The 112,604-nt window shown below is 40.8% G+C and overlaps 13 protein-coding genes and 1 long non-coding RNA gene across 23 annotated transcripts; 7 read left to right on the plus strand and 7 right to left on the minus strand.

The window, feature by feature from the left end:
- The first annotated feature begins 3,904 nt into the window (after window positions 1-3,904).
- tac3b (tachykinin precursor 3b) lies at window positions 3,905-5,745 on the plus strand. Its single transcript, XM_062400355.1, has 6 exons — window positions 3,905-4,018; window positions 4,105-4,210; window positions 4,297-4,326; window positions 4,487-4,531; window positions 5,435-5,507; window positions 5,597-5,745. The coding sequence occupies exons 1-5, from the start codon at window positions 3,905-3,907 to the stop codon at window positions 5,482-5,484; spliced, it is 345 nt and encodes a 114-aa protein (XP_062256339.1). The 3' UTR covers window positions 5,485-5,507; window positions 5,597-5,745.
- Window positions 5,746-5,763: 18 nt separating this feature from the next.
- c1galt1lb (core 1 synthase, glycoprotein-N-acetylgalactosamine 3-beta-galactosyltransferase 1, like b) lies at window positions 5,764-11,167 on the minus strand. Its single transcript, XM_062400344.1, has 4 exons — window positions 11,026-11,167; window positions 10,642-10,905; window positions 8,938-9,602; window positions 5,764-8,656 (listed from the first exon to the last, which is right to left on the minus strand). Exons 2-4 carry the CDS (start codon window positions 10,859-10,861, stop codon window positions 8,345-8,347), a joined length of 1,197 nt encoding a protein of 398 aa, XP_062256328.1. The 5' UTR covers window positions 10,862-10,905; window positions 11,026-11,167; the 3' UTR covers window positions 5,764-8,344.
- Window positions 11,168-11,371: 204 nt separating this feature from the next.
- LOC133965810 (uncharacterized) lies at window positions 11,372-16,356 on the plus strand. Its single transcript, XR_009923896.1, has 2 exons — window positions 11,372-11,509; window positions 15,955-16,356. It is a non-coding gene; the product is annotated as an uncharacterized LOC133965810 (long non-coding RNA).
- On the minus strand, window positions 12,284-21,960 carry os9 (OS9 endoplasmic reticulum lectin). Of its 2 annotated transcripts, none has more exons than XM_062400320.1 (15): window positions 21,763-21,960; window positions 21,190-21,372; window positions 19,827-19,890; window positions 19,664-19,740; window positions 19,312-19,410; window positions 18,912-19,113; window positions 17,838-17,993; window positions 17,581-17,696; window positions 17,189-17,249; window positions 16,669-16,748; window positions 16,353-16,556; window positions 16,062-16,263; window positions 15,520-15,687; window positions 14,887-14,996; window positions 12,284-13,937 (listed from the first exon to the last, which is right to left on the minus strand). In XM_062400320.1, exons 1-15 carry the CDS (start codon window positions 21,910-21,912, stop codon window positions 13,800-13,802), a joined length of 2,010 nt encoding a protein of 669 aa, XP_062256304.1. In that variant the 5' UTR covers window positions 21,913-21,960; the 3' UTR covers window positions 12,284-13,799. The 2 variants fall into 2 exon arrangements, with proteins under 2 accessions (XP_062256304.1, XP_062256303.1); XM_062400319.1 differs by having other exon boundaries at window positions 16,669-16,751.
- Window positions 21,961-22,468: 508 nt separating this feature from the next.
- b4galnt1b (beta-1,4-N-acetyl-galactosaminyl transferase 1b) lies at window positions 22,469-31,808 on the plus strand. The gene is made up of 12 exons (XM_062400333.1): window positions 22,469-22,785; window positions 24,721-24,816; window positions 25,414-25,618; window positions 25,718-25,894; window positions 26,343-26,449; window positions 26,929-26,966; window positions 27,047-27,227; window positions 28,867-28,959; window positions 29,066-29,253; window positions 29,330-29,470; window positions 29,579-29,816; window positions 31,114-31,808. Exons 3-12 carry the CDS (start codon window positions 25,422-25,424, stop codon window positions 31,329-31,331), a joined length of 1,578 nt encoding a protein of 525 aa, XP_062256317.1. The 5' UTR covers window positions 22,469-22,785; window positions 24,721-24,816; window positions 25,414-25,421; the 3' UTR covers window positions 31,332-31,808.
- Window positions 31,809-33,886: 2,078 nt separating this feature from the next.
- Window positions 33,887-52,851, minus strand: arhgef25b (Rho guanine nucleotide exchange factor (GEF) 25b). 3 transcript variants are annotated; one of them, XM_062400322.1, is made up of 16 exons: window positions 52,505-52,851; window positions 43,507-43,829; window positions 43,309-43,413; window positions 40,696-40,823; window positions 39,917-39,983; window positions 39,672-39,775; window positions 39,384-39,453; window positions 38,680-38,769; window positions 38,493-38,585; window positions 37,946-37,996; window positions 37,747-37,824; window positions 37,460-37,651; window positions 37,195-37,375; window positions 36,910-37,112; window positions 36,672-36,809; window positions 33,887-34,745 (listed from the first exon to the last, which is right to left on the minus strand). In XM_062400322.1, the coding sequence occupies exons 1-16, from the start codon at window positions 52,596-52,598 to the stop codon at window positions 34,641-34,643; spliced, it is 2,022 nt and encodes a 673-aa protein (XP_062256306.1). In that variant the 5' UTR covers window positions 52,599-52,851; the 3' UTR covers window positions 33,887-34,640. The 3 variants fall into 3 exon arrangements, with proteins under 3 accessions (XP_062256306.1, XP_062256307.1, XP_062256305.1); XM_062400323.1 differs by having other exon boundaries at window positions 36,729-36,809; window positions 36,907-37,112; XM_062400321.1 differs by having other exon boundaries at window positions 36,907-37,112; window positions 52,505-52,850.
- A 4,411-nt stretch (window positions 52,852-57,262) lies between these two features.
- ankrd33ab (ankyrin repeat domain 33Ab) lies at window positions 57,263-62,171 on the plus strand. The gene is made up of 5 exons (XM_062400374.1): window positions 57,263-57,462; window positions 58,288-58,596; window positions 58,703-58,832; window positions 59,427-59,567; window positions 60,593-62,171. The coding sequence occupies exons 2-5, from the start codon at window positions 58,336-58,338 to the stop codon at window positions 61,486-61,488; spliced, it is 1,428 nt and encodes a 475-aa protein (XP_062256358.1). The 5' UTR covers window positions 57,263-57,462; window positions 58,288-58,335; the 3' UTR covers window positions 61,489-62,171.
- A 1,166-nt stretch (window positions 62,172-63,337) lies between these two features.
- Window positions 63,338-72,360, plus strand: LOC133965825 (activin receptor type-1B-like). Its single transcript, XM_062400385.1, has 9 exons — window positions 63,338-63,485; window positions 65,682-65,927; window positions 66,250-66,516; window positions 66,603-66,833; window positions 66,928-67,095; window positions 68,264-68,420; window positions 68,538-68,662; window positions 68,771-68,901; window positions 69,310-72,360. The coding sequence occupies exons 1-9, from the start codon at window positions 63,419-63,421 to the stop codon at window positions 69,433-69,435; spliced, it is 1,518 nt and encodes a 505-aa protein (XP_062256369.1). The 5' UTR covers window positions 63,338-63,418; the 3' UTR covers window positions 69,436-72,360.
- Window positions 72,361-72,802: 442 nt separating this feature from the next.
- Window positions 72,803-79,141, minus strand: LOC133965831 (5'-AMP-activated protein kinase subunit gamma-1-like). Its single transcript, XM_062400400.1, has 13 exons — window positions 79,028-79,141; window positions 78,290-78,341; window positions 78,099-78,199; window positions 77,435-77,516; window positions 77,282-77,340; window positions 77,031-77,076; window positions 76,884-76,938; window positions 76,043-76,169; window positions 75,718-75,883; window positions 75,578-75,615; window positions 75,211-75,357; window positions 74,641-74,740; window positions 72,803-74,508 (listed from the first exon to the last, which is right to left on the minus strand). The coding sequence occupies exons 1-13, from the start codon at window positions 79,034-79,036 to the stop codon at window positions 74,498-74,500; spliced, it is 993 nt and encodes a 330-aa protein (XP_062256384.1). The 5' UTR covers window positions 79,037-79,141; the 3' UTR covers window positions 72,803-74,497.
- Window positions 79,142-84,947: 5,806 nt separating this feature from the next.
- Window positions 84,948-89,341, minus strand: rhebl1 (Ras homolog, mTORC1 binding like 1). Its single transcript, XM_062400419.1, has 8 exons — window positions 88,925-89,341; window positions 88,131-88,202; window positions 87,949-88,016; window positions 87,674-87,756; window positions 87,304-87,360; window positions 87,166-87,213; window positions 86,685-86,766; window positions 84,948-86,584 (listed from the first exon to the last, which is right to left on the minus strand). The coding sequence occupies exons 1-8, from the start codon at window positions 88,974-88,976 to the stop codon at window positions 86,492-86,494; spliced, it is 555 nt and encodes a 184-aa protein (XP_062256403.1). The 5' UTR covers window positions 88,977-89,341; the 3' UTR covers window positions 84,948-86,491.
- Window positions 89,342-91,150: 1,809 nt separating this feature from the next.
- LOC133965853 (zinc finger protein Eos-like) lies at window positions 91,151-96,354 on the plus strand. 5 transcript variants are annotated; one of them, XM_062400432.1, is made up of 8 exons: window positions 91,155-91,269; window positions 92,358-92,415; window positions 92,505-92,612; window positions 92,864-93,118; window positions 93,343-93,510; window positions 93,604-93,753; window positions 94,069-94,200; window positions 94,552-96,354. In XM_062400432.1, the coding sequence occupies exons 2-8, from the start codon at window positions 92,376-92,378 to the stop codon at window positions 95,421-95,423; spliced, it is 1,725 nt and encodes a 574-aa protein (XP_062256416.1). In that variant the 5' UTR covers window positions 91,155-91,269; window positions 92,358-92,375; the 3' UTR covers window positions 95,424-96,354. The 5 variants fall into 5 exon arrangements, with proteins under 5 accessions (XP_062256447.1, XP_062256416.1, XP_062256431.1 ...); XM_062400447.1 differs by having other exon boundaries at window positions 92,508-92,612; XM_062400463.1 differs by lacking the exon at window positions 94,069-94,200 and having other exon boundaries at window positions 91,151-91,269.
- Window positions 96,355-99,724: 3,370 nt separating this feature from the next.
- LOC133965907 (small ribosomal subunit protein eS26) lies at window positions 99,725-101,715 on the minus strand. Of its 2 annotated transcripts, none has more exons than XM_062400502.1 (4): window positions 101,560-101,715; window positions 100,295-100,472; window positions 100,049-100,179; window positions 99,725-99,815 (listed from the first exon to the last, which is right to left on the minus strand). In XM_062400502.1, exons 1-4 carry the CDS (start codon window positions 101,560-101,562, stop codon window positions 99,780-99,782), a joined length of 348 nt encoding a protein of 115 aa, XP_062256486.1. In that variant the 5' UTR covers window positions 101,563-101,715; the 3' UTR covers window positions 99,725-99,779. The 2 variants fall into 2 exon arrangements, with proteins under 2 accessions (XP_062256486.1, XP_062256494.1); XM_062400510.1 differs by lacking the exon at window positions 101,560-101,715 and adding an exon at window positions 101,430-101,449.
- Window positions 101,716-102,829: 1,114 nt separating this feature from the next.
- Window positions 102,830-105,977, minus strand: fkbp11 (FKBP prolyl isomerase 11). Its single transcript, XM_062400474.1, has 6 exons — window positions 105,498-105,977; window positions 105,300-105,362; window positions 104,129-104,216; window positions 103,951-103,984; window positions 103,744-103,814; window positions 102,830-103,080 (listed from the first exon to the last, which is right to left on the minus strand). Exons 1-6 carry the CDS (start codon window positions 105,618-105,620, stop codon window positions 102,872-102,874), a joined length of 588 nt encoding a protein of 195 aa, XP_062256458.1. The 5' UTR covers window positions 105,621-105,977; the 3' UTR covers window positions 102,830-102,871.
- Window positions 105,978-105,984: 7 nt separating this feature from the next.
- On the plus strand, window positions 105,985-112,070 carry LOC133965892 (ADP-ribosylation factor 3-like). Of its 2 annotated transcripts, none has more exons than XM_062400492.1 (5): window positions 105,985-106,228; window positions 108,673-108,916; window positions 108,998-109,108; window positions 109,207-109,331; window positions 109,858-112,070. In XM_062400492.1, exons 2-5 carry the CDS (start codon window positions 108,769-108,771, stop codon window positions 110,017-110,019), a joined length of 546 nt encoding a protein of 181 aa, XP_062256476.1. In that variant the 5' UTR covers window positions 105,985-106,228; window positions 108,673-108,768; the 3' UTR covers window positions 110,020-112,070. The 2 variants fall into 2 exon arrangements, with proteins under 2 accessions (XP_062256476.1, XP_062256469.1); XM_062400485.1 differs by lacking the exon at window positions 105,985-106,228 and adding an exon at window positions 106,728-106,905.
- The last annotated feature ends 534 nt before the right edge of the window (window positions 112,071-112,604 follow it).

Here is a 112,604-nt window from a genome sequence, read left to right on the forward strand (position 1 = left end):
ACAGTTAAGAGCCAGATAATAAAGCACAAGCCTGCCTTCAAACCTGCTTCCTGTTCTCATCTGTTTCATCCAGATTTGATACAAGGAAGCAGCCTATTGGGCTTTCGCTAAGTTAATCATCTGTAAAATCACACAACACTGGCCGGTGTGTGATTCATAAAATATGAAGATTAATTATAACACTGTTTACATCTTTTACATATATCTCAGTTGGGAACTGAGTAGAACTGACACCAGTTCTTTTATGGGAATAAGCCCCCAGAGTCCAATCAAAAATCCTCAGAATGTGCCGATAGAAGCTGACTACTCGTTTCACAGCCGCGGTTTGATTAACCATCAGAGTATTAGTGCGTCACCAACATAACTCACGACCACACTGATCATCCCAGTGCAATTATCGTGTCTGACTCCACGCTGAACATAAATAAATAAAGAACTAGCCCATCCCCATTCGGGTCTGTGTTCAAATTTTTACTTATTATTGTAATGAAACATTCTCAATGTTTTGGGAAATTATACTGAAACATTTTATTTGGATGGCACTTTTACTATGCTCAAAGACTCTGAACAGGATTACAAAAAAATGTAAAGGCAAATAAAAACAAATATCTACAAATATAAGATACATTTCATACGTTCTTAAAAGGGGTTTTGAGTAGTGTTTTGAAGGAGGATGGCTCAATGCAGAGAAGCAAAACATAATGTTACATGTTAAAAAATATAGCTAGCATGTAAATTTGTAAATGGGTTTATTTGAGTTATTTGTCAGAGCCGCACTGAAAGGGCCCCCCCCCCTGTTTCCAGTCTTAATTATAAGCCAGGACACAAACCAGATTGAGTTTCTCTTATGCAAAGCCATGCAAAGTAAATATCATCTCTGATGAAAGAATGCTCTCTCCAAACAGACCTTTTCCATCTGCTTCTAAAGTCCAATTCAGTTCAGGTGAACATGTCATTTCGAACTAAACTCAAAGGTTCAAGCCAGTTTTTCAGTCGGAAATGAAAAGTCTCCCATTTGATTAAATGCAGTTTGTGACATAAAACTCAGAATGTACATGATAAATAAATGTTGAGTCTTGGCACATGAGGCAGATCTATTCCACATATGAACTCTCACTTGGAAATGGATATGAATGCTATCTGTATTTCTAATGCGTGCTCCGAAGTAACAAATACTATGAGTTGAGGCAAATCAAATAAATGTTTTTGAATGTTTTAAGTTTATTCAGTCTGATGTTTAAGAAAATTGGTAAACTTGCAATAAATAGTTAAGATAAGGGATACAAATATCAGTGTGTATAATTTAAATACTTAAGTTCAATTGCTGCCTTAAAAATGTATGTGACAAGTTAGGTTAGATAACATGTAAAGCTAATTGGTATGATCACAGATAGTTGTCTCAACTTGGAAATGTGAGTTGAAATGGTGTGGAATTGCATGATTGTTAATAGAAAGTAAGCTTTCTTAAATGGATAATGTAACTTTTAACTCATCAATTTATGTCATATTAACTTGAACCAAGGTCTTTAAGATGAACCACCTTGATAGTTGTACAGCACAAGTCTTTATGTGTGGAAGAAAAAGATGGGTCACAAGGGTTCCATCATTTGTGGAGGAGAGACGGGTTGTTGACTCAGTGTGGGAGTGATTTGTCTCTCTGCTCTGACACACCAGCCAGTCAGAGAACCAACGGGACTGCGATATCCGCTGGCAGGACTTTTTGCAGTCCCCAAGGTCAAGTTATCCCATAGAATCACATTACACACCCAATTTCTCCTGGGGCATACATGCACCCACCCTGCTGAGAATATAAGATTATGTGTGTCTCCCAAGGCAGCTCAGATGTAGACGCACACCATGATTTGATCATGTACAGTGTTTCCTACAGCGTAATTGTCTGGGTCTGGGCAGTAATCAAGCCTACACAAGTAGAATGTAATTTACACAAACACACAAGGATCGCTGAGCAATGAAGTGGCACCAGAGTAAAGATTGTGTCGACAAACCCAACCAGTCAACACAACTTATTTTTTAAGGAAGATAAGATACTGATTACATGTTTGTGGTTATTCTGGAGGCTGCAGTTTGTGCTGTTGTTGAAACACTTGTTTTCATCATTTTGAGCTGCCCACTTATATCAATGTCATCTCTCTACTGACTACAGCCGACATATGGTCTCTTAATCTGTTCACTTCTTTTCATCCTGAACATGTTGGAGCATATTGCAAAGTTGTTGAAATCAACTTTCAAGATAATGAAGGTAGAGAGACACTTCAGTTCCTTATTTTGGATCCTAATAAGCAACGGTGTGTGTCCATGTGTGTACTTTGTGAGGACCATTTTGCACCTACAACCTGAAAAGTGAGGACATATTGGCCGGTCCTCACTTTCTGACCCACTTTAAATGAGCTGTTGCTGTTTGAAGACTTTAATAATTAGGTTCAGGTTAGGGTTTGGGTTAGGGCATCTGGTTTTGATGGTTAAGCGAATCAGTGTCCTCACTGAGTACAAACGTGTGTGTCTGTGTTTGTGTGTGTGTATGTGTGTGAGTGCTCAGGCTTTGGGTGGTGGGTGGTGCTCTAATTGGATTACAAATGAGCTGAAGAACTATAATAATTGAGACGAGAGGCGGCTGAGCAGAGACTTGCATTCTGAGGACAAAGCAGCTTTATCACAGAGTCAACCGGTTGGATCGATCCAGATTCCTAATGGCCATTAACAGGTAAGAGTTATTTTAACCTTATAATGTGGAATTACTTTTAATTTCTTTATGACAAGTAGTAATTACATATTTAGTTCCTGAATGAATAACAATTGGCGGGGGGCTTCTCTACAAAGCCATCTATATACACAAACACATATATATATATGTAAAAAACACATGTTTATACACACATAGACTATATATCTATTTCTATCTATATCTATATTACATATTGCTTCAGATTACAGTGTCTCTGGTGATGTCAGAAACTAAATAACTTTTAGTTAAGCAGTTGTTGATTTCCACAGAAAACGTCCGTGGATGATGGCTTCATTTAAACTCAAGTTTCTTGTTTATACATGTTAAATTTAATGAATTACAGATCAAAGAATCAGAGAAACTGATGGACAACACTTGATAGAGAATACATGCATTATTAATAATTAATATATCTAATATACATCTGTATAATTCCTAATGTATCATTTCTTACTCTTGGTCACTATTGAGAAATGATCTGGTAATGTGAGTTTATGTTATCGGTTATGCCTTAATCAATCAATGATTGTCAATTCACATTTACTTCATAAATTTATTTATATTCCACCAAATCTGAAAACCATTTGCATTTGGATACAGCTGTCAGTTTAACAGGTCACCGTGCTAAAACGAATTCAGTCCAATTCAAGAGTCAAATAAAAAGCCCTTTCTTCAGTTAGGTTGTTCAGTCATTGCAGAAACTGTGCTATAGCTTTATAAATATATATATGTTTGTTTGAATGGTGTCATTTGTGGTGCTGTTACACCACAAATGCATTACATTATACCGATGCTTCTGTTTTTAAACTGAAAACTGAATTGATATACATGGGGCAGACAAACTATTTCTTAAAGGATTTCTTTGTGTTCAACTGTGTAATCCAGATGCTACTTCACATGTTGGTTAGAAGAAGGATAAGAGGCACTCCCTTAGCTCTGACATTCAAAGTTATCAAACCTGTCACCAGAGAGCGTGAGCACGGCTGCAGACCTGTTACAGTGTTATGCGATTCCGATTGCAGCTTAAAAATCTAATTACACAGGCGATCCAATCCACTGTGTTCTGCCATCATTCCCATCTATAGAAACAAACTCTCAGACTGGTTTTTATCAGCACCTCTTTTGCTTCAACATTTTTCCACTACTTCCTATTTCAGAGTGATGGAGAGAACTCCAATCTGCTGCACTTTTGCTTCACTGGTCGCTTTGCTAGTCCTCCTCTTCCTTCCTGTGAGGTCTTGGTGTAAAGAAGAGAACTATAGATCCCTGTCAGAGGTACTGTATGACCAACAAGCCTACAGTAACGCAGACAACACCCCCATCTCCAGACCTGACCTCACAGCTGGCCCCTTGTCTTTCAGGCTAACACAGAGTGCTGTCAGGATGTGGACATAAGGAGGTTTGATGACATCGATTACGACAGCTTTGTGAGTCTGATGGGAAGGAGAAGTACTGCTCAAACAACCAGTGAGTTATTTGTAAACTCAAAAACATCCACAACACTTTCACCATGACTGGATTTATCTTCCTCTAACATGCAACTCTTTTCACAGGAAACAGAAATGCCCCAATGTCAAGAAAAAGTAAGAACCTCAGGTTTAATTCAGTGTTTAACCAGTACCCGATTGATCGATCACTCACTGCACACTCTCAAAAACACATCCGGGGTGGATGGATGGACAGAATAGATAAGGATGGATAGATGGAAGGTATAAAAATGAAAGTTGTGGTCTTCTCACGCAGGACAAATTGATGACATCCTGGCTGATCTGCTGTGGCGGAGGGCAAGTGAGTGACTTCAGCAACACTGACAGCAGGCCATACAAACATTTTACACTATTTCACTGTGTTGTGTTGGATTTTAAATGAATACATATTAGATATAAGAAAAAAGCATAAGTAACAGAAATAATAAAAACTCCATACAAACCTTATAACCTGCTTGAGGCCTGTGACGGCCCCTTTAAGTTGCCGTCACATATTTATGAGCCAAAAACATTTTATAATCTCTTGGCATTTAAAGATAGAGAGAAAAAATGTGTAAATGATAAGTGTAGCACTTCCTGTCTCTTAAAGGCTGTTATTACCAGGATATGTACTCAGTGGGGCTCCCGGACTCTGGGTTTTACTAAGTCACCATGTGGACACACGCTGGCTATTCATTTACTTTTACTAAGACCAGGTTTTTATTGACTTTCTTAAAAGTGGCCGTCCACAATGCGGTCGCTTGGCGTAGCCTTTAATCTACAGAACGTGGAGGTAGCTGCGGAAGAAGTGTATTTAGATCTTCACCCATTTCATACAAGGCCTTTTGTACTGTAATTTATTGCCTATGGGCCAACATAAACTACATTACAGGTAAAGCTTTGACAAACTAATATCAGCTGATACATAAATCTGTCAAATTCAAGTGCTGCAACTCAGAGTGTGTAAAGATGCAGGCCGACTGGTAAAAGCCCCCAATTGTCTCTGCTGGATGTTCTTTAGTGTCCAAATCCCAAATTGGTGTTAATGTGGATCTGCGGTAAAGTATGCTTACTTAGTTAACAGACTAACGGCAGGAGCAGCGCCCCCGTAGGATGACAGGCTTTTGTAGATGACGTCTGCTGTACTATTTGTTAAAGGCAGAAGTTGACTGTGTAGTGCGAGTGGATGTAAGTTTGAACACATTATTTGCCTTGTAAACGACAGGACAGGAATGTGTGTGTACAAAGAAGTCTTTACAGAGGGGCAGAGGCTGATTCTTCAATCCTGAGAGGGAGAGGTGAGAAAACTAAACGCTGCATCCTTCCTGAAATTAAAGATAAATAGTTGCTGCTACATCTTTTGACCACTTTTGTTCTTTCTACTCAGGTTGCATCTCCCCAGAATGAAGATGTCGCAGCTCCACCATTTCAACTTCAGTCTCTCACACCGCGGACAACAGCTACTGTATAATAAGAGTATTATGTTATATAACCAGAGGCAACAAAAAATCATGTTAACCACCTACACTAAAAAATGTAAAACAAGACAGGATGTACAATAAAATATGCATTTATTTATAGTGATTTAAGAACCATTCACAGAAACGAACCCTGCCCACGTGTGCTCAACCACTAACACAAAGTAAGGTCAAGAAGCAAACACTGTGTCTGTTCAGACGTCAATATAAACATACATTTAGGCAGTTATCAACGGGTTGCTAGGGCAAGTGTTGGTGATGCAAAAAAACTGTCAAAATCAGTCCAAAACTTTTTATTACACTTGGAAACAAGGGTGAACATAATTTTTGGAACCCGACCGATATATTGGGTGGATGGAAATATTGCGCATATGAGCCTTTTGTGGACATATCTGTATTGCCATTTAAAAATGTGTTTACGATGTATTTTATGTACAAAAATATTTTCAAACTCATTTGTAGTTATTTAAAATAAAGTTTATGGTTAACCTGAAAATAATTTGTTATAAGTGATTAATGAAATTTAGGAATATTTATACTATAAATATAGGACACCAAAAACCCATACCAAATGGTTAATAATTTAAAAACAAGGTGTTGATTTGTTTAAACTTTTCCTACTTGCTCTGTGGTCATGTACTGATGGAAACCAATTAGGAACACAGAAAAAGGCTTTTGGAAATGAGATTAGGCTTTAGTTGCCTCATACATGTGTGAACTCAAAAGGAAATTAAAAGGTTTAAGTGGTTAAAAAGGAAACATACCAAACAGCCCCCAAAACACTCAAATTCATTTTTACATAAAACTTAATCCTGCCTGATTCCTGAGGCCATTTTTTAGTTTCATTTTATTTTCTTCTGTATTTGGTAATTAATGAATCTCCCGCCAAAACATACTCTTTGTTTGGCAACAATGTAGTAAAAAAACTGGGAAGAATTATTTTTTAATAAATACAATGTACTGAGTAGAAAAAGAAAAGGCTCTGTCCCAACCCACCCAGCATTTAGAAAATACACATTACTGAAAGTACATTTGTAGAAAAGAAATCAATCCTGCTTATTCACCTCATGAACAACAAGTCATCCACTGGCAAAGGCAATGCTCTATACATTGGAAGGATTCAATAAGCTCCATCTGAAAGTTGTCACTCTCATTGTGGTCATGTCACAGTGCAAAGTCATGTGTTCAACTGTTGACTCAAACAATCTCAATATACTGTACAAGGCACACGCTAAAGAGTCCACCAGGAGAAGATAAAGGGAAGTGTGAAGTGTTGATCCAGAGACAGTTTCGGCAAAAACAAATAGAAAGCCATGTGCCATGGATGGGTAAGAAGGAAAGGAAGCTGTTGACTGATAGCGAAAGCTGCAGTCTCCCACTCGACTTTTCAACATGCAACATCATCCAACAAAAATATAATTAGTCTGATTATTGCCGGTGGGGTACACTGTGGCCAATTTAATCAATATAGAGATAACATGCAGGTTTTTTTTTCACTCAAGACTAAATGATTGGTTGAAGAGAAGTAACAACTCCAGGAAGATTTTCTTTGGTTGACTACCGCCCACTGACGTCCTGTTCTCCAGCTGAAGGTGCTCGTTAGATCCCAGATCAAATAAAAGGTTGTGATGACTGAACATATAAAACACCAGTTATACACAATAGGGAAGCACCAACATTAACTTGAACAAGAAGTGTTCACAGATAACAGCGACAGCGTGTCTGTGCTTCCTCAGTCTGGTCTCATCCCAGAGGAAAATCTTTGGCTCGAATGTTCAAATCCAGTCATCAGGACTTATCATTTAAAGCATTGTGGTCACATTAATGCATCTCTATGTTAGCCATTAAGAGAAAGAGAGGACTCCAAAAACCTTGCTAATGAAATTTAGCTCATGTTCTTGTATTGGTGTTTTTTTATTCCTGGATTATTCTGAGGATAAGTGTGATATTTCAACAGTGCTGCAGAATCCTAGCTGACTGTGGTCCGACCATTCAGCTAAATAAATCTGATAAGACAAATTTTCATTATCTATGGGGAAAAAAATACTTTTGAGTAAAGCCTGAATCAAATTTGGCGTCAGAAAGCTGGTTCTAAGAACAAATCCAATATCATCTATGATACCAATTGATGAGTGCACAGATATTAATCTAACATTATATTTTTGTTGTCTTGTTCAATAATCAGAAAATGTATTGAGTAGCAGCAAACCTCACCTCTTCACTTGATTAAGTTCAAGACACATCATTTATTGCCATTAGCAGGCACATAATTCACTATGAAAGAAATGAAGTCAAACAACTTCAACACTAAAGAGTGTTTGATCGGGTTTTGGTGGACGACAAAACGTAGCTGTGAGAAATAATTATGGTTTGATTTTAAATGATCAAAGCCTACAGAAAAGTGCTCTCAACTTTAAAATTGTAAAAACCATCTTACAAATCTGGAAAAATAAGAGCCACTTTGAGCCTAAAATGCAGTCGCAAGTTGAAGTTAGTAGCAGTCCTTCAGCTCCAGACACTTCCGATCAAAGTGGACCGTTCTACTTTTGTAGAAATATGTCCCAAAATTATCAGAATCAATGAATAAGCAAAGATTTAAAAACAAACAATTCTGTGTCTTCCTAATGACACTGATCCCTTCAAACAACCATAGAGTCCTACTGTTGTTTCACCTCTGGTGCAATGGGAGAATCTTTACCAGCTGCAGGATGATGATCTGCGTCCTGTTTCATGTCCATCTTGGGCAGATCACCGCTTTCTCCTTTGCCTTTCACCTGAGGAGCCGGCTCCTTTTGTTCTTCTGCAGCCAAACCTGAATGCTCGATTCTGTAGCGCTTTGGGCTGGGGGGCTGGTAACGGTGTGTATAGCCGAAGGCACGCAGGTGATAGGTGTAGTACTCCAATAAATACATTTGTGATCCATCAACATAGTGGAAAGACACAGACAAGTCTGAGCAGCAGAATGGACCCTGAAAAAAAACAAAAACAGTTTGTGGTTATGCGACATGTCCCATTTTCCATGTACAAAAATCTAATTTCATGAGTGTTGATGTAATCAGTCTGCCTGTAGAAATAAGTTTCTCCAGGGTACGCCTAAAGAAAGATTATTCACTACAAGCAACGATGGATCCACCTGTACATGCCAGTCCTGTCGAACCAGTTTCACAACTAATTAAGTGACAAAGGGGATTGTCATCCTTACACAACAGCCTATTCAAATACTGACAAAGGCTTAAGTTCCTTCACTTGCCTCTATGATTGGGTAGAAGTTGTAGCTCCAATACCAGAAACTCTTATGGAATTTCGCGGTGAGGTGCTGCTCCGGAACAAAGGGGTGAAATGTCTCCCTCTGCTCAGTGTCTCTGGAGTCTCCTGCCAGCACCCCGACTTTTTCCAAGCACTGTCCCATTGCCAGGTCCTCTACAGAGGAAGTGTGAGTGCACTGTTTGCTTTTAAAACCTTCTACGAATCTCCGTAGAGCCTCTCTGCTCAAGACATAACCTGCTCCGCCACTCATGTAGCCCTGCTTGGCATAGGGCTTGAACCGTCGGCCAAAGTAAATTGGCTCGTCCGGCGTGTGGTTCGCAAGAACCCAACGCAAGTTGTCTACAATAACGTAGGTGTCATCATCTGCCTTGAGGAACCAATCTGCCTCGTGGCTGTGATGCTCATAGACGTAATGGAAGGCCCGGATTGTTTTCCAATACAGCTGATCCCGACCTTCCTCTGTACCCAATCCCACAGTGGGGAAGTCGGGGTCATCCACGGAACTCATGAAGACCACCACATTGCAGTGACGACTCCACGTGGTCTTCACATGTCGAGTCTTTTTCTCCAAGTTCTTCGGTGCAGTCATCACCCAGCAAAGAATGCGCACCTTTTTGTACAGCTCATCAGCAATATGGCCATCCTCACCTGGTAAATGGAGAAAAACATAAACATCACCTTAACAACGCTAGTGCATCCAAACACTGGAGTGCAGTGGTCATAACATTTAATGGAAATCCCATCGCAAGTGCACATGAGGGTTGGGCGGTTTCTCTTCCGCCAGAATGTCCTTATAACTATGTTAAGTCTTATTATTCTTGTTTTATCAGACCAACAGTTCAAAAACAGATCTAGTCATGATATAAAAGGAGAAGCAGTGATTCACAGCAGGTACATCAGCATACTTACTTTCAGCCTCCGATTGCATCTGTCACAAGCTTGGGGAAGAGATGTTTATGATATATGGTTAATCAGAGAACTTGTTTGGGTTGCCTCAGACTGAGGTTAATACACTTGGCATGCCTCCTTAGAAAGAGTACTCTCACCACACTTGCTGGGAGTATTACTTGGCTGGGTATTTTTATACTTTCCAAGATATCTCTGCAAATCATAGACTGACGATCTAAAGCTTATATTGTTCACAAAATCTCGCTGGGAGCAAAAAACAATTCCCTAGAATAAGGCAAAGTCCAGCAGGGGACAGTGAAGGAGCAGCATCTCCTTTTAAAGAGCAAAGTCATTGTTTGTAGCTTGTCATTGTTATTGACTTTCCTTCTTTTGTCAGCTTCGAGGAAGTGAGGGAATAAAAAAAGTACAGTGACGAGTTAGAGGTGAACAGGAAGGAAAGTTGTTGACTTAATGCTGAATAAAAGTAAGTACCTGGTCTCTGTTGTCTTATTATACTACTGAATTTTTCTCTGGATTCAGGATTCCAGCCAGGACGGGCAATAGAATAACATCAATTTCATTGCAATTTTATTTGAATCAATAGCAATATAACTAAAAGTTTAAATATATAGCAACATAATGCTTATACAGGTGGTGAGACTTGTTTTCCGGCCTGGCAAAACCACAACCTCCACTCGGAATCAAAAATGTGTCTCATATTTATTCTTTCATTTCTGTTTTTGGCCATCAAGCCTTTCAGGAACATCTTTTGGAATCAGGACGTAATTATAAGCAGTACCTTTCTGATGAGGGTGCTTCAGGTTGAACAGAGCAGACCCCTGCTTCTTCCAGATCTTGCGCTCTTCAGCCAGCCCAAGCTGATAGTCCCTGACCGAGTTGGCGGCCTGCGGCGCGGACAGCCCCGTCTCGAACGACACCTGCCGTAGGAACACGTACAGAGTGAAGGTCCCGACCACAAACCCCGCGATGAAGAAGAATCTGGATCCGACGACCGGCATGCTGGATCAGGTGTCTCTCTGTCAGCTGATCAACTCGGCAGGTGCTGGGTTCGAGAGAGAAGGAGAAAGAAAAAGGAAACTCTCAGACGTTACGCGGCATTGCGAAGGTGAGCCAGCCGAGTATCTGTCACTCCCCTGTGTTTATAAGGTGTGGTTTTGCTCACCAATGGCAGCGCATACACCATAGCAGGTCCACTACCCGCTACTCCATTATGCAGAGAAACGTCCACTTTCACAGGGAAACGCGGAGTCCGTTCCTTCTGGACGCAGCGGTTTCTTTCTCCATCTAAACGGAAACTTAGCTCAGCTAGCCTGTTGCTAACAGTCACCGTGGTAAACAGCGGGCGAGCTTTAGCCCCGACAGCCCCTAAACAGCAACCAGGAGGGAAGAAACTAAATCATGACGTCGGGCATTAGTGGCCCCTTGGCACAGTGTTGGGCAGCGGGCGTTAGCTAACATGGGAGTCCATTATCTCACCGACGCAGCTAACGTTAACTTCAGTGCGGGGAGCTTTCCTGTCGTGACAGCGGAGCTAGCGGAAGCGTCACAAAGTTTCCCGACCTGCTGGAATGGACGCACATGAAGTTGACCGCGACAAGTCATCTAGTTTGAGGAGAACAACGTGAAACCTGACACGACAACAGGAGGTAACTCCGCCGCTACACACACCTCACACAACTTCTCCTGCCTGAGCGCAGGACCGGAGGCACCGCTGCTTCCGCTCACTCGTTTCAAAGTAAAAGCGCAGAACGGACACGTGTACACGGTGCACACCCGCAGAGCCGCTGCCACGGTATAGGCCGATTTGTACGTTTTCATTATTTTGCCCAGACACCCGGCAGACGACCTGTGCGGGTGCGATGACAACTTGTGGTGTCACTCACACAGGTGTAAACCATCCCCCTATGAAAAACCGCATTTGAATTCACCAGATCCACATATTGTTATTTGCATCTGCACACACACCCAGTGCAAAATGTCGACTTGTCTAACACTATTTTTTGTAAGTGCTATATAAATAACGTGTATTATCATTATAGTTGTTATTACTCTTTGTGTCCCTGTACAGTGTTTAAATATACAGAGCTACAGCGGAGGGATAATAACCAGTCCCCTTTAAAGGGATAGTTATTATTTGTGGAGCCAGAATAACTGAAATCGTTATACCAACTCTTAAAGTGGCAGGTAAAGCAAACACAATAACCTTAAACCCTTACCATAACCCCACTTAACATCACAATTGTAGCTGTCACTCTTTCAACCGGTTTAGCTATAAACACATCCACACCCAGTTGCTATCTCTGTGAGTAAATAACACAACGGACTTTGCCTTTACAGGCCTGAGAGAAGGGTTCAGTTCTCACAGGTGACAAAACAAATAATATCAACGTTAACACATAAAGACATATAGCTGGAGGATGTACAGAGGACCCCAGTGGTATTCTTTATTTAATAAAAAACAAAGATTGCCCAAAGTATTTAGAAGGCAGTTCAAATGGACTTTAATCAGATAATGAAGAAAATCATGGTATTTTAAAAATATAGTAAAACAGCCCTATTCGAGAACATGTCAATAAATCTTCTTTTCAGCCTCTAGATATCATTGTTAAGAAAATAAGATGTTTGCTGGATAACTCGCTAGTCTCCACCAGATCATAGTTGCCACTAAACTTTGGAACAATGTTAAGTTTTGTCTGATGAATTCAAGTGAATAAATATGTTGTTCTGCTTACTCATGCAACATCTTGACACTAATGAAGACATTAGGAACAAATGCCTCAGTCATGTGCCTGAAACTGTTTGTATATGACTCAGTCCTACATTGAAATTAATTTAGGAGATTGCGACCTAACAAACTTTTACATATTTACTTTGGACACTCAAGTGCCTCTTCATTTTTGATGATATACAACAAATCATTTCAAAGCCACATTCACGCAATAACTACGTACAGGTTTCGTTTCAATGTAGCCATAATTATTCTCAAACTGTACAAATTCAGCCCTTTGAAGCCAACCTCTGATGGATCCTTAGAAAAGCTCTGCATGGATTCATTATTTCTGTAGACTGAATGTGATTGACAGTCTAGCTTTCTTCAATTTTCTTTGCAAATTAAATATAAGTGAATAAAATAAAGGCAAGTATTTGTCAAAAGAATAACAAGGTACTCTCAAAAAAGATTAATCTTCCTGACACCCTTTTTAAGAGTTTTTCATTTGAATCCCTTTAATCACACACAACACCCCGAGGGAAAACCAAACATTAATCAAACAATGCTTAAATTTGGTGTTTCTAAAAAATATAAAGTGCGACAGCATATTTACAAACACGTATTTAATCTACAGTTCCGTTTGTTGATAACATTACCACCAAACACAGTGTGTCAGAAAGTTTCAAAGACAAGCAGGAACTGAAAAATGAACCCTTTAGTGTTTGTCCCTTTTTTCACGAATAATCCACCCGTGAAATGACTCATCCAGTTTGATGAGGCATACACCACCAACCTCCATCAGCTGTATCAGGTCAGACAGAAACTAGAACTTCAAATATTCAGTAGAACTCACTGACATATCTCTAAAAAGGTACATGTTGTATTTCACAAGGCTTTTTTCGAGCCATCTATCAAAACTGAATCCCATCGAAAAGGGGAAAATGCAGAACTGCATTTGGCTGCACAGGGACAACTGACACGTTGCTGTTTCATTGTGCAACATATAAATGGTTCCTACTAAAGACTCATATTGTCTCTTTCAAAACACAGAGAGATTTTCTGAATGTGCAAACAGGTGAGTTGATTATCTGCTAAATTTCATAGCATTGATTTGATCATGTCAGCTCTGTTTTAAAATTTGCTGCTGCACTTCAGAGTCCTTTCTTCCCCCTGGTCTTAACAGGAGTTCACATTCACAGAAGGTCCACATAATGTCCTGAACGAGCTCAGATGTCCACATCGTCTGAGTCAGAGGTGCTTGATGATTGGGACTCCTCCTGGGACTCTCCCCAAACAAACCTATAGTTGTTTTCTAACTCCTGCTGCCTCTTTTGCTCCTTGTAAACCTCTTCTGTGCCGCCAGTCTGGGGAATAAAGAGATTGGATACCAGATATCAACCACAACCTTGACTGATCTACTTTAGGACTGCCACTTACAAATATTATCCATTATTCAATTTTACATTAAAAAGCATGAATTTAAATAGTTGATTTGCTTCCAATAGCTATTAATGCTATTCTAAAACACTTATTCAATAGAAACTCTGAGATAGCAGGCAAATGAATTTATGATATCAAGAAGCGAACATAAATCACGGTCAATGCTGATGTTGCGGTAAAAGTAAATCAATGTATGGAAAACATTATAAACTAAATTCTCAGTATTAAAATAAGTTCTGTAATTTCTAAATTTGTAAAGTCAGTTGTGTCTGACAACATTGAGCTTATCAAAGACTAACATTTGTGTCAGTGGAAGCCACCAACTCGTGAGGGTCCTACACAAAAACTGTGAATGCCAATAGAGACTTGAGTGTAACCTTACCCCCTTATTTTTAACTTTCATCTTTCAGAATACTGGAAATGTTTTCTGACTTCACCTACTCATCATATAGATTTGCATTTAAACAAATACACAATAACTCATGTTGAGTCTCATATGGGCAAAATCTGTTCCCTACATCAAGAATTGTGTTACCCATGTCTGTTGGTTGGTCCAGGATTTCACAAAAAGTTCAGAATCAATTTGCACCAAATTTGGTGGAGGGTTTGGAAATAGTTCAGGGAAGAACCCATTAACTTCCAGTGCGGATCCCAATAAACGGGCAGATGGAGGATTTTTGAAAATTAGACATACAGTATTTACAGAGCTGAGATAGGTAGGTAGGCACTGTATGCACTGTAATAAAGCCTGAAGTTATTCAAGTTTACTGAGCAAATACTACAGCCCACAGCCAACAGTATCATGTTGCATAATGCAAGCCCACAAAGATCCTCCTGTAGCCAAGAAAACGCCTTTATCGAAACTCAAATTACCAAGAGGTTTATGAGGAGCTCCCTGAAGGACTTTGTATCTTCTTCCGTCAACCACTGATCACCTGCCTCCTCTGCATTCTTTCGTGTCAAGATCTTCACTTCAATTTTACCTAAAGACAGACATGAAAAACAGGTGGAAAAGAAGCTTGTGAATTAAATATTTCCAAATATTGCTCTAAATAAGTGTGTGCCAAATGTTAAAACAAAAAAATTACAATGAATAATGATAAAGACATAACATATGATGAAAAAAAAGAATACACATGGAGGAGACAGTTTTCATTTCTGTTTGACTTTGATATAAGCGTCGGCTTTCTGTTACGATGACCTTTAATCTTGCAATTCCCTCAAAGAAAAAATAACTAATGTAAGGGCTTCCTGTTCAAATGTCCTGCTACTAATTTTGGTCTTCAGTAAATGCATGTGTTTATTTTCTTGCAGCATGAAAAATATATGAAACCCTTTATGTTACTAGCATGATATTTTTATCTGTTGAATGGCTGAACCTTGGAAAACATGAGAGTTGTGTGTTTTTTGACAAAGATGAGAATATAATTACAGAGCAGTGAGTTCAAGATAGCTGATGAAAATGAGAAAAGGCCGCTGAGTGTTTCGGGCACTCCCCATTCATACCTTCGGCCTTCAGTCCTGCTTTCTCTAGCTGCTCTTTAACCACGTCCTTTATGTGCTGCCACTGGGGGTCTCCTTCGCCCATCTCCTGAACTTTGACCTCCCCATCAGGGCTGCTGCCCGTCTTATACTTAGTAATTTTGATCTTAACATGGTCGTCAGCCGCTTGGTCTGGGGGGGTGACGAGACAAAAGAGGGACAAACAACACAGTTCACCCAAAAACCCAACAAGCAGGACCACAGGAGGGACGAGGTAAAAGCCAAGACTGTGGAATCGGAAACACTTTCTTGTAAGCATTACATTTGTTGTTGTGAGTGATTTCACTTATTTCTTTTCTGATGAAATTACAGAAAATCACACACAGACACAACAAAGGCAGCAGCGGAAAGGCCACTAACTAACCACAGCAATTTTTGTTTGCATTTGCATCAAACTAGGACCATGAGTGAGGATGCCTCGACAAACATCTACTGTACTTATCGATCAGATATGAAGAGGATGGAGGTGGACAAAGAAACCACAAAGGGAAAGACAGCAGGGTTACCTGGCTGTTTTGGAGCCAGGCTAGGGCTGCCCCTGGTCGGATCACTGGTACTTTGAACTCCTGCTATTTGTTGCTCTTGGTCCTGGATGTCTTTCTCCTCCAAATGGTCAAGGAGCTTGTCTAATGTCGTCTCTAGTGTTTGCGTTGCTTGTGTGCGATCAAACTCTCCTTTCAGACCCTCAGTCTCCAATTCCTGCTGGGCCTACAAGACAGGGAAAAGCAAAGAATTGCATTATGTTTAAGATCTGCTTAATATTGTGTCCAAATTAAATGTTTTATGTGGTCAGAAACCTCATTTATGATGTTGTCAAACTCCTTCTGCATTTCCTCCTTTATTTCTTCAATCTTATCGGACGGCACAGAGAGGTCAGCTATCTTATCCTCGAAATCCTGCAGCAGGCGTTCGTCTTCATCTTTCTCTTCCTGGCCGAGCTTCTCCGTCACCCTGTCTAAAGCTGGTTTTTCTCCTCGACTTCTGGCTTGGTTTTGATCTTTCTAAAAAAGCAAAAAACGCATTGAACTGCAATATTCAACACTGCATAGAAAAATAAATGTACTCCAAGAGATGTTAAAAAAAAGTAACATGGGTATCTTGTCAAGTACTTACCTTCCTGTTACTCTCTTTGAGGTGCTGGACAAACTTCATCAGGTCTGCCGGGTCAGTGATGATTTTAAAGTTGAACTTTTCTACTAAAGGAGATTTATTTCAAAGACAGTCCAACACCAAGCAACAGCACACGTAAGTTATTGCATAACTAATCTCCATAAACTATTTGAAGTGCAGACGTAAGATGCTGTAATCTATTCTAAGCAGCAACCAAAAGATATTCAAATCAATTGTGGCAAAACCTCATCCTGTATTTGTATGTGGGTGTGTGTACTCGTACAGATATCTTTGTGGGGACCATTTTGAGTCTACAACCTACAGCGTGAAGACATTTTGGGAAAGTGGGTTAGGCTTAGGTTAGGGTTTAAGTAAAGGTTAGGGTTAGGCATTTAGTTTTGATTGTTAGGGTTTGGGTAAGGGGCTAGGGAATGCATTATGCCAATGAGTGTAATCACTAAGAATATGTTCAAACGTGTGTGTGTGCACGTTAGAGAAAGCAAAAGTGGTTAAATTGCATTACCTTCATCAACGTCATCAATAACTTCATTGTCTGTAAGTGAGTTATAGTCATCATCTGCAGTCTGTGGAAAAAAGGATAAGCAGGTTCATATTTTCACCTGAGAATTTTTGACCAGCACCCTCTAGTGGTTATGTAGGTTCTGACCAGAGAGGTTCCTTGGTTCAACCATTCACTTAAGACAACAAAAAAAAGAATATACTTGCAAATGTATGTGTGCTTAGTTCTAAGATTAGTCTTAGAGGGTATAGATAAAAAATAACCATAACATTCAGCACATTCAGTTGTAAGATTACAACACTGAAATTTAAAACACTTTATATAATTATCATATATCAGATATTATGGACTTTAGATTATAATTAATGGACATTTTGTTGTTATTGTTTCCGTACCTGACTCTCCTGTTGAGAAGCAGTTGTTTCTGAACCTTCTGATTTTGTCACTCCCTCCCAGAATTCAGAGTCCTCTGCCTCCTCTGACCCGACGTCCTCAGATACATCAGCAGAGTCTATTTCAAAATAAAGGCTTTGTTAAATCTGTACACCTGACAAGATAGAGATTAGGAACAACTCAGTGAATATATTCATTTGGTGCACTGACAAATTGCTACAATTGTAGTAATTTTCCCAATAACTGTCAACATAATCACCTTTTCCATCTGAGGGCTCTGAATCATCACTGGATACAGTTAATGAATCTTCAGCGGTTACTTCCACGGCCCCATCTGCCCCTTCATTAGCAGCCAACATCTCATCAAGACTCCTCAGCTCCTCTGAGATCTGCTCTACTTTGCGCTTTGTGTCCGCTAGAAACAGGATGGAGGGAGGAAGAGGGAAAGTAAGAATGAAAGAGAGAAGAAAACCCACACGTATACTTGTTATGGTTTAAAATCACACAGTGAAATATATCACTGTATTTCAGATCATACATGTGTATTTTATACACCACATATAGAGATGTTCTGATCTCATTTTTGTCTTCCTGACAAGAATTCAGATACCTTGACTTCAGGTTTCTGCCAATACCAAGTACCAATCTGATACCACTGTATTAAAAAAAAAAAAAAAAAAAAAAAAATTATACAGCATATTTTAACAGCTGATGATGCTATCACTGTAGGAATGTCTTGGTTCAGGTAAAACCCTTTTCAAATTCTTCATTAGATTGCTAGTGCTCCTCGAAACTGAAGTATTGCATAAACTACAAGTCACCATTTTACTTGACTCACTATTTGACATGTCAGCATGAAATATTGCGAAATTGCTGACATTTTAGCCAATTCTGGCTGACAATACACTTCTTCTTCACTGCTCTAAAAACAGTACTTTCCAGTGGCAGTGCAGGGCAACTGGTAATTTGGAGAGGTAAAGAAGACACAATATCCGGGAAAAGAAAACTGCTGTCTTGTCTGGGTGAAACTAATATACTTTTAAGGGGTGGTACATAAATTTGTGTAATCTCCAAGGCCCGAGAAGTATTGGAGGCATTTCCAATGCTGATATCAGAACATCTCACACTAAGCACAATGAAAATCTGAAATGTTAATCATGCTGGACCGCTTTATTCCCCCTAGTTGTTGTCACAATTGTTTACATATTTAAATACTTTTTTCCACATCCTGTTCAACTCCAGCGACCCACCTCAACAGGAAATAACATCAAAGTGATAAGTTCTAACAGTTTCCAAATGCTGTGTCAAATTATTATTTATTGTTTTAACTCACAGACTTGGGCCTTGACGTAATCCATGTACTGTTGTGCACTTAGTGCTGGCTGGCACACGATACCCTGAGGCTTGGCAGTGGATGGTGGCCGCAGGAAAGGATGCTGGCAGGTGCGACTGGTGTGAATTGTCAGCACATAGCGGCATGACTGAGGCTCATCCACTCGGGCAACGTAGTCCCCCGAGCCTTCTTCACATACAAACTGGAAGTAATGAAGTAAAGTTATCCAAGTCTGTCTAGAATACATCATTTGGTTCAAAATGCAAACTAACTTCACTTTGACTTTATATCTGTTCATAGTACTGAAACAGAAATAAAAAAATGAAACAATACATTGAAAACAGACAAAACTACACAGTCAGCATGCATTATAAATGTCTTGTTAATTTAAACAACTCACCCGGACTTCAGTCTCTCTGGGAGTTCCATTCAGGTCACACTTGGAGCCGTTTACATAGGTCTGACTGTGGTAGCGCTTTAGCCTGTGCTGTTTGGAGGCCTGGGGGAAAAAGACATGTTAGTGACCTGAGTAACTTCAGAAGTCACAAATAAGCTCGTCCTGACCAGGTTCATACATTATTTTGAAAAGACTATAATGTTATAAGGGTTATACTGAATTAGATCATCAATTAGACACTGCCACATACAACTGAGGTTCAACTCATATTCTACAATCATGCGATTTCATTTTTAATGTATGCCAGGAAGCTGAAGTTAAAGAAAATGCAACCACATAACTGAGGCAACTTTACCTTTGCTGTTTCATTGTTCCAATCAAATTCAGACTCATAATAACCGAGAAACAGTACATCCCCTTTGATTTCTGTGTCTGAGGAGAGAAGAACAACATCTGTCAGAGACAGCTCCTGTGTCAAAATAATACACTCAAACACAAAGTTAGAAACACAGTGGTACCTTCCAGGTGGTACTGTCTGATGTGCTGACCATGACAGAACTCGTATGTCCACCAGTCCTTCGTCTGCAGGAAACACAGAAAGCGAACATTTCTATATAATGAAATTCACTTTTACATGTCACATAACATTGTCAAAAATAAACAGATATTTATTTGTGCTGATGTCTGTGTGAGTGTTACAGCAGAAACTAGTGCAGACTGGGTTATGTGCCTGTTATGATGACACTAAAGTTTCCCTCAGGAAATTATTCAGCAGAGTTGATCTTAAGGCATCTTGTCTCATGACCAGTTCAGTTAAAAGATTAAAAACAACCACAGTAGGCTCCCAGTGCTGTAAACAGTGTAGAAACCACTGGATGTTGCGTTTTTCTCTTTGCTTTTGCTGAGTTAAAGTCGACACTCAAACCAAAATATAGTCTTTTGGTATTCTCGTTGTTCTTGTTTTTTTAAATGGTATGAGGTTATCAGACATAAGTATGTCATTAGGAAGTGGGTTAAGTAACAAACCACAGCCAAGTAACCTCCCCCAATTACTCGCATAACTTCAGTTTACATCAGCTGCACTTTGTTGTTTAGCTGAAAAGGAGTCATTTACAGTCTTTCTTTGGAAAAGATCATGATCTGTGTGTGGGACATTCTAAGTAATCATTTCTGCTTTCACATCTGTTCTGTGACCAGCACAGTGAAGTTACTAAATGTCTTGAGTTACAGGAATGTCTCTACACTCAGATGGCCACACAAGACGCTGCTCAAACTTTGTCTCTTGTATTCAGATATATATTTAGATTGTTTCTACTGTTTATGCTTTTGTATGTTGTCTCTGTCCTGCCCTTGTACACAACCTGGATCGATGTGCACACTATCTACCGTTGGAAAGCTGTAGTGAACTAATGCACACAAACTATCTTTCAAACCACAGTGATCTTTAAATCACAATAAATATAAAACGTGGCTTAAGGGATTAGATCCCAGTACTTTCATACTATGCTTTTGGTGCAGTCACTTGAATACATGTTGGTGAAAGAGAACCTGTGGCAGCCTTCAGTTGTCATAAAAACTCAAAAGGTGTAGTTTGTGCTACTATAAAAAAAAATATTGCAGCCTCTGTAGAGAGGACTTGCTCCCAATGTAAATATGAAGTATTTTGATATAAAGGGCCTATTCGAGGGTAAAGAAAACAACAATTCGTACAATTTAAATGAAACATACTGGTGAAAACATCATTAGGATCATTTTATATAAAATGTCTGCCAATAGATCCCCTTCACATAAATCTTACACACTGAACCCTAGAGTGTGATAAGTCTAAAGAGCTACGGCAGTGGACCCGTGGACCTCTCAGATAAGCAGACGAGGACCAACCTTCACTATACAGGGGGCACTGTGCATTGGAGTGAGCAGGTCTGGGATGTCTGGTCCGGTGTACCCCTGTGAGTCCGCCTCGGAAGCAGGATCCTGATGAAACCTGACGGCTTGGGCTGGGAGTCGACACTCGTACAGCTGCTTGTACTTACTGGACACCATCATAACCTCCGCTGTGTTGGTCTGAAGGAAAACACAGCCATGAAAGACGGAAAATCTTGAAGTGACAATGCCACACGTTAGCAGAAAGATACTCAAGTAATTGCCAGTGTATTAACTCACTGGGTTTGCTATTATGGTTTGGGTTCGTTATTGTTTATGTGATGAAACAGGAGGTAGGTGGGAATGAGTCAAACTTAGTTGTGTTGTGGCAGCTGTCAACGCTCCTGTGTCGGTGACTTCAGCTGTAACCCCAGCATTAAATGAGCAACATGCAGTTTCAGTTCTTTATTATGAGCCTCAGCTGGGAAGCAGGTTACTCTTCAGGAGGAAGCTATTTAACGCTGGCTGACGTTAGCCTACTTTCTAGCTAGCAGGCTAGCCGTTAAAAAAACCCTCCCCCCGCTTGCTCACCTGCCCCAGGATGACGGGGTCGGTCAGGATTTGGATCCCATACTTCATCTCGTTCAGTTCCTCCAGGTTCAAGAAGGCGGGGACACACAGGGGACATACCAACAGGAAAACGTACAGTGTCTTGAGCCAGCGCACTGAGGAGGCGGCCATGATGAGCGACTCTGTCCTCTCACTCCCCCCACTGCGAGTCTGACAGCAACAACACACAGGACGCCTGACATGGTGGCAGCTGATTGGTCCACGCGACAAGCGCCTCCCTGCCATTGGTTAACTCTTTAGTCAGTAATGTTGCTGTTCAGGGGGGTGTGATGGTTTTTAACACCGGCACACAGAAGATGGGCGGTGCCCTCGTCTACAACAGGGAATATTAAAGCTTTCCAGCTTTGTGTAGCCACAAAACAAACTCACCCGTAGTGAACAGTTACCGAGCTTGCATTGGCCTGATGGATGAGGGGGGTCAGTGGTTAATATGACCAAATAATAACGCGTGGTCATTTTCTAGTTTGTTAACAACATCCCTCTGTTTTTAAATATATAAAACAGCCACACTGCACACGTTTAATTTATTTATCAATAGAACAGAATGGGACACTGTGAACATAAGTGTTTTTCGTTAAGAAATAGAAGGAGGACGTTCCTTATTCCCACGCGTGAGACACATGTGCACGACCTCTTCCCACAACACACAACAAAATAGACACGCACACGAATGGTGCTGCAGGTCATTTGCAGTTCAGGAGAACTGCGTATTGTTGTCAGTCGCACGGAGGAGCCCGGTGATTGACCGCTGTGTGTTGGGTGGAGGTGTGGCGATGCTGCCGCTGCTGCAAGGGGAGCGTCCGTCCACAGCCCGCAGTGCCGCTGCGATTTGCGGCCGCCTGACGCGCCTCCTCACCGCCGCATTCTCCCGCATCTGATCCAAATCTCACATCTCATATCACATTCACCAGAAACACCGACCTCCTCGCAGGCAGCAGCACGGGAGGTGGAAACAGCTTTTACAGATCGCGTCTTTGTGCTGAGGTGAGCCCCCCCCCCCCCCCATGTGATTTTTTTTGGGCTGCAATAATAGGCCAGATCCGTCTCCTCCGGCTCTGGGGCTGAACGTCTGACGACTGCCAGACCATATGTGGAGAGGAGAGAAAGGCGTGGGGCTTTTTCTTTGGAGCCATGATGAGAGTCGGTAAAATGGTTTAATGGAGCGGATCTTTCATTCAAAGGAGATGCGCGTCTTCACGTATGGGATCAAGAGTTGTGTGAATGCTATTTTGTCCCTGCAGTCTTCTTCGCCACAAGGTAGGATGATGATGACAGGCCTAGGTCCAATGAAGCTTATTAGCTACATATGCAGCCGGCCATTGAAGCTCGCTGGCCCGGATATCTGGACACTTGAATACATTGCTCTGACATTTTCTTATGTTTAAGGATATTAAACAATAAGGGAGGGGAGCAGCATATGGCCATTTAATAGTCCAATATGAATTCATCCTATTTAGGGAACAACATCTGTTCTCTTCCGGTGATATGACTAATGGCTTACTGATATTCAGCTGGGGAAGATACACTTCTTCCTTGCTTTTTAAAACATGCCTCCCGATATTTGTCATATGTCTGACAGATTGCATGGTTTGGAATGATGCTGATGAGACTCCATTACATGAAGGTGCAGGTGAAACAGCTACGCTTAACAAGAAACAGTGTGTTTATTTCTAAATTACCATGCCTTGCAAATATTACGGAATCTCCATCTAAAATCAATTCTTAAATCTCACTCTGTGTTAAGTACACAATCATCTGGTTTGACAGAGACGCAAAGTCTTGTTACTGCCACCACTCCTGTTTTTTATTGCACAATTATGTTGTTGAGATATTAAGAAACACTGCACCCCATTTGTTATTGATCTTTCAGGGGTTTACCTTAGTTTATTATAGATTTTCCTCAAGAAAACCTTCATAATATTGATTTAGCTGAAATAGATACAATTGGTTTTAGAATTATCCAGACAATGTGTTGCAATGGATCTACAAAATCAGATTTTTTTTTCAAATAGCAAACAGTGTCCCACATGGATCAGTCCTCAGACCTGCTCTGTTTATTCTATGTTTTTACACAATGCTGTTCCTGCTGTATCTGGGTGCAATATGTATCCTATTTTACACATGCGTTGGATTATTTATAAGGGTCTTAGTGGAAAGCTGCCTGCATATATTACGTCCATGTTGGTACACTGGACGATACACTCAGACTAATGACGACTGGCTCAGTGTCCATTTCCCTCGGGTTCATATTTAGCTCATAAAAGTTCGGCTTTTTGGCTTCTTATCAGCATCCACAATCAAAGTGCTAGGTAATTAATTTGTTGGTAACTCTTGGTTACATCTTGGTCTGTTTGTAATTGTAGACATTTTAGTCGAATGTGATTAATAGTTTATTCAAGGATACTGACTGATCTGCTAAAACCCCTGTTTTGGATGAACCTTCCAGTAATTACCTATGAAGAGATTAATGTCCTATCACCCTTATTTGTGCTTCCATCAGTGTTAGAGATGGCTTAAAATAATGAATTTGGTAATATAGTATGTAAATTATAATTGTACACTGAGTGTTGCCTACATCACTGATAGAACATAACAAGGTGCTTTTAAAAGGAGCACTTGAAGAAATATTATCCTGTCTAAAACAGAGAGTCTTAAACCACAGAGTTGATTGGCTGCTCATTCCATCTTTCCCATGTATTGATTATTTCCTGCTTGCCACAATAACACCAGTGGTCAACCCTCTCAACCCAACAGGATATCATATCTCCTGGGGGCTGTACGACTGCAAAGAGCTGACGAGGCACCATATGGAAGCTTGTGTGTGTTTTGTGTGATGATTTAAAATGCCTTTATGAGTTAATCCCTTTATTACCTCTGTATTTTAATCTACTAATTTAGCTGATTTCCTCTTGTGTTCAGATGGGGAAGGTCTTCACCATATTCTGTGACTATCTACATGGTCTCTGGAGATGCCCACAGAGGATGCACTTTCACTGATTGGATAGAGGCAGTTGGGTAAATATTCCTTTAAATACTTCTTATAGTTACACAGGCAGTTGTGGAAATGTTTTTCTGTAGTAAAACTATTCTAGAAAAATAAATTGATATATTACGCCATTGCAGTTCGTAGCATAGGCAATTCCAGATGAAAGCAAAAGGAAATCTTCATACGTGTGTGTATATTGTATAGGAACATGCAAGTTTAGGCAATTAGGCAAATCACGGGTAAGTAAATAAGCGTATATAATAATAAGTCTTGATAGCATCCATTTTCCTTTTTTTTGTTTTAATTCTGAAAACCCAACAGATATCCAGATGTCATATTGTTCTTTTTTCTAGATGTCATATTGCTCTTTTTTCTAAGAAGAATATATACGTGTTTGAACACAAGGTAATTTTTACTTTGTCTGGTTTCAGCCTTTTTAGCATTCAGCTCGCTTACCACAAAACCAGCATAACATATTTTCTGTCAGAATGGGGTGTTGTAGGGCAGCCAGACTCAGACCAAGAGTGTCAAATTAAACCAAGAACATTTGTTGAGCTGTGTTGAGAATAAACTTTTTATCATTTCACTCACAACAGCCACCACCTTATCGTCCTTGTCTCTGCCAGTTTTTAGAATGAGGTCCCTGAAGAAGACGGTGCTGCTTGCCATCCTGGCGTCCATAGTTCTGGTACTGGCCCTCCTTCATTCTTGGCCCACCCGGGCCTACACCACTGTGGATGTGTGGCAGCGACCAGGCCTGGAGGACAGGCTCCCAGAACCAGACCACCGATTAGGCAACATCCCATTTCATATTAGGGATAGTGTGGCAAGGTAATTGTTCAAACAGGACCAGTTAGTTTGTTTTATAGATTGAGCCTGAGCTAAAACCTGATGTCCCTGACATAATTGTGTCCCTGTTGATCCATCCAGTTTGTTGGCCCGTAATGGGTGCATATGTGAGGGTGAGAGTGGAGGAGTGAACCTGCCCTTCGCCCAACTCCTATTCCCGCGGGTATCGGCTCACCCGCTGGACACTGCCTTTGAGGCCTCTGAGCTGGAGGAAATAAAGAGGAGACGGTCCAAAGAATACAAGAGTTTCCAGAAGAGGTGAGCAGCACTGTAAAACAACACAGCCAGAGAAGGAGAATGGTGATGAACACAGAGCAAAATCCACTATGTAAAAAACATTTAAACAATTGTCTGTATGGCTCTGATAGAACCCCCCCAACTATAATTCAGGATAAATTTCCAAGCCTTAGGAGAACCTGAACACAACTACAATGCTTTTAATAAGATCAAAAAGAAAAAATGCTTTATTGCTCATCTTCTTTCCTCCCTACATTAAACTACTAGATTTTTCTCAGTCAAGAACAAAATCACAAGGTGACAAGGTCTTCTATTTTTAGCTGCGACAGAACTCATAGCAAGTCATTTTATATTTTCAAAGAGCAAAACCCACTCACTGCAGTTTGTGTCCTTTTATTCTGTTGTGTTTTTGGCTGTATGTTGCTGTTGCAGCTTCATGCTCAGTGTGCATGTGAACATGTCTCCTCAGGTCAGAGAGTCCTGTAGATGTTCTCATTGTAGCAGAGGCCAACAATCCCTTACAGTATCCAACACAGGGGGTGGAGGTCCGGCCCCTGAAAACAATCATCATCCCAGGTAGGACTTCAGAGACGGTGAAGGAGGGCATAGGACGTCTATGATACTTTAGATCATTGTCATACAATTACAAAGGTTAATAACAGACTTAATAAAGGTTAAGGCAACACAGTTAAAAAGCCTAGAGAGCATTTCAAAATGAGTTTTTAAAAAAACAAATCAAGAAGATTATCAAAATCACAGAGATAACTAATTTAATACAAAATAACAGTGACCTGACTAGTGTGTGATTGTTTAACTTCAGCTGCTCACCATCAATGAGCCAAGACTATCACAAATTAGTGTCAATACACAGTTATGTGATGCATTCATTTATGAGTCTCTAAAACAGCTGATACCCAGGCAAACTCATCACTGAGAAAGTTACTATACACTTCTCAGCAATGAGCTGGAGTTTTTTTGGATGGCTAATGTGAATGCTGTCAGAAGCAACGGAAGTGGGTCAACTAAGTCTGTGAATTGTTTTCATATGCTTCCAGGCTTGGCCTTACACGATATTCCCAGAGACCGTCACTTGGTGAGTATTTCAATATGTCCACCTGTTTCAGATCTCCCCTGGCTTTTCGTTTAATCTGCTTTCCCTCCACGTCGCTGCAGATAAACATCACTGCCACACTGGGAACGCTGAACATGGCAGCAGAGGTAGACGGGGTGAAAGTCAAAGGTGACGGCGAGATGCACATGACTCTGTCGAGCAGCCTCCTGCCGAACCTGAACCGACAGCTGCAGTTTATCACCTACACAAACACTCTGTTTCACCCCAGCACGGCCGACACAGGTGAGGCCTCAACCACAGCTCATGTTGTCTGTATCATCCACAGACCGTTTATAAAGATGGGCGATGCGTCTCCACATGATCCCACTATCAAATGAAGCGATAAGAACATTGTCATCCTGTGCATGTTGAGCCAGAGTCTGTAGCGATCGGGGATGGAGTCGCAGGAAAATGAGCACTTGAACATTTAATAAGATATACCTAAAATGACATTAACATTTATTTAACATTTAGGCTACTTGGACTTTTTCGTTTAGTCCATGTCCCATCCAATAACATGGATGAGACAAGATTCATGACCTATACTGCAGCAAGCCACCAGGTGGCAGTGAAGAAGCTTTGGCTTCACTTTTCAGGAGTAATCCATCTTCTTTTTAGAGTCCATGGTATCATCTCTCTTATTTTTTAATTTCAGGATGGGCTTTTTAGGTTAATTAAGAACTGTATCTATTTTCAGTGCTTTCTCATGTAAGCACATGCTGGGTGCTGTGTAACATGTCTTTGAGTAAATCTTTAGTTACAGCCAGCAGCTGTTAGCTTAGCTTAGCATGAAGACTGGAAACAGGAGGAAAAATATGGCCTGACTTGAAAATCGAATCATTGGCAGGTCACATCAACAAATCATGAGTCATTGGTTTTATCCCTACAATTATGAAGCGTAAAGAGTTGTGGTTTTATGGAGAGTTGTGTTTTGAATATCTTGTCTCTTAGTACTTGCTACTTGTGTGTGCTACAGATGAGAACGTCATCAACAAGTACTGTGATGTCTAGCAACGTAGTTTAAGAGAGAAACTGTAATAAGTGAACTCAAGTTTTAGAAGAAACAGTCTGGAAAATTGGAAACTTTCTGGAGTTTTTACATATGAAGACCGCAGCAATAGATTGTCCAGGTCAGACATGTTCACTACAACGTGAAAGGTCCAGAACATCAGAAAATTAGGACATGAAAAATGAATTCCACTGCGGAAAGTACAGCGTTTTTAGTTTCGGTTCAAGCACATTGACTTTTTACTAAAATACAGCAATCACTGGGACGTAGCTTCAAAACAGGAAAGAGTGTAAAGAGGAGAAATTTGTGTTCTTCCTCTCCGGCAACATTTCAGAAACCACATTGCACGCCCACTCGCTCGCTGGGAATTTTCCAGACATTTTTCCTTTAATTTGTAACAGCAGTTGTGATGAACATCAAACCTGGCGAGACTTCTGAAATGTATGTGAACTATGTGAGTGAACTGAGTGAAAAGTAAATTCCCAGGAAATAAAACCCAGACACAGGCTGAAGGCCTCTTCGAGGTCTTGGTGGGGCCAACGAGCACAGTCTCAGATTTGTGATCATTTCCATGCAGCTTCGAAAATGATAATCCAGGACTAGATGTTGTGTTTTTGTGTAGAACTGGGAAGTTTGTATGACTTCAAGAAAAATCTAGAGTTAATAGGTATAAAGCCTGATTACAGGCAACATTCGAATCAGACCAAACCTGCCTGTATATAATATCTATTGTGGCTACTAGGCTGCATGAATAAGAGATTCAACACTTGCGGTTATCTAACTGCAAACCCCATATTAACAACTGTGGAGCAGATCAGTTATATCCAGTTACACCGGTCGATTATATGAGGTTGTTCTTGTTGTGCATTTTAGTGCAGTTTGAGACAGAGGGTCATCAAGCTGTCTTCAGTATCAAGATCCGTCACGGTGTCACGCCTAAACTGTACAACACTGGATCCAGAAGAGGTAAAACACAACACCTGCACTTGTCATCGCTATTTTTGATATACTAGTTGTTTGGTTAAAAGTTAAACTTCCTTCTATCTGTTCTATCTATTCTCCATCCCCCCAGACTACAATGTCAGCGCCCTCGTTACCATAGCTACGAAGACATTCCTGCGTTACGATAAGCTTCAAGATCTTATCGACAGCATCAGAAGATATTATCCCACTGTCACCATAGTAATTGCTGATGACAGCGAAAATCCCCAAACCATCTCCGGGCCTTACATCGAGCATTACATCATGCCGTTTGGAAAGGTGAGGACTGCTTGTCATGCCACAGTCATTTCTTTCGACGCTCTCTGAAACTCATGTTCGATGTCACATGTCGCAGGGATGGTTCGCGGGACGGAACCTGGCCGTTTCCCAGGTGACCACAAAGTACGTGCTGTGGGTGGACGACGACTTCATCTTCACAGCCAACACCAAGCTGGAGAAGCTGGTGGATGTTTTAGAGAAGACCACGCTGGATCTGGTGAGGGACAGACAAATAAGCTCAATGACTGCAACGGTTGTGCTTATGCAGGGATGTCCGTGACATCATTGTGTATGTGTGTGTGTGTGTGTGTGTGTGTGTGTTAAGGTGGGGGGTGCAGTGCGGGAGGCCACAGGGTATACTGCCACCTACAGACAGACCATCTCCATCGAGCCAGGGATGGAGGATGGTGACTGTTTACACCTGAGGAGAGGATTTCATCAAGTCATCCAAGGCTTCCCCAACTGTGTCATCACTGACGGCGTCATCAACTTCTTTCTTGCTCGCACCGACAAAGTCCAGCAGGTCGGATTTGACCCGCGGCTCACCAGAGTAGCTCACCTTGGTGAGTACAGTGAAACAGCTGCATTTACCTCCATGATAAACTCACCGTAAAGATGGGGCAAGTGATTTATGGTTTATTTATTAGCATTTCTTAAATGAAAACGGATCAATTACCAAATAGTGACGAAAGCCATCGTTGCATCCCAATTCCACACTAATCCACACTAACACATTTCCTGCAATATCAAAGTTACTAAACGATTCTATAGAGCATTCGCTTGACCTGTCCATCATATTAGAAGGTAAAGCCCTCAAAGAAAGAAGAGTAAGTCTGAAAAAAAGCTAATTTAATGTTCTCATAGCACATGAAAAGAGAAACAAAGACAAAAAGAGATAAATAGCATTCCATCTAAAGGATTGGTCGACATTCCACTAAACTATCTGAAAGGATCTGTTATAAATGACTAGACCCAAAACGAAGATCTCTGACACGGTGTAAAATGGTGAACCAACAAAATGTAATGTCACAAAAGCTGGAGGCAAACAGGCAAAACAGGCAAAAAAAAACTTCCAGGGTGTGGCAGAAGAATTCCTTCAGGGTAATGAAAGTTAAATTAATTTAATTAGCCAACACTACTAATGATTTATGCTTTTAAGATTCTTACCATATTTTAGCTACTGAGATCGTATCATACAAAGTTGATTAAACTGTGATATTTTCTCGTCCGCACCTACCATCACACGTTTCTACGGTTATAATTAAACATTAGCATTACTTTAATGGAAATCTAATTTACAAATTTCCCCTTTTCACCCCATAATTTTTAGGCTCGTTACAATTCTTATTTCTTCCTTTCTATATTATAAGTCTGATAGTGAGTGAAATATCAAACCCACACTTGTTTAGCTTCATGGCCACTGAGAGCCAGTGGCCATGAACACAATATCTGACAAAGCTCTTGGGGCAATTTCTTTAATTTTGGGTCAAAACATTCAGTTGGACTCAAAGATGGACTTGGGGTCAAAGGTCAATGTCACTGGGACATGACACATTTGTTGCCTTGTGGACACAATATCTTAGAAACACTTCAACAAAATCCTTTCAAATTTGGTACAAACTTTAAGCTGACCACACAGATGAACTGATCCAATTAGGTGGTGAAAAGTCAATGGTGAAGGTCATGCTGGCCTCTCAAAGCTGCACTGGTTGGTAGAGGCATACAATGACAGGGTAGTAATTCTAGATTTAATTTGTATATGTTATTTTATTAAACTGTTGTACGATGAATCATTTTTTTTTCATAACTGATTAACTGACTGAGTTTTAATGAGTGTTTTATTGCATTTTACTTTTCCAGAGTTTTTCATCGACGGCCTGGGATCCCTCCATGTGGGCTCTTGTGACGACGTCATTGTAAATCATGCAACCAAAATCAAACTGCCCTGGGTCAGCCAGTCGGAGAGCGACAAGACTTACGCCAAGTTCCGTTACCCACCGGCTTCCTCTGACGCCACACACACGAAAAATGGCCTCCTGTTCTTCAAGAACCGATTTCAGTGTTTGACTCATAATTAGCCCCCCCCCCCCTTTTTATCCAATGGTTCCTCTGCTCCTCCTGAGTTGCCAAAGACCTCCACTGTGTCGCGTCAGATACGATTTCAGACAAACACTTTTGTTTTGCCTTTCCCTTGAAAGCCTTTGTAATATTCATTCTGTCCGTGCACGCCTCTCAGCTTTGAGCTAGCAAACCCTCTGACAATGTAAATATCCCGAAGCCTGGTATAGAAGTCCAGACGCTCTTCTAGAGTGAAGAAAGTAGTATCAGGCATATCTTCCTGTTTCCACACATCAACCACAGCATCATCTGGATTCAAGGTTATGAAGGGATTCTGCTTCGTGTTGGTCAAATCTTCTCTGGCTAAATATTCTTCAGTGGATGGAACATGGAGACCAAGCTTTGTGGGAAACTCTTGACAGGTAGCATCTGGACAGTAACTTCTTTGTTCTATTCTAATGTGAGCGGAGGGATGTGTCCTCCTTCAATTTGCACTATCCCAAAAAAAAACTGAGCTTGGAAAAGCAACAGTGATTCAGTCTGGGAAGAAGGCGTCACCGTTAGCGACGACAAAGGGACACTTACCACTGGGTTTCATTTCAACAGATGCTCCATGAAAACAGAGCGTTTGTACGCGAGGTACCTTTGCTCTGTGACTGACTGGTCGTGCCAAAGGTGTGGCTGCTTTGCAGTGTTTTTATCTTGTTTGTGTTATGGTTTTGCTCACCCCGAGCCTTACCCAGAATCCTTTGTGTCATTTGTGAGTGATTAATCACGTCTGAGGAAAAGGGAACTCTCTGCTACCTGAACTGAGAGCGGCTTTTTTTTTCTTCCGACCAGGAGGATGAGGAGCGTATCTGTCCAGTGCACGCCGACGAATGACGATGATACGCTCATGCCTGAAGCGACAATAGTGTTATTTTATACCATGGCCTTTAGATGGCGCCCTTGTATCACGCTATTGTTTCCTAATAAGTTAAAAATTGTTTTTAAACAGTTGTTTGTTATTAGCAAAGAGGTGCCAGAGATTTATAAAAGATTTTCTTTCCTTTTGTTCACCAACCTGGACGGTATCTCTGTGGATGGGAGCAAGAAACTAACTTCATCAGTAAATCTATTATAAAAAAGGCATTTTGTGAAGTAATGTGCTCAAAACAATGTGTCTCATGTAAGTGTTTGTAAGTGTTAAAAGTCAAGTGTGTACAATTTAGGTCAAGGGGTCTATTGGCAGAAGTTGAATTTGCAGAAACACATTTATATTTACATCAGGAGCAGGTCCTGTGTCCAGACTGGACAAACTAAAAACCTTTGAGTTTTTATGACAAATGAAGTCTACCACAGGTTCTCTTATGTTTGGAAGGGGAAGTGAGGTGAGGGGTATTCAGCTGCAACATGCAACTTCACCACTAGATGTCACTAAATTCTACACACTGAACCTTTAGAAAATCCATAGCATTTTTTATAAACAGTGATATTTATTGTGTTGAAACAAAAATTGAACTTAGCCTGCTTCACCCCAAAACACTATTGTGAGTCTTCTGATCACAACATAATGAGCGTTTTTTTTTGTATTTATTTATTTCAAATGTTGACATTAAAATGCCTGTGGGAAAAAAACATATTTGTGCAATATTTTAGTTGTAGTAGTAGTAGTAGTAGTAGTAGTAATATCAAATGCCCTTCCAGCTCCAGAAAGTTTAAGACATAATGTATAACAAAAAAGTATCCAAGCAATGGTCATTGATGTGTAGAAACACAGTTATTTCTGTTCCTTAATTTAGGTCAGGTTTTATCAATGCTATGAATATGGGACTGTTACATCCTCACAGGTATTGGTTCACATCACTACAGTCATTTTGTGACTGATCCAAAACAGTCACCAAATACATTCCAAGGGTTAATGTTTTGGGATAAAAAAGCAAATTGAACTTCTGTTTTTTTAAAGGCAGAGCAATAATGTTTATTTTATATTAACACAGGGGTTATTCAACCCTTTTCATTGGTGAATGAAGAATCATTTAACGATTACAACCAATATTTTAGTCACAAATGAATACAATTTGTGACAAAATTTCTACAAATATAATTGTAATCGGTTCCAGCTCCCCCTGAATCAATCAAAGGATAAGCGGTATAGATAGGGGCTGGGTGGAGGGGATCTTTTTGTTCATGCTGCTGTACACAGGGTCTGATGTTCTGTTTGAGTGAGAATTGAGAACAACACAAGTTTGATCACAAATAAACTAACTAGGAGCATGAGCTTAAATCTTTCCACTAGAGGGTGCTGTATACCAATGGCTTCAATGTTGTGAAATCGTTCAAAGATTAAGTTTCAAGTTTCAATTCAATTTTTCAGGTAATCTATAAACTGGACACACCCTTCAGACTATATTTATGAAAATAAAGAAAACCAATTCAGAAAAGAAAAGAAAAGGCAGTGTAAACAAGGAACCTATTAAGATACACTAAACTTTCAGGTGTATGCCGAAGCGGGTGTCTAAAGGAGTTGATCCTAGGAAAATACGGGAACACACACAAAATGAACGGGTCAGAGAAAATAGATCAGCAGAGTATCTTATCTGAACAGCATGTCTTTTTATTTCTGTGTATCAGGACATAACAAGTCACAGTTGAACTGACATGAGAGTATTTACATACAGGACGACAGTGACTTATGAGCACCTCCGTTTTAACTTTGTTCCCTTTTTTTTTTCTTCTTCTTGATTTTGACACACGCTTTGTGTGACGCGTGTGTGTTGGGTGCAGATAACGCTGTAACAATAGCCAGATTTAAATAGCTCACCAATGGGGAAGCACAAGCTATTTTGTTATGTTGAAGGAATTCACAGACACACAAAACAACTCGTATGGATTCAGATCCCACAGTGAGGCTGGAATCTACGGTCGCCCAGTGAATTCAAGGAAACAGTCATTTAAGGACACAGAGATTGACTGTGAGCACAGTTCTGGGGGGGAATAAAGTGGATTTGGTTCTTTATGAAAAATATGATCTATTACAAAAATAATCATGGAGGAAAAATGTAACAAAATGTATACATAAACAAAGAAGTAGAGTGTCCGTGGTGCTTCAGAAATACATTTTCACATTTCATCTCATGTCATCATCTGCAGATGTGAATATGCAAGGTGTGCAGAATGGACAAAAGCCTAATTAGATCCAGATCGGACCCTGCATGGAAGTCATTGTGGGACGTGATGTGAGGACGCTGACACCTTGATGAAAGAGGACTGAAAGAGTCAAATCATGCTGACAAAGAACTCAGGAGCTGAATCCAGACAAAGTGAGTTCATGCGTCATTCCCAGGGTGTCACTGCTCGCTCTCCGTGAGCCGGTCCAGGTTGTTTGGCTGATGTGCTGAATAAGTCCGGCCCTCAGCCTTTAACATGGTCGCTTGTAAGTTAGCAGTCACACACTGAGGGGAGAAAAAACAGCAATGAGTTCATTATTTCAACGTATTCTCATGAAACGGTTTGTATGATAGATTACAAAAGGTATGAACAGCTTTGCTTGTTTAATTCTATGAAGAACTGCCTCAATATTGTCTAGTTTTCAACCCAACATCTGTTGTTCTTATTTATAAACTACCAGAGGATAAAACATTGACATAATCTTAAACTTATATTAAATTATTCATAACAAAATAAACATTAAAAATCATAAACAAAGACAGTATATGATGCATTTCATCATATATTTTTTTTGGGCCACCTGGGGGCAGCAAAACAAGCTGTAAAGGCAACTCTGACATGTTACTACACCTTCCAGGAGACATGGGGCAACATTATCTCTCATTTGGGATTTGGAGTTATGTTTCTGGCCACCTGGTGAAAGTAAGTCCAATATCCCGTCTCCTTTTAGCTCTGTTTTTGGTCTCCACCGAATACTGAGAAAAAGCTAAACAATCACTATATTCAGCAGCAAGTTGTCCGGCTTTGGGCGATGAGCTCGTTCATCAGGTTTATAGATTGTTGTTTCATATAAAAGATTTATTTGCTGGGAAATAAAGTTGTGGGTTCAGCAACCAAAACAGTGAGCTCTGGGAAAAACTGCAGAGGCAGATTATACTTCTTTTGTGCATTCATCACACTCCCAAAGACACTTGATACATTGTTGATACAGAAATATTGATTATCACAGCTTTTAAAAGGACGTACGTACAAAAAAATGCCCATTTTTGTTCTTCTCCAAAGAAGATGCATGAAGGTTTGTTTAACCACTGGTGCTGGATTTTACTTTAAAGATAATAGGAGTGTCTGTCAGATACTGGAGAGTCCTGTTGTTGAGAAACCGACAGTGAGTCATAAATGTTTAGGAACGTCTTGAGGACTGGGGGATCAACACCTCAGATGAGCTTAGGTAAAGAGGAAACAGGTTTGTGTGTCTGCACCCAAAGCCGGATGGAAACTCTGCAGATCCAAAAACACCAAGAGGGAGATGAAAGGACAAGAAGGACTTTGTGGAATCAGGCCAGATAAACCTGATTAATTGGAGGTCGGTGATCAAACCATTTCCTCCTCCTGGTGGAAGTCTGGGTGTAAAAGATAAAACTGCAGGTCAGTGGGTTTCTCATAAACTAGAAGACTGAATGATACAGTTTAAGTCGTCCAAGCTTTTAAATCCATGCAGAAACAACAACAGGATATTTGACAAAGGCGACCAGAGTCATTTCCCCTCATCATCAGAGATCATGACGACAAACAGCCTCAGGCTGCTGCCTCAGAGACAACAGCTCCACTCATCTGCACAACTGAAAACTGAAGAAGAATCGTTTTGTTCTGTACACAGTGAACACTCAACAGTGTGGACCAGCTAACCTGCTCCTTCACTGGGTTAGTTTAACTACCACAGGAGAAAAGAAACAAGTTAGATTTATAACCTTGTGAGAGTCTGATGCAACACAAAAATATGATGGAAAATATGTTAAGATTATTTATGTGACTGATGCGGTAGTTTAGTAAAACAGCATCAAGCAGTTAATCACCTGCAGCATAAAAATGACTTTCAACATTCTCTTACAACTGGTATGTTTGGATTTATCTGCTAATACTGTTTAGTTTTACTGAAGTAAAAAAAGACTTAATGACCTTCAATGCTTGTTTAAAGCTTAAACCTAATGTAAACATGTTTCTCCTCTCTTCGTGGGTGAAAAACCACTGATCGCACCCAGTAATGATGTCACTATGTCTCCGGCCAGTAAGTTACTCTTTAAAGGATGAAACCCTCGCTAACACTGTTTATTCAGTTCAGTGAAATATCTAAACTGTGTTCACCTGAACTACTTTTGCGGTGGAAGTTTGCGATTGATGTGAAATGCTGTTATTGTCTAAGACAGCTGTACCTGCAGGCTGTGTGGGCTGCAGGGAGCCAGACCGTTGATCCCACGGTCGAGTCTCACCTCTGAGCTCAAACTAAGCTGCTGGTGGGAGGAGAGCGGCAGGTGAGCTGCTCGAGGTGTCACAGCACAAGGGTTAGAAACCTTAAAACAGAGACAGAAATCAAATAAAGGAGACGCGAGAGTAACAGAGACGCGTGTTTGCATGTGAATGGGTAAGGTAGCACTTCTGTACACTCACCACCTTGTTGGCAGGGCTGTGCTGGGCCGGATGCAGAGAGGGCAGGGAGGTGTTGTAGGACAACAGGCAGGGCTGCTGACGTCGGTCTATGGATGCTGACAACTGAGGTCCCAGGCCAGATGCTGACACGGATGGAGACCTCATGTTTCTGCCAAGACTGTTTGACTTGCTTTCTCTGCGCTGGTACTCTATCGGGGACTGAAGGGCTACAAAGGACAGGAAGAGAAGTCACATCACTCATCAATCCAAAGTCTGCGGTTTTATTGAGGAAACCCTGAGCTCTGATACCATTTAGAAAGTTCCTCTGGTTCTCTAGGATCTGGACCACGTCGCTGAACCAAGCCAGCTGTGTTTCTGGAGACGATGCCTGCATGATGAATCGTGCCACGCTGCCGTCATTCCCCCGGGAGGTCAGGACCAGACAGCACAGATCGTCTTCTGTGTGCTCCTCCACACCCAAACAGCTGACCTGCAGAGTGCACACAGGAGTTGTGTTAACCATTGACAAAACAGTGTTAACCAAACATGACTGAAAATATAAAGCTACTCTTACCTTGATGCTGTTTTTAAAAGTGTATCCAGGCAATATGAAGCCTTTTTTCTTGTCGATTGGCTCGCTGAAAATGACCAGCTGCTCAAACAGGAAAACCCGCCTCTCCCTGGCTCTGGACACGCAGCCACTTTCCTGATCGCTGACGGAGAAGGTGTCCTGTTGGAGCAGCTTCCCCTGAGCTGTGATTTTACCCTGAAACAACATGTTAGTCACCAACGCTGCGAGAGGTCCTGGATACGTGTTTAGTCTCTGATGAGATATTTAAAAAATAAGATTCAGTTTCTCACCTCGAAACCTTGAAGCCTGCCGACATTCATCATATCATTGCAGCGTTTTGGCACAAAACACATCACCTCCACAGCCCTCTGAGGGAGGAGGTTGGAGGAAGGCAGAATCAAAAGGTGAAAACAAGATTAGGGTACAAACAAATATGCAGAATCTGAATACTCTTCATTTGTATTTTTCCATTTCACACTGAACTTGTACCTGCAGCTCCTCAACATCCCTCCCTGCTTTACTGTAGTGCTTCAGGAAGTCCTGCAGATGCCAAACAAAGAGAGGATCTTACTTTGAAATTTGGTTTTGTCTGTGTGTGGATAAAATCATTGAAACAATTCAACAGTACAAGACTTAGAGGGTGTTTTACTTAATGATTAACTTTATGAGTTAATTGATTGAAGTTCGAAGATCAAAGTCACAAAATAATGGTCCAAAAACGCATTGTTCAATATATTGCAACAAGTAAAAGGGCAAGAGACAAAATCTGAAGCTTGAATCGATTAGAAAAATGAATCCATATCATTAAATAACACTGATTAGTGATGACATTAAGGAGCCACAGTGCAGAAAATAAAAAATACATCATGCATTAGTTCAAAATGCTTTTTGTAAAACTATACCCAACCTTAACAACCTTATATAACTCAAAAAAACTTTAATCATATGATAAGAATGATGTCATCATGTAAAGTAGCGCACATAATCATGTCATGTTGCGGTGCCATGCACGCAGAGTCATGCTTAACAGCCAGACCTTCAGCAGCAGCTGATACTTCATGATCCTCTGAACGGGTTTGATGAGCAGGTCATTGAGCTGCAGCCTGTGACCCAACTGTTGCCTGAGATCCTGGCAGGGAGAAAACAGAGAGGAAATGCTGCGTAATGGAAAAAGTCTTTAAGGAGCTCCAGTAAGATTCACTGTGGGATCAAAGGTGACTCACCTCGAAGTAGGACTCAATGTACTCCGAGACGATGTGCTCTGACTTGGGTTTGTTCTGGCAGTAAACAACATACATGTGAAGACGCCGCTCCTGGAAAATTAAGACAGAGAAACAGGTCATGTGGCAGCGACGATGACATGCCTGTGTGAATGTGTGCGAGGGGCAGCGTGACGAAATGTGAGAGAGGGAATACAATCTCTGAGCTGCTCCATGTCTTAATTTCCTCAAAATTCATTTGTTTCCTTTTCCCCTGAAGAGTTTGGTGGACTTTTTGTGTTTTTGTAAATTGGGAACTCTGTTTCATTAAAGCAATTTCAATTTGCTCTGGTTTAATTAGCTATACTAGATTACACTGACTGGAGTGGGGATAGAAAAGCTGAGCTAACAAAGTTGGCACATTCTACTGCTGTGGTAAGAGTTGCTGACCTGATTTTTTTTCAGTGTTAAATACTGAAGTCTAATAACATATAATATAATAGAAAACACATAGTAAATAACAATATGTTCATGGTGGGTGTGAATATTTTTCATGGAGAGTGATTACAAGAGCATTTCTTCTGCAGCTGCACCTGCAGACAACTGATCTGTAAGAAGAGGACACATCTGGACGACAGGAGGCTTCATACACAGCTAGAGCTCTGAGCTGAGAGACACTTGCAGCTGGGAGTTAAACTCAAAACAAGAACCTTCTCCTCGTCACTCACGTGTTTGATGAAGAGCTGGGACAGGCTGTCTGGATCCACCACACACTTCTCCAGCTCTCCCAGGAAATAACTGTGTGACACAGAGCACAGGCGGTGAGACAGGAACTGTCCTCCAACCAAAAAACATGCACACACATAGAGGCAAGAAACAAAAAGCCACAGGGGACGTGACACACCAAACAGTCACCAAACATGAGAAGGTCGGAGCTAGACTGTGGGACATCGCATAGATTCAGAGGCAGTGAGAGGTGGAAAAGACAACAAAGAGAGGAGACGTCTCTGACTCACTCTTTATGCCAGTCATAGATCTGGTGGATGTTTCCAAACACAATCCTGTCCTTCCCCTTCATGTCCTCCGGAACTCCTTGATTGGCCATGCTGGTCATGTAGCCCTACACACACACAAACACACACGTGTCAATAATCAGTTTCCACGAAAACAAAACTTAAAACATATGGCATTAATATTGTAGACTGTTATTAATTAAGGACTCAGAGATTTAAATGTGATGAAACTTTGAAGGGAGACACACCTGCACTATGAGTCCAAGATCTTCCACATACAACCTCTCTGTCTCTACCAGCTCTGTGAGCACGTATCTGAAAGAGACATTTCAAAACAAGTAAAAGATGATCAGGCATAATCCAACCAGAAATGCACATTTTCTGAAATGTGGCAGAATGAGATGAATGGAGTTCAGAACCATGAACCTAGCCCATAGCCCTCAGCAACGAATCAATATTCTGACGGACAGTGAAAATAACCAACATTTTTTTTGGCATTTTGTGTGGATGCTCGAGCCCCAGAGCCCCAGGATTGGCTCCTATAACTAGCTTAACATATAGTCTGTATAAGAGTAGACTGCTAGTCAGATCAAAAGCCTCTGAAGCGTCCTAATCAACCCATTACTGTCTATCTAATATCTTCAACATGAAGTTAAAGAAGTTATTAGTGTAAAAATAACAATTGGGGCTGGTTTTGTGTTTTCTTGAGCAGTGCTTCTGGCCAAGAAATAGTCAGATACTAATCCCCCATTACACTACAATTTTTTTATATTCTACATTGTGGTGGTTTTAAAAATAGAATACTCAAGATATCATGTGTAAATTTAAGAGTTGCAGCTGGGCAGATTTTGTTGTGTTGTGTAGCCGTTTCCCTATTTCTATTTTTTACACTACAGCTGAGCAATCTACTGGTTCAAGCATCACATTTTACTGTACAGACGTCATGGTATGGCATCAATCTCCTCCTCTACACCTCAGCAAGAAAGTGAAACGATTGCTGTTGCTTTGTTGTAGAGTTGGCACGTACATGCTCTTCTCTAAGGCAACGTTTCTCTCCTCTTCACTGTCCACCGTGGCAGACCACTGACTTCCTGAGTCATCAGTCACGGCGCAGCTGTCTTCGCCCTGGAGAGGGTTGATGCTGGATTTTTGACTCTGAAACACAAAAGCAAGACAGAACAGCTTTCAGTAATTGGTCAAGCATGTGTATCAGCGGGACCTGGTTACTGAGACTCCATCCCAGCACAGACTCTGGCTGCAAATGACGTCATCGCAAAAGGCATGGCAGTTTTCGTATTCAGGAATTTGTTGTCCTCATTTCTGTATTGTGGAGACACGTCCATCTTTATATACAGCCTGTGATCTCTAATGTTAAAGATCTAACCAGTCGGGAGGCATGTGGCCCCTTCTGTCAAAGCAGCGTTGAGTTAGGGCCCCTTGTCCGGCTTTAGATGGTTTTAAATAAACAAGCTGTTTAAGAGGTCAAATTATCCAATATTTCCCCAAAAAGCAAAGATCTGAAAAATTCCACAGTAAGAAAAAACTAATACAAATTTGTGAAGCAGAATATTGTCGTCTTGTGACCCAGTTCAATGGGCTCAACACTACACCTCACTAACTGACTCAATGTTAGTGTATGAGTAAGTAATAAGTATGAACTATGTAATAATGGCACATAATTATAATTATGATAATAACACAGGGGTCACAGAGTTTTTTCCAAGCCAGTGGAAAAATAAGAAGATGCAAAGGTTTAAATTCACATGAGTGGTGCAATTTTGCTGATCCTCTTTTGGAAAGCCGTGTCACCCACTAAATCTCGAGTAACCTAAGAGTAATAATCACTTTTTTATATCTCTCCGTGTTGCTGAGGAGACTGTTGGGAAAAGAAGAATCAGGCCTGATGGATAGAGCCAAATAATGAGCAACCCATGCACAATTTGTCAAGTCATAAAAAAGAGGTCGGGGGTAAGGAGAGTAGTTATATAACTAATACATCTCCTCACCTAAAAGCAGTCTAAACTCATGTGAATTTGACTGTAATCCTCTTGACATACTGTCGTCTCGCCACATTTTGTTCTCTACCTTGGTACACTGGATAATAATCCTCCTGTGGAGGCAGTTTGTAGGTCAAATATGCTCTTTCTGTTTGTTTTAACCTTTTTTTGCAAGGCCTGTATGTTCTGCTCTCTCGCTGTATCTGAGTGGACTGTTCTTGTCCTTACTCAGCAGCCACACACATTCTGCCGGCATGTGAACGTTATTTCCTCTCTAATTGCACTTAATCCTCTGAAAGTCAAGAGAAGGTTAAAGGAGTAGTTCAGCCTAAAGGGACATATACTTGTTTTAATTATTTAATACCTGCGTCACAAAAAAGCATACGATTTGAATGTGTGTCACACCTAATCCTTTTACTTTGCTCTTCGTTATCATGCAAATATTGGAATATTTTATAAATACTAAAGATTTTGGTTAATTCCCTCTTTACAGTTTATACAGTGCTGACCTAACTGAAGGCAACATACTGGCTGTACAGACAATCTTCACATTTAACCCTCAGTAAGAAAACAAATAAAAGCATATCCAAATTGTCAAACAAATTCTTCAAAGAGTTGAGAAGTTTCTCTCTTCACACTGACCTGAGTTGCACGAAGGGAAGGAGCCAAACTAAATAAGAAGTTGAATGTGTCTATGACATAATTTCATCCCAACAGACTGTTTGACTGAGAACTTTACAAGGGAGAGCAGTCATTTATCAAGCAGACTTGATAGGTGAAGGGATTTTGTAAAATCTCTAGAGTTCCTACTTATCAGTTATGTAAAGCTTATGAAACCTGACTCGGTCATCCTTGGAGGATAGTTGTCCACCATCCACAGGCCTGTTTCTCACTTTGCCTGCTCGCCTCTTCTTCTAATTTCTGAGTAAACTCCTCACCCCCGACCATGACCCTGTTTCAGCCTGTTTCACGCTGCTTGGCTATAGTTGATTACTTCCAGATGCCGTCTACCAAAGCCCACAGGAGTGATTCCTCTCACCACAGACTTTCAAAGAGTCAAAGTACTCCAGTGTTGGGTTTCCAGAAAGATGTGCTAAGTGCACATGTGTGTGTGCTTGTGTGTGACTACACACACACACCAAATTTGAGAATACGTTGTGCGGATTTGGGACAATTTGTGGAATTCAAATGATGTGTGCCAATAAGACTCATTTCACGTTAAAAACTCTCCATAGCATGTTTGGGCATTGTTATGATTCACAGTTTGAATGAGTTGGCTTTATGTTTACGTTTATGCTTTCGAATATATACATGCAAATTATTGGCTTGAGAGACCAGCATTATTTTAAATTGAGGTCCTGGAGTGGAACTTTAATGATGAGAGAAGCTCAAAGTCATTGTGAGTTGAATGAAGAGCTGAATGGTCAGAGCAAGACTCACTTGCAAGATTTGTAGTTAAAATATGTTTATAAATAATGAGATTAAATTAGACAATATATTTTCTGATGAGAACGTCTGCATCCCAGTATCGTGTTCAATTACCAATAGATCAAAATTGAATTACAGTATTATTTTGGATTTTGGGGATTTGTGAGTGTATAACATCAGGGAGGGTGCAGAATAGAATAGAATATAGCCATTACCAGACTCTGGGTTTCTTTGCCTTGCAGGAGGGAGGATTCATGGCTCTGACAGGACGGCTGGGTAGGGTAAGAAGCTGCTGGGCTTGACAGACCGTCTCCCCACATCTGTAAAATATAAAAATGAATAGCCTTCAGAAACAGGCTGATTGGACATGTTTTGTCATTAGGAATAAATTCACATTTAGGAGTAAACTATACCGTGTCTCGAGAGGGGAGGATGCTGTAGTTAGTGAGTGGCTCCAGAGGCCTCAGCTGAGCCTGATTGTGGGAAAGAACCAATGGCGGCTGCCTCCCGTCTGACCTGCACATCTGCTTCTCAGCTTTTCCTGCTCCTCCTCTGGCATCAGAGCTCAGTTTGCGGACGGGGTTGGTGAGCCACTTCTTCAGAGCGCTGACTGGGTGCCGTGATCCTCCAGACGAGGAGTGTGAGCAGGGGCTAGAGTTGCCCGAGGCGTGGTGGGGCACAGGGCCCGTTGATGGGGTGATACTACCGTCACTGCCCGCCACAGAGTACGACTCTGCTGCAGAGAGAGAGACAGAGAGGGGGGTGTAGGGTTGAGTTTTAATACAGCAGCTAATTGTTGGGTACATCCTCTAAGGTCAGATGCTTCAGACAGATTTCTGCACAAAAATGTTGTTCAATTTCCTGTGCTAAGCTCTAACTGTAACATAAGTAGCTGCAGCTACTGTACTCACCAGACCTAAATTATAACAAACACAAACACAGATCTGATCTCATGAGAAAGGATTCATTAACTCAACTGGAAATCTTGGAATACAGTTTAACTGTTTACATTTGTTTGAAGAAACTCCAGTTAAAACAAAACAGGGATACAAAAATTTGTATCCCTGTTCTTTTTTACAATTTAAAAAGTATTCATTACGCAGCCAAATGGCACCTACTACTTTTATTGTTACTCTGCTTAATGCTATTATTAGTGAGAACAGAACGTGAGTAGAACATTTATTTTCCATGGCTATTTTCCGCTCGTTATTCAGTATAATCATTTTTCCTGCACCGGGCAGTTATGAAACACTGAATCACACTTTTAAATTATGTAGCCTTCACCAACTGTGGTGAAATTTATCTCTGGCTACTCTGACTTAACCAATGTGCCAAAATTATAGTGTGGAAACTAAAGTGACTCAAGCATTTAAAAGAAACACTCGACTGAACTGACCTCATTCTACACCTAAAGCTGGACCAGCACTGGAGCTGTCAGCCTTTTAATGCTACAGCTGGATCTTGTTTCCCGCTGTAAGTCTGTGGATTGTGGAAACTGGTGCCGAATCCTCAACCACACTGTTTTAATCAAGCATCCACAAACTAATATTTCACTGTGTTCTGCTGATCGTAGCAAAGAGGAATCTTATAGCAGCCCCACTTTGTCGATTTGGACTCCTCCCAGAAGCCACTATTCCCTGTCAGCACATTTATGTAAGCTGTGATTACAATAACAAGGAGCCAGTGAAAATCTGGGTCAGTCATTTGCCAAAACTGCCTGATACAGCCATTAAACAAGACCCCACACTGGCAGTCACATAATGAGTGATGGGTTTTCTTCCTGCTCCATTTTATTTCTTCTATTTGATGGGAACCAGCTAAATCCTTCCTAAACACAAATACCACATTCGGCATTCATGACAGTAGCTTTAATTGTGATGCTTTTATTCAGTTCTCGTGCGTTTGCTGGTTCCTTAAAACTCACAGACGGAAAAAAAAACTGTCTCCTTGAAAACAATGTAGACATTCAAAGTAGACTGGATTCAAATCAGACTGCAATTAAATTAATTCACAGTCTGGAGCTTCACTCATGCAGTGACGCACACTAATTTCAGTAATGGGTTGATTAAGAGGTGAGAGAAGAGGGTCAGGGTGTGTGCGTGTGCGTGTGCGTGTGCGTGTGGGTGTGAGAGAATTTGTGTGTTTTTGTGTGTCATTATATTTATCCTGAAGGGAACCTAAAAGTCTGCAACACATTTCATAGTAAACTGTCCAATAACTGTTTAGACGTATATATATTGAAATATATGTGACTGTGTGAGTCAACAATTGACTCTCAAATCAAAGAAACATTTCCCATTTTCTAACAACTGAACAGCTTTACTTTTCCTTCTTTCCTCCGATTTTCCTCTCACTGTCTATTCTCCCTTCTCTCGTCTCTCCCGGACGTTTGTAACTCACTCGCCAACTCCAGTCAAAATGCTCAGCAGAACTCCCAGATTGTATTTGCATGACATGAAATGATTTACAACACATGCAACTGGTCTGTGAGTTTATTGAGCGGCTAAACCAGTGCCGTAAAGGCGAGAAAAGTAGCACCTGTTCAAATAGAAACTGGGAGAGGAAAAGCCAGGGGATCAACAGCATCAATGGGGTCCACTTGGGCCTTGAGTTTTGATGATTTGTTTTTTACCCTTTTCTCCTGGACAAAAGTTCTAGATCTCCCAGTTGAAAGATACAGGCCTGTGTGTGTCAAAGATAATCCGTCTTGTGTGCTGTTGCCTTTCCTCTGTATTTTCTGTCATTTCCATTTCCAAACAGCTACAAATATCCATACTCACTGTGTCATCACCCAGAGTCGAGCATCAGGTCTCCCTGTTATTTGAAATCTATCTGAGATATCCAGGTCAGGCCTGACAGGGCCACTAACGTCTATCTCAACATCGTTACTTTAGGCCTTGTGCATCACCACTTCCTCTGAGCTGACCCTTAACGTTGCGTGTTGGTCACTTGCGTCCAGATCACTGCTGAGCTGAGCAACCCAGCTTGTCATGGTTGTTTGAGATTATTATGTAATGTGACATTTTCTCACAGAGCAACAGCTGGACCACTGTAGGGTTTGTGAGCAGTGTTTGTAAACACGCAGGCAGAGGATGCATCCACACGTGAAGGCGTCATCAACATCCGAATGATAATTAACATATTTATTTTGTTTGTGTAAATCTATACATTCAAAGGTAAATGTTTAAAGGTAAATTTTGAAGAAAACATTCTCTGTGACCACCGTGATGGCACACTGAGGCTGATTTGTGTAAGACTTGTCAGCTTTTGAGGTGGTTTCAAGTGCAACACAAATTCTCCGGAGCATCCAGATTGATCGATGGATTAAGGTTCCGAAAAAATGAAACACCTTCAGGATTTACAAAGCTGTAAACTACCACAAGGTCAATATTGACAGATGTTTACATATCTGTTCTCCTTGTGTCTTAGACCTGAAGGTGTTCAAATCACAGGCTGTATATCTAAAGGACATGTCTTCATTTCCTCACAGTATCCAAAAATGATGCCAAAATACCCTGGTTACGAATGCTGCCATCTTGTGCATTTGGAGCCAGAGTCTCTGCCGCAGTGATCGGGGGGAAGAAGCCAGGTCGGTAGCAAGGTCCCATCAGCACATATCCTCGGCCAATCATGAGTCAATCTAAGCTGTCAATCACGGAAAACACGACCACTTAGACACTGCATCCAGCTACAAAGTGGCATTTGAGACAGTTTGGCTTCCTTTGAGCAGTCATGCCATCCATCTTTGTCCATGGTTCATAATGAAGTTTTGCAACTTTTATGTTGAAACGGTCCTGTTCAATCTCTGTCTCTTAATTGCTGAATGCTGTTCTTTCTATAGTGTAAACTGCAATGGATGGATATTAATACTTGAATAATACATTTGAAAAATAAAAAAACATTTAAAGTTATCAGGCATGATAACAATTAAGAGTCACATTATGAACATAAATAAACCTATCTTATAAAGCCTGGTGCATGATGAGAATATTGTTCTCATAGAGTACATCTGTGCTTATCTGGCACTGATGGAGGAGAGTGCTGCGTCCATGACCTACTTTACATATGCTGCTATCTCTCTCTCTCTCTCTCTCTCTCTCTCTCTCTCTCTCTCTCTCTCTCTCTCTCTCTCTCTCTCTCTCTCTCTCTCTCTCTCTCTCTCTCTCTCTCTCTCTCTCTCTCTCTCTCTCTCAAAGTGCATCACAGTTCAAGTCACATTCAAACACACATTCATCCAGCACTTCTTGGGTTCAGGGTTGCCCAAGGATCCTTCAACATGCAGACAGGAGGAGCCGGGGATTGTACCACCAACCCTCTGGTTAGTTGATGACTCACTCTACAACCACCAAGTTGATAGACGAAATCCTCAGAACTGTTATCAGATCCAGTCAAAGGATCTGCTTCACTTCCTGTTGAAATACTGCCAAGAACAATACATTTCAGTCTACGCAGCATGTCATCCCCAAAACCATGAATCAGCGACGTTCACATCATCCACATACATTCAATCCTGAGAATTGGTGCACAGCTTTATCAATCAGGAAGGATGACAGATTAATTGGATTAAAGACACACACATGTGCAGCCACAAGCACAAATACATAAATATGTCACCTTGCTTTCTCCACAGATTTATTTCCAGACCTTAAGCGTTCAGCATGAGTGTGAAATGTGTGAAGGGCACTAGCTGTATTGCACCATATTACTGTTGGTTAGAAAAGGTTCAGGAAAAAGGTGGAATTTAAACTTGAACAAGAATCTGATAAGAACGACTACCTCTTCTATTTAGAGGCAGCTTAGTCAAACAACTTTGCCTGGAAAAAGGTTGTGTGACCTCAGTAGCCTACTCCTCATCACTGCAGAAGGTCCAGAGCCACATTAGTTTTATTGCAGCTGAATGCTAATGTATATGGTTATCCACTGGTCACCTGTCACTACTACATTACTATGTGATTCAGTTTATATTAGCAAACTGAAACATACCAGTCATTTCAAAGTGCATCTAAATTCTGTTGACATAATTTGTTCACATGATATTGATATCAGTGTTACGAATGCTCTGTGTTCCCTCTTTTTTTATTTCTTGAATAAGACCAGTGATTATCGCTCTGATCAGCAAGAATTTAGTCAGCCAACTGTTTTTGCTGTTAAACAATGACTATGATTAATATCCTGCATATTGACAAATTACCCCGTTACAGTTTTGACAATGTCGGACATGCACTGCTCATGCCAGCACTTCCTTTTTCCCACACCACTGCAGGCTGCTGATGTGGTCTCTCAGTCATACACAGTGGTCACTCTTAGCTTGATTAATCTCACGCCCCAAAAAACATTCTAGACGATGCTCTGAATCCGAATTGAAGATAGAGGATGGAAAAAGCAAACAGAAGACCAGCATTTACCCAACTACTTCCAGATAGAGATTTAAAAAATGTATGCTGTCCCCTGTAGCCTTTGATTGAACCATAAATCTACATTAGCCACCAGGGGTCAGCAATTTAAGCTGTAAATATAGAGCAAATGTACAGCAGACGTGGAGAGATTCAAACATTACGATTAGAACTGTCAAGTTATTGCCTAGTCTGGAATTAAACTCAGACATTTGGACATAGCATGGGCACATCCTTTTCGTATTTATATGTATGTGTCTGTGTAATATTCTCATCTGTATCTACAAAGTTGTGCATCAGTCCTCAGGATTCAATGGATGTGGACGATGTGAAAGTGGCTGATGTGTAGTTTTGCAGATGACACTGATGTGGACTGAGAATTTATTTTTCTTGGCAGCATTTCAACAGGAAGTGCAGCAGACCTTTTGAGCCCAATATGACTGGATCTGGTGACAGTGTTAATGGTTTCATCTCTTGTGTGAGAGATGAAATCATTAACACTGATGTTTCAAACATTTCAAACACACATTGAAATGTTTGAATGTGTATTTTATGTTAAATACATTGTGTAAATCAATTTAATGCCTTAAGGAGTTGGAAAACACAGACAACTCCTTCAAGATTCAAGATTAAAAAAATCTTGAATCTTGAAGGAGTTGTCTGTGTTTTCTGAACCTTTCGCTAGTCGGGATACAATTTATAATTGACTAATCACCTCATTCAAGGATGTTGTGTATTCACCTATTCTCGTTTGTTTCTTTTGTCTAGTTTTTCTGTTTGCTTGGCAGCAGGATTACAAAAAAGTACTGAACTGATTTCCAAAAAACTGGGACTTGAGTCAGGAAATAACACATTCTGGCGTGGATTCAGAGAAAGGGGCAGATCCAGCAATTCTTTATCACTTTCTGTAACATTGCCAGGTAGTTTTTTTGACCTTTTCACCAATATCCTTATTTCATGGAACTTGAGGAAAAATATCAGCATAGTGAGCGGACTAATATCTATGAGTGTGTGATATTTGGTGTTGACCCAAATAAAAATGCTGAAACAGAGGTTATGTGGTTTCATAAGGGATAAGCTTTAATCAACTACTGTACATAACCATCACGGCTAGAAAACCTGCAGCTACCATGTAACTGAAATAAAGTAATGTGGCCTTGGCTATAAGGCTTGATTGAATTGAAGGGGACTGCTGGGCCTTGGCAGAGGCATGCACTCTGACTCTACTGAGTGTAATTCTAGATGTGTGATTTGATACAAATCAAGTTCAAATGCAGATCAGTCTGGTTCCAAGACTGTATAAAAACATTCAACATCAAATACTACAATTAAAATTGCTGAAGTTGGCATGTAGTCGACTTCATAAGTAGGTGTGCTGTGTAAATAAACACGTTTGTGCTTGTTAATCATCAATTCACCAGCAATAATGACCTCAGACACACACACACGCAAACACACCTGGCTCTCTAGTTGTGAGGACGCTCGTTGACATAATGCATTCCCTAGCCCCTTACCCTAATTTTAACCATCGCAACTCAAAGCCTAACCTTAACCTAAACCTAATTCTAGCCCTAACCCGAAAACCAAGTCTTAACCCGAAACCAAGTCTGAACCAGAAAACAGCCCTTTGAATTTTCCAAAGGTCCAAATCCAAAATGTCCTCCAAGCATCAAAATGTTCTCAAAAGGATGATATTGAAACAAAATTAGCACTCATAATCAGACTGCTGTGTGCTTACGAATACAATGACATTGCTATCAGGGCTTGTAAGTAAATTTCTAATCAAGCTAAGACAAATTAGCTGAAAATGTGAAGTAAGGACCCCGAAATTAAGGTTTTATAACAAGAAGGAAGTCTTTAAGGGAGAAAAGGAAGATCAGAAGCCTGAAAAATCAAAGGAGGAAGTTGCATATCACATAAGAACAACTTGCAAGAAGAACGATGAAAACTGACAAATGCAGCAAAGGCTTTCCATCCTAAAACCACAGCATAAAAAATGTATGGAGGTAGAGAAGAACTGATTACATGGAAATGAGAGAGCAGGTGCTATGCTGACTGTGATTGCTACTGTTTCTATTCAAACACACACCAAACTCATCCACAGACAAAAGAAGGCTAATCTTTTATAGTCAGATGGGAGAAAACACCTTTTTTTAACAGCAACACTGACATCACGTCACAAAGGCGCTGTGCATCCCTAAGAAAAGTGTCAGAGATGTTCTATTAATCTTTGTAAACAAAGGTGAGAAAGCACTTCATTTTCACATTTCACACGTTTATTTCTAGCGTGTGTCAAGGCAGAAGAGCTGCTCTGTAATCACTCCCCAGCAACTGGAACAACAGAGGATTTAAGGGTCGGGGCAGTTATGGGACGCAATGTGTGTGCGTGTGTGTGTGTGTGTCTTTGAATTTGTGTGTACAGCTGCCTTTACACTGCAACAGTCACACCCACTTTCACCCACTGCCACACACGTGTATCTACACAGAACAGCAACAACGCATCTGATAAGGTAACTGATAAAGTATCAAATAAGAGACAATATCACAGTATCTAAAATTAATAATATAAATCTACAACCCGGCAAAACAAACCTGATGAAATGTATAAAACAGACTTCTCAAAAATATTTACAATCATCCGTCCATCCATCCATCATCTGTACCACTTTTCCTTTGAGTATCGCACGGAAGTTGGAGCCGGTCCCAGCTGACATTGTCCAAGAGGTAGAGTCGAACCGGGACGGGTCTCCTGAGCATCGCAAGGCAAACATACGAACAACCTTTCACACCTATGGTAAATTCAATGTCTCCAATTAACCTGACCCCAATCTGCATGTGCTTGGACAGTTGGACCACTTGCAAACTCCACTCAGAAAGGCCCTGGCAGGATTCAATCCCATGATGCTGAGAGGCAAAAGTGCCAGTAACTGCATCACCATGCCGCCCAGGTATAGATATATGAATAAGAATGCTGGGTTTGGAGTTAAGAATAGAAACCTTCAATGTCCCAGCTAATGGTTAAGAAAGAAAAAAAACTGACCCTAACACTCTTGTCTTCATCAAGTACCACAATCAGTCCTGGACCTTTGTCATCGATGCAGATAAAACTTTTCTCTTCGAAGGATTTATTGGCGAGTGCAGATAGAAGGATGGATCATTGCTTGACAAGAGATCCAGTAAAAGATCAAACATCATCTCTATGGAGCATGAATCGCTCTCTGGCTGCTCTTGTTTTATCTACAACTCCCTCTCCTTACAAACACAGACTGAAAATGTACTGTTATCCAAAGATGAAGATAATTTGTAATAATAACTCTCTGCCTCATCTCCAAACATATATATCCACAAACAAAACCATCCACCACAGATGCATTTCATGCAGCCATGCAAACTTCGGATTTAAAGGAATAATCCTCTGTTTCTACCTCTCTTTCCCTCTAATGATCGAGTTGATCTATGTCAGTAAGAAGCACAAAGTTCACAAACATTGCTGGTATCCCCACTTCAGAGCTCCTGAGATAGCAGAGTCGATGTAGTGTCTCTAAAAAGAAACAACACTACCTCTAATGTATGAGCATGCTTACACCTCTGTCAGAGATACACTTGTGTCATATATGTGTAATGTATACATTACAATATGCAGTAACCTTAACAGGAAATAAAGGACAGTACCTTTGTAGTTACTGTTTCTGTAAATTACTGTTTGCTGGCAGCCTCATCAAGATTTTTGCAGCTGCATGTGGCTGAGGCAGGGGCTCCCAGTAGCATGTCAGCAGAATTAATTCAGGGATGCTCTGGCTTTGCAAGGTCCTACGAGAAAGGGAACCTGAGTGCATTGCTAGCATTACACAACCTCATGAACAAGCTGTCTGCCACAGCTTTGGAAAGACATAAAAAAGAAAACCTGATGTTCTGAATGTGTCGAAAAGTGAAAAGGAGAAAACTTTGCATGTGGACTTTATTCATCAGTCATCATCTTCTGTAAAAAGTCCTGCAGAGGAGCAGAGCATCTACGTACCTCTGACTCGGACAATGCAGCAGCCACATTTGCTGAGCAGTTTTCTGAACAGGTGCTGACACCCACACCCTCGCTGGTGGTGACCCCCTCTCATGATGATCCACTCCTGCTGCAGGACCCAAGACCATCAGAAGCAGGCATAGTGCTGGACCGACACATACACAAGCACATGCAGACACACTCTTCCTGTGGTAATCCTCAAATGAGATGAGAGGGAAAGTGCCCATTGAACAGCTCCATTGACATTGTCCAAATCTAAGCTGAAGTGCTGTCACTATCCCATGATTTGAAGACGAGCAGCAGCAGAAAAAACCACAGCAGTTCTGTGTGGTCAGATAGTAGGCAAAGATTATGAGAGGGACCAAAAGTAAGTGAGGGAGCAACAGAGGAGGCAGGGAAGGGGAGGAGCTGTGACGAGGGAGGGAGTGGTGACTAAAGTGTTGCTGTGCCAGCATCTGTTTCCCAGTCCCACCTCCTCTCATTTATCCCTCCGCCCTGGCTGCTCCCCCTCCCCTCCATCTTCATGGATTACCATAGACTCTCGTAGATAAATTCATGGTCCAGTAAGGTCGAAGCCTAATGACTTTGTTGATACCTCAACTTTTCATTTAGTACAATTACCAAAGTTTAAATTTATCCAGTGAAATGTCAAATTTAATAAACAGGTCAGCATCACATATTATAAAGTTATTCATGGTCCTCAATGGATGAATGTAAAAATGTTTTTTTCCAGCACCATCGTGAGAATGGCATTTGTTTTTTAGAGAGCAATGTCTTAACATCTAATGGATGCATTGTGGGGACCACCAGACTGTCTATCTAGCGCCATCTTAAGGTCAACATTTTGATTTGTCAAAAAAATTGTTTATAAATAAATGTTGGACACTCACATTGGGGGACACTGCAAGACAGGAAATGAAGGATCATTACATGGTGAACAGGGAAGGAGAGAAAGTGACAAATTAAAGGAAACAGGTTCACAAGTGAACTAAAAGATGGAAAATAAAAGAAAAGCAAGAAAGAAAAAAATATTTGCGAAACATTTTTAACCTCTCCTGCTGTGTGGGTTTTAACTTCTAGTTACCAAAAAAAGTAATGTAAGCACAACAACTAAGACAATCCTACAGTGAGTGCAGCTCTGTAAGTGATTCAATAAACCCAAATCAAAACAGATTGAGTTACTGAGTTGATTCTTGCAGATCAACAAAGATAATAAATAATAAACATGAAGGATAAGGACCATCTGCTCTGATCAACAAATCAGTTGCCTGCACACTTTTCTCACCACAGGTACCAAAGCTTTTCCTCGGCTGTGGACAAACCAACATGTGGAAATATTCAACACGAGCATCAAACTGAGCTGGCTGGATGGAGGCAGGCCGATTTAATCTCAAAGCAAAGATTAAGTATTCATGACTGGATGATCTTCTGAGCACAGCTGTCCAGGCTCGTGGCATCAGGTTGTGTGATTCAAGGAGATTTATGGATAAACTCAGCCGAACCCAAACGTGAACAGAGTCAGTAGAAAAGAAGGACAAAAAAACAAACAGAGAAGAATTTGTCTCTAATACAGCTGCTGTTTGTATGAGACACACACACACACACGCACACACACACACACACACACACAGATAAGTACACAAATCACAGATTAAACAACACAACCGTGGAATCTCAATCCACCAAGGACAGATTACAGCTATAAAAATATCAAAATGCTCTTGCTCTCTTGGCCGTCGAGTTAAGCTTTTAAAAACACTGCTAAAATGATGATCTCTGTGAGCTGAAACACACTGATCCTCCGACAATGTAGGATTACTGCATGCGCATGCATGTGTATGAGAGTGTGCACATGCCTAATTAGTTGTTTTTTAGGATTAGGATGTAAATTGTTACTTTAAGTATTTCAAGTATTAAATCAGTCAATTATTTTAGGTTTTGTGTGCAAAGTGCAGTGGTGGAAGAAGTTCTCAACCATTTTACTTAAATAGAATTACAAATAAATATACAAAAATGTAATAAATAAAAGTCAAAATATCACATTAAACTTTTCTGTTTGAGTAAAAGTAAGTAAGTGTTTTCTTTTAGATATACTTAAAGAATTAAAAGTGTAAGTACTTGCCAAGTCTAGCAAAGGTCACGACATTATAAAAATAGTGGCAGTGGCCTCTTCAGAATCCATTTCAGGCGTTTCTTTACTGAGAGCCCCTGAAGGAGGAGGTGGGTTCTGATGTTACCTGCCTCCTGTTATTGGATCAGTGAACATTGGTTATTGAATACTTGATTGAATACTAAAACTTTTAAAACCATAAAAACAAACATATCACTACCTTCACATCCTGCAGCCACACTGGATTTCCTGCCCCACTTGAACTGCGTCTTGGTGTCCCGGTTGTTTTCATCAGTCAACAGTTTCTCCCGGCTCATGTCTGAAATCTTGCACACAAGACAGACAGGAGAAAGTGATTGTTAAAAAGATAAATTAAGGATGAATTGTTTAGATTCTGGAAGACTCTGGTCTAACCTCTCCAAGGTGTTTGAAACCTAGCTGGCTGACTCTCCTGGTTCTCGCTTTCACGCCTAATGATCCTCAAAAACCTTTTACAGTGATTTGCTGAACATGGGGGTTGGGTGGGTCTGTGTTTTTGTGTATTGGTTTACAATTTCAGATTTTTTTTTCCAATAGAATAAATTGTAAATCACAAAAAATACCTCATATTTTAGTTAAGCATTTAATTCTGGTTCCATATGCATTTTAATGTGAATGATGGGTCGATTACTAGTCAGACAGTAACAGAACAGAAAAAGTGATAGAGCTAATTATACCACTCCTCCACTCTGTTTCACCTCCCTCTTTCTCCACCCCTCTCTCTTTCCTATTATTGCTTCAGTCCGAGTAGTTTCTTATCTTATCCGAGGAATTTCTCTGACAAGACAAAAGTGATGGGAGACAGCAAAACATAAAATAGGCTCAAAGAAGACAAGACATATAAAAGATTAAAGGGTTTATGTTATATCAAACTAACTTCAAGTAACTTTGAATTTAAGACAGAGGTTGTATTGAAGAAAGGTTTTGCAACTTTTGAAAAACTTGGAAAAGTAGAGTACTGCTATACATAACTTTACTTTCATAATAGAATTATCGATTCTTATTATATATATATATATTAAAGTAGACACAGAGAGAATGGTTTTACAAAAACAAAATCTGACAACAGAAAATCTGCATACAGTACTCTTCTTACTCTTAATTATTCTTGTTTTTTAGTTAGTAGACTCTCAGTTACATTTCCCACAATGTTTGTGGAGCCACATGATAAGTTAATTATAACCATTTGAACAATGTTTGAAACATTGACCAGACACTCACTTTATCAACCCTGTATCCCAGAAGCTGTCCAGTCCTGCCTTGCACTTTGGCCAAAGTCTTCATCTCTGGCTTTTCTTTCTGCTCCTTTGGATTTCGTCCTGATATGGCGTCCTGTTTCTTCACCTTAAGGTTTTAAATTCTGCCTCATTCTTCTGTCTTTATGGAAAAAAAGGCAAAAGTGAAAAGGACCTTAGAGAACTAACAACTCTGCTATCCTGCTTGATGTCCAACTGAAGCACAAATGAGACACATTTGACTTCTTCACCAGATCCTTTTCTCCTCTGGGCAGATGAGGACAGCTGGTCAATTGCAGGGTCATCTGTCCTCAGGCCTCTCTGCAGAAGGCTATCTGAGGGACAGGTCCAGTCACGCCTCAGAGACGAGTTTCACTCTGTGTCCAGTCCCAAAGTAGGAGCTTCAAGTAACGTATTACCATAGGGCAAACCCTGTAATACCACCTATATAATAATATAATAAAAAATGTATTATGTGCTTATACATTTTAGAACTTGTCTTTCAGCATCTACACTGGCGCAAGACTGCATCGAATATACAGACATTCTGCTAGACTTCACCTTGAAGAACAGAGATTCAGATTTAAATTATATCAATATAGATGTACATTTGTGATACTTAGAACACAAATAAGCACTCATGAGTTTTCAGAATGGGACAGCATTATATGGCTGAAGTCTGAGATCAGAGCATGTGAACAAAGAGAGAGAGAGAGATCCCCATCCTGTGGGAAATCTGAGAAATACCATCATTACAGCCTGAACTCCCACTGTCCTTCTGCAAATTGACTTGTGTTGCTGTTGCTCTGATTAAACTGAATTGGAATGGATGAATCGGTACCTGGATTCTGACCCATCTGTCACCTCTGATGGGATTTGACTGCTGGTCAGTCTTAACAATTAATTAGTGTCTGCTGACTTAAGCAGTTTACAGTGAACATTTTAGATTAATGACTCATTTGTGGACCAAATACAAAATACTTTACATTTTACATGAATAGATATTGTTTCATATATGACAGTAGACAGGATGTGGTTGTGATTGTTATTACCCCCTTGTGTCATTATCCTGTCAGACAGATGTACCTATGAGAGATTATCTCAAAGTTAAAACATGGGGAATCTACATGACAGGGAAAAAATAGCAGACATGGAGAAATTATCTTTAGTTTGGCCAAGTAAAAGACATACAATAGCACAGAGTGTGGGAATCACTGGTGTTTTGCAAAAAGATGACCGTTGCCAAAGTAGAAAGTAATCCTCTCCATAAAGCTGTGGTAAGTGGGATGAGCTCAGCACAGGAGCTGAACACACAAAAGTCTCTGCGAAGACTCCACGAAGGCTCCTCCTCTCAGTTTTATGTCATCACGACAATATGAGGGCTGGAAATGGGTAAAGTATCAGGAGGAAGCAAAGCGTGACCCGTACACTGCTCTAAAAACATCAGGGTGGGATCAACACAAGTGGGACTGTTAGAGGAAGTCAAAACTTTGAGTCTGAATCCATTCAGAGAAGCTGTGAGAAGAACAAGCTAACATGTGGATACATCTACAACTGATTTATTACACTTTAGGGTAAGTTTTTTTCTTTATATGTATATTCATATATCAGTGTCAGTTTGGTTGTAGAGGATTGTAGGAGATGGAGGATGATAAATGCTGCATTTCTTCACTTATATTTCATGGAACTGAACAAACATGTGGCATCAATAATTTGAAATAATTTGTATTAAAAGGTTTTTCATAAGTTGTTCGGTTTTCTTGTGCAACACAAAAATGGCAATTTGTGTGAAGACATTAGGAAAAACCACTGTCGGTGATTTTTAATTTACAGATGTGAAATATCGTTAAATCATGATTATGCTCCATTGGTTTCACGGTTTCAGAAACACACGCTTGTGACACAGTAGGTGCCTGAAAAACACACACCCAAAATATTTCGTCTAAAAAGCCAAATAGAGACAAACGGTGAGTTGACCAAGACCACATGTGACCGAGGTTATTCTGAGGTGGGTTGTTCCTCATTTAGCCCTCCTGTATGTTCAGCAGGGCTTTTAGATACTGATCCAGTTACTCAACACTAAAGGCACGTTGAGCCCATACAGCTCCACATAATCCTCGTCTGACAAACTCATGCTTTTCAAAGTGTCAAAAAGATCACTTCTGATGGATCAGTGTGGCAGATCTGAGGCTTGACGTATATACAGTACATGTTGTGATTCACCAGTAACTTGGTTCCCACAGTGAGGAGATTATTTCAACTTGGCATTATGTGTAATTGATGTTTTTTCCAGGGAGGGAAAATTCATCCACGCTGAGTCTCCATCTCTAAAGTGTACTAATTGCACCTTTTGTTGCTATAAAAATCCTCAGATTTATACTTTTTGATTTTTCTTGTAGATGTAGCCAAAGGACATAGAACCGTCTCACCTGTTCGTCTGTTGGAGGATGGCGACTGCAGCGGTGGATCCACACTTGGGCTCAGGCCCGGACGAGGACGGTTTATCTCTGTCAGCGAGCGAGTACAACTCAGACAGCATCCTCTCCGATGACTCGGTGCTTCCTGAATACTCGCCAGAGATAACGAGCAGAGGTGCGGTGTCGACTCTGTATCAAGCATGCGCCCGCAATGATCCCGTCTCTCTGCAGCGAGTTCTGGAGAGAGGGGTCACAAAAGAGGAGGTCATGGAACTGGACATCAACAGCTGGGTGAGAGTCTGGGTCATTCAGATAAATGATAATCCAGAATTTCTTCAAGACTATTTCGTTGAAATCGCAAAACTAATTTCATTGTTATTTATCTTTATAACACCAGAATGGCTTGATGGTGGCTTGCTGCAAAGGTTTCATAGATATCGTGTATGGGCTTCACAGCTGTCCTTTTATAGACATAAACCACCAGGACAATGAAGGCAACACTGCACTGATGATCGCTTCCCAAGCTGGTGAGTTGTACACACAAGACAAGAATAAAAAAGTTTACTTAATGCATAAAACAGGCATTAAGGGGAGAATATAGAGCAACAACAACTATACAATTATGGTAGTTATAGATATTTATGTATGGTTTTAATCTATTTTGTTAATTTAGTTTTCCCTGTCTGCATTGTCTTATCTTTGGGCCGATAACCCAGGATGGCAGTTCTACATAGAGTGAAGTCAGAGGAAGATTAACTAAATCCACTACACATTAGTGTTATAATACTGAGTCCCCTTTTATCTATGGCAGTATGCACAGGAGCCAAGGTTGAGTTAGGAACCTTGATAGATAACAACTGGAGGAAGGTGCATGACATCTCTGTGAGAGGGTCACATGTTGAATAATGGTCTGTGGCCACAATGACATGGGGAGATAGAAATAGTTCCCATTTGGTGATGGCAATACAACTGGTACCTCGTTAACTTACGATCATACTGATCTCCCCGATGTTCCTGATTCAAGTGAATTGAGATTTTTATTGTAACCACTTTTTTCAAATGTTACACATTTCAGATAAACTGCTGATGGAAGCTCTGAATTCTTGTGTCTTACTCTCCAGGTCATATCAGCACAGTCATGTATCTCCTGAACTACTATCCCGGTACAGACCTGGAAATAAAGGACTGTCGTGGTTTCACAGCCCTCATCAAAGCTGCTATGACCGGGCGCAATGATGTCGTGGCTACCCTCGTTATGGCTGGTATGTAAGAGCGGAATACATCGACAGCTATCGACTTTTTTTCATACACTTTCTGTTTTCAGCAATTTGTAAGTTTCTACGATACACAACATACACTGGTATTGATTTATAAAGTCAGGCACAGTACTTCCTCTCTTGTTTACTCGACACAAATATTGATTTCTTTCATAATGTGTTATATCTTCTGGGAAATTGTTTTATTTTAGGCGCTTTATTGCCTTAAAAGAATATGTTAGTTGGAAAGCAGCCAGCTTGTATTACATAATAGTTATAAATAATAGTGAATAAGCATTGGATCTGTCAATTGCATAAATTAACTCATTGTCCGTTCAATCCTCCATGAAAAAGAAGTCAAATAAATACATATACATGCACATATAAGATAATGGGTCACAGTACGTTTGTATCTCTCTGATGACTCTTAGTGCAGTTGTCCTGCCAGGACTCACAAGAATGCCCCATATAAACAAATCTTATTCATCCTCCGGTGAAACAGACTTTTGACAGTGTCATACTCACACAAAAGCTTCTGTCCTATGATTAATATTAGATCTGTTTATTTTCTAAACCCCTGGAAACCCCAGCTTATTACCCAGGACTCGTACAGCTAAATGAACAGTTACAGCACTGGTGGTGAGAATAGATGACCCCATGGTTTACCCGTCCATATTTGAATCTGGCTAAATCTGTTTGCGAGTGAACTTGCCAGTGACGCCAGGCTGGTTTAAGGGATCATTCTGAGGACGTTACCACATCTTAACTCAACCTGCAGTAATCTCTGCCGTCCAAGTCCTGAAGGCGGGCAGGAGATAAGCCATCTGCAGAGATATTTTTAGATGACACACTTTTTCTAAAATCACTGCATGTCATTATTTGTTGTTTCTCTTTAGAAAAGTAAGAAAGACAATTCAGATTCTGAAAACTCAGAGATTATAGTATGGATTGATTCCAATGTTCTTTGAACTTCTGATTAGATATTTACGCCTGCTCGCTTTGTGTCTCTGATCTACCATCTTTCTTTCCAGGAGCAAACATTCACGAAGTCGACTCCACAAAAGGAAAATGTGCCCGGGACTGGGCACTGAAAACAGGACGCTATGAGACCTTGCATCGCCTCCGTCGCTTGAACCTTCGGCCAAAAGCTGAGCAGTTCTGTGAGAGTTATGTCCCTGAATGGCCTGAGCTCAAGGAGAAGGTAGCCAAGGCCACAGGGGAGAAAAGCGCCACAGAAAAGATTACCCAGCGGATAAAAAACACATTTGGGTTCAATTTACCTCGTGACCCACAGGACAACGGGGTCTTGGACCACATGGTCCGCATGACCACCAGTGTTCATAGTCCCCTAATTTCAACTGGATGCCGTCCACTCTGCCCCAAGAGTCCTCCAGAGGTGGGGAAGAGGCGGCTGGCTGTACCAGAGCTGGTGGTGAAACATCCAGACAAGAAGCTGGAAGAGTCGTCGGTATGCCACAGCAACGGCTCTGTGTCACACATCATCCCCACAATCCACTCTATAGACTCCATCGACACAACATGCTGTGCCGACACAATGCGGCGAGGCAGCATCCTATCATTGGCCTCCACCAAAGTCGCTAGCACATTTATTCCTCGCAGCATGGCGAGGAGGAACAGCGTGTTCCCCTCCGGCTGCATTCCCAAGATAGATATCATCAGGCCGACAGAGGCAACCCCAAAGAAAGAGAAGAAGAAGAAGAAGAAGAAGATCAAGGGCTTCCTGGAACCACCCATATGGAGGTACAAGGAGATCAAGGATGAGAAAAAGAAAGAGAAGAAGAAGCTGGAGAAAGAGAAAGAGAAGCAAGAGAAAGAAAAGAAAGAGAAGCAAGAGAAAGAAAAGAAAGAGAAGCAAGAGAAAGAAAAGAAAGAGAAAAGGAAAGACAGCAAGAAGACCAAACACTAGGAGTTTTAAGAATAAGGGCTTTTCTGCTCCTGCGATTACTCCCTAATGTTTTTGAAATGTGTTCAACTCAGGACTAATGAACCGAAACCAAATACATTGGAAGGTATCATTGATAACGGAACCCACAAAGAGGAACGCTGACTCACCGAGGGCCTCAAGTGAGAACTGCAGAGACTCCTTAGGAGTTTGAGGCTTTCAGTTTAAAGGTTGAGACAAATAACATATTTATAAAAATATATATTTTGAAATAGAACAGAATAATAAAGTTTATTTTTACATGAATATATTTGAAGTTTATAGAATCTTAAATGATTATGATATAATACATGAAACCCATGTTCACTGATTGATTCAGTTTCACAAGTGCTAAAGTTGTCATGGTATCTACCTCATCATTCACAAAAAATAGACTGACACTTTGTGTAAACCTGAACAATCATTCCCTTATGCAAGATGCAAATAAAGAAATATACACCTGTGTCATAGCTCATTTATATTACTAGCTCATATAATAATATTTGTTTCCGGTTGTAAGTTATCTTTTGTAAATAGTCAGCTAAAGTAAATTGTCAATACTGTACAGTGTTTATGCCATTTTCTGATTCTGCCAATACAAAATTCATATGATTTATCTTGCTAATTTACTCTGTGAGTGCATGGACTCGGTATGAAATGAATAATTATTAAAAGACAGTGAAAAATTATAAATAATTAATTTGTGTTCAAAGCCGTATGGATCGACAATCTTATCTCAACAATGGATCAATGTGTAATGTGACAGATGTGAGATGTTTTGGCTCATGTGCTACAAACCTGTAGCTACAAATGCAATTCGTGACACTATTTTACAGATGTGACTCAAGTATATGATCATTTTGGAGAATGTGGGCTGTTGGATTGAGTTATGCTGACGAGTGCTCCTTTGGTTTTGTCCCCCCACATTTCAATCAATGAGGGTAGGGTGAACAGCAGACACACTCCTCTAAAAGACGTCATCCAGCTCAACAGCACCACAAACTACATCCTCCAAAATACAGTTTGAATCAACATCTGCTTAACACAAACTAAACGTCATAACCTTCAGGACGGGGGATTTGTTGCAGGGCCGTCGCTTCGCACTGCATTCCATTCAGCTTGGTGATCCAAATTATTATATAATCCTAATACAAGCAATGACTTCAACGTCGATGTTGACGGCTGTCAAACCTATCAGACCACAATTTTAGTCCCCCGGCAGAATGTGTGTGTGGATGGAGGTGATGAGGGAGAGGTGAACCGACAAATTCATAAGGTACAGAAGGAACCTTTTCTCCACTTCAACTGACTAAATGAGAGCCTGATAGCAAATAATCACCTGCTGCTGACTGAAGGTCATCTGTGTGTGTGTGTTTGTTTGTTTGTATCTATAGTTGTGAGGACCAATTTTGCTTCAATACCATCATTGTGGGGACATTCTGGCTGGTCCTCACAAATTCAATGGGCTGTTTTAGGATTAAGACTTGGTTGTAGGGTTATGGTTAGAATAAATTAGGGTTAAGGTTAAGCTAGGGTTAGACATTTAGTTGGGATGGTTAGGGTATATATATAGGGGCTATGGAATACTGAGTGTCCTCCCAATTATGGAGTGACGTTTGTGTGTGTGTGTGTGTGTGTGTGTGTGTGTGTGTGTGTGTGTGTGTGTGTGTGTGTGTGTGTGTGTGTGTGTGTGTGTGTGTGTGTGTTTGTTTGTGTGTGCGTGCGTGTGTGTTTGTGTGTGCGGTGCGTGTGTGTGTGTGTGCGTGTGTTTGTGTGTGGTGTGTGTGTGTGTGTGTGCTGCAGCCTGCTGGTGGACCATGTTAGTAAACCCGGGTAAGCTCGCTGTCACCGTCTCGCCACATCTAACGTCAGCTAACCAGAGGTGTCAATGCGATGAGCCGTGAATTCATTGACCATGGCTCACTTACGGATGTGCTTGTCCGTCGCTGTGCTGCAGCTGGTCCTGTTCAGAAGCTCGGAGGGTGAGTGGCTCCTTCTTGGTTTGGGGCTTTTCTTACATAAAGACGCTCAGGGCCGCCGCCGCCGTCCGCGTCCAGCCGAACGGATGTGGGGAGCTAGCAGCGAGCTAATGCTAGCTAGGTTAGGCAGCCTAGCATAACTGATAATGTAACTGAGCCGTAGACATGACACCATGTGAGTTCTACTTCATATAGATGTGTGGGTTATTGAATGACATGTCGTGCTATAGTGTTACAGGTTAGACGTTGTGGTTGTGGTGGAAGTGTTAGCCTCTCGTGTTCCTGTGTGTGTTCCTGTAGCACAGCCTGTCAGCTCAATGGGTTATCTCACTGTAAACACTGTTTGTTTTGGAGCCGTGTATTCCTCACGCTACGTTCCCCCACATACATTTAAAGCATTTCATTTTCTCTCTGTGCTTCACATTCATGTTGTCAACAGACATTAGACTTGTAGCTTCCCTGATAATAACACATGAACATGTTAATAACATGCGTCAGGGTTTTCAGCTGCTCTAATGTGAATATCGAGGGGATGTGCACATGCAGACATCAGGTGTCCAATGTTTACATATGTAGATCAGACACTTTTGACAGTGTTGTTATAATGATTGATAATATAAGAAAATAGCTAAGTGCTAATACTGTGAGTTCAAATCAAGTTTAGGATGAACTGAGTGTGGATTGCATGGCACACCGTTGATCATGATATGGATCGTGAGTGAGTCTGGTGTGTTTACTCAGGGTCCTGAGTCAAAGTGTTTAATATATATTTTTTTGAATTGTTTCACTTATTGTCTATAAGAGATGTAAGTGTAATAAACAGCAGGTAAAACGTATGCATGGCTTATTATCTGATGGGGCAGAATAGGAGTGGATGTTGAGTATGCATTTTTATCCTTATTTATTTCTATATATTTCCTGCGCATTTAGTTGAAAACAGTTTGAAAAATAACCAAACAAATAAAAACGTTTGTTTAAAAAAAGATCTATTTCATTTGATGCTAAAATCCTGTTAATCTGAGCAGTTGCATCATTATGTCCAATGCTGCAACTCACAACCATCTACAATTAAATTAAACAAATATATCTTTAGTGATTTATTCACCTTATTGTCAGAATATATATATATATTTATAAATATTCAGACAAGCTGAAAGTATTTGTTATTGTTTTCACCAGAAATATGATATAAAGAATTGGTCAATAATCAGAAGAGGTACTGATTCATATTGTGTCGATTGACTAATTCAAATATTTGTTGACAACCGAAAAGCTTTTTTTTTTTATAAATCTTTGCTACAGTTTAAAAAAAATGGTTGTCATCAAATCCCACACAATTGGGACAAAGTGAAACTTTTCCTTTCATCCGGTTTTACCACCTCTGAAATAGTGCCAGGAGCAGGAGCCCCCCTCCCCATTTTGTGAATTTCCTTTCCCATTCTTGTCTAGTGATTCTTATGTGTTTTTAAAACAATCAGCCCACTGTGTACTAAAGCTGTGATATGTATAGCAGTGGAAAGTCTGAAATGTCAGGCTCATCCACGTTTAGTCAGCATTGATCTTCTTTCTTTCTTCTGTGGTTGTTTTTGTTTCTCATATTTGACAACCAGCATCTGCCAAGTAGGTGTTGGCATTTTGTAAGACGGTTACCACAAAAAACGTTAAACCATTTCTTTAATGTCAAATCCTGTTTGTGTCTTAATAACTTGACTCAATTTCATACAGGATGTCTCAGTCTGTGGTTTGTCTGATGACTCACAGTTGGTACTTTCTTGTTATGCTTTTGTTTGTATTATGAACACTGATGCTGTCTCCAAAATCTATATAACATACTAATAGTCATAGTATTCTAAGTAGAAAAACATTCATATATATACTATCCAAATTATCCAATGATCCATTATCCATACATGAATATACCCATATGTATATCATTCACTCAACATTCATTGTTATTAGTCATATCATTTGTAGATTTGTAAACATAGTGCTTTGTACAATTTGACTGACTGTTAATGTTTTGTAGCAATACATCTATATTATTATTATTATCATGGTTAAAGCAATACAGAGGCAGATCAACTACAGCAGGACAAACTAACTAATAGCTTTTCTTGAAGTGCTTTTAGATCAAAGTTCAGTCAGGAAAATAATGTTTTTTCACACTGTGCGGTTTCTTCTGCCCATCTGTCTTTGCAGCTCTTTGGTGTAACTGCACCACTGCCCAGTGTCAGAGGACCGGCTTCCAGTGTGAGACCGATGGAGCCTGTATGGCTTCCACCTCCTTCATTGAAGGCGTAGAGCAGCACATACGTATCTGCATCACTCGGGACAACCTGGTGCCCCCTGGACAGCCCTTCTACTGCCTCGGTGCCGAGGGCTTGCTCAACATCCACTGCTGCTACACTGACTACTGCAACAGCATCGACCTCAAAGTACCCTCAGGTGAGAGCCACGAAAGGTCACACGGCGTAGACAGCAGAGAAATCAATAGCCGTGAGTGTTGTACATGTAACACACTACACAAAACATGCTGCAAGCGACACAAAAACAAACATCTGAATAGTATGAGATCAAGAGGGAGAGAATAAGCAGATCTTTTAACAGTATTATAATCATTTTAATGTAATTTGAATACTCTTTCAGTGTTGAGAAATTTCTTTGTAAAATAACTGGAAATAATCAATGTTCAGAACATGAAGCAGTTCATGTCGGTGAAAATAGTCAGTTGATGTCAAAATATGGTATTCCTCTGTTACCCTCTCAGTGACCACTCCGTCAGGACTGGAGGGCGGCTACGGCCCTGGTGGAACATGGGGGCTGGTGGAACTGGTCGCTGTGATTGCAGGGCCGCTGTTCCTGCTGTGTCTGCTGCTGTTGGTGAGCTTGTTCCTGTATCAGTACCACCAGAGGGCCTACAACTACAGGCAGAGGCTGGAGATGGAGGACCCCTCCTGTGACCACCTGTACATGGCCAAAGACCGGACCCTGCAGGACCTCATTTATGATCTCTCCACATCTGGTTCAGGCTCAGGTCAGGTGACAGTCTGATAATAAATTTGTTGGTCAGTACTCATGTTGTGGTTTACACTAGTTTCCATTCTCATCTTCTCCGAGCAGGTCTGCCTCTGTTTGTCCAACGGACGGTGGCCAGAACTATCGTCCTGCAGGAGATCATTGGAAAGGGGCGTTTTGGAGAGGTGTGGCGAGGACGTTGGAGGGGGGGCGATGTGGCAGTGAAGATCTTCTCATCCAGAGAAGAGCGCTCCTGGTTCCGTGAGGCTGAGATCTATCAGACCATCATGCTCCGTCATGAGAACATTCTGGGCTTTATAGCTGCTGACAATAAAGGTGAGCACCTTTTATTAGAATAATTTACTACTTGAGGTTCTGATATTTGTGTTTTAATTATTAATTTTGAACTATTTGGATATTCTTGTCTCAGATAATGGCACATGGACCCAGCTGTGGTTAGTGTCAGATTACCATGAGCACGGCTCTCTGTTTGACTACCTAAACCGCTACTCTGTCACTACTGAAGGAATGATCAAACTGGCACTCTCGGCTGCCAGCGGCCTCGCACATCTGCACATGGAGATACTTGGAACGCAAGGTAATGTTTGTATAATCATGTGTTTGTATTTAGGCGTCACTTCATTTGTACTGGCTTCCACCTTTAATCAACATGATGGTTTGAATAGTGACACTTTGAAATAGCGGCTAAAACTAAATTGATATCACATTCATACATGCCTTAGTTTCTGGAGTGATGAAGTTTAATCACAAAAGCTTTTATCAGACATGGAACTTTCAAGTTTCCTTTCACATATGAAGAAAGCATCAGGAGGTGGTCCAGGTCAGGTGTGTTAATGTCAACAGGAAACATTCAGTAGAGGTGTGACGCATAAGTAGACCAGGCAGGAGGCAAAACAGGATGTGGCTTTTTTAAATTATATATTAAATGATACATGCTTATATCAACCAGGGTTTTTCACTACTTTCAGTGATGCTTCTGTGAATTTTCTGATTTTGAAACACGTATTCGTACTTTGCCTCCCCACCCACAGAGAGCAACAACACCTCTGATGTAACAGGATTGAGTAATCAGACAGAATGTGTCACAACAGGCTGAAGAGATTCACTAATTGTGTAGTCTTATTATTATTTACAAAGGTTTGTAATGTATATCTTGAACAAACTTATAGGATTTTAAGAATTGCTGTATGTCTAACGTGTGTTTCACATTGCAAAAAGCGAAATTAAATAGATAATAAACCTGTCAACAAGCAGCAGAGGACATCCAGTGTGATGAACTGTACTACGTTTCTAAATGCCCTTAATTGTTTTCCAACCACAGACTTTATATCTTTAGTACGGGCAAGTGCATGTGTTTGTGGTCTCATGTCATGTGTCACCTTTTCATTATTTTTAGCCGCTGCCACATTAACAGACACGTGTCCCTTCACACGGCATTTAAGAAACAGAAATTGCCATCTGATGAAAAGTCACGCACAGTGAATAATGAACTGATTATCTTTCTAGGCAGTTCTCTCCTGAGTCATATTAACTGCCTGTACTGGAAAAGAAAAGTGCAGTTGAGGACTTCACTCTTCTTTTCTATTTTTATTAACTAAGCTGATGCCCAAATAAGAATATTATTATTCGTGTTGTAGTTTCCAGATGACATTTTTTTTAAGTGTATAATTGACCATAATATGTTTATAAAAATTGAATTGAATACAGAAGCAAGATTATTATGTTGTACATTTGTGTCTTGATAGGAAAGCCAGGCATCGCCCACAGAGATCTGAAGTCCAAGAACATCCTTGTGAAGAAGAACTGCACCTGTGCTATTGCTGACCTGGGTCTGGCCGTCCGTCATGACTCTGCCAACGACACTATTGACATCGCCCCCAATCAAAGGGTGGGCACCAAGAGGTCTGTGTCCACTTATCGCTGAGTCTGCCTCTCTCACTCACATCTCTGACCCCTTTTCTAGAATATTCCCTCATTCTGTACATCACTACAGCGTGGGATTGTTCTTATGTCTCACAGGTACATGGCTCCCGAGGTTCTGGATGAGACTATCAACATGAGACACTTTGACTCGTTCAAATGTGCCGACATCTACGCCTTGGGGCTGGTCTACTGGGAGATCGCCCGTCGCTGTAACAGTGGAGGTCAGATTCTTTTTGTTTTCACTCCCGCTGTGTTGTGGTTTTCTTTGTAAGTAATATAAGCTGAGATCACAGCACTGTTCTGAACTCAACACTGTTCTGTGTAACCAGGGATCCATGAAGAGTACCAGTTGCCCTACTATGACCTGGTACCTTCTGATCCGTCCATAGAGGAGATGAGGAAAGTGGCGTGTGACCAAAAGCTACGACCCAACATCCCAAATTGGTGGCAGAGCTATGAGGTATGGCAGAACAGATAATAGATTAAAAGTAATAAGTAATATATGCACTGTTTGCAGAGAGTAATTCTAGTTTAATACAACCTAGAGCTTGTCCTTGTGGTTTCGGCCATTAGTATTAATTTAACAGATGAATAAGGATTGTTTTCTAATGTTGTTTTATGTTTAAACTGATGTTAAAAAACTTGTTTGAGGCACTGTTTCTATTTGGTATGTGGTATTTCTAAATCTGAACAGTCATTGTGGTGAGTTTAGTGTTATTATAGACTGGTTGAAAAACAATGAATAAGTGTCAAACTAAATATATCTATTAAAGCCATGTGAAATACTGTGCTGAATTCAAATCAAACCAATTTTATAATGTCATAACACCTTAATTCCCTATTCCCTCTCCACCTCCTGTTGTTCCAGGCTCTGCGGGTCATGGGTAAGATCATGAGGGAGTGTTGGTATGCGAATGGAGCTGCCCGCCTGACAGCCTTGCGAGTGAAAAAGACGCTGTCCCAGCTCAGCATTCAAGAGGACATTAAAGTCTAAGTGGAGTCAGCAGAGCACTGGGGAGGAGCACTGAGCGGGGCCCGGCTCCAGATTGTAGGACAGTGAGACGGAGGCTCCGGGCCCTTCTCCGAAGAACGCACAAAGTAAGAGAACCTGATGGAGAGTGGCACTTTGTAAAATATTTGTCCATAGACACTCCTGCCAGTTTTGAAGCCACTTGATTTCTGACAAACCCTACCTCGCTTACCCAGCCAAACTACCAAGAACACCTTTCCTGTCTTGTCCACAGCTACTGCTGCCCTACCTGAACCTTTCTGTTCCTCTCTACACTCCATACTAACAAGGATCCTTGAGTTTCCTGTGTAATTAATTGTATGCAATCAATAGCAGGACATGTAATTAACCAGTCAACATTGTAAAAATAAGTTGCTGATCCATTATGCTTGATAGTCGACGATCAAAATTCACTTTTATTGTCCTTGGAAGGGGACGGGCTTGGAGGGTTAGGGGTGTTTTAACTTATTTTTTACCTATTCTGTGATTTAAGTGACTAGATCTAATCTATATGGGTGTTTGTGAGGCAACTGTGGCCGGGGCTACAGCCCACAGGCACATGACAAACGGCTTATAAATCATTAGAGAATAATCCGTCTGGTTCTGCTGCAGTGTTGTCGTTTAGTTCAGTGCAGATTACCATGTCATCATGTGCAGTTGAGACAGTTTGTGTAAGTTGACTTTCAGCAAGGTGTTCCAAACGTTCACTGGAGCATTACGGCCGGGCTGCACTGGACACGTGTGGATCGCAGAAAGTCTCACGTTTCATCTCGATGCCCATGTTATCAGGTTAGAGTGGTCACACTGCCTGTGTGAGCCACGCATCTCAGGTGCATTTCACACATGTGGAGCCCTCTCCTCTAGAGAGGCGGGATCCCGGCTATTTTCACCACGTGGCGCGCACGATTCCCAGCTAAATAGACAGCGAAAATTATCTTTCACCAGTTTTAATTTCTATATCTGTCAAATGGGTTGCAAGCGTACATTTTTTTGCAACAGATCCTTTACCAAAGTAAAGAGCTGAATCCATTCCAGAAAATTCATGTAGCAGCTCCGCAAGCAATCACATTGGCAAGACACAGCAGATCAGCGTGACGGTCCACATGTACCCAGTGCGGCCCGGGCAGAAGGGCACCTTGCAAAGCATGATTTAGCCTTTCCCATAAACTGTTGTAATCCTCAGGTTGTCTTCATCAATCAAAGATTTTTTTCAGTTTAAAAATAGCTTAAGAAATATACCCATGTAGGGTTTTTTAAATAATAATGCATTTTTCTAGGATGGAGGATTTGACTTGTTGAGTGACAGCTCCCGGTCATCTGATACTGTAGGTTTCATGTCACCCGCTGGCTTCAGATCTGGACACTACTAATGCAAAACACTACAGGCAGCATGTTGCACAGTGGTATATGTAGTCTGTTTATATGATGGTGTCCTATTCTGAATGCAGCTGCTGTCTCTCTCTCTCTCAGTGAAACCACAGAGCGTAACCTGCCATGAGTGTGTACAATGGTTCCAGTCCCTCAGATAAGCTGGTATACACAGATGAACCTTTGCAGCTGCCAATACTATTTACACTGTAGATTAAATGCGAGGTGGTATTGTATTGTTTTTATTCACTTTTAACACTAACTCCAGGAATCTGAGTAGTAGTTTTGTTTGTTTTATTTCATATTGTCAAAGCATGACCAGTGTTCTTTTGCCCTCGGGCTCATTTACCCTGGCCAAGTATAACTACTGCACATTAACTAGCTTTTTCAGGTGATACTTGTGTATATATATATATATATATATTTGATTGATACTTAGGGCATGTTTTAGATGGTTGAATCTCTTATACCAGCTTTTTGGTTGGTGGGAAGAAAATCAAAGACTTCTGTTTCAAAAAGAATCACGTAACAGTCTACTTTCTGACCTCTGAAGTAACATTACTGTATGATTGTCAAACACTGCTTTTGTTGACCTGTTATTTTGTCGCTCTCTGATAAAGGAGAGGAATATTTGATTTTTGAATCCCCGCTCCCCCCCGCGGTTCCTTTTTGTATACCATGCATTACTTACCCAATGTGCGAACTGTATGTGATCCGTTTCCTTTGTGCTAAAGTTGTCAGAAATCCATCTACAGTTTTTTTTTCAGGAAAGAGATGCACTTTTGTCTTCTAGTTGTATGCAAAAGCAACAGGTACTGTTTGTGTGAATAGTCTGTCCCATGTTATTTGTGTGTGTAGGCTGTGAGTACCTCTATGAAAACCTGAAAGGCCACGATGTGCACTACTACTGACCTCACAGCATTAAAACCAAATTATTCTCAGAATCATCTTTGCTCAGTGTTGATTTAAGATCGCGCCACTGAAAACGAGAATGTTTACACAAACCACGGCAGTCGGTTGCAGTACACTCCGGAGAGAATCAGACTTTTCTTTGGAATCTCTGGGAGAAGAAACTAAATACTACTGAAATGAGTCAACACCGTCTCCAATGTGTTTGACCAGTACTTAATCATTTAGATCTCCTCGCTCACCTTTACTGTATTGTTAAAGTCTTAGGGGATGTGAGCAAGAAGAGACAGACTGCACTCGATGCTGTTGTTTTTGGCTGGACACACTGGGAAGCTCTGCAGTTTATGTGGTTGAATGTCATCCATAAACACTAGAGAGGTATGTTTGTCAAATTGTATTTGCCTTACAATGTTAAACAAAATTAACTGCATAGTGTATTTAAAGGCTTTACCACCTTGCTCCAGTAGTGGGATGTTGGGAAGAAATTGGGTATTAAACCACAAATTGTGTTAACTTCCAGGTCTCTGTCCAGTTATAGCAAAGAGACAATTGTATCCATGTACAAACCCCTTCAGGACTTCAATCATGTATCTTCTAATATAGAGTAATAAATACATTGGTTTTCCTATGTTGTGTGTTTCTCTTTTATTTGATCTCTCGCATCATCTACCTTGCACTGAACAGGTAAAGCAGCTATAATAAATATTTTACATTAGTATTGGTTCACACTTATAGTTAAAGAAAACGTTTTCTTGAAGTGATGATTAACTATCACAACTCTGCAGCTCCTCTAAAGTCTGGGGAGCATTTCAAGTAAGTGATTCGCTGGTGAACATCATGGAGCTTTTAGCGTCTCAGTGACAGACATTTCCTTCAGGAGTTGGACATAAAGGAAGCCAGAAGCAGGAATGTCAATGAATGCTTATGTTGCTCCATATCTAGTGGATGGGATGTGGTCAACCATTTGTTAATAACTCTGCATTTCATCTTTTAAAGCTGTTAATAAAGGTATTTCAATGCAGTTATGTTTGATATTCAGCACAAGATATACCCAAAATTTACAATTTACAACAAACTCCAAAGAACCTTTATTGCTCTTCTTTTAAATTATAATCTCAATGCAGATTAGTACAAAACACTGTGCATTTACATACAGTTGAACACATTATATTTCATGTATACCAAAACAAAGTGTGTCATTGGCCTATTATCGTTTGAAACTGTAAAGGAAATGCTGGTATTTAGTGAATTTGATCAAATTATTCCTTAACTAGATAATGAACTGAAAACAGCTGAATAAACCTAACATCAGAAGCTCTGAGATCAACATTAACACTCCACAAACTAATGAATCAGAAAATGAACAAACCAGAAACTTAAATTGACCACTAGTCTTAATTGATAGACCACATTTTCAAAAACTTTAAGTTTAATAATGCCAAACCCCAAATAGTAGGGACCAAAACCTGCAGGGGAAAAAAACTTTTCTCTAAAGTAAAATGTACATCCATGTACATTTAATTACATGTGAGAACAAATAAAATTGCAAAACATAGAACCCATAAATATTCAGCGGTTGTACATAGAATAACGTCAGTCTTATAATCAATGTTGTTCTAGACTTCACCAACGAGGCTGACTTGTGGGTCTAAAGTGCTGTTTCCAGGTTTGCTCTTTGCTTTCTGAAAACACAACAGATCAAAAAAGCCAAACCCATTGATTCTTCTCACACTGGTAACTGTCAATTTCGTGTGGACATAAATGCAGTTCAATTAGTTTAAGTTTAAATTCATCCAGAGCAAGTTGTAGGGAGACATCCTGATGCTGAAATCTGTCAAAATCTACTATTATTTAAAATGAGTAAAACCATAAGAAAGAAAATTATTGGACTATTTACAGACACTGATAATCTCCATGTTGTTCCTGGTGTTTAAATAACAAATTACCTTAAATAAATGTTCAATCCTCTCGAAAAGGTAATATGTGGAAGGTATGTGGCTGAACACATACAGATACTGTAAATACTTTTGTAACACTACATCAATAGGTTTTTGCAAATTGGAAGAAGGTGGTTGTTCAAGTTAAAATAAGAAGGCTGACAGCTCCCTCCTCCATCTGTATTTAAATAATGAAACTAACAGGATATGGATAATCTAGAACATAACATCATAGTTCTTAAACATACAAAGAACAAACAAATGTTTTAGTGTGTGGTGTTGCCTCAGAACAACGAAAGTTACAGTGTTGAAAATGACCCTTCGATTGGTTCTGTCGAAGTGCATCTGAATTTCAGCATCATTACTACAGTAATTGAATGCTGCCAACAAAAGGCAATACAGGAAAATCAGGTTTTCCTTAAGCGAATGTATGATTGCTCATTTTATCTGGAAATAACTTATTATCATCATCAGGAATGCCTTTGCAATCAAATCAAAATCATTAGTAACAACAGCGAAAAATGTGGGAATGATGCTCGAGGTTTCTTGTGCTTCGCATCTTTCTTGTCACACTCGTCTGGTGACTTCGGATTAGGCTCAATTTACAAGAGCTCCTGAAGTGTCGCGTGTGACTAAAATTATACATTGCTGTGTTGCTAAAACTAGGTGAACTTCAAATTTGTTGCATGGAGGCAGATATTTTGGTGCGAATAGAGGAAACCTAGTTAAAGGAGATGGATGATGATGGTCGGACACTGTCGTAATTCCACTCTCTCTCTTGCTCTCGCTTTGCTCCGACCTGAAACCGTTTAGCCTTTTCTTGTGTTGGTAACTTAAGCCGAGCCTGAAAAAAAATTAAAATTTGAAATGTTAGGGCAAATGTGTTGAGGATTACGCTTCTTTTAAAGCTTCTTAAATGTTCTATTTTGAATGTGCGCCTAAATCTGCTCCAAATATCAAACACAACTGTACTCACCCTCCTCTCCATCAGTCAGCACAAGTGCCTGGAGAATATCTGAGAGCGAGACGATTCCCTTCACCACTTCCTGTTCGTCCACCACCACAAGCCTGTGCACCTAAGCGACACAGAAAAGGACATCTGTGTTATTTCTAACTAAGCAAAACACATTTTCTACTATTGCCAGAAGAATGTGTTGAGAAACTGATGCACAGGAACACATCCATGCGCACACATGAGATCTTTGTGTCTAATTAACTGGAGAACGCTGAGCAGAGTTCAGGGTTATTCATTCTCTGCAGTAATACCACCATGAAGGATATTTGTATGCACATTATGTTCTTCTGCTACAAAGTACTTATTTGACCTCATTAAAGGTGGGTTTCTATGTTTACCACAAAATAGAATAAAAACAGCATGGGTGCCATTGCTGACTTTTAGGCACTTTTTGATGACAAGCATTTCAGAGATTTTTCATTATACCTTAAAGCTCCTTCACACGCCAGACAGTTCAAAAGGCCACATGCAGCAAGGCATAAAGCAGCTACAGGTGCAGCAAGCTCTTGAACACTGACATCCAACCCTCACCTCAGCCTCCACCAGTCTGTTGATGATGGCCTCCAGGGTTTCGTGTCTGTTGCAGGTCAGAACTCCTTCAAAGTACTGAGAGCGGTGCTGCAAGGCTTTGGTCACTGTTATATCCAGGTTGTTGTACGTCTTCTCTGCTGCCAGGTTCTGTAGGAACACACACCATTGAGTTAAAAATCTCTCTCCTTTAAAATTTGCGTTAAAAAAAAATATATATTTATTTTTTATAAAATGAATCCTCCAGCAATTCAGAGAAAAGAACATAAACAAATTGCAGCTCTACTTAATATAAGAAATAAAACAGGAAAAACCTGCTATTTGCTTGAAAGAGAAAATGGTAGAATAAAGTAGACAGATGACAACTTACTATAACGTCAAATTTGGAGTATATATCCACAACTCGACCTGCAAGAGAGAGACGGCACCTCAGTTCATAAACATAATTCAAGAGGTCTCTGGTCATTCATGTCAAGACGACAAGGGTGTCATTTCAAGCAGCCCACACACCTTTGTCGTCCACAACGGGGAGCGCTGACACTCGCTGCTCAACAAAAATACCCAGCGCCGTGTACAGCGGCGTGTCTGCACGGACCACCGCTATGTTCTTAAAGGTCCCGATGTGCAGGTCCTCTAAGGTTTGACTCAAGAATGAGGGTTTTGGCATCTCGGATATCTGGAAACAGTGACGAGAGAATAAACAACTGAATGAAACTGTACGTTGCTGTTTCCTCAACTCTGTGTAGACCTCAGCAGGGCTCCGCTGGAAAAAACACAGGCAGATGTTTTACATTTGAATGTGGTAGCAGCGAAGAGAGAAGCCGATTGGACTCACAAAAAGCTTCAGGAACTTGAGAATCCTCTTGTGTGTGAGAATGTAGAGCGTGTTCCCTGTCAGGGGATCGATGACAGGCAATCTGTGAATCTTGTTCTTCAGCAGAGACGATACTGCATCATACAAGCTGCAATGAAGAGTAATTAAAAGAGAACCAAGTTAATTCAGGTATTAGGGATGAATAAAATAAAATAAAAGTAAATTGAACCGTTTGTGTCTGGGATTTCTGATATTAGTGTCTTAGCAGTAAAAATAATAACTTTACATGTGGTTTAAGACTGGGATTCATAAAATCCCTGTTGTAGGTACAACAAAAGTTCATCCAGCCACTTGCCCCAGCAACTTTAGACCAAAAATCAGTGGAACTAAAATTGTTATGTGTTGATAACTTAATGATGTTTTATAAGCCACATAACTTGTGTACATAAAAACCCTGGGTGTGGACTTTCGAGACAGTGGATGACATCTCTGCTACTGAAAACCACACAGGATCCAGGTTGCTGTGTATAAACACACAATTCAAAGTTCCTCCTTCGCTCAACAAGCCAGAGAGAGAAGGGAGAGCCCAGCAAAATAAGTGCAGGATTACTTTTAAATGAGTCTATTTTCTTAAAGGAAATCTCCCAAAAGTATACATAAAGTATACTTATAATAAAAATCTGCTGAAAATACAACAACTTATGCCACAGACTTAAGCATCCGATGCCCCCCTCCCGGTTTTATGTTCCAGGATGCAACTACCCTGCATTCAGGAGACGCCATGGGACAACAACGAAGACAAAATGCTGATGCATGAAATAATGACTAACCAAGCAATAGAAAAACACAGAAAAGCACTCACCTTGCACTGGGATTAATGCTAACCAAGGGCTTGAACGAGTCTTGAAGGTACAACTCTGTTATAAACAAAACATACAATAACGTTTACCTTCAGGATGACCAGTGTAAATGACAGGAGACATATTGGATATTTCTTAAACATTCTCACCTCTCCATGTTTCAATTTTGTGTTCTTCCAACTCATATATCTGAACCTGAAAGATTACACAGAGAAACAGGGTTTGACTCCAGAGGAAATAATAAACAGGTCGAGATAAGCTCTTTATACAAAGGGAAAAGAAAGCAAGGGCACATTCAGCAATATACATATCTGAGTGAAAATCCTACATAGGACAAATTAAGTTTAGGCTGTAATATGTTACATTTAACCTTACAATTCAAGGACTGTAAGCATCTTACCAATGGAGATTTGTAATAGCGATGAAGAATATTAATGAAGTCTGTGATGGTTAGCATACCTGTAGAGGAAGATAAGAAACATTTAATTATTCATTTGTTTAATTTATTCTTTAAAAATAGAGTGAGATTGAGCCAAATGAAGATTACACTTACCAACAAAGCACTGCTTCTTACTGTCCCACAGAGGAGCTGCTCTTACCCCATTAGAAACAAGAGCAAAGAACGCCTTCTTCACCTGTAACAAGAATTAAACCAGAGGATTCAGTCTTTACCTAGCTAATGAGAAATAGATCGCATTACTCTTAGGCTTATGTTTTTCAATTCAATTGTATTTTTTTGAACATTTAATCTATTCATTGCTATTATATTCTATTTATTATTATATAATCTATATATTAACATTTTGGTCTGTCTGTAATGTGTCTACTTGTCTGTATGTTACTTTTTGTATCCCTGGCCGGGACACTCACCCTCACCTTGCACTGAGCAATGACAATAAAGGCTTTGAAGTTAATTGAATTGAAATCACAACATGCATTATCTAGTGGAAGTTTTCATAGTAAGGCCGAGTCTTAACACTATTCTAGAGAAACACAACAGCTGCCACAATGAGCAGCGACTGGAGAAACCTCCAACACAACCAGAGTCAACATGGGCAGCCATCTGCCTCTATCCGTCGGGTGAGCAGAGAAAAATGGATGAGAGACAAACGGGGGAGAGGGGAGGCGAGTGCAATCGGGGGGGAAAAGACAGAGAGTAACAGGAACAGCTGTGTCACCTTCACATTAAAGCTTAGTCAGACTGGTTGATGTTTTACCTGAAGCGATGTGTCGAACACGACCAATTTGGAGCTGGTAGGTACGAGGTCATAACACCGGTGAGACTTCATGAACCTGGTGTATACATTGTGCTCCGGGTCTGAGGGAACACGTGACACATGATTGTTTGCCCATTTTAAATGTCACTGGTTGTCATTTTGGTCTCATGAGATTAATGTGAGCGTCTTACCCTCAGGGACTGGGTCCTTTTTGCCCTCGAAATCCTCAGTAGATATCGAAATCTGAAAGAACGAAAGAAATGTCATTAAAGTTGACTTCTGCCTCTTTAAATACATTTTGATATTCACGATCTCACTAACAATAGATCTACTGCATTACAACAGACCCACCGATACACAGAGCCTCATTGATCATCACTTCATGAACTGGAAGTCAACACCAGCCAGCTGCTCACTTGAGTAAAGCATGTAGCTACAGCTAGTTGTACCCTCTTTAAACGTCATCACTTATAGAGTGAACTATGGTGTCTGGTTGTCAAACGGAGGCACGGTGCCCAGGGTTGTGGCTCAGTGCAGCCGGACTGGCGAACAGAACCAGGATCTTAACGGTTTCTAAGTGTTAGCTTTAGCTCATGTCACAGGGGACATTAAGAAGTCAGTCGAGGTGACTTTGTGTCGTCTGTGCCTTTAGCGGCGGTACCACGCTGAGATGTTACGTAGCAAACGGTCGGTTTTTATTTAGCTACATTAGCCTTGGTAAATGATCTGAACCCGTATTTACATTACAAATGTATACACTCCTCACGTTGGATTAGCATAACAGCCAAACAAGGCTAGCTTCTGAAGTAGTTAGCTCATTAGCTGCTGCCGCTAACATGCTAGCGCAATTCGTGTAACTCCCCCTCGGTGGAGCGTGTTTGTTAGATGACCACCGACCTGTACCCGCAGAAGTTCGCTAAATAACTTACACACTCCATGTTGCACCCGCCGTCTCGCCTTCCTGGAGCCGGTGTTGTGAGGACTTCCGCCTGCCGGCAGACAAGTGCCTGCACCTCGCGGGAGCGCGCACAGCTACAGGCCAAACAGACGCTGCCAGGCATAATGAGCTCTGAGACAACGTGATGTCTCAAATCTATACGCTCTCGTTTGTTGGTGTTTATTAATCATGATAAATGATCCGAGGCCTATCATGTCGTCAATGATTTATTAGACTCGGTGGAAGAAGCGTTTCTTTGCGATTGGTCTGATCCGTAAATGTTCCTGAGTTCGTTGGTGTTAAAATGTGGAAAAGTCCCAAACTCAATAAAATGAAGCCTGAGCTAAACACATGTTTTCTATCCCACTTTGATTTAAGTGTCAATACGACTGTGCAGGGAGAAACAAAATCGGTTTGTTGATTCCTACAAATATATTTGTACTGTGAGTGGATTCTTTGGCATTGTGTACTGGATTAATTGCTGAGATTCGCTTCCTCTTTTCTCTGACTAGATGAGTGTCAGATGTATGACGTTATCAATAATGAGTCAAAACAGCACAGGACATTAGTGTGTCACTTAAGAAAGGGGTGGGGGGGGGGTAATCGGTCGAACAGATTTTGGACCTGGAGAGAGATTAGCATGTAACAAGTCCAGCACGTTTAAGACACATATACTGTATATGGTAAGACAGTGTCTGTGTTAAAACCCTCACATAACATCAGCTGGTAGAGATCAGTACGTATGGTGACGTCGTTCCCTCCTTCCCCTGTAGCCGTGCGCGCTCCCCAAAGGTGCTTGCACTTCTCGACGGGAACGCGGAGCTCGGCAGAACACCGGGTACGTTCACAGCTGACTCCACTTCCGCTACAAGTCACAGTACAGTAGGTGCCGTAATACACCTGGTGTCACCGCACAACAATTTCTCAAGATAACCAGCAAGCCATGCCCCTTTCATACAATGTGTCAGTGTTGTGCAAGTTTACACCTATCATGAACTAGTTACAATTTCAGTTCATACAAGTAAACATGAATAGTTCACGGTCATAGTTCACCATTTAAAAACTAGTTCATAGTTCAGTTCATGTCATAGTTTTAAAGTGAAAAGTGAGAATGAAAGACTTAACTTGTTAAAGAAAACCTTATCCATCACTACCCCTTGCCTTTACTGTCGGAATCTTTATCAGACAGTGTGTAAAAATCCCTCTCTGCTTTCTCTTGCCATCTGTATATGAGACCGAGAGCTGTTGTGTTGCAGGTATGGCCTGCCCCTTTAAGGAAAGTTTGTAGTGTGTGACGTAGTGCACCGGGTTATTTTGGGTAAAGACGTTAAAAATGTGTGTTATAACGAGAAGTGACGGACCAACTGGAGGTGATGCCAGTGTTGCTCCTGCTGTATATCCGAGAAATGAAGTGGCCGCATTCCAAGTAAAGAAACATCTCCTCCTCCTTCTTCACGGAGCGGTCCGGACGGCTGGTTACCGGCCAGACAGCGAGCCAAGATAACCAGTGACAGGGGCGGCTCCTGGTACAGACGACATAGGAGACTGATTTCTCGTGACGTGAAACATGCAATTTAAAACAATACATTAAGTCACACCATCATTCTCTAACCCCGGGGACGCACCGGAGGTAGAAGCGCTGCTAAAAGCAGTCCTTCTCATTTCCTCGCCCATGTTAAATACTTGGGCTGTTCGCACCGGGAAGAACCGGGATGCTCCGCGGCCACACACACACACATAATCTCCTGTGAAGACCAGCATCATTTACCCCTGAACCAGCGCGGAGAAATGATGATGATGATGAAAAAGTAAATATAAAAAAAAATATATAAAATTAAATATAAAAAAATTTAATTAAAAATTAAAATCAAATAAAAAAAAAAAAACTGCGCGCGCACATCCTGCGCAGAATCCCACTGCGCATATCTGCGCAGAAGTCTATTGCGCACATCTGCGCAGAAGCCCACTGCGCACATGCTGCGCAGAAGTCTATTGCGCACATCTGCGCAGAAGCCCACTGCGCACATGCTGCGAGCAGTTTTTTTTTTTTTTTTCAATTGAATTTTTTCCCTTGTTTTATATTTAATTAAGTTAAATTTAAATAGTGTATTATATTTTGCAAGTAATAAGCAATATCCTACCGAGATATTTCTGTCTTAAAGATGGGCTGGAGTGGGATTCGAACCCGGTTACCTCTTGTTGAAGAACGAACACTCTACCAACTAGGCCACACAGCCTTGATGAGTGCTGTGAGGATCTAAACACATTAAGAAGTGTCCTTATGCTAATGAGAAAGGCGGGCCTAACCTCAGTCTCGAGCAGGATTGGTCAACTGAGCTACACGCACACACAGAGCCCCTGCGCTGTGCCACACACTCGCTCAGAGACACGGGCAGTGACTGAGACTTGAGCTCTTCACCGTGAAGCAGCCAGTTAGTGACTCTGTGGAACAGTGGAAACAGTGAAAACACAGAGCTTCTCTGGTCACACCTGCTCAGAGATCAGCGGCTTCATGATCAGAGCAGAGGCGGCAGGTGGTTTGTACCGAGCTGGAGTTTCTGTTTCCTCCTTCTCCTCTCGGCTCGCTCCTTGTGCTCAGTAGAAAACGAGACGTGACGCTTACAGTCAGGACTACTGACACCTAAATCATCCAAATAAAAAATAACCTTAACTAACCCTGTGAACTTGAACTAGTTCATTTTAAGTGTGAACTGGCTCAACGCTGCAAACAGCTACTGGACACCAGCATTGAGAGGCAGAAGTAGTAGGGCTGGATCATTACACTCCTGTGACCAATCCTGCATGAGACTGCGGTTAGGCCCGCCTTTCTCATTAGCATAAGGACACTGCAAATGAAAAGGAAATGTATCAGGGAAAAAATAAATGTTAAAACATATTTAAGACATTTCTTTTGGTATTAACATATTTATTTATTTCTGTATTAATTTATTTATTTCCTTTTTTATTTATTTATATATTTATTTATTTCTGTATTTATTTATACATTTATTTATTTTTACTTAAGTCATGTATGGTCCTCCATATTTTGATACTGGATGATTGTTAGAGATTAACCCAGTACGTTTTCCAACCTTGTCTTTGAACGCCTTACAAGAATCACAGTCTGCTGTGATATCCTGAGGCTGCCCCCTGCTGGCTGCTGGGTTCCTCTGCTGCTCTAGCTTGGTTTGTGCAGCTTGTGATTAATTAAAGTTGTCCGTAAAAGAAAATCTTTAATATCCTTCAAGGGCAATTTGATGTACAACCAGCAATCAGTTCACAACAAAAATAAACAAATATAAACAATGTAAATAAAAAACAATATAAAAACCCTATAGACTAAGTAGAAGGGGAAAATTTGCTTTTAATAAATGAATTGATAAGTTGACCAACAGAAAATTACCCGTCAACTATTTAGATATTCTCGAAACATTTCATTCTACTTTTAATTTCCTGTTGTGATTCTAATAATTATTAATGTTGGTGACATTTCCTTGATAAATGGGTGGAGGTTTTATTACCTCTGCTAAGGTGGTTATGTTTTCATCTCTGATTTGTCAGTCAACAGGTTTATGTAATAAACTACTGGACCAATAACCAGACAACTTGTTAGAAGGAAGCTGCATGGATCAGAGATGAACCTATACAGCTCTGCTGAGCTCTACTGAGTGCCAGTCTTTTTTGAGAGAATCTTCTCTCAAAAAACATTTCCCCAGCCCCATAGCGTTTGTAGTGTGAAGCTAGTGAGGTGTTTTATAAAGATGTGATCGAAAACGTCAGAACAAGTGAATCCACTTTCTTTCAGCATGAACAGAAAAAAAAGGAGTTTCATTTCACTTCACAACAGTTCCTCATAGAAGCATGCTGCATACAAAGAGATGTATGAAAACCTACTCATTTTGGCAGCATAGAAGGAACATTATAGACTGCGGTTAGAGTCAAAGATGAATCACAAAAGATTAAATTAACAGGTGCACAATTCAGAAAGCCCCGCAAAGTAGAGGAGGAGAAGAAAGAACAATATAGAGGTAAGAATAAACCTGATTGTGGACATCATGAATGTTTATTTGTGTCGACATGACATGATATACTATCAGTACTGGACTCTTTTGATATATTTTATTATATATTTTTATTGTTATTATAGCTTACAAATTTGTCTGCCTGTGTGTGCATCTGTTTACAGTTCAAAAGTTCTTGGGGATGCATGACAGTTTGCGTGTGTATGTTGGGGGGCGCCAATTTTAAATCTCGCCCAGGGCGCCAACTTTACCAGGGCTGGCCCTGACCAGTGGGCTGAGCTCCAAACTACGGTTCGGAGCCGAGACACTGGCCAGAGAAGAAAACACTTGGAACACGTTGCTTGATTGGTCTGCATATGTGTGCCATGAGTGATGGGTAATGTAGTGCGAAGTCGAGTTAGTTGGTTTAGATTAAGCTACATCGCGGACATTTTACGGGCACTGAGCAACGACATGGTGAAAGCATTCGATTTAGACAGCGTCTCAAAGTATGGAAATGTCCAAAGTGTTAGTGAACAGGTAGGGTCGGGGCACGTGACAATTCTAGGCCAATGGCTGTAGGGTTTTGCGGGATGGCAGGCTCTCATTGGCTGATGAGTTGGCATATCAAGGGTGAATGAGGAAGAGGAGTGAAGAATACAGTGGTGGATGATAGAAGTGTCAGAGTTACGAACAAGAAGTGTGATGTGTTCGCTGGACTTTATTAAAGTAACACATAAAGAGAGAAGTTTCCTGTCGTCTGTACGCGAGGACGCTACAATATGAACGTGTTCACCGTTCAAATGGATTATTTGTCATCGAGTTGCGTTCAGTTCATCGTTCTCATAAAGGTGAACGTGTTCAATGAACGCTCTTTTGCGTTCGTTCATGCACAACACTGCAATCTGTACAGTATGGTTTGCTCCAGCAAAACGGCATATAACGAGTGTTGTGCAAGTTCACACCTCCTGTGAACTAGTTCAAAGTTCAGTTCATACAAGTAAACATGAATAGTTCACATTTAAATTCTGAACTAGTTCATAGATCAGCTCATTTCATAGTTTTAAGGTGGAAAGTGAGAATTAACTTGTTAAAGAAAACCTTATCTGTCACTACCCCTTGACTTTACTGTCGGAATCTTTATCAGACAGTGTGTAAACATCCCTCAGATAATAAGGTGCATCGGATCTCGGATGTAGTTGCTGAGTCTGCGTCTCTGCTTTCTCTTGCCATATGTATATGAGACCGAGAGCTGTTGTGTTGCAGGTATGGCCTGCCCCTTTAAGGAAAGTTTGTAGTTTGTGACGTAGTGCACCTGGGTATTGTGGGAAAAGCCACTAAAAGTGTGTGTATATTGATGATAGGAGAGTCGGAGTTACGAACAAGAAGTGTGTTGTGTTCGCTGGACTTTAATAAAGAAAGTTACACATAAATAGAGAAGTTTCCTGTCGGCTATACGCGAGGACGCTACAATACGAACGTGTTCACCGTTCAAATTTATTATTTGTCATTGAGTTGCGTTCAGTTCATCTTTCTCATAAAGGTGAACGCTTTCTTTTGCCTTCGTTCATGCACAGCACTGCATATAACAACACCGGGGGATGTGCAGATAAAATGTGTTGCTAGGTTTATCCGCCCCTATGCACAATATGTTTGGTTTTTCATTCCGTTTCTTCTCTTAAGTCAAAAGTTTTTTTATTTAATAATTGACAATTTGCTGTATTACTTTTTTGAGGCCTATTCGTTGCAAATATTGATATCATCTGTAGTATTATTATTCCTGCACTAATATTCATCTAGCACTGTCCACATCTATCAATACACTTTTCTTGTACTGTGTGTTTTGAGATGCTGGATGCCTATTTATCTATCTAGCTATCAATCGATCATAGCTAATAAAGCCGCACTATGGCAAATGAGTAACAGATTTATTTATATACAAAACTGTTTACAGCAAGATTTCTGAATCAACATTGACCCACAGGGGAATATTGGTGTTCAGGTACACAACACCACCTGCACCCATAGTATCAAGTTAACCGAGGGAGGGAGGGGGGGGGGGGGGAGAGAACCTTTAAGAGCACCTTGAGTCGTAAAGGGAAGCAGGTGAGGGACTTTGAAGAACTGTAAGGCACAAGACACAGCATCACCAGCTTCTGTTCAACCATCATCAATCATCCATAATTAGCTACTTACTCAGCAAAGCACTTGATAAAGTTAGAATTACCCACTACAAGTATGACACGACAATTGTGGGGGGAAACAAGATCCACAGTCTGCATCATGTCTTTGAAGGCTACAAAAACTAAGAGAAAACAAGTTATTTCATGATCGCCAAGTGTTTGACAGTTTTCATGCAAGTCCTCAATATTAATTTAATGGGATGCAGGCCGTCCTGACTAGGTTTTATGAAGCCAGCATGAACCATCAAATAAACTAAAAAATATATTTATTTAGCTTCAAAAATTACTTCACAAACACTGTTGTCATTTAACTGGTCTTAAAGTGTTAAGGTGCAATTCTTAATTTTAAATTGCAACTCAACAATGATTATATTATAATGCAATTATAAGCATATGTTCTAGTTATCGTATTTAAGGGGGCCTGCATCACTCAAGATATAACCAATTGTATCAAACCATTTTCTAAGATTCTATTTGTACGGTATAAAAAGGCTCAATTGGTAAATAACAGATCTGTTCCAATCTAATCCTAGGAAACAAGTTGGGATGTATGTATGCATAGCAGAAGAGCTTAAAATGTTTGCTGTTAAATATACAAATAGAGTCTTCCGCAGTTCAAGAGTTCATCGGTGAGCGGTACCTGAAGAAGAGTTGATAAAAATGATCGCGAGAAGAACAGTGAAATTTCTTATTAGAACCTTATGTTGGGGTGCGCGAGAAAATCAACCATTTGTGAGAAATTATACATTTTTAACACCACATTTAAAGCAATGTGAACTGTGACTCTCCATCAGTCAAAAATAAGACCTGCTGAATACACCAGTCCTGAAAAGGTAACATTTTTTAAATTAACTTAAGAATTCAATTAGTTATGAGACATAGGCCAATGATGTCTCATACATAAGATTTACAACTAGTTATTACCATCATACATGCATGACAAAGTTTTAATGCGCTTAATTGGGACATTCTTATTGTTTGGTTGAACTAAAAAAATCAAGATTTTGCCAAGAACGTGTTCACTGAAGGTGCCTCTTTGTCTATAACTGAATATTCTTGCCTGTACAAATTTCTCCCTATGGTAACAGGATGTGGGGATTAGTTTGTCAACTGTCTGGGCAGTTTCACTCGCTCTGTAAATCAATCTGGTATAACGGATCTGAAAAAGTTCCACTGCAGTGTCTTGGTGTCGGTGAGGTCACGATTGGCAAGCCGGTGAAGTTGTGCCTCCTGTCTTCAGCGAATGAGCTTACTGATGTCCTTGATACACGTTTACATGACAGCACACTTCCTCTCCTCTGGGGCAGAATTGCCATCAGCTTTCTCCATCTCCAAAATGATCCGCTTGAAAAGCTCCACAGCAGTCTGTGGTGCAAAAACATTGTCAGCATAATGTGAGGGTGCGTCAGAAATACTGTGTGGACTGCACCAGTGAGTAGATATTCAAGGAGATATCTATCATCACCTCATTCTCCTTGGCTGAGGACTCCATGAAGGCAGCCCCCCAGGAATCAGCAAGTTTCTTCCCCTCTTCTGGTTTGATAACTCTGGACAAAATGAAACGGAAAACAATACTCAACCAGAATCGGTAGAGTGCAAACCTCTGCCAAGCTCCCAACAGTCTCCTTATGAAACCACATGTAAATAAACTTGATCCAGATTTGTATATGCACCAAATTGGACATTGAAGTCTTGATGGCCAATTTATGGCATAGTCTCTGAATGTGGCCTTTGTGTTTTTCTCAACGGATGGAACATTTTGATACTTTCCCCGGTTTTTAGTGTGTATAACATTTGCTATATAAAAGACCTGCTTTATAATAAAAAATTTGCGATTGAAGTCTCTCTTTGAACAACATGTAACATTTAAAAGAATAAAGTCTGACATTATCAGTGTTGTGTTATAGAAACACATTCATTACATGACAGTCCCTCATCATGATTACCTTTCCATGTGGAGATCTTTTTTGTTCCCTACAAGAACAGTTGGGACCCTGAAAAGAAAATTTAATTTAGGTTAAGATTGGAAAAATAAAAACACAAATTTTGAAGCACTGAATTATGAAGGTCAAACAAACACTTACTGGATCTTTCCAACCATGTCTAGCAGCTTGTCGTGGAGAACCTGCACAACTTCAAAACTGAACAGACAACATAAAATTACTTCTAAACGTATTTAATAAGATAATGCTCCCCCAAAGGCCAAAAGAACCTCCTACTCGATTAAATTTAAAGTTGAACACAACAGTACCTTTATAAATCTGTTGTTTAGGAATGTATTGAGAACAGTTAGGTCTGTATGTGTTAAAACACAATGCTAGAATCAAATGTAAGGAACAGTTTGTGTTATATAACTAACGTAAAGTGTTTTAAAACTTGTGTATCATATGTGTATCACAACTTATAACTGTATCATTATTCACACAGATGAATAAAACACCACCAACCCTTCACCTTTTCATTGAAGTCACTGCATAGACCAGGACATAGCCATGGATGTCCATAGAGTGGGACTGTGGAAAAATTGAGTATTCGTCCTACAGACAGAGGAGAGGTTTAATAATCCCATCGAGCAAGAACGTTACCAAACACAGCCTAAACAATATGCCAATCTGAGAACAGGTCACAACAGTGCCTACGATTACATGATAGGAATGAACATATCAAAAATGTTGACTTGCAACTTAAAGTTCAGTGCTTCAGTCAGTTATGGTGGAAGATGAACTTACTTGTCCGGCTGTATCAACCAGCTGAAGGTTGAAGTCTTGGCCATTCACGCTGACCATTTTGTTAAAGGCTGGAAAAGGAGATGATTTATTCTTTATTTTTAATGTATTTCTTGACATTAAGCCAAATTAATTGTAACTTTCTTTGATTCAATATTACACATCTATCCAATGATGTTGCTTACTGTTTTCAATGGTGGGGTCATAGGAGTCAACAAACTGTCCTTCCACAAACTGTATTGTAAGAGATGACTTTCCTGTAAAAAGCAAAAGAAACATAACTTATGTTTCTGTGCTATTTTGATGACATTTTAAAAACACAACCCTTTGCGGTGACTGGACCTCACACACAAACTAAGGCCCAATTGTTTTTTAAAGTACACCACAGCTTACAACATTTGATGTGTCTTGATCAGAAACAGCAGCTATATTGTTAATGGTAAATGTTTTTTTGTTTTTTTAAATGAAGTTACCAGATGCTTTTGCTGGGTTTTACCAATAGCTTTAGCAAAATGTCACATTTAATTAGATTAACGTGCAGTAATATGTGGCCTGTGAGGGGGTCAGATATTTCAGTCAAAATGTGGTATTGACTTTGTAGGAAGTAAACATGGCCATAGACCATGTCCCCTTACATTTTGATCATCACACACGTGTTACCTTTACACGTTGGACTATGAGTTTCGAGACATTCACCGCTTGGCACTCGACCAGGAACGACTGAGCTTAACTTTATTTACACCGAATACGCGACAACCAACGGCGCATAGCCCAGGTTCAATGGCCACGTAAGGTTGCTCTTGGTGTATGTTAGTAGTCAGCACAGCAAACACAAAGAAACACAAAAAAAACACGAACAAAGGTGGGTTAGCTGACTGCTGGGAGTCGGGTACACTCAGGTCGAAAACAAAGCCAGGACATTAGCATGTTAGCTAGCACACTAACATTAGCTATGCACGAGCTCGCGTGCTGTACTCACCTACAGACCTGTAACCTATAACAGCAATCTTTCGATATTTTGGTTGAGGCATCGCAGTGACAACTGTGATTAGAAGCTAAAAAAAAGAACGTAGCACACCGCCTAGTTTCAATATCGAAACAAACTTTTATCGCCACATTCGTCTTGCGTCACGTGACAACAACAAACTTTTCGGAGCTGCCGCTCGAGCTCTCCGCTGGGCCTCGAGCTGGAACTTCAAAGTTAAACTACAGACCGTACAACTTGTACCTATATCCACAACCGATCTCTTCCTGTATAAAAATACAACCACCGACTGCGATCGGTAGTTCGGAAAACAGAAATGCGCGTTTCGATCAAAGTTTGAAACGACAGAGTGCGAGCGGTCAGGACTTGCGAGTGAGGCTAACGGAAACTGTCATTGTGTAAGCACACCGTCGTAAAAACAGCGCGCACGTCAGGGCTGACATGAACGAGCACTCTGGCTTGTGTGTACAGTAGAGGTCACTCTTTGCGCGCTCCTGCAGCCACAGCGCGTGCCAGACCCTGTGTGCAGCACTGACCCTCACAACCACAGACTGTATGTAAACAGTCTTCCCCCAGTCTTCCCACCATCATGCATTATTAACAGACGGTTTCAATCTAACAGAACAATCTCAACTGATTTTATCTGGAACCAGGACAGTGTAGTGGAAGAAGCATTCAGACAAAAATTGTAAAATAATATATTAATGCAATATAAAAACAGCACTAGCCAACGGGGTAGTGCATAGCAATATAACAAAGGTCCATCATATATCACTACATTGCTTATACATTGTGCAAGCACATTTATGTATCTCAGATTAGTTGAAAAAAAATGTAAACAAGTCTATGACAGGGACTTAACCCTGACACACTACATAAAGTCCTACATACTGACCGACAACACTAATATATCACATACAACAATGATGTACAACGTGTACAATACCAAAACAGACAGACAACAAATTAAAAAACAAAAAAATCCGGCCAGGTGGGGTGCAGGTCAATAATAAGATTTGTAAATTGTTTTGCTGTTTGTTTGTCATTCATAAAGCTATAAAATAGAGTTTTAAACCACAGCCTTACAGAGGCAGAAATCATAAACGTAATTTCATGATGTGATATATATTGTGATAATCAACAATATAGAATGATATCAACTGATAATATTTTTTGTTCAATCTTGATATATCTTTGGCCTCATTGCCCAGCCTGTACTGTGCAAGATGAACTAACTCAACCCGAAGTGCAGCAAACCTTTTAAAACAAAATAGATCAGGTAGGGTCTAGGATTTATCCTGTCTCTGTGTTGTCTGTCTCTTTATGTGATACCAGATGGACTTCATGATGTGGAGATCAGGACTCTGTGGGGTCATATCATCTGTTACAGGACTCCTTGTTCTTCTTGCCTTTTTTTTTTTTTTTTTGACTCTGGTTGCATGTTGAGGTTTGTTGTCTTAAATGAAGAATGACACTGATCAGATACCTCCCTGATTTCGCTGTATAACAGAAGTGAATCTGAACCTCCACACATTTTGCACAGTTCTGTTTCTGTTGGACCTACACTGACAGACTTTCTTTTTCTGTTTCTGTCTTTCTTTAAATTACATGTTGTTAGTTTTTTTGTTAGATTTTATGCATCTATCCATTGACAATTTACTCACTCATTTGGAGAACATTTATGTATTATTTAATTGTCTTTCATATATTGCCATTGTTTTTATGCTACTATGATGCTATTACTGCTTAGTGATATATATCGACACACTGTATACTGTTGTTTATTACCACATTCTTAGATAGGGGGCTCAAAAGTTTGTTTTTTTGGGGGGGGACGTTGATATTGGAATTATTATTGTGTCATTGTACTGCTCTGCTGTCTGAAATTCAAATAAAATATGTTTATAAAAATATAAATGGTCTAATATTTTATTATGTAAAATGTTTAAAATACTTAAAAGTTACAGCTGTAATGTAATTTTCTCCTGAAGTATAGAGGAGCAGGTGTATTAAGTAGAATACAATGGCAATACTCAAAGTGCTCATAAGTACAGTAACTTAAATACAGTACTTGAATAAACGTGCTCAGTTCACCACTGATTCCTGGAAACCCATCGGATACCATACAATGTATCACCAACACTCTTCTCTTTATGCTCGGGATGTGTGTTTTTATATCGGCAGCACATATGAACTCAAACGTTCCAAAGCAGCTCCTCTCGGGATGTCACCGGAAATGATAAGTAGCTGGAGGTAAATGCTGCCGGGCGATGCAGCCGTCATAAACAGGCAGATGCAAATACAGAATAGCCTCAGTGAAACGGCCGTGACAGGGACAGGTAATGCAACAGCCACCGAGAGAACCGAGGAACCTTACAATGTACATTGGTGGTCGGCTGTATCCGCCGCGCTGAGCTGTGAAGTCCACTCCGAGGCTCCTGGGAGAACAGGCTAGTTAGCTAGCTAGCTAACCATTAGCTCGCTAGCCCCAGCACTCCGGGCGACGGTGGCTGCCATAGCAACGGTTTAGGAAACATTGGCTGTGGGAGCTAGCTAGCTTGGATAGCTCAGGCTAACGGTGGTTTGTTATGCTAGCGTCAAGCAAGCCGTCGTGGGGACACCAGTGTCCATCTTAATGTCAGACCCCGCAAGTCAGTGGCCTTTACCTCGCGTGATCACCCATATTACTCTGCTGCAACGTTGTTCCGTTCTTCTTACTGAGCTGTCACGGTTACGTTCTAGCGTTGAGTTGAGCTAGCTTGGCTAACATTCATTCCCATCACATGCATTGAGCTAACGTTAGCCGCCCAGGCCGAATTGTAAACTTTACCTCCACACTACCATTATATAAACGCTGTCAATCTGCATTAGGAACTGGATTTCTGCCTCAATGGTCTCGGATGAGCCTAATGTTAGCTCACCGCTAAATGTTTTTCTCAGTGTTGTCATGACTCAGTGTAATTGTTACAGAGTCAAGCAGCTGATCTGTAGCTGCTAAGGTTAAGGTAGGGTGCTATAGTAGCTGCTATTAAACTGTTTACATTTCATACTGTCATCATTAGCTATATATCTGTATCGAGTTTATATCGGTGCAGTAAATATTGGTTCTAAATCCAACGCCTGACTTAAATTGCACCGACATGTTAACGATAGATTGCTAACATTCAAGCTGGCCGTTTTCTGTGTGCGTTTTGGTCATTGAAAGTTGTGTATTTCCTAAGCAATATAATTTGAATAACCCTCAGGCACATAGGGGATTTTCATTTGATAACGGTTTGTCACATTGGACTTCTAACTACATGCTTAGCTGTTATTCTAAAGGAGGTTGGGCTTCTTTGATTATGTTTCAGTGAATCTGTGCACAAGTGAATGTATGCGAGAGATAATTCAGTTTGATCTTTAACCTCTGACACAACTGTCATTTCAGTATTCTGCTTGAACTAGTATGGATGTTGATGACTGCAATGGCCGGACTTATATATCAGGTAGGACTAGTCTACATTTTATTTGAAAATACACTTTTAAGGTTGACATGTTCTAATAAAATATCTTTCTTGTGCCTCTTCTTTCGAAGCAGGTAGTGGAGACTCTTCAATGGAGAGGGAGTTTTCTGGGGCCCTTGGAGGTCCAACAGTGAGCACCCCAAACAGCAAGGAGACCTCTCCTAGTCGCTCCCTCAGTGGTCAGTGAAAAATCACGTGTTAATTCCACAATGGTTAATCATATCCCAAAATCGAATTATTTTCCTATATACAATCAAGTTGCTAGTCCCTTTTACTTGTTTGTTTCATTATACTTAATAATACCAATCTGAGATAAAGATGCTGGAGAGGCAGCCCCTTTTCAATTCAGATTAGTATCTTTCTAACATCTGGTAAAATACAAGTTTATCATCCTATTTAAGACATTATTTACTTTTGCTCTTGCTTATAGTCAACTCCATTAAAGTGGAATTGTACAGTGATGAAGACCCAGGTCGCAGTACTGAAGATGAGAGAGGAGAGAGGGTGGAAGAAGGAGGGTCAGAGCAGGGATCTGAGGCTGTCGGAGGCTGCAGGGAGCTCACCAATCTGGAAACCATACCGTCGGGAGCCACCAGGCTGCCAAACGGAAAGCTCAAGTGTGACGTCTGTGGAATGATCTGCATTGGGCCGAATGTTCTCATGGTGCACAAACGCAGCCATACAGGTGACTGAACAATCTCTTTTGCGATAAAACATTTTTTTTTGTCAAGTTAAATAGGACACATATAAAATGGGTCTTTTTGATTATGTCTCAGACATGTTTTTCCATTTTGAATGTGTTGTTGTTTTGATTTGCAGCTCTAGTGATTGTAATTTAACTGATAGATATGAGTTTATAACAATGTTTGAGACATACATGTTGGGTTAACACATTCAACCTATCTCAAGGTGAGCGACCATTCCAGTGCAATCAGTGTGGCGCCTCCTTCACCCAAAAGGGTAACCTACTCCGACACATCAAGCTGCACTCAGGCGAGAAGCCCTTTAAATGTCCCTTCTGCAGCTATGCCTGTCGAAGAAGAGATGCACTAACTGGCCACCTTCGCACTCATGCAGGTAGAACAGATTCAAGCTTGATGACTGAAAAATGCAGATAATAGTTGGCATGTTTCAACAGTAATGAGGCTTTATTACCTACTTTCTCCCCAGTGTCCTCTCCAACCGTAGGGAAGCCGTATAAGTGCAGTTATTGTGGCCGTAGTTACAAACAGCAGAGCACCCTAGAGGAACATCGAGAGCGTTGCCACAGCTACTTACAGAGTCTGGAGTCAAAGCAGCCATCCAGTGCTCTGAATCCAGGTATGTGATTAATGACAATCATGGACCATCCATAATCCGAAGTGAACAACATTTTGTCACATAAGAGAGGAATCAAAATCATAGTTTAGTGTTGCAAATATCCCTTTCCAAATGGATTGTAGTAGCATCATGGTTTCTAATCTACCACCTTAACGGTGTAACCCCCCAATTCAATCCATTTTACTGTATATCTAAAATGTGGTTTAGATTTTCTATTGCCAACCAGCATACCTCTTTACAGTTTGGGATAAATGCTGTCTGGGTGATAAAAGAACCCCCAAAAATAACTTTACAATTTGTTTGTACTTTGTGCAGGAGAGGAGATGAGAGAGCTAGAGTTTATACAGGACTCTCTTCTGCAACCCTCTGCAGACAAGATGGCATTTATTGATCGGCTCGCAAACAGCATCACCAAACGCAAGAGATCCACACCACAAAAATTTGTAGGTGAGCATTTGGTCTCAATGTGGATGGGTTCAGGAAACTTAGAAAGCAGCATTAATCGCTTGAATTCAATACCACATGCATCTGGACGGATCTTTTTGTTCTGGAGTGACCAACGCCTTTCAGGATTTTATGCATTTGATTTATGATTTGTCGCAGCTTACCACCAATCATTTGGTCTGAAAGGGTCTGATTCACCATTATCCTGCAGGACCAGACTCAAGTCATTTAATTGACATGAACAAATTATGAATCTCCTTCACCATTGTGACATCTTCCACAGACTTCCATATTACAATATGGTGAGATGTCATGTCATGACACAATACAATATTTTGTCTCTCCCAATTGCAGGACAGAAGCACATACGACTCAACCTTGGAGATGCAGCTTATGAGCTCAGTGCTGGTTTGGATAAAGATGGGGAGATGCCTGCAGGAGAGCTTGAAGCTCCACACTTTACTGGTCTGGGAGGAGAGTACGCCGGCATTGCAGGTAATGGAGACGCTCTGAGGCCTTTAAACCTTCCCACCACTCACCCGTCATGTCTGCCGGAACTCAGGGCGATCCACGGCTCCTCTCACATCCCTGTCGCTCTAGGTCCGAGGCTGGATTGTACAGGGACGGGAACTGGGCGGGGGGCTGCAGGTGTGGGGGGAAGGGAGGCAGCAGAGGGTCACGAAGACCTGCCTGTCAGTCGAAGTCACGCGCCCTCGCCTAGCAACGGATGCCAGGACTCTACAGACACAGAGAGTATGACCGATGAGCCATGCAACAGTACTGCTCCAATCCCAACCCTGCACAGTAACAATGGCCATCATCTCCTCTACTCGAACAACCACAACCCAGTGCCTCCTCCCATTGCACACCACAGGAGTCGGGACAGACACAGCCCCAGCCACGCCAAAGAAAGGGAGGCGGAAAGACAGGCTGGAGGCCACTCAGCCCCCCCGCCTCCTGCCCTCGCTCCGACTCCCAGCTCACCTACAGCGCCCTCCTCGACCTCCAGGGAGGCTTTTCGGGTGGTGGACAGCGAAGGGCGGGCTGTGCGCTATTTCCGTTGCGAGCACTGCCGTGTGCTTTTCCTGGACCATGTCATGTTTACTATCCATATGGGCTGCCACGGTTTTCGCCAGCCTTTCGAGTGCAACATCTGTGGCCACCGCAGCCAGGACCGCTACGAATTTTCTTCTCACATCGTCCGCGGAGAACACATCCTTGAATGAGGATGAAGGGTTAACGACTTGCTTCCCCCTAAAGCTATTTTTACACTGAGACAAGGACCTGGCTGGGTTTGGTCTGCACACACGATAAAGGCACTGATGATGTGAAGACGCACTGGTACAGTAAGTATGTACCAGCAGGAGAGACTCCACATGCATGTTCTAAATTACAATAGTTACCCTTATCATTATCAATGCATTTCAAACATTATCTATTGAAAATGCACTTTCAATGACTTGTATTCTAAAGTAGCTAAAGGGCCGATGCACTTTTCTCACCCACAGATGTGCCTTGCTCCAAACTTCGAACCTGTCGCACAAATTCTAGTAGACAAATAAGACTTTATCCATAACATGAAAACTTAACCTTCTTGTGCACTTTAAGAGAAATATCATGTAAGAAGACCAATGTGAAGTTGATGGGCTCACCTACAGAGGAATCAGATTTGAACACCTTGTTCTCAAAGCACTTTCAGTTAAATGAGTCCCTAGCAATTGTTATTTATCCTGGGTTTTTTTCCTCTTCAATTTGGAGTAAATCGTGTACTATTAATCGCTTTTTCAAATGCAAACTCAAGTGCAGACCAAACTCAAACACCAGGTCCAAGCGAATGGATGTGTTTTGAGGAGTTGTCCATGATTTAGCAATGCACTTTTGTTTTTGATGGGGTTTTGTGTGTGTGTTTGTGTGTGTGTTTGGGTGTGTGTGTGTGTGTGTGTGTGTGTGTGAGTGACAGTGAGACAAAAAGGACCCCTGTGTGTTTTTTCGAAGTAAGTTGAACAAGTAAGTGAATAATGAAGGCCTTTATTTGTGTGGATGCCGACTGGGTCTGTGTATGAAATGTTTAGTTTCTTCTTTTCCATGACTGCTTTTGTTGCACTGATACCTGCCAGAATATTCTGATCATATTAAACTATTTTGTAGAATAAATTACCGACCTGCACATTTCTCATCAAAATTGAGAAAAACTGATGGAAGGTTTCTCTCACTAGAAAAGGACTATCACTGCCACAAATTTAGAGATTACTCAGAGGTTACAGGATCTTCACAAGTCCCCCAAGTACTCCTTGGCATCACTCCATCAAACTGCAAACCAACATTTGTCTTTTTATTTTTCATTCAAACATGAATTTGTTGTTACTATCTTATTGTATTGTGCCTTTCTTCACCCTGATCACACCCTACCACAGGAGCTACCAAATCTTATCTGGAAACCTGTTATTGTGTGATGAAGAGTTTTAAAATGAGTTAACTGCTCAATAGATAGATTTTCAGACAGTAAATTATCTGACTTATGTTTTTGCACACAATTATCCTATTCAGATTTTTTTTGATTTTGATCAGTGCTGGAAAAGATGAAGAACTACTTCTGCTATTTTATCAAAGACTAACTGTACCTGACATTAGGCTCATGCTGCTATGACACAAATGAGTACACTGTAGCAGTTTACTACATCCTCACAGGTTAAATCCAAAAATGTTTTATTTGCTTTGAGCACATTTCACTCCACTGAGTTACCAAATTATCTTGTCTTGGTAAAAAAAAATCCGAAACAAAAAGAGAACACAGTCGGCCTATGATTCTGTTTACATGTTAAAATAACAGAGATTGTTGTTTTAGCCTCGTTTTATTAATATTTCACTTAACTTACTTAAAGCACAATAAATTGTACACGTCCAGCAGGCTACATTTTTAAGATTACAGAATAGGATGCAAAAATGAATCCCAGTTTGTGTTGATAAACAGGACTGTTGTTTTGATTTATGAGATTGATCTTCACGTGTCCCGAAATGATCTCTTAGGAAAGTTTTGAATTTTCCTGTGTTCACTGATTTTAATAGGATGAAACTTATCAAAATCATCAGCCGACTTGAGTTCTTATGTGATCCAGAAAATAGGTTATTAAACTGAATTTCCTCTATAAATTAATCAGAACTGATGTATAGACTTTATTTAATGAACTACATCTTTTCAGCATTTATAAATCCAATTTTGCTTTTCAGAAATCTTTTTCAGCCTAAACGGGAACCACTGAACCTCTTAAGGCTGGAGCTGGTTCTGTCATGTACTGAGTTGAGTTGTTTGGATTTTCATATTTCTAAGTAGTGGCAATGTGCAGAAACTCCCAAATATAGTTTTTTTTAAATATAGTTTTTTTCCTGCATAGCACCAAATAACGGTTCCCTCGTGGCTGAGGCAAAGAACCACTGCCTCCACCTGTTAAGCACTTTTCCCTGTTAGAGTGGCGAAATGCAAAGTATTAATTGTGGAGAAGTGACAGATCTTTTTGGGGTTTTCGTTGCTCTGTAAGAAAAACAATTTAGATTTGTTCAAATGATCTTCTCCGTTTTAGCAGAAAAATATTAAAGGATAATTTGGTGTTTTCCAGTTATTTTTAAATGTTACAAGTTGTAAAGTTTTATCGGTTTGACAGATGTTTACAACTTTTTGTTGTATATTGCTATATGAGATTGTAGGTGAAAGAGTCACTTGTTGACACAATGAATTGTGATTTTGTGACAGTATATCAACACAGGAACCTAAACAGGTGGTTAAAAATGCTTTTCTAAAGTTAGAATCAAATTTGAAATCCGATTATCTTGCCTTAATATGTGAATACAGACTGTTTGGTCATGTGAGGGCCATGGACGCTTTGTATCCCAGAATCCTGAAATGTAGTTTTCTGTAACCTGACCTGGATTTAAGGTTAATGATCTGTCACCAAAGTTATCATTGCAATCCTCAAGATTTATATGAACGTGAAGGCTCATTCCTTTGTGTTTTTTGACCACTAAAGAAGAGTTTAAGATTAAAATATGAGACAAGAGTTCAGAATTTCAATCTCTACTTCCTGGTAATAACATGTAGATGAGTTTAAAATCTTAGGATAAAGAACCTTTATCAGTCCACCCAGTTTAAATGAGCTAAAGCAAAGTAACAGTCTAAATGCATCAAGCATGTGACCTGTTCACAGCATCAAACTGTGTTGGGTTAGGGGGTTTCCTTTCCCCTTCCTCTGCTTCTAATGGCTTGCTTTTCTCCCATGAACAACTGTTAATGTTGGTTTCACCTTTTTGACCACAGATGTCTTCACATGTGAATCCCAAGGCTGAAAGAGTAGACATTCAAACCAATTACATTTTTAAACAATCAATATTAAGAGCAACTCAGCTTGTTCAATCACTTTTGTACACATGAAAAAAGGGTTGCTGGTGGAAAAACCAGGAAACCAAAGATGATACTGAACTTTAAGTCTCATCTTTTAATCTTAAAAACAAAGGATGGGCCTTTCCATTACTTTGATGGGGCTGTATATTCTGATTCAGGAAAAAAACCTCAAAAATAAAAGGCCCACGTGTGGTCCTTTGGTTTGTGTAATTAGTGTGTAGTAGACTTTGGCTGTTGTGCCTTTGGCATTTGTTGAATTTCTCAGTTTGAAGTAATTTATCAAGTTTATTTTGTCGATCCAGTGCTGCACATTACAAAAACACTTGACAATTATGTTCATATTTAGACCTATTTTTCACCCCCCTGTAGTTTCCCTGAAACCTCCAGTGATTGACCCAGGCCAGAACAAAGTGTTTTGAGTTTAACAACCAGGCTAAAAGCCAAAGATGAGAAGCCACCTTTTGCAAAGTAATGTCAAGCTTCCTATACACCTGAACCAAGAGCCATGATGGTGAATTTTAGAGCTACAAATGCTGTAGAATTATACATTTGGTCCCTTGTCCATGACTTGATAATTAATTGTACAATTTTTTGAAGTCGCAATTTCAGCACAGTAGATTCGAATCCACTCTATAGGTTGTGTGTTTGGACAGTGTTTAGATATATTTGTGTGTGCTACACTGGGCAGTTATGTGCTTCTGAACCTGATGCATGTGGTACCAATGCTGTTTGCTCCTGAGCCTTCACCAGTCTCCTCTGTTGCATTCTGAAGGACAACCAAATACTCTGCTCCAATTCAAGACTATACTAAAGAAAATAAACTAATGCTAGTTTTGTGGTATTTTGTTTTCCCCGTTGCACTATTTGCTCCCCCTGGTTTTACTCTTTAACATTCCCCTCATGTAAATGGTCCGATATTGCTTTAAGTAACTGCAGAGCCTTTTCAATTGTATCATATGTAATTATGCATTTGCAGAATTTGATCTTAAACCACTGTAAGTTTTGTACTGTAAGAGTCTATTCCAAATAAAATACTTGACAGGCCTCTTTTCTACAACTACACAACACATGGTCAGTTTACAACCCCACACAAATATGTTATCTGTTATGAAGAATGAGAGTCACACTTTCAGGTTTTTGTAAAGATTTGTTTATTCTTTAGGCTGTTACAGCATCTTCACAATCTGCTTTACATGGGCTTTGGAGGAGCTCTTGGTGCACCAGCCTGTTGAACAGAACACAGACAGTTTAAGATTCATGTAACATAGTTGCTGGCCTGTCAAACTAAAAGTTGTAGCTCATACATAACTAAGCTTGGTTTATTAGCAGCCAAACTATAATAAGCATTAGTATCAATGGTCCTTTCCCTTCTATTACTAATCCCCTTGTCAGAGCTGCAATAAAACTGTATATGCATCACAGGTCATGTGGGTCAAGCATGCAGTGGATTGTACTTACAGCGGGCCTGAATCTGGGTGGAGGGGTTCGGTCTTTCCTGGCCTCACAGGAGCGGTTCCTTACCACCTTACTGTGGATGGCACAGCTGACACAGTAGTGAAGCTTCACATAGAGCTTGGGCAAAACATAAGCTGCAGAGACGACACAGGGAGGAGAAGTACAGATGAGGACATGCTGCCAAGTTAGAACTAAAATACTAAGACAGCGTTGGAGGTTGTGTCAAAACAAAGTTCAAATTCCACTCACAGTCAAAGACACTGGCCTCTGAGATGTCTCTCACGGCAGCAGCCTCCACTATGTTCCTGATGACAAACTTCTTGATGGCTTTGTCCTTGGGGACACAGCGGGCACAGTTGGTGCAGCGGATGGGCTGCACGTGCCCACGGCCCTTCTTGGCACGACCGTTATTCCTCCTTTTCTTAGTCTGTAAAACAAGACAACACAGTGAGCACTAAACACATCATATTCTAATAAGGGTCAGTGAATTAATACTGAAACTAAATGACAAATAGAGCACCAAAAAGGATAAGCTGGAGTCAACATATTAGATCAGTCACAATTTGCCAGTTTAAGACAATTTCAATTTATATAAAATAAGTTTATTTTTTAAACTAAATAATTGCTCAATAGAAAGATCCTTGAAATTTAGGATTTCCTGAACATCCCTCAAGTTTTAGGTTATCTGCACTAGGACAGTATCTACCAATTATTTTCATTTCTTTAAATCAGATTATTTCTTACACTTCTCAGTTATGTATGGTAATGTCAGGAAATGGGGAAAACAGATTAGTTTCTTAGAGGTTATCTATCCAAAAGGACTGACAGTCCAAAATCTGTTCAATGATTGCAAAGCAGAACTTGACAGGATTATAAATAAATATTGAATAAATTGAAATAAAATTGATCTCCATGACTGCGTTGCAGTCCACTGACACTTAATAGCAGCAATGGAGGCTTGTATAACGTAGCTCAGCAAATGACAAATTATAACTAATTGATTATCTTTAAATATTTCCAACACCGTCTAATAAACATTTTAGAATCGAACCATTAACAGATAACTTTAAAAGGAAGGATTAACATCCATTTTCATGACAAACCCACAATGGTGAGCATGGCTCAGCTGCGAGGTCCCGAAACGACTGCTACACAAACGGTTCTGCTCATCGGGTATGTCTGAATTTGAGTTCGATGATTTTAGAATAAGAGAACACCGTGAAAATCACATGTGTCTTCAGACCCAAATCCCTCCAGTTTCTCTGCCTTGTAGCGGCGGCGCCTTCCTTCGTCGGCTCTCACGAACACATGCACAAAACAGCTAGCCTGCTAACAGCTAGCATTAGGCCCAGACAACGTTAAAATAATTTCGGCCGACATTTACCATCGGTTCTCCGCACTGGGGGTTTATATGTAGGTTTATAACGCCGAGGAGGCACGGATGCTCGAGACTGATAGAGTTAAATGACAGTTTATTCTGTTTTAATCACACGGCCTCACTCAGACACACTCACCATGTTGCACGGGAAGCTGGAAAGAGAACCGGAAGAGGTTGTACCGCGACAAGTAGTGCAACGCGCTCCGCCCTCTAAATATTCACATTAAAAACACAAGCGAATCGACGTCTTACTTTAGTTTTTTAATTTCCACAAAGATTGCATGTTTGGGTTGTAGTTTAAATAATTTAAAGATTTGAAGAAATTCTAAAAAGTAAAGCATTAACAAACGTTCACTGCGGAGGGATATTATTGTTCATGTTTTTTAACCAGGCGTCACCTGACCGGGCGGAGTTCTCTTCACGGCTCTTCATGCGAATAGGAGGGGCTGCGTCGTGCTACGCCGTTAACTAAAACAAGCGTTCTAATGTTAACTTAATGAAAATAAGACATTTTTTAATTAATATCTTCTATGGTGCTATCAGTATTCGACAATGTAAAGATTTTATTTAAACCCATGCTTGAAATCGTCTCTATAAAATGTTAAAAGGTGAACTTTAAAACGTTACAAGTATTACATGAATTTACAGCTAAAGTATTATATAAACTCCACAACCAGTATTAGATGATTACACTCTGTATATTATTCAAGTAAAATATAGTCACAGTGCTCATTAAACAATTTGACCCATTTCAGAATAACATTATTTATAAAAAATGAATGATGCATTAACATCTGATGAAGGTGGAGCTCCTTTTATTTACTTCACATGGTGGTGGGCAGCTTCCAAAGAATCAATCAAATCGTATCTTAACTGTATGTGTTGTTCCATAAAGTAATAACTACATACAATAAACGTGGTGTCACAAAAGAACAGTCAATATCTATTATCTTTGGTTAGACCAGGAAAGAGAGCAATAGAGGAATTCACCATTGTGCAACCTTGCACACAATATATTTAGTTACTGTAGGTCTTTCTCAAAAAAGTTTATTTTGTTAAATCCCAAACATGATGCTGCCTTGAGACTACCTGTGACTAACATATCACCTTACTGGGATTATAGCGTCTTGAAAATGCAATTACCATTTACAAGATCTAATTAATTTGTAATAGTTGTGTAATGTTTTTGCTTTTAATGAAGAGTTGCACATAGCTACTGGGTCTGTGCGGCTGCCCCTTCCTGTTAAACACAACATGACACAGCAACCCTCAGCTTCATGTTCTGAACCTCCATGAATCTGCTGTTTCATTCAGTGTGAAGATATGTTTCACATAACACGTACTCATAATACCTGTCTGTAAATATGACACATGTTAATACGTAATAAAACACAGAGAACAATAAATACAATTTAAAAAATTTATTTAAATATTTCTGTGCCCTGTCCTCATTTCTTCTTCATCTTCTTGTCCTTGCTCTTCTTCTTGCCGGGCTTCTTGGCGTTGGCCTTCTGATAGAGGTAGAGTCCCACCAGGCCGAGCAGAGTGGGCACCAGGGCCAGACACACCATGGGGAACACGTCATTGATCATTTTCTGCCACGGCGTCTGCTGCGTTAGAGAAATCACCTCCACCTCGAACTCAAGAACAGCATCACCTTGGACAGATTGAGGTTGATACGTTGAAATGAATGTCAAGGCTATAACATAGGATTCACATAATTCTATTACTCATGAACGTTTTCAGCGACCACTCTAACCTGTATGAAAGTAAATATATTTTGTTGTTGTTTCACCCCTAATTTATGTAGACTATTCTTTTTAACTTGTCAGTTTACCTGTTAATAAATGAAGACGTGAAATTTATACTTTTAAAAATGTAAAATATGACATAATATTTAAAGGAAATAAAAGGTCACCAATGTATATTTACAGGATGAATCTAGACATAGTTTCAGTGTCTTGTAAATAAATATTTTTAAAACAAACAGAAATAAAATAAACACATTTATAAAAACCTTTACTGTGCTCAAGCTGCAAAAATATGTCTTCAGTAATGGGGACTTTATACAAATATACACTGCAGCGAAAAGTATTACTGCATTCAACACCAATCAGATTTTTCAATAGGAGACTGTATACATGTGCAATAATACTACATATATGTATATAAATATATTCTTATTCAAGTTGTGATGGGGATATCAACATCAGCAGACCTGTGTTGTAGTATGTGTAGTAGTGCACTTGATCTAGCTCAGTGTGCCCTGATTTGTGTGTGTGTGTGTGTGTGTGTGTGTGTGTGTGTGTGTGTTCAGTACCTGGGATTGTAGGAGGGTAACCTTTTTTTCCATACGCAAGGTGAGGTGGAATAGTGGCCTTGATTTTTTGCCTGAATGAAATAATAATTACAAAACACAATCACAGACAAAGCATTTTTTCCCGATTCTATCATAAAACCATTCACTTTGGTATTATTGTGAATTGAGGCCACTTTTCTTCAGATGGACTCTTTATTTTTCACTTACCCTTCACACACTCCGACCAGGCTTTGTTCCAGCCCTGATAAGAAAAGCACACAGAGAGAGTCAGCACAGCCAGAACATGTCCTACCTCACCACAGGCTTCACTTATCTATCAAATGTCACAGATCAGTCAGTGATCAAGCAACACACACGCAAACAAAACACGAAAATGTTAATTCACCGTGAATAACTGTCCTCTTCCCCAGCTCGACAACAAGAGGGTCCCGGGACAGAGACGAGTCGATCACCTTTCCGTCCATCAGCTTCCCCTGAACAAAAAAGAGGCAAGAGATGATGACTTCACTGAAAGACACTAAAAACTACAGCTCAGTCTCCTCTCAAACCTCTTGTGTGTTTTACCTTGTGCCTATTCAAATTGGGCGAATGCATAACTATAATGATTTATTGTTTATTTTGTATTAGAAATAATATAAATAGATGCACAGTCGGCCTAGTTCTTGATGAATTAATTGCAGAAAACACAATTATTCTAAAGACTTTTTTATCATATCAGTAATTCTCACAAATATTTTTGATCAGAAGACCCAGTTATATCTTGCATGGTTAAGAAAATGTGTTATGCTCAGGGAGTTGACAGAATTAGCTTTCAACCCATAGGAAGGCAAAAAAAAGTGAGTGTCTGTAGAATATGTGTAAAATAAACTGTTGATACGGATTCAGGAAATCATTCTACAAGTTTTACATAAGGTTTGATTGTTTTTAAAGACTGGAAAGTATTAGATCCAGGGTTATAATATAATAATAGCACATGGGAATTGTATTTTAATTACACGAAGGCACAGAGCAAATGGCTTGTTACAGCACATTGTGTTGATAAAATCCACATCAGAAAACTGAAACTCCTGAAGATCAACGTGCGTGCTGAGTGGAAACCACGAGCCTCCAGTGTGATCAATGGAAACACACACGCGCGCAGACACACACACACACAAACACTACACTTTTACTGCTGACGTGTTGCTCCGCCCCATCGCTCAATAGTATAAGCAGAGACGATCGACTCAGTACAACCAAGTGAAGCTCCCACACACATATCTGTGTGTGTTTGTCCTGCTCAATCAGCTGCTGACGTGACCACAGATTTGTGTATTATTCACACTCCACTGTGTGGATGCAATAACACAGTGTGTCCACATGGCTCGTGCCGACGGTGCCACATTGACAACGACTGGGATCGTCATCAGCAGACTCCCTCACATCCACTGATCTTTGCACAGACACACACAGTTGTGCAATGAAACAGTGCAACAGTGTTATAGTGTAACAGTGTAACAGTGTAACAATGTAACAATGTAACCGTGTAACGATGAAACGGTGAAAACGTGTCTTACCGTGTAGTGGATCTGCAGCGTGTCTCCCATTGCGGAAAGTAAAGAGCAAGTTTCTGGTCCCTCCTTTGGATCACAAGAAAGGTGAGACCGTTAGAAAGCGGTACATTGATTTAGCAGTGTGTGCTTCTGTGTTACAGCTGCAGTGTGTTTTCGTGTGTGTGTTGTGTGCGTGTGTGTGTGTGTGTTTGGGTCACTCACCAGGATCTCCACCTGAAGCTCCTCGGCTGTGTTGTCTTCTCCACAGGTGAAAGCTGTGAGCAGCAGCAGCAGCAGCAACACGCTGCTCTTCATCGTGAACTTCTGCAAAAGAGAAGAAGCCATGAGCAACAACTTCCGTGTCTTTTTCTTCTTCTTCTTCTTCTTCTTCTTCTGTCAGAGAGAGAGAGAGAAGCCGAGCGTCACAGTCAACTCGCCGGCCCTCAGTCTGTCCAAAATGGCTCAGCGGCCGCCTAATGCTGATGTGTTATAATAGAAGCGATAAGGACTGGCGGATCTGTGGACGTTGTCCCACCAGCTGGGTCTCTCCCTCTCTCACTCTTTCTCTCTCTCTCTCACAGAGCCCGCCTCACACATTCCGCCAACAGCATCCCATTAGGCCAAGGGAAGCGGAAGCGGCGCTATGTGCGTGTAGAGGCGCTGGGGGGCGCTGTTGGTTGTGTCCTGTGTTTCTGCAGCCTGTCCGAGCTGTCACAGTGTGCTGCACACGCCACGTCCCTGTTATAAGCCCACAATCCTGACTGTGGATGAGGAGGAGGCGGCTTCCCTTTGGTGGAAACCTGCTTTTTTTAAAGGGATAGTTCACCGTAAGAGGAAAATGCACTCATCATCTATTCACCACTGTACCGATGGAGGGATAGTAGCGATTCTGCTCCTGAAGTGTCATCCTGGTGTCTGTAGGGCTCCGAAATTCAAATTCGACTCGAAACAAGGTAATTCATGTTTTGTACAATTTTCCAACCATGGACAAACTAAACACCTTTTGAGTTTTAATGACAACTGAAGGCTAAAGGGCACAGGTGCTCTGATTATTAGACCTATATGTGAATGATGGTATAAATGACTTCCTTGCTCTTGGACTTGTAGATGCAAATAAGTGACTATGCCTTATATGTACAGATTTTGTGTAATTTATCAGAACTTGTAGGACCGAGTCAGTTCACAATTCACAGTCCTGTCAGCTACAGTGGTTTCAATCCTGAAGACCAGGGTCATTTAAATTGTGTGGAGGGGCTTTCTGAATGGGATATTGGTAAAATTATCAGTTCTCTAGGTTGACCTTTTTTAAGTAATCATTAGTTTCTCTCAATCAGACCTCAGTCACACACGATTTTTAAAATAACATTATACACTTCTTGAAAGAAAGCAGGTTTGAGCTGAGAGCGCTTTTAAAAAATAACATAAATGAGTCAAATCTAACTGGTTATTAAATCGTCCCTTCAAAAGCAACCACAACAAAAATAAATAACGCAGGACCTGTCCATAGACTGGACCTGTTCAGCGAATTTCAGGTTCGGGTTTGACATCTGCTCTCGCGAGATCTCGTGTGCTGTTGAGTCGTTCCCCGGAAAGTCTCGTGAGACGTTTAGTAGTGGACCTCTCAGCGAAGGTAAGTGAGGACCCTACCTCCATCGAACCATCATGTACACGTATGTACCTGTGGCCGTTAAAACAACAGTATGTGTTTAGTGTGTGTGTTCCGTCTATGGCGGTCGCGTGGCATCGGTGTCCCCCGGGCTGAAGCATCAGGGCTCGGCTCCGTGGCAGCGGGACGCCCGCTGTGGATGGATGTGTGGGATGGATGCTCGCTGCTAGCTCCCGTCACGTCTCATCGATTCAGCGGTTACAGCCAACACGGACAGACATGTGTTAATATACGTTATCAAGAATATGCGCTAAAATACGGAATTAACAGTGTTCTCCCGCAGTAGCGGGGCAGAGTCCGGGGCCGACACGGCTAACAGCGGCAGGTTAGCGGTGTCGTTACTCACCGTAGCACCGCCGGCTAACGTGAACCGGCCGGAGTCCCCGGGGGCTGGATGAGTGGATGTCATCAGAGGCCGTGCTGTCTGATGACATCCCCATCACAGACCCATACTGTTTGAACACAGTGGGTTGGGGGAGCTGCTGTCAGTGAGTGGATCCTCTTCAGCACCATGGACAGTGGTGAGGAGACTCACGTCACTTCCTCTGTCTTCACCTTGGTTTAGCTCCTGTTTCTGTTGGAGATAGACCTAAACAAATAGATAGCAACATTGTCATCTACATTGGATACATCAGAAAACACAGTGTGATCCACATGCACCTCCAAGCTGGCCCGCCATGCTTATATGTGTGTCTGTTGCGACCATCCAATATCTATACCTCTTCCTCTTGAGGGTTGCAGGGGGAGCTGGAGCCAATGCCAGCTGACATTGGGCGAGATGCAGGCTAGAAGGTACAACCCTGGATAGGTCGCCAGTGTATCGCAGGGCCAACATACAGAGATCAGACGTTGACTCTCACTGTCATGCTTACAATCAATTTATAGTTGCTTCTTAACCTATCACCCTGATCTTCATGTCTTTTGACTGTGAGAGGAAGCTGGACCCACACACATGGGGAGAACATGCCAACTCCACAGACAAAGACCCTAACCCGGGATTCAAACCTTCTTGTTTGCGAGATGACAGAGATACCCCCCCCACCACCACCACCACCACCACCACCACCACCACCATGCTGCACTGACGATGTTGCATGTTGATCAGATTGTAAATTCCACTGAGGCCAGTTTGTGATTTGAGATAAATTGGACTTGACACTGCTTGAAGTGAAATATTTAGACACCACACAGCATTCTACCATGTTCACGAGGGCTGCTCAGCATCATGTGTACTACAGGGTGAAATGTGGTCTTCCTTTGTCTCTTTCTCTGGACGGGATCAGCTGACTTTGTGTTAGACAGATTCACTGAATGTGTTTTTCGGTCTGGTAATATAGGACATGTTTATATGTGCTCTGAGGGCTTGGCGCTGTTTCAGGCTAACATTTGAAATAGGGGGAAGGAAAAAAAACAATCTGAACAGATTGTGCTTCAGCCCGGGGTCATGGGACTGACATGCATCTCATTCCCCCTCTCTGTGAGGATGACTGTGGGCAATGAGCACAGCTTCGCACCTGTCTTTGAGAATGCATGTAGAGGTGAGATTTTATGGAGCCGTTATTTAGAAAGGTGGGAGCGGGCTGCCTGGAGCATTTCTGCCTCTGTTACTTAACAAAGGCCTTACAGACTAGTGATTCTGTTTTGTTTTTTTAATGTGTTTATAATGTTATCATTCATTTAATTACTTCCAAGTATCACTAAACAGTTTCCTCCTCTGTTTCTCTCCTTCAGCCTTCCTTCGTAACTTATCCCCCTTCGTCAACTGAAGCTGGCATTCAGCATCACGACTGCAGCTGCTCTCTGAAGTTTAAAATCCTCATCAGAATCATGGGAAACATTTTTGGGAATTTGCTGAAGAGCCTCATCGGTAAGAAGGAGATGAGGATCTTGATGGTGGGGCTCGATGCTGCAGGGAAAACAACAATCCTCTACAAGCTCAAGTTGGGTGAAATCGTCACCACAATCCCAACCATCGGTAGGGGAACAGAATAATAAATTATACATTTATGATAGACACCTGTGTTTACTTTACATGTTGGGTTGCTCCTGTTTCCAGGGTTTAACGTGGAGACGGTGGAGTACAAGAACATCAGCTTCACTGTGTGGGACGTGGGTGGGCAAGACAAGATTCGCCCCCTCTGGAGACACTATTTTCAAAACACACAGGGTGAGCCCAGCTAATCAGAGGCTAACGCCAGCCTCAATGGTGTTACACCCTCTACTTCTCAAGAAAATATTTATCTTTGTGTGTTTTTGCTGTTTCAGGTCTAATCTTTGTGGTGGACAGTAACGACAGAGAGCGTGTGAACGAGGCACGAGAGGAGCTGATGAGGATGCTCGCCGAGGACGAGCTCAGGGATGCAGTGCTCCTCGTTTTTGCCAATAAACAGGCAAGACATCGTTACTGTTCTGCATGTGCATAACACATATACAGTAAATACAACAGGCTTGTAGCGAAGATCAACTCCTAAAAACGTTCTTCTGTTTTAATCTTTTTCATCAAGATCCATAAATCATTTTATGGGAAATTGGTCCAAAGGATAAAGAAAGTGATAAATACAATTTTGGATTTGCCACAAAAGTTAATGGGTTCCCTCAAATTGGTTCAGTAGTTTTTGTAAAGTCTTGGTAAACAGACAAATAGCAGTGGAGGTAATAATTGACTTTGCACAGTGTTTCCCACAGAATTGATTCTTTAGGAAAATAGCGCAGACAGCGCTACAAGGATTCAACAAAACACTAACTGATAGAGCTCTTACGTTATCATGAGATGTTTAATGACTGGTAAATGATTTATCCCCAGTAAATGTATACATGCATTCATTCTTGTCTTCAGGGTCACACATAGTTTTATCACTAATCCTCTCGGATTGAGGGCGGCACTTTCTCCTCGCTGACCTCTCACCTCTCTGACAGGATTTACCAAACGCCATGAACGCTGCTGAACTCACAGACAAGCTGGGCTTACACTCCCTGCGCCACCGTAACTGGTACATCCAAGCCACCTGCGCCACCAGCGGGGACGGGCTCTATGAGGGTCTTGATTGGCTGGCCAATCAACTCAAGAACAAGAAATAAGAAGACAACTGGAAACAGCAGCTGGCAGCTGCACCCATCCACCTTTATATTGATTTTTTTTGAGAATGGGGCTGTGGGTCGGGATCAAGGGTTTTGGTTGATCGGTGCAAAGAAAGATTCAGGGTCTGGGGGACCTGGGGGATTCAGCTTTCATTTTCAGTCTTTTGAGGACTCCAATAGTTTTCAGCTTTCATTGCAAACAGATTCTCACATACTCTGTATTTCACCACTCACACACACACTCACTCACCAGAACACTAACTGTAAGCATCACAGCCGACACTTCCTGTGTTCACCTCTTGTCCTTAGTTGCAGTGTACTGTGTGTTTGTCTGTCGGTGCCGTACCGAGGCATGTGTGTGACTCCACTGAGTCGACAATGAATCAAATAGGACTTTTTTTGTTGTTGTCAGTCGTCCATGCAAAGCACTTGTCTGTGTCGTTTGTACTTCCTGTGTGTTTTTGGCCTTCTTTTCCTCTGGGAGCCATGAGAACAATCACAGCCGGCAGATTCACGTCACCATGATTCAAACTGCGCCTACCTTTAATTTGACGAGCAACTCTGAGGCACTTTGACGCTCAGATAACGTGTGTTCATGTGAAATGTATGTATTCTTGCAAGCGGCTCAGACACACAACAACAGTCCTCTTACTGCCTCATTTTTTAAAACCTTTTGATATCTGTGGCATCTTTCTATAATCCGCGCGTGAGATCCCGAAGCGCTGAAGCCCCCCCTTTTTAAATCTTTACAAATCCAGTCTCGATCGCCTGACCCGCATGCACGGTGGTAGATGTCGCTTGCATTGCTGCGTACCTTTTTCTTCCTCTGAGCTGCATGGATGTTGACGCTGTTTGTTATATTTCCTCAAACTAGCCTGATTGTGTTCTGGTGCTGTTTGCAAAAAAACAACCCTGTCGCCACTTCCTTCTTATTACATTGTGCTTAAAACTGCGTAGCCAGCTTCATGGTCTGTTAATGGGAAAGCAGTGTATCGGTTGACCTGCACAGAAACACAAGACACACAAGACCAGCATAGATGCTTCTCGTCCGCCATCTTGTTTTGGTCCATGTGAGTCACTCAAACTGCTTCAGGTTGCTCTCGCTTCACGTGTTCTTGTCTCCGACTTGCATATCGAGGGAGCAGGTAATGGTTGGTGATTCTGTCGCTGAGAACTCTGTGTTACTGAATGTGAATATTGTTGAATCTATAAATGGCTGTACTGTAATTTATTTGACATAGATTTTCCTTTATTTTATGTGACGTGTCAGCATAATTATACGACACCAAGCAGGGTAAACAGAGTGATACATGGGTGTTGTAGTTTTTGGAGATTCATCAGCACGTCCGCGACTCACCTCGGAACGGGCGACGCGTCAGTACCTCGCCCCTGACACCAGCAGAATCCACCGATTTCTGTCAATAGAAATGATTTGTGTGTTTCATACGTGGATACTGCTACTCACTCACCAGTGGCAGTGCAACATACTGTATATTCACCCCAACCTGTCAATGCATTGTTTACATTCAACATGTTTAGTCATGAGTTTTATCGTTTGGGTTTTGTGGCCTTATATTTCGTCATGACTTCACATGACTTTCCTTGAGCTAGTTTGAGTCACATATATTTATCTATCGTATATAGAATGATTTGCAGATTTATTTCTCTATGCCCTCAAGAGGCAGGGTTTTGCACCACGGTGTGAGGTGAAGAGGCAAAGGTTTTTGTCCGACAGTATCGTTTGTTCTGCGAGTAAACTTGATTCAAATTTGATGGTAGGTTTCTTTGGTTTGTTTTTTTGGGGTGTAAAGAAACTTTGATGTAGACAGTCTCTGTGAAATAATGATGATCAGTGCGAACATAGAAATAAAAAAAAGGCAAAAAAAAGTCCAAACTCTGATGATTCATTCTGAGCCGTTACAGTTACACAGGTCGATTTAAAGACGTTGAAGACTAAATGACCCGATGCAGAACGCATGGGGAAATGTGTGTGTGTGATGTGAGACAACAAACAAAATACTGCTGTGTTACAAATAAACCCATTTTCTGTATGGCCTGTCTCGTCGAGTGTGAGTGAGTGAGCGTTACTGATGAACTCAAACACACACCTTCACACATATGGTATTCATGTAAGACAATGGCATCCTGGAGGCTGTTACAAGTTGCAGCCAAAAGAGGGCAGTGTTTAGCAGCAGTATCTGACAGTTAACAGTTTCCTGAAAAGTTTTATGATCACATTTTATGTTCATGGTCTGGAAACCCCTGCACCAGCTTTACAGCTCATGAAACGTACCTAACATACAGATATAGCTTTCATTTTGTCTCCTGGATATTTTTCCTGATGTTGTGAGAATTGCTTCTAAACCTGATTTTTGAAATGATAAAATGTTTCAAAAATCTGTTAATGAAAATGTCGTATTGCCTCTGTTTGAGGTCCCAGAGAGCACAGCTGTTCAACTCCTCTAAAAACGATTACTTTTCATTTGCTCTATAACTTCTTCATATGCTCAGAGTTATAAATTAAGTAATTAACGAAGCAATGGATGGAAATTTAATTTTCCAAACAGATGTCTTGGCAGTTTGAG

Source organism: Platichthys flesus, chromosome 2, assembly GCF_949316205.1.
Source record: "Platichthys flesus chromosome 2, fPlaFle2.1, whole genome shotgun sequence".
NCBI classification, from domain to species: domain Eukaryota; kingdom Metazoa; phylum Chordata; class Actinopteri; order Pleuronectiformes; family Pleuronectidae; genus Platichthys; species Platichthys flesus.

Coding starts and splice junctions, on each gene's coding strand:
- tac3b (XM_062400355.1), top strand. CDS start 3,905: ATGGAGAGAACTCCAATCTGCTGCACTTTTGCTTCACTGGTCGCTTTG. Junction 4,019..4,104: donor ACTATAGATCCCTGTCAGAG/GTACTGTATGAC, acceptor CTTGTCTTTCAG/GCTAACACAGAGTGCTGTCA. Junction 4,211..4,296: donor AAGTACTGCTCAAACAACCA/GTGAGTTATTTG, acceptor CTCTTTTCACAG/GAAACAGAAATGCCCCAATG.
- c1galt1lb (XM_062400344.1), bottom strand. CDS start 10,861: ATGCCGGTCGTCGGATCCAGATTCTTCTTCATCGCGGGGTTTGTGGTC. Junction 9,603..10,641: donor GAAGCACCCTCATCAGAAAG/GTACTGCTTATA, acceptor TCCATTTACCAG/GTGAGGATGGCCATATTGCT. Junction 8,657..8,937: donor ACTTCTACCCAATCATAGAG/GCAAGTGAAGGA, acceptor GTTTTTTTTCAG/GGTCCATTCTGCTGCTCAGA.
- os9 (XM_062400319.1), bottom strand. CDS start 21,912: ATGGCCGCCTCCTCAGTGCGCTGGCTCAAGACACTGTACGTTTTCCTG. Junction 19,891..21,189: donor GTGCCCCCTGTATAGTGAAG/GTTGGTCCTCGT, acceptor TGTTTCCTGCAG/ACGAAGGACTGGTGGACATA. Junction 16,557..16,668: donor TCAAAGAGAGTAACAGGAAG/GTAAGTACTTGA, acceptor TTGCTTTTTTAG/AAAGATCAAAACCAAGCCAG.
- b4galnt1b (XM_062400333.1), top strand. CDS start 25,422: ATGAGGTCCCTGAAGAAGACGGTGCTGCTTGCCATCCTGGCGTCCATA. Junction 28,960..29,065: donor CAACACTGGATCCAGAAGAG/GTAAAACACAAC, acceptor CCATCCCCCCAG/ACTACAATGTCAGCGCCCTC. Junction 29,817..31,113: donor CACCAGAGTAGCTCACCTTG/GTGAGTACAGTG, acceptor TTACTTTTCCAG/AGTTTTTCATCGACGGCCTG.
- arhgef25b (XM_062400321.1), bottom strand. CDS start 52,598: ATGAGAGGGGGTCACCACCAGCGAGGGTGTGGGTGTCAGCACCTGTTC. Junction 37,113..37,194: donor CCAGAGGAACTTTCTAAATG/GTATCAGAGCTC, acceptor TGTCCTTTGTAG/CCCTTCAGTCCCCGATAGAG. Junction 34,746..36,671: donor GCAGCCCACACAGCCTGCAG/GTACAGCTGTCT, acceptor TTCTCCCCTCAG/TGTGTGACTGCTAACTTACA.
- ankrd33ab (XM_062400374.1), top strand. CDS start 58,336: ATGGCGACTGCAGCGGTGGATCCACACTTGGGCTCAGGCCCGGACGAG. Junction 58,597..58,702: donor AACTGGACATCAACAGCTGG/GTGAGAGTCTGG, acceptor TTATAACACCAG/AATGGCTTGATGGTGGCTTG. Junction 59,568..60,592: donor GGCTACCCTCGTTATGGCTG/GTATGTAAGAGC, acceptor CTTTCTTTCCAG/GAGCAAACATTCACGAAGTC.
- LOC133965825 (XM_062400385.1), top strand. CDS start 63,419: ATGGCTCACTTACGGATGTGCTTGTCCGTCGCTGTGCTGCAGCTGGTC. Junction 66,517..66,602: donor CACATCTGGTTCAGGCTCAG/GTCAGGTGACAG, acceptor TTCTCCGAGCAG/GTCTGCCTCTGTTTGTCCAA. Junction 67,096..68,263: donor GGAGATACTTGGAACGCAAG/GTAATGTTTGTA, acceptor GTGTCTTGATAG/GAAAGCCAGGCATCGCCCAC.
- LOC133965831 (XM_062400400.1), bottom strand. Junction 77,341..77,434: donor TAAGAAGCAGTGCTTTGTTG/GTAAGTGTAATC, acceptor CTTCCTCTACAG/GTATGCTAACCATCACAGAC. Junction 74,741..75,210: donor ACAGACTGGTGGAGGCTGAG/GTGAGGGTTGGA, acceptor TGTGTCGCTTAG/GTGCACAGGCTTGTGGTGGT.
- rhebl1 (XM_062400419.1), bottom strand. CDS start 88,976: ATGCCTCAACCAAAATATCGAAAGATTGCTGTTATAGGTTACAGGTCT. Junction 88,017..88,130: donor TGACCCCACCATTGAAAACA/GTAAGCAACATC, acceptor CTCCTTTTCCAG/CCTTTAACAAAATGGTCAGC. Junction 87,757..87,948: donor TGGTTGATACAGCCGGACAA/GTAAGTTCATCT, acceptor CTCTGTCTGTAG/GACGAATACTCAATTTTTCC.
- LOC133965853 (XM_062400432.1), top strand. CDS start 92,376: ATGGATGTTGATGACTGCAATGGCCGGACTTATATATCAG. Junction 93,511..93,603: donor CCACCTTCGCACTCATGCAG/GTAGAACAGATT, acceptor CTTTCTCCCCAG/TGTCCTCTCCAACCGTAGGG. Junction 93,754..94,068: donor ATCCAGTGCTCTGAATCCAG/GTATGTGATTAA, acceptor TACTTTGTGCAG/GAGAGGAGATGAGAGAGCTA.
- LOC133965907 (XM_062400502.1), bottom strand. Junction 100,180..100,294: donor AGAGGCCAGTGTCTTTGACT/GTGAGTGGAATT, acceptor TCGTCTCTGCAG/CTTATGTTTTGCCCAAGCTC. Junction 99,816..100,048: donor CACCCAGATTCAGGCCCGCT/GTAAGTACAATC, acceptor TCTGTTCAACAG/GCTGGTGCACCAAGAGCTCC.
- fkbp11 (XM_062400474.1), bottom strand. CDS start 105,620: ATGGCTTCTTCTCTTTTGCAGAAGTTCACGATGAAGAGCAGCGTGTTG. Junction 103,985..104,128: donor GAAGAGGACAGTTATTCACG/GTGAATTAACAT, acceptor TTTTCTTATCAG/GGCTGGAACAAAGCCTGGTC. Junction 103,081..103,743: donor TTACCCTCCTACAATCCCAG/GTACTGAACACA, acceptor AATCTGTCCAAG/GTGATGCTGTTCTTGAGTTC.
- LOC133965892 (XM_062400492.1), top strand. CDS start 108,769: ATGGGAAACATTTTTGGGAATTTGCTGAAGAGCCTCATCGGTAAGAAG. Junction 108,917..108,997: donor CACCACAATCCCAACCATCG/GTAGGGGAACAG, acceptor TCCTGTTTCCAG/GGTTTAACGTGGAGACGGTG. Junction 109,109..109,206: donor CTATTTTCAAAACACACAGG/GTGAGCCCAGCT, acceptor TTGCTGTTTCAG/GTCTAATCTTTGTGGTGGAC.